General features: G+C 53.9%; 2 protein-coding genes across 6 annotated transcripts; one reads left to right on the plus strand and one right to left on the minus strand.

The window, feature by feature from the left end:
• The first annotated feature begins 10,259 nt into the window (after window positions 1-10,259).
• On the plus strand, window positions 10,260-93,441 carry EPN2 (epsin 2). 4 transcript variants are annotated; one of them, XM_049636889.1, is made up of 10 exons: window positions 10,260-10,411; window positions 49,952-50,716; window positions 52,510-52,680; window positions 71,610-71,722; window positions 73,807-73,899; window positions 74,864-75,038; window positions 88,014-88,187; window positions 88,759-88,845; window positions 90,883-91,098; window positions 93,051-93,441. In XM_049636889.1, the coding sequence occupies exons 2-10, from the start codon at window positions 50,122-50,124 to the stop codon at window positions 93,347-93,349; spliced, it is 1,923 nt and encodes a 640-aa protein (XP_049492846.1). In that variant the 5' UTR covers window positions 10,260-10,411; window positions 49,952-50,121; the 3' UTR covers window positions 93,350-93,441. The 4 variants fall into 4 exon arrangements, with proteins under 4 accessions (XP_049492846.1, XP_049492848.1, XP_049492847.1 ...); XM_049636890.1 differs by lacking the exon at window positions 10,260-10,411 and adding an exon at window positions 38,628-39,718; XM_049636891.1 differs by lacking the exon at window positions 52,510-52,680.
• Window positions 93,442-100,940: 7,499 nt separating this feature from the next.
• On the minus strand, window positions 100,941-115,607 carry B9D1 (B9 domain containing 1). Of its 2 annotated transcripts, none has more exons than XM_049636894.1 (7): window positions 115,492-115,607; window positions 113,828-113,896; window positions 111,344-111,455; window positions 106,553-106,649; window positions 105,357-105,419; window positions 101,502-101,569; window positions 100,941-101,237 (listed from the first exon to the last, which is right to left on the minus strand). In XM_049636894.1, the coding sequence occupies exons 1-7, from the start codon at window positions 115,552-115,554 to the stop codon at window positions 101,095-101,097; spliced, it is 615 nt and encodes a 204-aa protein (XP_049492851.1). In that variant the 5' UTR covers window positions 115,555-115,607; the 3' UTR covers window positions 100,941-101,094. The 2 variants fall into 2 exon arrangements, with proteins under 2 accessions (XP_049492851.1, XP_049492850.1); XM_049636893.1 differs by having other exon boundaries at window positions 106,553-106,641; window positions 115,492-115,592.
• Between the last annotated feature and the right edge of the window lie 7,174 nt (window positions 115,608-122,781).

The raw sequence follows: 122,781 nt of genomic DNA on the forward strand, positions 1-122,781 counted from the left end.
GAAGGAATTGGAGTGGCTCAGCGGATCAAAGGCAAGGCTTGGAAAGGCTGCCACCTAAAGCAGCTCCAGGATCTCAGAAGTGACAATTGACGGGCATGTTTCTGAGAACGACACTGCTCTAGGGTGGTCCCTGAAGGAAGGACAGACGCTGGGCAGTTAATCCAATGGAGGACCCCTCCAGGTGGCTAGGATGTTGGCTAATATCCAAATTCCCAGAGGTATGACCTGCAGCTGACAGGTGGGATCTGAGTGAACAAGAATTTTGCTACGGTTGACCTCAAATCTTACCTTTTTGTAAATTTTTGAAAATTTTTTTACTTTTTTATTTATTTTGAGAAAGAGAGAGGGGGGGAGGGAGAGTGGGGTGGGGGTGGGGTGGGTAGGGCGCAGAGAGAATCCCAAGCAGGCTCTGCTCTGCCAGCTCAGAGCCCAGCACGGGGCTCTATCCCACAAACCGTGAGATCATGATCTGAGCTGAAATCAAGAGTCAGATGCTCAACTGACTGAGCCACCCAGGCGTCCCTCAAATGTTACTTTCGGCTTGAGAACCCAATATAGGTTGGGGATACCTGACATCACAGTAACCTATAGACAAGACTCAGGAATTGCTCTTTGAGGGCCTTTATATAAGGAGCGTGGCACAGGAGTGCAAAGACCTATATGGCCAAGGACACACATTGCATGGAGCATCGTTTCTAGAAACAGAATGCAGGGATAATGTCCTCCATTTGCTGGAGACTGGTTACCTACACTAAGCCATCATGAATGAGGCAGTTCTTTTTATGTTTATAAGGAAGAATCACCAAGATATATGCTGTTAGGTGAAAAGAGCCCAATGCACTTAGTTTTCACTGCCTAGCCTGATGTACTGTCTGAAAATTTTCTGTGCGTGTTAAAGACAAAACAAAACAAAACTTGTATGTGGCACTTGGCTGGCTCAGTCGGTAGACATGTGACTCGTGGTCTTGGGATTGTAAATTTGAACCTCACATTGGGTGTAGAGATTATTTAAATACAACTTTAAAATATAATAATAAATAAAGCTTTTTATTTGGACTGATTTATGGAAAAGTTGCAAAATATAGCACAGAGGGTTTCCCTATACCGTTCACTCAGTTTCCCCCCAGTTACCGTACATTTCCATTGTCCATTTGTCAAAACTAACAAATTAACATTGGTGCCATACCATTAACTAAGTCACAGAAATTATGTGGATTTCACCGGTTTTCCACCAATCTCCCTTTTCTGTACTAGGATTCCATCCAGGACACCATGTTGCATTGAGTTGTCTTGTCTTTTCAGTCTCCCTTAGTTGGTCACAGTTCACTACTAGTCTTTCTTGTGTTTCATGATCTTGACAGTTTTGAAGAGAACTGGTTAGGTATTTGTAAGATTTGTGCACATATATTTTTAGGATTATTTTTAAAGATATTTACTAAATACAAAAAAAATAAGAAGAGAGAGAATCAGAGAAAAAGAAATATGGAAAGAAGGGAAGGGAGAGAGAAAGAATGATTAAATGAAGCAAAGGAGAGAACAAGGATAAAAAGACTTTGGGGTTTCTCAAAAGAGAACGTTTCCTGAGACAACAGTGAATGTGGCCTTCAAGAAAACTATAATGATGCCGACCTGACCTAACAGCTCTGATCACCTGGTTCCTGGGCTGGTCTGAACTGGAAGTGTTAAGAATCGTCTCTGTGATATTGCTGATGATCGTAGAGTCAAAAATCTTGAATAAAATATTAGGAAGTCAAACTCAACAATGCACTGAAAAGATCATACATCATGACCAAGTGAGATATATCATTTCAGGAATGCAAGGATGGTTTAATATCCACAAATCAATTACTGTATACAGCACATCAACAGAACAAAGGATAAGAATCATGTGAACATCTCCATAGATGAAGAAAAAGCATTTGACAAAATTCAGCAGCCATGTATGGTAAAAACTCTCAACAAAGTGAGTATACAGGAAACGTATCTCAACGCAATAAAGGCCATATGTGACAAACCCACAGTAATATCATACTCAATGGTGAAAAGCTGGAAGCTTTCCCTCAAAAATAAGGAATAAGACAAGGACGTCCACCCTCACCATATTTATTCACCATAGTATTAGAAGTCCTAGCCATAGCAATTAGGTAAGAAAAAGAAATAAAAGGCATCCAAATTTGTAGGGAAGTATGGGGTGCCTGGGTGGTTCAGTCAGTTGAGCCTCCGACTTCGGCTCAGGTCACGATCTCTCAGTTCGTGAGTCTGAGCCCCATATCAGGCTTGCTGCCCTCATCGCGGGGCCTGCTTTGGATCTTCTGTCCCCCTTGCTCTCTGTCCCTCCCCCGTGCATTCTCTGTCTCTCAAAGATAAAATAAAACATTAAAAATTTTTCAAATTTGTAGGGAAGTAAAACTCACTATTTGCAGAAAACATGGTATTATATATAGAAAACCCTAGAGAGGCACCTGAGTGGCTCAGTTGGTTGAGCATCATACTCTTGATTTTGGCTTAGGTCATGATATCACAGTTTGTGAGTTCAAGGCCCATGTCATGCTCTGTGCTGTCAGTGCGGAGCCTGCTTGGGATTCTCTCTCTCCCTCTCTCTGCCCCTCCCCTGCTCACATGCATGCATGTGCTTTCACTCTAAATAAATAAATTAATTAATTAATTAAAAAAATAACACTCTAGAGACTCCACCAAAAAACTATTAGCACTAATAAATGAATCCAGTAAAGTATCAGGATACAAAATTAGTATAGAGAAATCTGTTGTTTTTCTATACATTAATAATGAACTATCAGAAAGAGCAATTAAGAAAATAACTCCATTAACAATTGCATCAAAAGGGATAAAATACCTGGGAATAAATTTAACCAAGGAGGCGAAAGACCTGTGTTTTGAGAACTATAAGACAGTGATAGAAGAAACCAAAGACAAAACAAACAAATGGAAAGATATACTATGCTCATGGATTGGAAGAACTAATATTGTTAAAATGTCCATACTACCCAAAGCAATCTATGGATTCAATGCAATCCCTATCAAAATACCAATGGCAGTTTTTTCCATAGGACTATAACAAAAATAAGTCACAGGAATGTAATGTACACCATAGGGAATACAGCCAATAATCTTGTAATAACTTTGTATGGTGGCAGATGGCAACTAGACCTACCCTGGTGAACATTTTGTAATGTATAAAGACATTGAATCATGGGTCTTGTATACCTGAAATGAATATAATAGTGTATGTCAATTATAATTCAATTAAAAATTTTTTTTCTCTCTGCTGTGACAAAGAGGGCTCCTAGCAGCTCTAGGCTTCCCGAGTCATTGGTGCCCACAATCTCAGAAGCAGAGAGGGCTACTTTGTTGCTAATTTTAGGTAAAAATCCTGGAGAAAGCAGTTATTGGCTGAGCTTGGGTCACATGCCATCCCTGAACCAATCGTTGTGGCCAGGGAGATGCAGCACTCTCATTGGCCAGCCAGGGATATACCTGCCCCTGGTCTGATAGTGAGGAGGGTTGCTCTCCACACCTGTGCAAGAAAACGTTTAAAAAAATGGACTGGCTTGTTTAGAATCTTCACTATAGGGAAAGAAACCGAAAGATTAAAAGACAATAAGAAACAGAAATGTTGTGTCATAAGATCAGAAGCTATATTTAAATGGATGCTATGTTTTTATAGTTGCACATAATGCCCTAGAGAGGAAAACTGATGCAGGGTATTGAAATTTGTTTATGAGGTGTGATAAGGGCTTTGGAAGAAAGGCATTGTGTAATCCCAAGCAGAACGGTCAGTTTGTTCGTTGATTTAGTGACTAGTACAAGTATAAAAGCATGGAGCTATCAAAAATTTAAATGTAAACTGGAGGTGGGGTTGGTGACCATTATCGTTAGGAATCAGGGTACTGAGTGATGAAAACCCAAGTCAACCAGTTGAAGGAGGAACAGGTTGTTGCATACCACCCCAGCACCTGTTGGCCTCCCATAAATTCACCGCCCCCCACCCCCCCAGCTCCAGGGATGAGTCCTGATTGGTCTAAGCCAACCACCTCAATTCCTTGCCCCAAGTTCCCCACAGCTGGCTCGGGGATGAGCAGGCAATCCAAATTCTTTCAATCACAGCAAGCCGTGGATGGTTGGGAAAAAGAGATATTGTTTGCTTCTGGGTGTTGTGGCTACAGACGTGACACACGGATCTGCTACAACCAGTTTACGGCAAGTTGAGAAACCAGCCAAGGAAAATGATGACGTGTCCATGAGGCATATGGCTTATGTCAAAGAAATGGAGCCAGAACCTTGATCATACTGCACCTGAAGCCCTAGCTCTGGAAATTTTAATTAAATGAGCTAATTGATTCCATATATTATTTAAGCCACTTTGAGTTTGGTTTTCTTTTTTCGTCCTTTTTTCTTGTCTTAAATGTTTATTTATTTATTATTTATTTTTTTTAATTAATTTTTTTTTAACGTTTATTTATTTTCGAGACAGAGAGAGACAGAGCATGAACGGGGGAGGGTCAGAGAGAGGGAGACACAGAATCGGAAACAGGCTCCAGGCTCCGAGCTGTCAGCACAGAGCCCGACGCGGGGCTCGAACTCACGGACCGCGAGATCATGACCTGAGCCCAAGTCGGCCGCTTAACCGACTGAGCCACCCAGGCGCCCCAATGTTTATTTATTTTTGAGAGAGAGGGAGAGAGAGAGAGTACAAGCAGAGGAGGGGCAGAGAGAGAGGGAGACACAGAATTTAAAGCAGGCTCCAGGCTTGAGCTGTCAGCACAGAGGCGGATGTGGGGCTTGAATCCACAGACCACGAGATCATGACCTGAGCCGAAGTTGGACGCTTAACCGACTGAGCCACCCAGGCGCCCACATCTCTGTGTTACTTTCATTCTCAGGCTGGTTCTCCTACTGTAGAGCTGCCCCAGCCTTACATCCCACTAGCTCAGCAACCTAATGGGAGGAGAAGCTTCCTGTCTCTCAACGGTTTCTGCGAAAATCCTGGGCTTGAGTCTTGGCCGGTTCTGGGTCGTGCGCCCGTTTGGAACGAACCACTACGACCAGGAGAGATGCTCTGATAGGCTTAGCCTTTGTTATACACCCACCCCTGGGGCTGGAGGGAAGGGGCAATCTCTCCCCTCAGCCTATTCAAATTCCTGTTTCAAGGAGATCAGCTTGGAAATCAGATAAGCCTCGGGGTTTCCAGTATTGTTGCCCTTTTAGCATTGTGATCATGGACGGATAATTGAATCTCATCTATAAAGTGGGAATAAAGACGGTCTCAAACTCAGGGTTGTTATTAAGAGGAAATGAGATCATCCAAGCCAAGCATTGTTATTGTTATTATTACTATTTCCTAAGTCTACTACGTCCACTTCCAGGAAGCCTGTCTGATTACTCCCCCCGCCAGGAGCTAGAAGAAAATTTTCTCCCTGTGAGCTTTCACAGCCCTTTCTTTCACGATTCTCTATGTGTTATTACAGTTTCTGCTCATGTTCGTGATTCCTTTCTGCCCTTTTCAACTTCCAGCCCCTAGAGGGGCTACAGTAGGTTCATCACTGTATCTTTTGTTTTTTTTAAATTTTTTTTTAACGTTTATTTATTTTTGAGACAGAGAGAGACAAAGCATGAACGGGGGAGGGGCAGAGAGAGAGGGAGACACAGAATCGGAAGCAGGCTCCAGGCTGTCAGCCCAGAGCCCGACGTGGGGCTCAAACTCATGAGCTCACGAGGACCGCGAGATCGTGACCTGAGCTGAAGTCAGACGCTCAACCGACTGAGCCACCCAGGCGCCCCATCACTGTATCTTAATAAGAACCACTGCTAACACCCATCCAGGGCTTGTTAAAAAAACAAAATTCAACCAAGAAAACGTTGAAGATCTCATTGACTTTATTAAATGATTCATAAGTTGAGAAGCACCCCATCTAGCAAGGAGAAGGACTGCCTATAAAAAATCGAAACCTTTCATAGGAAGGAAGGTGAGCCAAGGAAGTTATGAACAAAAGAAAAGAAAGGATTGTTCTAGGCGAGACCACCTTTCCTTAGGGGAAAAACTGGAGGGTCTTATTATACAGGTTACTTCACCTTCCTTAGGTGGTGGTAGGGGTGGGTAGGGAGAGGGCCCACCTCATTGGTGCAATCCCATTGAGTGTGATGGATTATTCCCACTTCACAGATCAGGAAACTGAGGCCTGGGGGGACCAGTGACATGGCCAAGGTCAAACAGCAAATCAGTGGATAAGAAGTTTGGTGTTTCTGGATCCCCAGCACAGGATTCTTTCTGCTGGACAAATGGTTTTGAATCTAAAGTTCAATCTTTGGTGAAGATCCCTGAGACCTCCTTCTGAACCTTTTACTAGGTGATTCTTTTTTTTTTTTTAATTTTTAAAAAATTTTTAAATTTTTTTAAATTTTATTTTTGACAGAGGGAGACAGAGCATGAGCGGGAGAGGGGCAGAGAGAGACACACACACAGAATCCGAAACAGGCTCCAGGCTCTGAGCTGTCAGCACAGAGCCCGACGTGGGGCTCGAACTCATAGACTGGGAGATCATGACCTGAGCCGGGGTCAGACGCTCAACGCTCAGCGCTCAACGCTCAGCGCTCAACGCTCAACGCTCAACGGACTGAGCCACCCAGGCGCCCCTAGGTGATTCTTTTCACTCGGCATGCCCACCTTCCTTAACCCAAGACATCCCTGCCTGCTCTGCACAGCCATCTGTTTGTGCTTCTGAAACACCACTCCGACCAGCCCCAGTCACCGCCTCATTATGCATCTGGAACCACCTTCCAAATCCTAGTGAAAGTGGACTTTACCTCCATTTTGACATCAAATATTCTAATGGATTAAGTTCTTTCTGGCTTATCTCTTTTTTTTTTTTTTAATTTTTTTGTTTTAACGTTTATTTATTTTTGAGACAGAGAGAGACAGAGCATGAACAGGGGAGGAGCAGAGAGAGAGGGAGACACAGAATCTGAAACAGGCTCCAGGCTCTGAGCTGTCAGCACAGAGCCTGACGCGGGGCTCGAACTCACGGACCGTGACATCATGACCTGAGCCGAAGTCGGACGCTTAACCGACGAGCCACCCAGGCGCCCCTGGCTTATCTCTTAATTTAGGCAAAAGGCCCTTCGGGCAAAGCATCCCCTGAGGAACCAAAACTACCCCCTCAAGCAATAAGGACTGACCTGAGCCAGCCAGACCCCGCCCGCAGGTGACTGACTCCAAGGTGACCATGGGCCTGACCTTTACTGCCCACCTGCAGGTCCCCACCGATCTCTGTCCCATATTTGCCTAATGTAAACCTGGAAGTATTTTCAGCACTTTGGAGACTGTCTTTGGAGACTGTCTTTGAGTCCACTGTCTTCCCCGGGGCTGGCCTCACTGCAGTAAATCCTTTTCTGATTTCACCTCTGCTTCTCTCTCTCTGCCTTTGGATTTTGTCAGCAGTGAGCGGCGGAACCTGGTCTGTTTGGGACCCCTGGAGTCAGGTGCTCTTGTACCCCTGAGCCCCGGCTACACTAGGAAGGGCTGATGAAGATGTCTGCGCCAGCCCTGTGCCCTGGGACTGCTTTGGGCGTGGGCACAGGGTCTGGCTTGTCCCTCAGCCTCCTCTGCAAGACTGCTTATGTGCTCTGGACCAGAGCGTGGGTGTGAATCCCAGCACTGCTGTGTGCTGCCTCTGTTTCCTCATCTGCAAAATGGGGATAGGACTGCTGACCTTAAGTGCTCATCGTGAGGGTGAATTGAGAGAGGGACCATGAAAGAAGGTACTATATTTCAAAGCAGTGCAGGAACGAGAAATCACTTGAAGGAATGCAGGAATGTCCCCTCTGACCCTGCACATGGGTGGGGGTTTGGGGCCTCAGGAGGCCCTCCCCCACCCCCCAGCCTGGCTCAATCTCCAACTTACTTTCTGGGCTGTACTTAGCTCATAGTATCTTTTTTTTTTTTTTTTAAGTTTGTTTGTTTGTTTATCTAAATAATCTCTGCACCCAACGTGGCACTCGAACTCAGGACTCCGAGATCAAGAGTTGCAGGCTTCTCTGACTGAGCCAGCCAGGTGCCCCATCGTGATCTTTCTGTCTGTATCAATTTCTCTTTCCAAAACTTGCCGTCTTATCTCTGTGGCGACACGCTAGTCGGGTGGGGAAGGGAATGGGTCCCATGTGCAGAAAAACTGGCCTGGATGACCAAGCCCTGGCATCTCTCCAAACCTCTGATTCTTGTCTGTAAAATGTGGACAGTAAGACCGCTCACCTTGTGAGGCTCTGGTGAGGTTTCAGGCCAGCGCTGTTCAACGTGGTAGCATCCAGCCACATGTGGCTGTTTAAATTCATTAGTTAAAATAAGTAAATAAATTCAGTAATTAAAGTTAAATAAGGTCTTAAAAACTCAGCTCCTTGCTCACACTAACTGCATCTCACGTGCTTACATGTGGATGGCACGGTTAGAGAACATTTCGATCATTGCAGAAAGTTCTCTCAGGCAGCACTGGTTCAGACAATCTAACGCACTCCAGCCTGCACTGAGCACCCACAGTGTATTGGCATAATTCATCTGAGGTTGCAAATCCTAGTGAAAGTGAACTTTACCTCCATTTTGACCTCAAATATTCTAATGGATTAAGTTCTTTGAGGGCAGGGGCCATGGTTCATGTAAAGCTCTGCTCTCCCACAAGGCCCAGGAAGGCCCCGCCAAGAGTGAGCTGCAGTTTACGGGAGTGTTGAACTGGTTGAGGACCCTCTCCAGGAGGGGGAGTGGGCCAAGTTCAAAACAGGGAGCTCAGGTTCCTGCCACAAGGTTTAATTCACTCTCCTGGTGCAGAACGGACACTGAGCAGTGGGAGGGGGCTGCAAACCATGGGGAGGAGTTTCTAGCATCTAGAATTACCAGTGTTGGACTTTTCAAAGGAAAAATGACCGGGTGGGTTTACCAATGTGTTAGTTTCTCTCTCCGTCTTCCTTGTTGCTCTCCTCCCCTCTCCCTCTCCTTCCTCCCTCCCCTATCTTTTCTTTCCTTCCTTCTCTTTCAGTCTCTCTTTTCCCCTTTCCTTTCATTCTTCTATTTTCCCTGAGAAGGGAAGTCTAGATCCCAACTTGTAAGAACAGAAGGGATGTCTTTATCCACCCGGTTTCTTCATAGGGAGGAGGAATATAAGGCTCAAAGAAGTGCAGTGACTTTTGCCTAAGGTATCTTAGGAGAGCAGAATGGGACCCTGAAAACGGAGCTTGGCATAGTGTTGATGTCACCTGGGCCACCTGGGAACAGGGATGGTGCTGTCCACAACCCAGCAAACCCTGAACCATACCCCATACTCTGCGGTGAGGGGTTTCTGCTCACCCCACCCTGTCTGGAGTAGGTTAATGCCGTGAGGTCCCAGGAACCTCTGCAGGGTCTGCCTCTTCTCCAGCTTTGTCTTTGTCTCCCTTTGAGCCTTGCACAGAGCTTGGCACATAGCAGGTGCCTCATGGGCACTGGTTGAACCACATGGAAGGAGCGGTTCCGGCAGCTCTTTTGAGAGTTCCAGGCCGTGTGAAGGGGTGAGTCTGTGAATTCCTCATGTGAGGATGACGGTGAGCCAAGGGATCCACCTTCTAGATAGATCCCTTTGGCAGTCTAGCCAAGGCGATGCACCCCTCTCTCGGAATGATGTTTGAGTGTGTTTTATTGAAGTATTAACACACGTACGGAAAAGTGCACACGTCTAACGTGTACATCGGTAAATTTTCACAAAGTGAACGCACTTGTGATCCTAGCACCAAGCTCAAGAAACCGAAAGTGACCGGTGCCCCAGTAGCCCCTGGCGCCCTCCAGGCTCCACCTCCTGAGAGAAGCCCCTACAGGAACAATGTTTTCAAGTGCATACTGCGAGGGCAAGAACGGAATTTCACGTCCGATGAGGGCTCGGGGTGCGTGCTTGAGGCTGGTGAGATGCTTGTGGAGTATGGGGTGTGGGGGGACTGGGTGGGGGGCGGATCTCAGGGAAGGTTGCCGAGCGCGTGGGTTCGGGTATGAGTTCGCCAGGGCTTGTAGGCGGTTGGGGGGGTCGTCGAGACGCGTGTGTGGGACTTGGGGGGAGGTCTGGGGGATTCGGGCGTAAGCCCCCGGCGCTGCAGGAGGGCCGGGCGTTCCGCTAGGGGTCGCGGGTCTGTGGGTGGGTGGGGGGAGGTCGCGGAGGCGGGGCCTCGGGGCGGGGGCGGGGCCTCGGGGCGGGGCCGGCGGGCGCGCGCACGCAGCCGGCGCCCCCCCTCCCGGCCGCCATGTTGGCTGGTGTGTGGGTGTCAAACGGAGCTAGACGCGGCGGCGGCTGCGGCGGAGGCTCCGCAGGCTCCGGTCGCTCCCGCCTCCTCAGCGCTGGCGGCGGCCGCAGCCGCGCACCCGGGCGGGCTCGGAGGAGCGGAGGTGAGCGGGGCCCACGCGCCTCGGGGGGCGGGAGCGGGGCCCCAGGGCGCGGACCCTCCCCTCCCTGGGGCGCGGACGCCCTCGCAGAGCGGCTCCCCTCCAGCCCGCCCCCCAGAGCATGCACCCCAGCTGCCCCAGCTGGGTCCCTGCCTCGCGTGGGACCCTTTTCTTTCCAGCCAGGCCCGTCCCCACGGGCTGGGGCATGGCCCCCCTCCCCACCTGGATCCCTCTTTCCGCTGCAAAGACCCCCACCTCCCCCCACCCCGTTTCCCTATCGGGGAGCTTTTGCTTTTATATTCTCTGAGTCTGAGGCTCCTCTTACTCCCACCCCAGATCTGGGAGCCCTCTCCGGGCCCCCATCCTCTTGCCTTTCGGCTTGGAACCACCCCGCCCCTCCTCCCCAGATCACTTTCCTCCCCACCTCGGGCCAGGCACCCCTTTCCTCCCTCCCGCCCCCGTGCACAGCCCAGCCCCCCGTTTCCTCCAGGAATCGGGGGAGGGGTCCCCGCTGTCCGGGATCCCATCCCGTCGCCCCTCTCCTTCGGGCTGGAGCGGGGCCCCTTTCCCTCCCCAGGGACCAGGTTCTCCCTCCCCACCCCCGACCCCCACAGCACAGCGGGGACGGGGGCGGCAGAGCCGGGCTCCAGCTGCCTTTTGTTCCGCGTGGGATGGCAGAGACCCCGCCCGGCGGTCCCGTTCGGCTGATCCGGGTGGGTTTATGGGTGCGTGGGGGCCGGCCTCTTCAAGGAGACCCTCTCTCTGCCCGTGGGGCGGCTCCCCCTGAGCAGAGCGTGTTGGGAGAGGCTGGCCCTTCCTAGAGGAGTCTGTGCCAACAGGTTTTTGTTTGCGACCTGAAGTTGGCCCAGTGGCTTTGCGGGGGGGCGGGGGAGAGTGGGGACAGCTTGTTGTCCCCTGAAACCCCAGAAGGGGCCTGTGAAAGCCCATTCCTCCGCCCTGGGACATCGGCCGGGGGTCCCTTCGCTGTTTCGTCCTGGGGATGCATCTGAAATCTGTGCTTTAAGGGAGGACCGGGCCTGACCATCATTGGGGTTCAGATGGGGGAAACTGAGGTCCAGAGATGTAGTGATTTGCTCAAGGTCATGCACTGGTACCGTGTCACCGCCAGAACTAGAAGGTTGGTCTCCGGGGCTTGCTTTCCAGGACATTTTAGAATTTTTTTTTTTTTTTTTTTTTTTAGAGAGATGTTCAGGATATTATCCCCCTCCCCCTCCCCCTTTTATTTTTAACATTCACACGAGATAACAGGCAGGAAAAGATGTGAAGTATGAGTTCTTGCTTTCCACCTCCAGAAAATGCCCTGTGAAAGAAGAGATTGCAACAGGAGGTTAAAGGGATAGAAAAAGGTGAATTTTAATTACTCTCCCCCCCCCCCCAATTACGTAAGATAATGAAGATTTGGCCGAAAACACGTACATCTTGTAGCTCTAGATACCAGATGATAGGTGCTGGCAATAGCAGATACTGAGTCCTGCACAGCAGTGATTGAGTTTGCGCTGATAATTAAGTTTTCGTCTGTATTTAAATGAACATCGGGAGGGACTACAGTTTGTTTCCGAATTGTTCTTGTGCCAGTGAGTGTATTTGGGGTAAGTGATGGTGTTGGGGAAGCCATCAAGATCTGATCTTTTATGTATCTTGTATTTTCCCTTTCATATTTTAAAGCTTACTAGTTTCTTTAGTTCTCATATTCGGTTAGTCATGTTACCCGTCGCACTGGGCTTTTCTTTTGTAAGCGCTGAATGAGATACCGGCTAGTAGAGTTGGGTAGAGTGCAGATCGTTTCCCACGAGGTCCTGGAACAGGAGCAAGTTTGGATTGTCCTGTGGGATGTACTGATCTCTCCTGGTTTCCACAGGCTTTTTGCCTCCTTGAACCTTGAGTCTGGCAGATGGGGAGTTCGGTGGAGAACTCTTCTGCCAGCAAGATGTGCTGTACCAAACACCGTGGTGCGTGTGAAGAAAGGTAAAACTTTCAAATGAGGATACTTCGTTTGGTACATGCAGCCTTAGAAATGACCCATCCCTTGTAAAAAAGACTTTGTAGAAATACAGTGGATGCCGGGGCGCCTGGGTGGCTCAGTCGGTTAAGCGGCTGACTTCGGCTCAGGTCATGATCTCTCGGTCCGTGAGTTCGAGCCCCGCGTCGGGCTCTGTGCTGACAGCTCAGAGCCTGGAGCCTGTTTCGGATTCTGTGTCTCCCTCTCTCTGACCCTCCCCCAATCATGCTCAGTCTCTCTCTGTCTCAAAAATAAATAAACGTTAAAAAAAAAAATAAAAAAAAATTACTTGGGACATGAGTAGTTTTTTTAAAAAAAAAGAAATACAGTGGATGCCTTTTCATGTAACTGCCTTCCATGATAAGGTGTGGATTGCCTGAGACTTGGCATTCTGATAGGAGTCCTGCAAAAGTAGATGCGTTTTTAGGGCTTTGATTTGTTGTAATGGCTGGGCTCTTGCTGAACTTAAAGAGTGGGATTTTTATTCATTTCTTTTTGAAGATTTCATTAGGAAGAGGGCAACTTCCAGTTCTTTGTGGACTAAAGTGCCAAGAAATTTTCATGCAGGAATTGTCCTTTTCATCCTCTTGGGAAGCGCATTAAAGTTGTTAAAGCTTCTTGGCAGTTGGTCTTACTGTTGTTCCCCAGAACCTTCCTGTCAGAGCGATGGGGCCTGGATGACTGCGGTGGTCGTTGCTTTATGGCATGAGTACCTGGTGACCCTGAGCCTTGGAGAAATGACAGGGCTTGCGTTTGGGGAACTTGAGGTTGGGGAGGATATGAGGAATTTTCTAGTTCTCCTCCCCTGTTTGTCTGCTGGGCTTTCTATTCATGTGTTCAGTTTAAACAGCCCTCTTCTGTCAGGCCTTTGCCGGCCACCTCCACCAGTGTTTGGGTCCCTCAAACCCTTCTCTTCAAGCCTCACCACCCCCAACAGCCTTTTGGGGCACTTAGTCGTGTTGTCTCAGTATCGGGCTTTTGCGGCACTGTGACATCTTTGAGGCCAGCGACCGCCCTCCCTGTCTTTGCTTACTTCTCCAGTACCTAGCTCAGGCTCTGACACATGGTAGGTGCTCAGAACAGGTCTAGGATGTGAATAACTCGTGGGGGCAGAGGAACAAACTTTGATTGGTCCCCTGCTACAGGCTCCACTATTTCGCCTTGCTCTTGCAAAAACCACTACTGTTGGTCCCACAGTCATCTGTCATATGGGTGTGTCACGTCACATGGCACATGGGCGTGTTCAGCCACATGCGTGTTATCCCCCACCTGCAGTTGTGAGAACTGAGACCCAGGTGCTGAAGTCATGTGCTCAAGGCCACACAGCCACTAAGTGATGGGGCTGGGATTCCAGCGGGTTTGTTGGGGTTCCAAAATATTCTTATGCCTTTTACCTCACTGGAGAAACCAAGTCTCAGAGAGACAAAGAGACTTGTATGAAGCCCTCCTGCAAGTTGGCAAGGGACTGAGTGATGTCACTAAGGTCGTCGAGGGGGGGAGAGAGCACATTTTGTTTGGCCTTGTGAAACGACTATGGCCATCCGTTGAGTTTTTGAACATTGACAAGCTTTCTGATAACTTCGTCAATGGTATTTTCCTTGGTCTGAAGGGGTCTAAAAATAGAAACTTGGGAAAACAGATACAGTGAAATAAGTGTACGTGCCGTTGAGTGAGTGTGTCCCGTCCATCTATGGACTTGTTTGGTTCCATCAATTGTACTGTCAGATGGTTAAGTTTTTCATGTCTTGAAATGCAAAGTTGTTTCAGCAGACTTTTTTTTTTTTTTTAATGTCATTTCATTTTGTCTTCACATCGACCTATGACACAGGGATCACCACCCATCTGTGAGTGGAAGAATGGAGGCCCAGAGATGTTAGGTAACCTATAAGGAATTCGCACAGCCAGCAGCCAAACCAGGGTCTGTGTGATTCCCAAACCTGGGTGCCTCCTAGTCCACCAGCTCCTGTATAAAGCCCCTCAGTGTTATGTGTGCTCATTTAATTTATTATAGAGGATAAACCTGTGATCTGAAAATCACCACCGAGTTTCTGTAGAAAGTTGGAAATTGTGAATGAGATTTCTTTTTCCTGACCTTAGGATCAATGAAACCACTGTAAGTTGAATGTCAAGAGTTTAATGAACCAATTGAACTGACGGACGCTAGATTTAGGGTTAGATTAAAAAAAAAGAAAGAGAAAGAAAGAAAGAAAGAAAGAAAGAAAGAAAGAGGCTTGCCTCCTTTGAACCAGATCTGCAACATTGTTAAAATGTTCCGTGTCCGTGCATCGGATTCTTTGTGGTGACTCATTCCCAGCATCCCCAGGTACTGGAACCTGCTTTGTGCCTGGGCCCAGAAAAGCCTTCCTGTGGGTGTCAAGGCTGCACTCTCAAGCGTTCTGGAGACAGAACAGGTAACTTCTCTTTCTGTTCAAAGCAGTGCCAGGAAGTGGGTGCACAGAGGGCTGTGCAGAGGACTCCCCCCCTCCGCCTTCCCTTCGTGGCAACCCCGCTGATAAATGGAGCAGGGAGAAGCAGGCTCGTCCTGAGGGATGGCCGACCATCTAGGGCTGATGCATGATGTGGGTTTAAAAGCATCTATAATTAATCAGTTCTGAGTGCAGGCTCCATCCTTCCTCTTTCCCACCCCTCTTAAGCTAATGTCATCGTCGCATCCTGGTGGCTCAGTAGCCGAGAGCACCGCATGGTCCAGACAGTTTGGCTACAAAGTCCGTGTGAGAAATAGCTGTGGAATCAGACGTGGGTACAAATTGGTCTCCTGGCTGGGTAGCGTTGAGCGCTGTACTCACGGAGCTTCATCTTCTGCATCTCTGAAGTGGGCTAATAGTAACCACCTTGCAGAACAGACTAGTGCTTCTCAGACTCCAGGCGTGCATTGGCATCACCCCGTGGCCCATTAGACACGTTGCCGGGCTCCGCCCCAGAGTGTCTGAGTCAGTAGGTCTGAGGTGAGGCCTGAGATGGTGCGTTTTCAGCCAGTTTCCAGGTGTTCCTGATGTTCCTGGTCCAGGAACCAGGTTCGGGAACCCTGGCCCAGAGGACCGAATAAAGAAGGCGTGTGAAGGTGTCAGCACTGGGCGACTGTGCTGAGGGCGCTCATACACAGCGGTGGTTTTCTGCCTCTGAAATGCTTCTGGATTGCTCGGAAGGTGATGGCAATGACACTTGGGAAGGGACTTTGGTGTGTCAGATGTTTTCGCTTCGTTCTTATGTGATGATAACTTGGACCGTGGTCACAGGCGTCATCACTATGGGAGTTAGTTGGGGTGTTTTCCTTAATGAAGGGAATGTAAGACATCAGTGCCCTTCAAAGAGGCGCTAAATCTAGGATTCTGTTAGAAAAGCCGGTTCATCATTCCCACACATCAAACAAGATGTTCACGGTCAAGGCTTTTTAGAAATGCAGCTGAGAAAGGGCAGGGCACCAGACAGACTCCCACGGGGCCATTAGGGATGGCCACTGGTGTTAATGGAAGTCACTCCTCCTCCTTCCCCATGGTTCAGATTGATTTAATATTCTTTGGTGTTTAGGGTTTGGGGGGAAAAATTCATTTTCCACCAATAGTAATTATCGTCTTATCCATCAAAACCAAACATGGTCTGTGTGAGTGTGTGTGTATGAGAGAGAGACAGAGAGAGAGAGAGAGCCCTGATGGTTTTCTGATGTCTCCTGTGTGCCAGGCCCTATGCTACGCCATCTACGCACAATATTTAATTTCATTCTGTTCCTCCAAGGCCTGTCACGATTTCCCTTTTTTGCATATGCAAAAACTAAGGCTCAGAGGGGTTCAGCACCCTGCCCCAGGCCACACAGCCAGTAAGTACCCCACCTAGTTTTTGCTGCCACCTGTGTCAGATTCAAAACCACATTATTTTCACTGCCTCACTCTGTAGCCGTGCCAGGTGCTTCCATTGCTTTGCTAAACCCTCGTAGCAACCCTGGGAAGTACACGTTTCACAGATGAGTAGACCAGCTGGGGGGGGGGGGGGGGGCGGGGTCAGGCTGGTTCTGTGTACCCACCCAGTCCCATACCTGTCTGGTTTTGGAGCCTCATGAAGCTGTTTCTGTGGCAAGACCTCACCTCCCTGTCCAGGGCCACAGAAGTAAATTCTAAGACGTACATCTGCCTGGATGCTTACAGCGGGGGCCTGGGAGGACCCCAGCTGGGTTGGCTGGGAGGAAGTCTGTGTGGGCTGGTAAAGGTTTTTGTGTTTGCAAAACTGTGTTAAAATAATTGCCCAAATTGCTCTGAGGAAAGGGCTCATTTCTTTTTTACTCTGTAATCCTGAAGCTCTGCACATTGGTTCTGTAAACATGACACATGAGAATTAAGGACTCAAAAAAAAATCCTCTGGTTAATGCTGTTGTTAAAACGTGATCAAATTCACGCAGAGGAACTTGTTAGTCTTAAACAGTTATGTAAATAAAAATATAAAGTGTCTCCTTCCTCAGTAGGCAATTAACATATGACTTGTAGCAAATGGGTCATTTTTCTGGTCTTAACAGTGTATGTGGAGGTTGGGGTGTGATCACTTTCCCAAGGTTTAAAAATTGCCTGCAGCTCCCAAGCCAAGGAGTGGTAAACAGCTATGTGTCAGTACCTGCCCTGCACTCTTGGGAGGCCCTGGAGGTTTGGACTCAAATTTGTTGTTCTGTAAACGCTTTCAGGCCGAGGTGAATAAATCATCAGAGCTGGAAGTTGGTTCTGCAGAGTCCGCCCCCGGACCTGTCCTTCCTCCCTCCCCAGAAAAGTCATAGCAGTGGAGGAATACTGACAGGCTAAAAAATCACATATTTACTTGAAAGTGACTTCTCTGCGAGTGCCTGGTGATATCCAGTGCTGTCCTGGGGTATAATGACTGTACCTGGGATCCCAACGTTTGGGAAACACATGATGAGGGGAATAACTTTTATGCCACTTCATGAGAGGCAGTTCAGCTGATGCAAAAGCATGAGGATCAAACCGAGGACCATTCTATGACATTAGGGCAGAATATTTGAGGTCACCGTCGACCTGGAAAATCTGCGACATGTGGTCTCTTGTCAAGATGATGCGTGTCGGGGAAATGCTATGTGTCTTGCCACCGATCGAGAAGTCAGTTAATATTTGTGAGACAATAGAAGCTGGTGGTTTGCTAAGCTGTGATTTTGATTCTTTGTTAGGACATCAAGAATGCAGAAAAATCTAGAAGAGTCAGGGAAGACGTCAGGGAGAAGGTAGGATTTGAGGTAGACCTCAAAGGACAGGGACCAGTATCCGGGTATAGAGGACAGATGGGAAGGCCTTTCAGGTCGAGGGAACATCAGGGGGTGAAGCTTGGGGTGGGCGTGGGCTGGGGCCTGCGTGTGGGATGTGCGTGGCACCCCACGTACACAGAAACAGCTCTGCCCGGAGGATGCTGGGAACAGTGAGGACAGAGGTGGCCCGATGGCCACTGGCTCTGATGGGGCAGCGGCCTTGGGATTTGGTGGTGTGGGCAGTAGGGCGCTCAAGTGTTTGGGGTGGGGCCCTCTGGCAGGGCCTGACCCGGCAGATCGGTGAGACGAGATAGGTCACAGTTCCAGCAACAGCGCAAGGGTGCGCGTCAGAGTGAAGGGAGGTCCTGGGGTCCGGTTCTGTTTGGGGAGAGGCAGGTGCCCCGGGGGCCTCCGTGCTGGCTGGGGAGAGTGGATGTGACACCCTGAGAGCCTGCAGTTTTTACCCTTGGCTGCACCTGTAGGTCACATGGCCTGGAAAGCTTTTTAAAAATGCCTGTGATGGGGCCCCACCCCAGACCATGGAGGAAAAGCCAGTCGTTTTTTTTTTTAGAAGTACCCCAGATGATTTTCATGGTTTGTGTGGGCCAGCAAGATGAACTGTGTGCTCAGGGGAGCCTCTGGGCGTGTCAGGGATTAGAAGGTGGGAGCCAATTGGAGCACAAGGAGAGCAAGAAGCCTTTGCAGTGATGAGATATGAGGTGCTGGGCTCTGAGCTACTGTAGAGTCGCCGAGGAACCAGCTTGAGGAAAGAGGGAGGGGGCAGCATGTAAGGTGGAATCGTGCCAGGGAGAGATCACCCCCCCGGCTGCTGAGGTTTGCCTTGAGCCACTTTGCAAAAGGGGGCTGGCCCAGCAGAGAGTGTCAACTGGGTGAGGGCCGGAGAAAAGATTGTGCCCCACCTGTTTGGCAATGTTCCTCCCCCCTGATTTTCAGCCAGGAGTAGGGAGCAGGCACGGCGGGTTCTTATCTGGCCGTTCGAGCCTACGAGCCAGATTCCTTCCTACACCCCTGATTGTAATGACTGCAGCAAACGCCACTTGTAAAACTTAAAACTACGTTTGTTCACAGAAGTTCCATCAAAGGTAGTTGTAATTTAGAGTACCTAACTGAGGTAGATTCGCTTTTAGCAGAAGATGTCTGGAAGAGAGGTTTTTACCTGGTGCATTTCATGTATATCACAACATCATAATTTATTATATTTTCAGAAAGAAATTAGTTTGCGGTCCAATTAATTCTGTAATGTTTATTGAGCACATATGTACTGTGCTCTATAGGTTGGAAATACACGGATGGAGAGGTGTAAGTTCCTGGGCTCACGTAGCTTATGGTGCACAGAGAGTGGCTCCTGACGGAAGGATAAGTGATGGCAGCCTGGGAGGGAGGGTAAAAAGTGGTGTCAGATACCAAGAGTGAGGCTGAAGGCTTCAGGGGAAAGGGTAGGGAGGTAGAGTCTTGCAGGGAGAGGGGGAGCTCTGGGGGACGCAGAGGAGAGGCCTCCGGGCCAGAGAACAGGGCCGGGCCAAGGGCTGAAGGCGAAGGTGTGAGCTCGAGCTGAGCGAGGGTGTGGAGGAGGAAGGGCCGGACGTGAGGCGGAACAGGCGGACTGCTTAGTGCGCTCTGAGTCGGGACGTGGCTTTCACACAGTCTTTTGGTGGCGAGTGGGCAGCGCCCTGGGTCCTCCACGCTGCCTCTGATTGGAGCAGTTCTGCTCTGCTCTGCACGTGGGAAACTAAAAAGAGCTCATTTGAAAAGTGTTCCTCTGCTGTTTCAAAAAAAAAAAAAAACAAAAAAACCCCAAAGTGATCTCATTGCTGTAGGTGCAGGGGAGTCACTGACAGTAAGAGAGCGCCCTGTGGGTGGCCGGGAGAGAGGGCCTAGAGGCTTCCCCAGGGAGCTGAGAAGCCCCCACTTCTTTCTTTCTGCAGGAGAAGGCGGGGCTGAGAGGGGTTCTCACCTCTTCCACCCTCTGCTCTAGGCCACTCTCCCAGGTCCCAGGGTGAGGTCTGGGCCATGTGCCTGCTATGGCTAACAGGTCCTTTGGGAATGGAGCTCTTTACGGCCAAATAGCTCTGTTTTTGTCTTTTTCTCTTTTGTAAATAAGCTGTGTGCCCAAATGGGGCTTGAACTCATGACTCTAGGAGCAAGAGTTGCACGTTCTACCGACCGAGCCAGCTGGGTGCCCCCAGCAGCTGTATTTTCCAGAAATCCCTGGAGAATTTTATGACCAGGTCATAAAGGTAAGGGACCTAGCAGTTCACCCTGGGATGCATGTCCGAGAGATCACGTGCCAGGCTCTTGTGCTGGGTACCTAGGAGGTGGCCCGGCCCTCAACTCTTCTTAGACTAGACAAGAGTGGTCCACAGGCCCCATGCGGCCCACAGATGTATTTTGTCTGGGCTGTGCTGGGCCTTTTTAAGGAATTAAAGTTGGTTGCCCTATTAGTTTCCTCTGGCTGCTGTAACAAATGACCACAAATGCAGTGGCTTAAAACAACAGTTGTGTAGGTTAGAATTCTAACACAGGTCTCAGTGGGCTAAAATCATGGTGTAGCCAGGACGGTGCTCCTTTCTGGAGGCCTTAGGAGAAGATCTGTTTCCTCGTGTTTTCTGGCTTCTGGAGGCTGCCCTCATCCCTTGATTGGTGGCCCCTTCTGTCTTCAAAGCCAGCCACAGTTAGGCTGTGTCTTTATGCCGCATCATTCTGACAGGGACTTTTCTGCGTCCCACTGCCACTTTTAAGGATCCTTGCCATTACAGGGGTAATTCAGGATCTTCCCTATTTTGAGGTCAGCTGTTCAGAAACCTTAATCTCATCTGCTGCCTTAATTCCCCTTCGCCGTGTAACTGGGATTAGGATGTGGACATCTCTGGGAAGCCATTATTCTGTCTACCGCAGTTGCCAACATGAAAATCAGGAGATCTTACATAGCAATCCGGACTTGCAGCTTCATTGACAAATCAGAACACTTGGCAGCCAGGGGCCTGCACTGTTGCCTGGCAACAGTGGGTCAGTGCCAGTGTCGGCGCCATCTCTGGATGGGGCTTCGTGTGCCAGTTCTCTGCAGCCCCCACCCCTCCCGTGACGCCTGCTCACCTCCCTTCGTGGCCTGGGCCCTGCTCTGGAGACCCAGGACCCTACACAGTTCGTCACGGCAGTGTCTCCTGTTCAGGGTGGTGGGGCTTGCCAACCTCCCTGTTCGATGCCCTCCTCCTTGCCCTCACGCTCCACCCTCTCTGCTTAGACACTTGTCTCCCACCCTCCTCTCGTTCCCCCCTCTCCCTGACCCAGGCCTCTACATTCCAGAGCATCTCTGATGCTATTTTAGGTGGGCGTTATTTGCACGATAACTCCTTGCCTCCTGTCCTCTCCTTTCCTGGCACCCAACACCAGTACATTCTGGTGCCTTCCATTTGGTATCTTGCATTGGCATTTGTGAGAAGCAAGTCTTTACGATGCACCTTGAGAGTAGTATCCATCAGAAGTCAGGATCACACAGCAAACATTTAGCTGAGCCTCTGCTCTATGCCGTGCACTTTCCTACCTGCTGGGCATTCAGTGGGAAGGCTGGTAGGGATGCTGGCCTTGCCTCCCACCTCCATGTGGTTCTCCAAGGGGGAGGAGGAGAAACAAGCGGGTAGGTGATTGCAAGTTTAACCACCTGTTGCATCTAGGAAGCGCCTGGCAGCCTCCTGCTTCCCTGGGGCTGGGAGGCGAGCTCCGTTTGCAGTGGTAGGGGGTCCCCTGGCTCTGTTAAAGGCAGTTCAGTGAAAGGTTTCCTTGTTTCCAGACCCTCGCTGAATTTGGGGGAGGCATCTCGAGGCCTACGTGATGTATTGGTTTACAGTGTGAAGGACCAGGTCAGAGGACTCTGTGTGGCTGCCTGGCGGTCTCACCTGGGGCTCTGGTTCTTTTCTGAGGAGCCCCTTGTGTGGCCTCTCGTGGACAGGCCTCCACAGTGACCCTGAGCTGTAGGACTCAGGTGGAGGACACTGGGTAGAGCCCCCAGAACTTGACAGCTTAAGGGCATCTAGTTCTTTAACCTGCGCGGAGCGTTATCTAGCATATTAAGGGTATCGGGGAACTTGCTTGAAAGCAAAGTAAAACTTTTCATTATGAGGAATTTCAAACATAGAAAAATAGACTGGTTCAGTGAACTCCCAGCACTGAGCTTCAGGAGTTGTTTTTTCCGTTTTTAATGTTTATTTATTTTTGAGAGAGAGAGAGAGACAGAGCACAAGCAGGGGAGGGGCGGAGAGAGAGGGAGACACAGAATCCAGAGCAGGCTCCAGGCTCTGAGCTCTCAGAGCCTGGACGCGGGGCTCAAACTCATGAATTGTGAGATCATGAGTTGAGCCAAAGTTGGACGCTTAACTGATTGAGCCACCCAGGCGCCCCGCTTCAGCAGTTTTAATCTAGGATCCTTCCCCCTACCCCTCTTCGATTCTCTCTTTCCTTTTTTTTTTTTTTTTCCCCTCTTCGATTATTTCAAAGCAAATCCCAGACTTACTTCATTGATCAGTGCTTCGGTATCTATCGCTAGCAGATACAGACTCTTTGGAAACTTGTTTTTGTAATCTTTTTTTTTTTTAATCTTTGTTTTTGAGAGAGAGTGCGCATGCGTGTGTGCAAGCAGGGAAGGGGCAGAGAGAGGGAGATACAGAATCTGAAGCAGGCTCCAGGCTCCAAGCTGTCAGCACAGGGCTCAAACTCACGAACCGCGAGATCATGATCTGAGCTGAAGTTGGATGCTTAACTGACTGAGCCGTCCAGATGCCCCTGGAAGCTTGCTTTTAAGTGGAGACTAAACACCAGGCATCCTAATTTTGATTTCGTGTGCTCTGGAGTCGAAGCTGACTTTCTGTACTTGTGGGTGATAATCTTTATACAAAATCTTGATGTGGGTTGAATTTTATTAGCACAACGAGAATTTTGCTATTAATTTTTTTAATTGCAAAATACATGTAACACAAAATTTACCATGGTAACCATTTCAAAGTGTTAAGAATTCAGTGGCATTAAGGGGCGCCTGGGTGGCCTAGTCGGTTAAGTGTTTGGCTTCAGCTCAGGTCATGATCCCACGGTCCGTGGGTTCGAGCCCCGCGTCGGGCTCTGTGCTGACAGCTCAGGAGCCTGGAGCCTGCTTCAGATTCGGTGTCTCCCTCTCTCTCTGCCCCTCCCCAACTCATCTCTGTCTCTTTCTCTCTCAAAAATAAACAAACATTAAAAAATTAAAAAAAAAATTCAGTGGCATTAAGTATATTTACACTGGGGCATGTGGATGGCTCAGTTAGTTGAGCGTCCGACTCTTGATTTTACCTCAGGTCATGATCCCAGGGTCATGAGATCGAGCCCATGTCAGCTCTGTACTGGGCGTACTTAAGATTCTCCCTCTCCCTCCGCTCCCCCCTGCCTGTCTCTCTCAAAAAGAGTATATATACACTGTTGTGCAATCATCACCACAATGTAGTTACAGACTTTTTTCATCACCCCAGAAGGAAACCTGTACCCGTTAAGCAGTTATTCCCTATCCCTCCCATCCCCAGCCCCTGAAAACCACTAACCTGCTTTCTCTCTCTAGGGTGCTCGGCCTGTGCTGGGCATTTCATGTGCATGGAGTCATATGGGTGTGACCCTCTGTGTCTGGCTTCTTTCACAGAGTATGGTGTTTTCCAGGTTCAGCCCTGGAGTCACGTGTGTCATTCCTTTTTGTGGCTAAATAATATTCCATCGTGTGGACAGACCACAGTTTGTCTATCTGTTCATCTGTTGGTGGACATCTGGGTTGTTTCCACCTTTGGCAATTGTGAGTGGTTGCTACTTTAACTTGTCCGTGCTTACTTTGAAATGGGTGATGTGATACGTGGATCAAAAAGAAAATGTCGTCATACAGGGGTGGGGGGGGGTGGCTACTTCCATAATCCGTTGATTTTTAACCCATTTAAAAAGAACTTATTGGGGCGCCTGGGTGGCTCAGTCGGTTAAGCATCCGACTTCGGCTCAGGTCATGATCTCACAGTCTGTGGGTTCGAGCCCCGCATCGGGCTCTGTGCTGACAGCTCAGAGCCTGGAGCCTGCTTCCGATTCTGTGTCTCCCTCTCTCTCTGTCCCTCCCCTGCTCATGCTCTGTCTCTCTCTGTCGCAAAAATAAATAAAATTTAAAAAAAATTAAAAAAAAAAAGAACTTATTACTGAAGTACATCATATGTAACGGAAAAGCATACTCCACGTCAGGGACTCAGGCCTGTTGCTTTTTTTCGGTGGCCATGAGGCCTGCTTAGGAGGCTGCCATCTGAGAGACACCCTCCTCTTCTTAGACCTGAGAGACCACAGCTATGGGTCTGAGGGTGGGCAGTGGCTTTTTTTTTTTTTTTTTTTTAGCACTGGCATTGAGGGAAATGCTTGACTTTGACTCCAGAGTTATAGGGGCAGACTTGGTGTTTTCGTGAGTCATTGCCTTTATTTCCATGCCTCAGTAAACAGTGTCTGCCCTTGTGTTGTCAGGTGCCGCAGGTCAGGGGGTTAGGTTAGGTATGTTGTTATCAGTGTGCAAAATGAAGTGGGTTTGGTAACATGTTTTATATGTAGACATTGATTTCTGTTAGATTTTATTTCTAGCAAGGAGTTAGCGAACAGGCCTGAATAAGTCAACTGCTGACTCGTGGGGTGCCCATCGCAGGGGCTGCCTTGTGGGGCGAGATGCTCTCTCGCATCATGCCGTGTGTCCTCTTTTGGAGGGTCCAGAGAGGTGTTCATCTCAGGTCCCAGGACAAGGAAGAACTCTTCTGTGAATTAGCTCTATTTCTGTCTCGTGGGCAGCGTGAATCATCTTTGCCTTGGCCATCTGGAAGCTCAGCGCAAAGTCTATCATTTGGGCCCGCTCTAGTGCGGCCTGCCCTTGGGGTTCTAACCTTGCTTTTTGGCCCAGCCTTTTGTTTTGTTTTGTTTTCTTTTTTCCTTCTCTTTCCCTGTTGCTTGAGTTTCTTTGTTTGCTTGCTTTTCATTGTTACATGGGTTTCTCTAAGCCAGTGATTCTCAACTGGGCTCAATGTAGTTTGTCAGGATAACCTGGGGAGCTTCTTTTTTTTTAAATGCCGATGCTTGGGACACCTGGGTGGCTCCATCCGTTAAGCCTCTGACTTTGGCTCAGGTCATGATCTCACCGTCTGTGCGTTTGAGCCCGCATTGGGCCCTATGTTGACAGCTCAGAGCCTGGAGCCTGTTTCAGAGTCTGTGTCTCTTCTCTCTGCCCATCCCCTGCTCACTTGCTCTCTCTCTCTCTCTTTCTCTTTCTCTCAAAAATAAATAAATATTAAAAAAATTTTTTTAAATGCCGATGTTGGGTCCCCACCACCTTCTGTTTTAATTGTTCAGGGAAAGTGGCCTGAGCCTAAGTATTTTCCAAAGTTCCCCAGATATTTACCTGTGTGGCCAGGGTTGGGATCTGCTGTTTTAGGCCATTTCACATTCGTTTAGCAAACAAGACAGGGATAAACAGAAGAAAAGGATGGAGTCTGGGAGGACAGCTTACCCTAAAGTATGGTGGTTTAAGCTCAGAGGAGCCAAGTAAAAGGGATTATGTAGCTTCCAGTGGTTTTCCTGCCAGTGGAACCAGTGGGAAAGCTCTGAGGGGATCCTCTCTGTGGCCAGAACTGCAGAAGGCTTAACTCCTGGGACCAGGGTTGGGAGGTGGGGGGGGAGTGGCTGGGATTTTGCTCTGAATATCTCAAGCCTGCTTAGTGGTAGTACAGCTTTGTAACCAGGTCTTCTGGCCCATTCAGGACCCACGTCCCATACTTGGGACCTAGTTTGTGCTTTAATTCCATTTGTTATAAAAAGTAATCATAGAGAAGACCCAGTGTATAAAGAGAAAATTTAAAACATGGTCTTTGCAACTAATCCGATTCCTCCTGCACTTTGAAAAAGCACTGTCTAGGGGCGCCTGGGTGGCTCAGTCGGTTAAGCGTCCGACTTCAGCTCAGGTCACGATCTCACGGTCCGTGAGTTCGAGCCCCGCGTCGGGCTCTGGGCTGATGGCTCAGAGCCTGGAGCCTGCTTCTGATTCTGTGTCTCCCTCTCTCTCTGCCCCTCCCCTGTTCATGCTGTGTCTCTCTCTGTCTCAAAAATAAATAAAAATGTTAAAAAAAAATTTAAAAAAAAAAGAAAAAGCACTGTCTCTGCCTTTTTTTTTCTTTTTTAAAATTTACTTATTTTGGCGAGAGCACAAGCAGGGAAGGGGCAGAGAGAGGGGGACAGAGGATCTGAAGTGGGTTCTATGCGCACAGCAGTGAGCCCTATTCCAGACTCAAACTCATGAATCGTGAGATCATGACCTGAACCAAAGTCAAAAGCTCAACCAACTGAGCCACCCAGGTGCCCCTAGCACTTTCCCTGCTTTAAAGAGAAACAAGAAATTATGAAAGAAAAGACATTCTTTATTGATTAAAAAAACTATATTTTATTGGTAGAAGAAAATGGTAAATAGCACAAGAAACCACTGTAATCTGAATGCAAGGTGTTGGATAGATGTTAACATTTGAAGAAAGAGAAACAGATGATTATCGAAACAAAACCAAACCCATTATTTCTTCCTTCATCCCACCCCATCATTGTTTTTATTTACTTCTTTCACTTTTTAACAAAAATCTTGTTCACTCTTTTTCTCTTCTGATTATGTTTAAGTCCACTCTACCAAAATAGATTATCTGCAGTATGGTATTTCCAGGCTGATTTTCTTTTTGCGCTAAGTCTCGGAGAATGGTTAGGGTGCCCGTTTGAATGGTCATCAAAGAAAATTTGGAAAGTTCACCTAAGTAGGAAGAACCAAACTGGAACTTGACCTATGGCCTTGCCCCTGTAGTCACTGTTAATAGTTTGGTTTGTTTTCTCTAAGTTGTTTGTTCGTTTAGTACCCAGGGGTCCTTGTGTTCTGTGTGACCATTGCCAGGATGGTCCAGAGCTTTCCCTTGAACAGCCACAGTGGGAAGAGGGCAGTGCCTCCTGCAGTTTGTCCCCTCCTCCCTTGCTGGGGGTGGCTCCGGTCTTCAGCCTCCAGAGGCTCTGGGAGGGCACTCAGGAACTCTCTGCTTTGCGGGATTGCTAGGGGCTTATTAACCAGTTGGATGTGGGTGAGGGAGGGGGGACCCTGACTGTGGAAGCTGTTGGTACTGGTGCGGAGATGGGAAGTGTAGAGGAGGAACTGGTCGAGGGGGAGGAGGGCTTCAGGGCCGGACCATGGAGCCAAAGACTGACAGAGGCTTCCAGAGAGGGGCAGGCTGGCCCCTTGGGCAAAGTTACCTACTGGTCCCTGGGCCTCAGTTTCCCCCTCGATGGTATAAATGAGAGAGTGGGACTAAGCGATACCCAGGTCCGTCCTGACTCCCAAATGCTTTCTTCCATCCTCAGTAAGAGCGGCAGTCGGGCTGGCCGTTGTTTTTGTCTTCTGAATGTGTCTTTTCCCTTTGGTGAGCTGCTGATGAGGTGTCGGTGATGTGGGTGTCGGCATGTTCTTACCGCAGTTTATTGCCTCTTCTCAGAAGTCCCCGTCGGAGGAGGAAACAGGCCAGTTCCTTAGGAAATGTGTGTGCCTGGGGCTCAGCAGCTCACTTCTGATCCAACCCGGAGAGCTGGTCCAGGTTGTAGGTCAACTGGCTCGCTTCAGGGGCACCCATGACATGTCATTTCCTTCTGGGGCCCTCAGCATTGCTGCCGCACGGGGACAGGCAGAGGGGTCATTTGTGGGTCCCTGTGAGTGGGTGTCCCACGCCGGGGACAGGTCCCCGCTTCTCTGTCCGGCGGTGTCAGGCACGCCTGGCTGGTTACTGAGCCAACCCCAGCGACAAGCTGTTAGCTTTCCCACAAGACTGCACATCCCGGGAGGAGAGCAGACCCTGACGGGTGCCGCGTTCCGCCCAGGGCCTGGTGGTGGCGGATGGCTTAGCACAGACTTGTCACTTTGAGGTTTTCATTTGTGTGCTCCATCACACTACCAGCTGGTGGATATTTAAGAAGTCTTTTTGACAGAAATTTAAAAGCTATTATGGAGGCTGCCCCCCCCCCCCCGCCCCAGTTTAGAAGAAGGAAATCCATTTAAAACTTAGAAAGGGGAAACAATGTTGTCTTCTTTAAGAGAAAAAAAAAAACCCTCATTCTGTAACGTACCGGCTTCTGAATCGAGACTCAGAAATGAGATTAAAAAAACAAACAAACTGCCCTGTGATCTGTGCTGACAACACTGAGACTGCTTGGGATTCTCTCTCCTGCCCCCCCCCACCCCCGCCCCCCCCCCCCCCCCCCCCCCCCAGCCTTGCCCCCCCCTGCTCATGCTTGCTCGCTCACTCTCTCAAACAAAAAAAAATTAAAAAAAAAAAAAAAAAAACTGTCCTGTGAGGCTCATGGAAATCGAATTTGGAATTGGTCAGCCTAAAGTTTGTCTCCTTTCAGTAGGTAATGTGGAAATACGGTTTTGCTGTTGTTGTTGAATATGAGCACAGTACCTCGTTGACTTGGCATGTTGTGAGCACTGAGTCACTTCAGAGGGAAATTTCCAGACAAGGATCACATCCCTTTGAGGGCCAACAGCCTGTCCTTCTCACTTGGCACTTCTTTTCGCCCTCTTCACACTTGCCCTGTTCCCCCCCGGCTGGCCGCTGGCTGGGTGGTGAGGAGGGCTGCCTTCCTTGGAAAGGCCCAGGCTACCTGCTGGGAGCTTGGGTCTCTGATGGGTCTTGAGGAGGCTGAGACTCCCCTCCCCCCGGAACGGAACGCCTGGAGGAAGAGTCCGTGTTCTCTGTTGCTGGCATCCAGGGCCCATCCCTGTTTGGCCTGCGCCCTCTCTTCTGGCCTCCTTCTCACTGCTGTCCCCTCCCCACTGGCCCGGCTGGGGCCTGAGCCCGTCATTTTGCTTGGAATGCACTCTGCCTGCCGCTCAGCCACCTTGACCTTCTCCTTGCCCGCTCCACCGCTGGCCCGTACCCCTTGGGCTTCCATAGTAGGGTGTCGGCTGTCTGTGCTTCCCTGCTTCCCATGGGCTGTGTCGTGTGAGCTCTTTGCAGACAGGGTTTGCGTCTGACTCACCTGCGTCCCCCAGCACTCTGCTGCCACCTGACCGGGGGGGGGGGGGCAGGTGTTGACGACAAACTTGCTACACAAGTGGGGGCTCGTAGCCTCTTGTTCCTCCCTTCCTTGCCCCTGCCCCTCGTGGTCAGAGAGGCACCTGCTCAGGGCCATGCAGGGGTGGGGTGGGGGTGAGGGGTAGGAGGTGAGAGTAGCAGGGTGGCAGGGTGGGTGGGGGTGCGTGGACCTGTGGGCAGCACGGGAGAGTGCAGGTTGGAACGGGGTATGGACAGCTGGGAAAGGCCACCACAGGCCATTTGCGGCCTTCCAGGTGTGACACCTGAGGAGCCTCGTCGACACGGATGCAGACTGCCTTCTCCTGAATAGAGAGCCCCTTTTAGCAGTTAGGATATCCTTCTAGTGTTTCTTTACTCAAATAAAGCACACACAAATTTATATCCTTATTTCTCCCTTTTTATTAGAGAGAAGAGCACACTACGCATAATCATTCTACACCTTGCTTTACACTACCACTGTAGCCTAGAGAGTTTTCTATTTTCATACTTGGAGAATCGTCACTCTCTTTCAGCTATTTGATATTGTGAAGTTGTTCCTTTGTTTGTTTTCTTTTAAATCCCATCCCCTAAACAAAGGCATTCGGGTTGTTTCCAGCATACCTCGCCTGCATCCAGTAGTCTTATCTGTGTGCAGGGGGCCCTGAGGGTAGCGTCCTCCAGGGACACCGCTGGGTCAGAGGGCAAACACATTTGCAATGTGGGTAGATTTTGCGAAATTGTCCTCGGCAGGGGTTGTTCCAATTTGTACTTCCATCCAGCAGGTATGAGTGCCTGGATCCCCACAGCCTTGCCGAGAGAAGGCAGAGTCAGATGTTTGGATTTTTGCCAACCTGACAGGTGTAAAAGGCATCTCAGTGTAACCTTCAGTTTGCATTTTTCTGAAGTGTGAGCCGATCGTGTCATATGTTTAAGGACTACTTATTTATTTAAGAATATTTATTTATTGTTGGGAGAGTGCGTGTGGGGGGGTGGTAAGGAAAGGCGGGCAGAGGATCCAAAGTGGGCTCTGTGCTGACAGCAGTGAGCCACTGTGGGGCTTGAACGCATGAAACATGAGATCATGACTTGAGCTGAAGTCGGATGCTCAACTGACTAAGCTACCCAGGTGCCCCGGGACCATTTATATTTTTGGGTGGACGTTTCTTTTCTCATTTTTTTCCTTGGGTTATTGGTTGTTTATTTCTCAATCGCTGTGAGCTCTTTATGTTTTGGGGAGTTTAGTTCCTTAAGTTAGGAGTTGTAAAAATTTCTCAGGCTAGGAATTGTTTCGATCTAGCCAGATTCTTTAAGTACCTCCCTCCCACCCCCATCTCCTGTATTTAAAGATTCAGACTGTGGCCTTGGGACAGAGTCTGGTCTCTATTGGGACAGAACCACAGCCTTGGCTTCCTTCCAGGATTTCAAATTAATTGACCACAGACACGTTTTGAGTCTGCATGGGGGTGGGCTACGTGGTGTTGTGAAAACAACCAGCCCCTCATGTTTCCGTGGCCCGACACAGCAGAGACTTCTCTCTCTCCTCGTGCTGTGTGTCCAGTGTGTGCGGTCATCGTCGTCATTCACGGGCCCAGGCTGATGGAGGCACCTTTTTTTGTTGGTGGTGGTGGTTATTAATGGCTTTATCGATTCACAATTTGTGTCCCACGCATTAAAGTTCACTTGTTTGAAATACACAGTTCAGTACTTTTTAGTATATTTACAGTTGTGCAACAATCAGCATAATCTTAACATTTCATCACTCCCCCAAACACCTCATACTCATACCCGTTAAGCAGTCCCCCCACGCCACCCCCAACCCCAGCCTTCCTTTACCTTCTGGTAACTGTCAGTCTACTTTCTGTCCTCTGGATTTGCCTGTTCTGGACATATAAACGGAGTTATGTATACAGTAGATAGCCTTTTGTGCCTGGCTCCTTTCTTTAAGCATGCGGTTCTTTTCTTTTTCTTTATTATTTTTTAATAACAAAATATATATGTTTTCAGGAATAGAATTGTGATTCATCACTTACATACAACACCCAGTGCTCATCCCAACCAGCATCCTCCTTAATGCCCCTCACGCCACTAGCCCTTCCCCCACCCAACACCCCGCCAGCAACCCTCCGTTTGTTGTCTGTATTTGAGAGTCTCTTATGATTGCTCTCCCTCTGTTTTTATATCATTTTTGCTTCCATCCCCTTATGTTCATCTGTTTTAATTTTTTTTTTCAACGTTTTTTATTTATTTTTGGGACAGAGAGAAACAGAGCATGAACGGGGGAGGGGCAGAGAGAGAGGGAGACACAGAATCGGAAACAGGCTCCAGGCTCCGAGCCATCAGCCCAGAGCCTGACGCGGGGCTCGAACTCACGGACCGCGAGATCGTGACCTGGCTGAAGTCGGACGCTTAACTGACTGCGCCACCCAGGCGCCCCTGTTCATCTGTTTTATATCTTATTCCACATATGAGTGAAGTCATATGATATTTGTCTTTCTCTGACTAATTTTGCTTAGCATAATACACTCTAGTTCCATCCACATTGTTGCAAATGGCAGGATTTCATTCTTTTTGATTGCCGAGTAATACTCCATTCTATATATATATACCATGTCTTCTTTATCCAATCATCCATCAGTGGACATTTGGGCTCTTTCCATACTTTGGCTCTTCTCGATAGCGCTGCTATAAACATCGGGGTGCCCGTGTCCCTTAGAATCAGCATTTTTGTATCCTTTGGATAAATACCTAGCAGTGCAATTGCTGGGTCGTAGGGTAGTTCTATTTTTAATCTTTTGAGGAACCTCCATCCTGTTTTCCAGAGCGGCTGCACCAGCTTGCATTCCCACCAGCAGCGCAAAAGAGATCCTCTCTCTCCGCATCCTCGCCAACGTCTGTTGTTGCCCGAGTTGTTAATGTCAGCCATGCTGACAGGTGTGAGGTGATATCTCAGTGTGGTTTTGATTTGTATTTCCCTGATGATGAGTGATGTTGAGCATTTTTTCACGTGTCTGTTAGCCATCTGGATGTCTTCTTTGGAAAAGTGTCTATTCATGTCTTCTGCCCATATCTTCGCTGGCTTATTTGTTTTTTGGGTGTTGAGTTTGGTAAGTTCTTTATAGATTTTGGATACTAAGCCTTTATCTGGTATGTCACTTGCAAATATCTTCTCCCATTCCATCAGTTGCCTTTTAGTTTTGCTGATTGTTTCCTTTGCTGTGCAGAAGCTTTTTATCTTGATGAGGTCCCAGGAGTTCATTTTTGCTTTTGCTTCCCTTGCCTCTGGAGACATGTCAAGTAAGAAGTTGCCGTGGCCAGGGTCAAAGAGGTTGTTGTCTGCTTTCTCCTCTGGGATTTTGTTGCCTTCCTGTCTTACGTTTAGGTCTCTCATCCATTTTGAGTTTATTTTTGTGTATGATGTAAGAAAGTGGTCCAGGTTCATTCTTCTGCACGTCGCTGTCCAGTTTTCCCAACATCATTTGCTGAAGAGACTCTTTGTTCCATTGAATATTCTTTCCTGCTTTGTCAAAGATTAGTTGCTCGTACGTCTGTGGGTCCATTTCTGGATTTTTGTTTGTTTGTTTGTTTGTTTCCATGATCTATGTGTCTGTTTTTGTGCCAGTACCATACTGTCTTGATGATTACAGCTTTGTGATAAGCTTGAAATCCAGGATTGTGATGCCTCCAGCTTTGGTTTTCTTTCTCAGGATTGCTTTGGCAATTTGGGGTCTTTTCTGGTTCCATACACATTTTAGGATTGTCTGTTCTAGCTCTGTGAAGAATGCTGGTGTTGTTTGAATAGGGATTGCTCTTTCAGCGTATTTTCAAAGTTCATCACGTTGTAGCGTATATCTGTACTTCATTCCTTTTTAAGGCTGAATAACACTCCGTTTTGCACCACATTTTATTTACCCGGTCATCTGTTGATGGGCAAAGCTGTTTTCACCTTTTGGCTATTGTAAGCAATGCTGCTGTTAACACGGGTGCACAAATTTGCGTGTGGACGTATTTTCCGGTCTCGGGTAGATAGGCAAGCTCTGTGTTGACCCAGGCCGCCACCATCACCACCACCTTGGGAAGGGAGTTTAGAGAATTACACCCTGGCTTTTAAAGTGTTTGACGGAAAAACGACACATTTCACTTCTAGCAGATTTTATTGGCCGGGGGCCGTGACTGACCTGGGAACGTGCAGTTCCCAGAAGGACGTGAACTGGGAGTACTTGGTGAATGTAACTAATTTCTACAGAGAAGAGAAACGGGCCTTCGTGGGACCCAGGAGAGCGAGTCCGTGTGGACAGGCCAGTCTGGGAAGCGTTCAGTAGTAAGGTGGGGAGTCCCCGGGTAGAAACTACCTGGAACTGAATAAATGGGGCAGCCTTGAAAGCCCGTCGGTGAGAAGACCTCGGATCTTTCAAGCGGCAGCTTTAGAAGTGGGCGATGGTATCGGAGAGGAGCAAGGCAGTATCGTGCAAGTAACCTTGAATTGGCCGAGGTTTGGGACCGGGCTCGTCCAAGTTTTCACGGCAGGTGTTGTGGCTCCGTGCAGGGGACGCAGACCTCACCCCACTCATGCGCGGTGTCACCCACCCCTTGCTTCTTACCTGTAAAATGCCTCCCTTGCAGAATTCTGGCACACAGTAGGCACTGAGTAAGGTACAGCCGTCACCCTGATGCATTTGGCTCGCTGCAGCCAAGCCTGCGGTCACCAAGCGGCCATCCCCAGGCCTCTGGTTCATGTTTTCCTTGCGAAGCATACATGTGCTGAAGCACTGTCCTCTTCTGGGGGCCTGGTTATCCCCTGGGTGGCCGAAAGAGGAGGAGGTCGGTGGTATTGACGTGGCCGATGAATATTCCAAGGCGAGTAAACAGTTCTTCCTCAGCCTCTGGCGCAACAGATTTCTCAACTCGAGTGTTTTCTGAGCCCCGGAGAAACTGGGCAGATCTGTGTGCACACTCAGTCCTACACCCTTGTATTATTTTTCTAAACAAAGCAGGACAATGGCAATGTAAACATTGTTTGAACAAAGGCATTTGGCTAATGGAGATAAAACCAAGAGGAAAATAACAATTTTAATTTCTTTTTGGCTTTCGTGTTTTGACATTTGCCAGCATACTTTAATCTTTTAAGAATTAAAAAAATTACACGGTTTGCAGACTGCTGTTTGTTTCTGCTTGTTAAATTTAGTGTGAAATTGCCTCAGAAATCCCCCCCCCCCCATGTCAGCTTGGTTTTGTTTCCCTTTTTCGGGTGGGGGTGGGGGGGGGGGGGGGAGGGGCCAGTGGCCTGCAAAGCGTGTGGGCGAGCATGGAAACTGGTAGAAGCAAAAGCTTTCACCTCCGTTCTCACAGCTTGTGCGCGTCCATTGTCTTGTGGTGCCTGGCAGGCCGCCGCGTCCATTTTCCAGATGAGAAAACAGAGGTTCAGGGACGTGCCTGAACAGTGGGGGGTGGGGGGGGGAGGAGAGGCAGCCATCTTTCCACTCTGTCGGGCTGTCATTTCTAACCCCCCACAAACAGTACCGAGAGGTCGCGTTTTACATTCTGTCAGAGCATCTGGAGGTTTGGTTGGGGCGCGGAGAGGAGCTCAGAGACGTTGGGGGGGGAGCGTGGGAGCAGGTGGGGCCGGACTTGGGGCCTGTGGAGTCATTCATTCCCGCGGCAGATGTGTGCCAGGCGCCGTGCCAGGCCCTGTGAGGCGGGCGGCAGTGTGGAGACAGTCGGGGCCTCTGTCCCCCCGAGAGCTGCAGTCCAGAGGTCGTGGGAGGAAGGAGGGAGAGCGGAGGGAGAGCCGGAAGCCCAGGCAGGCAGCAGGTGGCGGATCCTCCAGCAGAAGGGGAGGGAATTGGGGGTGATTTGGATTCGGTTTTATCCTGAAACCGGGGAGGAGGTAGTCGCCCCGGAGGTGCGGGCCATGGTGCCACAGGTCTGGGAAGTGGCCTCCCCCGCGAGGATGTCTGAGCCACTCATTGGTGTCATGAGAAGGCATGCTGCTCACGGCACCCACGGGCAGGCTTCTTGCCTCGTCCTCTGGACTCTTCTCTGTCCCGGTTCGTTAGCATCACTCCCTGGCCTCTCCCCTCGCCTGCGCCGGATGGTTCTCCGGGGTCTCCGGCCCCCTTCCTGGCACTTCTTGGACTTGGCCCGGTGACTGCTAGCCTCCGTCCCTGTTCTCCCCCGGTCGTCTCACCGCTCCCCCCAGAGGAACGTGTGGACCCTGGTGCCCCTCCCCAGCCCTCCGTGCCCGCTGCCACTTGGCCTTTTTCGCCCTTCGCTCCCGCTTTGCCGTCACCTCCAGCTACGTTTGTTTGAAGGAAAACCACGGATTCGGCCTCTTTCCTTCTCCTGAAACCTGCACACTCTTCCCACCTCTGTGTTCTGTGAAGGGCGCCTCTGTCCTCCTGGCTACCGCCACTCCACCTGTCACACCCCGCGCTGACCTTCGGCTGTCGGGGGTTCGTTCTGCTCTGTGTTTATGTCTGAGGCCTCCCGCCTTTCTGCTCCCCTGCTGCCCCCGCATTCGGGCCTCAGTTCTTCTCATCGCCCCTCGTGTGGGTTCTGAGTGGCCTTCCTGTCTTCCTCGTCCTCCCTCCTCCCCACCCTGGCCCTCTCACCCTGTGCTGCTTGGTCAGGATTCCAGAAATACTGTTGGGACAGCGTCATTGCCCTGCTCCCAAACAAAACAAAAACCAGGCTCTGTAGCTTTGCTCCAGCAGTATTTCCTAAAATAATTTTGAGTGGTACGCAGTCGAATGTTGAATTGCAGTAGTTCTTTATCTTAAAAATGCCCTGGTACTTTGGCAGTTGAAAAAGTTCAACGCTGAGTTACCACATGAGCTGGCGAGTCCAGTCTTCGGTGCAGACCCAGGAGAGCTGAAGGCGTAGTCCGTGCAGACACTCGTACGCAAATGTTCACAGCGGCACTAGTCACCGGCCAAAATAAGGGGGAAACAACCCAGCTGTCCTCCAACGAAGTCGGTAGATAGAGGTAGTATCTCCATACAGTGGAAAATTCCTCAGCCCTAAAAAGGAACGAAGTCCTGATTTATACTGCACCGTGGATCAGTGTTTAAGATGTGTTAGGTAAAAGAAAGGAGACACGAAAGGCCAGAGGTTGGGTGATTCTGTTCATATGATACGTCTGGGAAAGGCAAATCCAGCAAGACGGAACGTGGACAGGGGCGGGGGTGGGGAGCGGGAAGGGGCTCGGGTGGGGACTAACAGATGCACGGCCCCTTCTTGGGATGACCCTAGCACAGGCACTGTGGATATACTAAACGGGAAGTGTGATTTGTACACCGAAAAATGGTGAATTTTATGCTCTATGAATTCTGTCTCAAAAACAAAACAAACAGGGGCGCCTGGGGGGCTCCGTCGGTGAAGCATCCGACTTCGGCTCATGTCATGATCTCACGGTTCGTGGGTTCGAGCCCCGCGTCGGGCTGTGTGCTGACAGCCTGGAGCCCGCTTCGGATTCTGTGTCTCCCCCTCTCTCTGCCCCTCCCCTGCTCACGCTCTCTCTCTGTCTCAAAAATAAATAAAAACATTAAAAAAATAAAAAAACAACAAACAGGCCCCCCACTTCCCAAATGTCACAGCAGTGATGCCTGATTTCGTGTATGTGGTTACTTAGAGTGGGTATTTGAATTTAAAAGGAAATGGATTTAAAGAAACGTAGTAAGCGAACAATAGTACCACTTAGAGGAACAACTAAATGAGGCCGTTCCTAAGGCAGCACCTGGCACATAGCAAGCGTTCTGTAAGTGTCAGCCACTAGCATTATCATTTTTGGGAGGAAATGGCAAAATCTTGCAAGTGAGTAACCACGCAAGTCCAGATTTCGTAGTGTGCTGAGTGGGGCCCCGGCAGCACAGCCTCTCCCCGCCGGCCCCCTGGAGACCCCACTCCCACACCCCTCGCTGTCTCTGCGCTCTGCCTGAACGAACACTTGCCCGTGCCCCTCGTTCTTCAACAGCATTGCCTCAGATGCACTTGGCATCCCACAGCCTGTCCTGATCTTCCTGTGAGCTGCCCCGGGGCCCGCAGCTTGTAATCTGCTCTGTTGTCCCCCAGCCGAGACCGGAAGCCACGTCTTGTGCCTCCCTAAACCCTCGTGCCTGTTGGAGCCGTTCTTTTCACACTGAGCGAGTGAAGAGTAATTGTTGAACCTGGTATCGACTAAACCATTAATACGTCTGCTCTGTAATGATACGACGATGTCATTAAAGGACAGCAAAAGCGTTCTCAAAATCTGTGGAGAGCTTTTGCACACCCTGTAAATGAGCAGTTCTACCGTTAGGAACGTACTTGGAAACACCCTGCCCCTGTGTCCTGGGAGCCGTGCCTGCACGGACCGGAATTATTCACGATGGCAAAAGTTTGGAAATAGTTTAAGTGTCCATTGGCAGGAGAGTGTGTATAAAGTGTTACATGCGAACATAAGGCAGGCGGGCCACAGCTAGCCTTATGGCGCGACGTGGATTCGCCTCAGGAACATAGATGGTATGAAATGACAGAAGCGACTCGTGGAAGACCACACATTATTTGGTTTTACGGCACTGGCGGTAAAATAATTTTCTGCTTTAAACAGCAAGGGACGGGGCTCCGGGGTGGCTCCGTCGGTTAAGCATCTGACTTTGGCTGAGGTCACGATCTCGCATTCGTGGGGCCCAGCTCTGCATCGGGCTCTGTGCTGACAGCTCAGAGCCTGGAGCCTGCTTCAGATTCTGTGTGTCCCTCTCTCTCTCTGCCCCTCCCCTCTTCTCTCTCTCTCAAATAAACATTAAAAAAAAAAAAGAATCAAGGTACTGAAGAATCCAGAACCGGAGCTGTTTGCCTGGGGCAGAGGAAGTAGGGAGGGGAAGGACCCCCTGGGGTGGGCACTGTGGTCGTGCCCTAGGCCTTGAGAGCGTGGGGGATCACAGGGGTCCCTTTTGTTTGTGCCTCACATGTGGTTTGCACTTAATTCTTTTATGTGCATCCAATAACACATAATAAAAACTTAAGCAAACAGAGGAACAGCAAGAAGACGTTAGGGCCAGCTCCCGTCTTTTCTGGGGCAGAGACTCTGACATTTAAGAGTTAGAAGGAACATTTCCTCCTGACATATCCAGTCGGTATTGCAGAGTAAATAAAGCACTGGGACCGTCTCCAGCAGAAGAGGAAGGAGGGAAATAATATTTTTATTCTGTACCAAAAAAGAAGGTTTACCTTTCAACATGGAGACCCAGTTTTTTCTGAGTGGAATTTCAGATGACCACAGCTATTTGAAAGGAATAATACAAGGGGGCGCCTGGGTGGCTCAGTAGGTTAAGCGTCTGACTTCGGCTCAGGTAATGACCTCACGGTTTGTGAGTTCGAGCCCCACCTTGGGCTCTCTGCCGTCAGCACGGAGTCCTTTTAGGATTCTCTGTCTTCCTCTCTCTCTCAAGTAAACAAACATTAAAAAAAAAAAAAAAAAAAAAAAGGAAGAAAGAAAGGAATAATGCAGACTTCTTGATGTAACTGAATTAGCAGAAGATCTGGTTATAGCCAAAGAGACATCATTTCTTAAGGATGTGAGTTCTGAAGAACACATTTAAAAAAATTGTTTTGGAGTCTGGTATTTCAGACTTCTGCCCTGATTGATTTCATTGTATTGCCAGTCTGTAGAACCTTACACACTTCAAGGGGAAGCTTTCTTTGAAGCACATCTTTAAAACCTTTTTCCTTTGTGGGCTATGCTGGTAGGAGCTGGGAATGCCAGGGTCTGATCCTGGTACAGCATTAAATTGCCCTGGGCCTTGGGGCGCCTGGGTGGCTCAGTCGGTTAAGCGTCAGCTCAGGTCATGATCTCGCGGTCCGTGAGTTCGAGCCCCGCGTCAGGCTCTGGGCTGATGGCTCAGAGCCTGGAGCCTGCTTCCGATTCTGTGTCTCCCTCTCTCTCTGGCCCTCCCCCGTTCATGCTCTGTCTCTCTCTGTCTCAAAAATAAATAAACGTTAAAAAAAATAAATAAATAAATTGCTCTGGGCCTTGGTGTCTGCACGTAGGTGAGTCCTCAGGCCCTTCTGGCTCCAGCATCTTTGCCCCTGCTCACGTGGCTTGGTGAGCTGGCTGGGGACGGGACCTCCATCCGGTGGCCAGCTGAACAGGGGTAGGAAAAGAGTTTCTCCCCCACCATTTTCTGGCCTCTCAAACACAGAGGCAAGAGGCGCCTTTCCAGGCTGCAGCGTCAGCAGGGACAAATTCATTGTTCTCGTGACTTTGAGCCCTGGATGGGACTGAAGCCAGAAGGAATATATACGAAGTACAGAATAGGACCAGAGGCCAGAGGTCTGGGATCAAATCCTGGTCCTAACCCCTGCTGGCAGTGCGGCCTGGGCTGGTTCCTGAACCTCTCTGTGCCTTAGCTTCCTCCTCTGTAAAAGGAGGGTAATAATAATAGCTCCTGCTAGGACTGTTAATGGAGATTTAATAAGGAAACGCGTGTGTTCTCAGAACATGCCTGGCATATAGTTGGGGCTCAATTAGTATTTGCTAGTTTCTATTAAAGAGCGTCTTCTCTTTCTCCTGCTGTTCTAAGGCTATTCTATCACAGTTACTAGTAACAAAGAATTAGCACACGGAGACCTTTCTTGGAAATGCCAGCCACAGAGAAAAGCCGGAGCCGGTGACCCTGTTTACCAGGTTGCCGTGTGGTCAGGAAATGGGCGCTTGTGGACCAACAGACTGGTAGACGATATCCACCCAGCACGGTTTTCACGGAGAAGCTCCCGTGGGCTTTTGTCTCCTGCTTTGGAAGTTCTTTTTGAGTCGCCCTCGGGGACGTGCCGAGTAACATCCTTACCGACGTCCTCCCCTTGGTGGTGCCGGGAAGAGGACGCAGATATTTGGACACCTGTTGTTTGCCAGTGTCTCTCCAGGCACCTCGGTAAGAAATCCCCGTGTTAGCCCTCACATGCGGCCTGACGCTGGCCGGCTTTGCTCCCGAGCCTAGGCTGTCGGGGGCATCGAGTGGTCTCTGCTCTGCGACTCGGACGCCGCCCCGTGGGGTCCGGGCCCTGGCGAGTCTCTCCACTCCTGTGGTGGCGCTCGTGAAGCCGGGGGCCTGGCAGTCCTGTCCTCGGGCAGTTCATCCCTGGGCAGTCAGTACGGCAGCCGCTTAACTCCCGTGATGGTGAGCTGAGCGGAAAGGGAGACGGCGTTAACGCTGCTGGTCTCTAGATAGACGGGACTGTGAGAACTTTAAACACGGTCTTACTTGCCGCCCCTGTGTTCGCTCAGCACTCACTGCGCGCCGGGCTCTGCTCTTGGCCCAGAGGAGACGGCGGTGAACACAGGCAGGACGTGCTCTCACAGAGGTCAGGGGCGGGAGGGTGGGGGGTGGAGGGGGCACAGGGGAGAAACAGGTTCACAAGCGAGAAAACGCCGTGCAGAGCGGGGCTTTGCTGAGCATCCGAGGTGGTGACGTGGCAGGGTGACTGGTGGGTCTGAGGAGGCGATACTTAAACTGGGATAAAAATGAACCAGAAAGGCCATCCAAGTGACAGTCGTGGGAAGAACGGCAGGCAGACGAGGCAACAGGTGGGTAGAGGGGCTGGGGCCTGTTTGTGGCACATGGGCTTCTCTGAAGTGACAGTGAGCAGACTGTCCCAGTAATAGGACAGTGATTGGAGAAGAGGGTGCAGCACATGGTGACACAGAAAGAGTTAACCTTCGAGTCCTGTCCTTCCTCGGGGTAGCCCCGGGCCCTGATTTCGGAGAATCCGGCCTATCCTTTCTTTCCGATTGCCCGTTTGCCGAGGTGAGCCTGTCCTCTGGTCTCTGGGGCCCTGGCTCGACCACCCCCCTCCGGCCCGCTGCCTGGGGTGGGGGATGGGGACCCAGGCCCAGCCTTGAGGGTCAGCGGACATCAGCCATCACTCCCTGACAGTCCACGGAAGTCACTCCCCAGCCGCCCACGGAAATTGGCCTCGTTCCTTCACAGCCTCTGCGAGGGGAGTCCCGACTCCTGGAACTCCTGCTTTAAGGGCAGAGAGAGGTGAGCAAACCAGTTGTTCTCCTCCTGGCTTTGGGTTTGCTCTTACAAGTGTGGAAATACGTGTTCCTTTCCTGCAGGGTTCCTCTTGGCAAGCATCTCGAGCTCCGTTTGAGAAAAGCGTTAGCTCTCTGCTGTGCCCGAAACCAGGTCTGTGGGGTCCTGGCCCAGGGGGCCCATAGTTCACCCTCACGCCGCTCCCGCTCTCTCGCTGGCTCCTCGGGAGACGGTGACAGCCCGGGACTTAGTGCCATCACAGCGGCCAGCCAGGGCTAAATTAAGCACAAAATCATGGGAATTCTAAATTTTCCCATGCAGCTCTGCATTTTTTTCAGATGTCTCAAGCTGGAAAATTGTACTGATCAAAGTCTAATCCATAGCTGGGCCTGCCCCATGGAGGTGGGATGGGTGTGTGGAGCCATCAGATGCCCCCATGCTGTGGTTCCCAGTCTCTGGGTGGCATTGCAGCCAGTTATTTGTGGGTATTTCTAGTAGCACAGTCACAGTGTGTTAGAGATAGAGACGCTCTGGCCCAGGGGTCACACACAAGCTGCCTTCCTGGGAGGAGGGAAGGGTTCTGAGGGCTATTCATGCCCTCAAAGGAAGCCCTACCGTTTTGCCCACCATTGAGCCCCATAGGCCGACAGAAGCATCTGCCACTAGGCTCGTAGCCAGAGTTCTCACCTCACAGTCAGTGACCTGTGGCTGAGCTGGTCAGGGCTCCCCGTGACAACCACGGAGGTGGCAGGGAATTGAGCCATTTGTCAGAAAGAGGGTCTTGGGAATTGAAGGGTTTAGGGAGAGCATCCGGTCTACCCCATCATTTAAAAATTTTTTTTAAATATTTATTTAGTTTTCAGAGAGAGAGAGAGAGCGAGCGAGCGCAGGGGAGGGGCAGAGAGAGAGGGAGACACAGAATCGGAAGCAGGCTCCAGGCTCTGAGCTGTCAGCACAGAGTCTGACGCAGGGCTCAAACTCATGAGCCATGAGATCATGACCTGGGCTGAAGTTGGATGCTTAACCAACTTCATTTCAGAAGCGAGGATCCTGGTCACTGGCTTGCCTGGTGCCTCAGAGGGGTCACAACTCTGGACTTAAGATTCTCAGTTTCCTGTCTCCTGATTCTGTGCATTGACAGCACCACAGTGTTTACTTTTTGGCATGATTCTTTTTAAAAAAATATTTATTTGTTTTTGAGAGAGAGAGAGAGAGAGAGAGAGAAAGCATGAGCAGGGGAGGAACACAGAGAGAGGGAGACACAGAATCGGAAGCAGGCTTCCAGGCTCCGAGCTGTCAGCACACCGCCTGATGCAGGACTCGAACCCATGAACCGTGAGATCATGAAGTCAGACGCCCAACCGATTGAGCCGCCCAGGCGCCCCTTGGTGTGATTTTTTAAGAATGCTGTCAATGATTGGTCATTTGCAAAACGACTTTGAAGAGTAGAAGAGAGGTGGGGAGCATTAAAGAGTTCTTTTTTCTTTTAAAATGGCGTATTTATGCCTTGCCTTGGTCCAGTTCTCAAGATTTTGATCCTTGACCCTCCCGGTGAGAGAGCCACAGCTCAACATACCCCGTCTCTTAAATCGGGGAGTGAAACTAAGTGGCTGTGTCCGATGGCCAGAGTGTAGCCAGAATGGCCAGAGCAGCTCTGACCCTGGCTCACGTGATCTTTAAAAATGACCGCATTTCAACACCCATATAATCTGCACCCACAGACTGCTCTTCTCAGAGACTAAGTGGTCGGGGCACACTGGCAAAGAAAAAGAGAATTCATCATGGGTGTTTTCAGTACTTCAGAAAACTTTAGAACAGGTAAAGTCATAGAAGGCTATCTGACTTGCTTCAGTGACTGTCAGATCCTGGCAGAGGCCGCCCAGGATGTTCTCCGGTGGAGGACTGGCTGCCTGGTGGGAGGAGGGGCACTGCCCAGCATTGGGGCGGGAGTCCTTCATTTCCACCTGGTGGTAGGTTAGCTGACACCCCAGTGGGGCTCTTCTTCCCCTAGAAGTGAGAGCGGAGAGGTGTGTGGGCAGTTTAACCTGACCTGCTTTATCATCTAGAAGTCAAGTCTAAAATGTTTGTTTTTGGGGCACCTGGGTGATTCGGTCGGGTAAGTGTCTGACTCTTGGTTTTGGCTCAGGTCACGATCTCACGGTTGGTGAGTTCGAGCCTCGCATCGGGCTCTGCACTGGCATTGTGGAGCCTGCTTGGGATTCTCTCTCTCCCACTCCTCTGCCCCGCCCCTGCTGTATTCTCTCTCTCTCTGTCTCTCTCTCTCTCTCTCTCTCAGAATAAATAAACATAAAATTTTTTTTTTCATGTTTATAATAATCCTCCTTTTTGGATGGTGATATAAAATTTGATTTCTCCACTTAGTGAAGAGAAAACTTCTTTTTTGGCTGAATCTCACCGTTTTTCTGGTGAACGTAAAGGGTGTTTCTCCCCCCCACCCCCTTTTCCTTTCTCCCCTGTGCATGAGCAGTAGTCATTAGGCTCTGAGTTATTGCTAGCTTGGCTGATGCAGGGTCATAATAGTCCTTTCTCTTTAGGCTGAAATGATTACTGTGGAAAAGAATGTGGCACTGTCCATATTGTCCTAACTGGACCGTTGTCTTCTGGAAAGCCGGCTCAGTTTGGTCATGTGAGCCGTAGTCTCAGCCACCCCCTGACTGAGCCTCCTTGTGATGGTCGTGGTACCCTTTTCCCCAGTAGGAAGGTGGAGATGTTTCCTCACTCGTGGATTGCACGCAGAGGAGAATTAAAGCCAACTAGTCAAGGCTTGCAATGTGTTTCACAAACTTTTGGTGTCTATGAGTGTCATGAGGTGACACCAGGGCACTCACTCTAGGATACTCAGAAATCACCCCGGGAGCTTGGTCAGGGTGTCGCCTCCCCTCGGCGCTGCCCCCAGTTATTGTGTGTCTGGAGTTTTTTGACCAGTCTCCGCAGGGGCTTCTGGAAGACGGCCGACGGAGGGCCACACCGGTGTGCCACGGCAGGAACGGTGGCCGTACCCCCTTCCCACAGCTCTCCCCGTCCTCTGCCTCGAGAAAAACAAAGTGCACGTGAAGTCACAGGAGGCTGCCACACACAGATAGTTTGAGCCCTCATCTGAGATGATGGTTTTCGGATCAGTTCACTCAGCCGTGTCTGTCGATCGAGACTGGGTCATCACAACTGGCGTTGGTTGACCTGCGGCTGTTAGGTTTTGGGGAGCAGGGAGAGACCCTTGGGGCTATTCCCTCATAGCTGGTTTTGCCTTCTGATGATGATCCCTGGTCCCTGCGAAGCCACTGCCAGATCTCCTTAGGGATGTGGCGGGGACCTCGGTGGGCAGGGCGTGTGTCTTCTCGGAGCCGGCCAGCCACGCCCGCCTCCGTGACGCAGCAACGCAAGAGCGGCCCAGGGACCTCCGGGCTCTGACCGCGGACCCACCCGGGCTGCTCTGGGTAGCTGCTTTGGGTAGCGGAGAGAGCCTCTTCTTTCTTTCAGCGACTGGGAAAGCTAGGTTTGGAAGGAATTTCCCCACCCAGTTGCACAAGCCCTTGGAGCACATTTTTATGGAATTCTTCTTGCCTCCAGGGGCACCGCTCTGGCCTCGGAATGTTTGTTTGTTTATTTAGTCTTGTTCTTTGGCTATTCCAGTCTCCGGTGCTTCTTGGATTCTGGTTGTGTTTTCAAGAACGCCACGGTTTGTCTTGCCCAGCTTGTCCCCAGCGAGTGTGACCGTCGGGCTCTCTTTGCCGTCACTCTGGAAGAGACCTTGACTGGTGGCCGCCTGCATTTTGAGGAGTGATGAGCCTCCCTGGGAGGGACGCGGCTCCTCAGTCCGCCTGAGGTCGTGGGTCAGGTGTGCCTGGGGAGAGTCTGGTTGGTGTCCCCTCACGTCTACTTGAAGCCCCGTGGGGGAGTCGGGGTGGGGGGCACTCACTGTGCGTCTGGTGTTTGCCCGTTGCCGGCTTTCCTGCTCTCAGGGCGCTCCTCGTGCTGGGCTTGCTGTTACAGGTGACAGCACACGTTGCTGTAGGTTACAAGTGACCATGCGGGCACCTGCGTGGAGGAGAGATGGCTTCAAGCACAGGTGGACCCAGAGGCTCCACCCGTGTTGTCTTGCTGCCCTCCCTCCCTTTGCTCTTTGCTTTCTTCACTGTCCCTTTAGGTTTAGGGAACCCCTGGCCCTGTGGTGGCTTCCGGCAGCTCAGCCACCTTCTGGTTTCCTAGCACTTTAGAGCCACCCAGAAGGGTCTCCGGACGGCCCAGTCTGGATGGCCCACCTGCCGTGATGCAGCCACTGTGGTTGGGGGCCTGTGGCGCTCTGACCGGCAGAGCCTGGGCTGGACCTGCTCCTGGCCGCTTCCCCCTTGGAAGACCCAGGATCTTTCTAAGACAAGAGGAAGTGGATGTTGCATAAGCAGAAACAGTAGATTCCATTTCCAGGACAGAAATGAAAGAGATCTTTGGCTTAAAGAATCTTCTCCGATACTGGGGCCTAACTGTAGAAAAATGAGTGTCCCCTTCTATACTGGATAGACTGTTGGCTTTTGATGGGGGGGGGGGGTTCTCCAGAACTCTCAAAGGCCTTTTGGAAGTCCTGACAGAAATGCGCATTGCCCACGATGAGACTTCCCCAGGGCAGCTGAAATGTTCAGTTTCTTTGCCGTTTGTTGGATTTGATCAACTCAGTGAGGTTTACCTCTTGTGCACCAGAAGCCTTGATTCTTAATAAAACAAATTAATACATTTTCAAAATAGGCTAGTCAGGGCTGGGGCCGGAGCGGGGAGGTGTGGTGGGAGCCCCATGTCATCTCATCCAGGGTAACAAATGGACATCCTTTGGCTCCTGGTCAGCTGTTCTGTAGATGCAGAAAAATTTGTTTGCTTTTTTTTTTTTTTTAAGTTTATTTATTTTGATAGAGAGAGAACGAGCTGGGGAGGGGCAGAGAGAGAGGGGGAGAGAGAGAATCCCAAGCAGGCTCCCTGTTGTCTGCACAGAGCCCAATGTGGGGCTCGATCCCACGAACCGTGAGATCAGGATCTGAACCCAAATCGAGAGTTGGACGCTCAACCGACTGAAACACCCAGGCACCCTAAAAATTTGTTTACTTTGAATAGAAATCTCAACTTGGCTCCATTCAGAAAATATTGAAAGTCCTAACAGTTGTACAAACTTTACCACTTATAATGCAATAGTTTAAGTCGTGTCTGATAACAGAACTCGATTTCTGAAGCTCTTTCTGATTACTGATTTTTTTAAATGTTTATTTACATTTGAGAGAGAGAAAGACAGAGAGACAGAGAGAGGACAAGTGGGGGAGAGACAGACAAGGATACAGAATCCGAATCAGGCTCCAGGCTCTGAGTTGTCAGCACAGAGCCTGAGGCGGGGCTCAACCTAAGCCATGATGTCATGACTGAGCCACCCAGGTGCCCCATCTAATTACTGATATTCTGATGGCATTTGTCCCTTGAGTTGTTGGTATGTAATTTATGGAAATAAGCCCTCCCCCCTTTTTGCCATCTTGGTCTAAACCTTTAACAAAGTTTATTTTTCCTTCTTGTTTTGACAATCCCCATCGCCTCCTACCTCCTGCCTTCCCCATATCTGAGCTCAAGCTCCTTAATAAATGGGGGTATATGAACTGACCACGGCTTCCTAGGCTTGATTGAAGAGTCCCACGAGGTCACAGGTTATCCTGTACTAGTTAGTTCAGGCTCAGCAAGCTGGAAACGGAAGAAAACTAGCAGATGAAGAGGGAAGGTTTGGAAGGTGGACCATGCGTACTGTTCAAAAAAGCAAGAACAAAACAAAACTTAGGTTCTGGAAACACTGCAGGGTGTATATTTGAAGATGCGCTGTGTTCAGGGCCGGTTTTGGGGAGGGAGTGCCTGGCAGATGTTTGCCTGGAGAGGAGATGTTTAGGTGTTGACTGTCCAATCCTGAGGTTGAGGGGGAGAAGTTTTGGAATGGGGAGAGTGAGGTCTGAGGTCCACGTGGACAAGTGCGATAGGGCCCCCCAGGTCCCCGTCCCCAGTTGGGGCCTCCTGGGAGATCCGGGGCTGTGGTCCTGCAGCCCACTCGAGTGTCGCTGGCTTCTCTCACGGCAGGAATTGGAAGGGTCGGTCTACAGAGTCTCTGGTGAGGCGTGCCACCCAGCTGGCCTTGAAGATGGTTTCTCGGAGACGCCTCTGGTGTCCTTTCTCCTATAAGGAATTTTGTATCCCCAGGTCTCCTCATTCTCACCGCGTGCCCATCCTGAAAGCACCTCTTATCTACGGCTTTACAAAAAAGGCAGGCAGCCATTCAAATTATATGGGCTTTCTATATTTCTCTGACTGTAAGAAATGTTTTATTAGCTTTGCCCTTCTTAGAGCCTAAATATTTCAAAGAGACTGCTAACAGATGTCTTTGCAAGTTGAGCCTATTAGAGAAAACCCCTGCCTTGGTCTGCAGCCCCGGTTTCTCAGCTCCTTTGCCAGCCTCTGTCTGGCAGGGCAGGAACACTCCCCGCCCTTGATCGGAGGAAGTGCAGCCTTTTCTTTGCCACCAAAGGCCTAGGAGGCTTGGTGGGTGCCCTGGCCAGGCCTCCTGGCCTCTCCTTGGCCTCTCCCTAGGAGGACACTGGGTCCAAGGTGGCTGGACTAGAAGGGAGCAGAGCCGGGGCGTCATTTCTTCCTCAGGAAATTGTTTTGTTTTGTTTCTCGTTATGTTTCCAACCATTTGAGGCCTTCTTACCAAGACCATTTGCTCTCATGCTTAATCAGAGCTGCTTCCTGACCTGGAGGAAGGTGGCCGAGGACCTCTTCAGCAGCGGATTCCCACGCCTCCTGCCTCCCTGACAGTGGGAAGGTCGTACCTGCCGCGCACCAGATGGAGTGACAAACGGAGGGGCCCGGTGGTCCCTGGCACGTCGCCGGGCCCCTGGGCATTAAGTCCAGCTGAATGTTACTACTGATTTTGACGAGTGTTTGTACTTTAAGCTGAGGGATGCTCATTAAAAATCAAAGTGTTCCTTTTTGCTTTTGAGGCCTGCCCCATCCCTGGCAGCAGTGAATGTTGCTGTGAATGAAAAAGCCTAACTAAATCAAATGTGCAGGTCACCGTGAAAATTTTTATCCCTGGTCCTTTGACAGGCTTTAGAGGATTTATGAGAGCTGGCCAGATCAGTGGAGAGGCAGAATATGCCTGCCTTCTGCTGAAGCCCCGTTCTGTGGCTTCAGATGGGGACAGAATTCTTGGCATATCTGAGGCTGGAGAGAAGGCCTTGTTAGCCATAGCAGATATATCGGCTGTCCCCAGGATAAAATTTTATGAGCTGTCCCTTATTTGTATGGTTACATGTGATAAGTGATCATTGTGTTTCCTGTCGTTCTTCCCTTCCCCTCGCCCCTACCACATCTCTTGTTTGTTTCTTTATTTTTTTGTTGTGCCCATTGCCCATGTGAGGCTTTAGATGAGGAAGGTGAGGGCCATCCGTTGTTTCTCTGGCAGAAGCAGCACAACAGCTGCAGCAGCTCGTGGGGAGGATGGTGGGGAGGACGGAGAGGACAGGCCACTGCAGGAGGAGGTGGGTAGGGAGCAGGTCCCGGCCGCACCAGGCTGCTTTGGTGGAGGTGACCTTGGTTAGCTGACCCCATGACTTCAGGTCCTCGGGTTCCTCACCTACCTTACCTGGAGGCTTTTCGTGAGCATTCAGGGAGATAGAGCCTGGCCCAAGGCTGCCTGGGCTGCTTCACAGCCGGAAGAGCCTGAAATGAGCCCCGTAGGTGGTCATGGGGGGTGGGCAGAGGGAGGGCACTTGGTTCGTGTCCAGGCTCCAGCTGTGCTGCTCTGTCTTTGGCAGTCCCTGGAGTCTACTGGACCCCAGTTTCCTCATTTTACCGAGGAGGAGTAATTTACATTATCACTTCCTCCCACCCTCTCAGGTCTCCTCAGCTTTGAAGGCACACTGGGAGTTCTTTCTCGCGGAAATTCCTTCTCCTGCCTGCCTTTGCAGCCCCTAGCAGCCAGCTGAGTTGGTCGTTCTGGCTTTGCATCCTCAGATTCTCTGTGCTCACCTCCAACCCCTGCCAGACTGGCCTTCCTGAGGAGAGGGACACTGTTTTTAATCTGTTCTGTAGATTTATTCAACAGTATTTATATCCACGTCAGGCACAGTGTGGGAAGCTGGGTGGTTGTTGATGAAAAGACCACACTCACTGACCAAAGCCCATTGTCAGAGATGTGGGCCTCACTCTAGCCCAGTAGATGTTTCTTCTCTGGAGAAGGGGGACATGTGTGTCCGTGCCACAGGGCTGGGTGGACCCATTAACGTGTAACCTTGGGCCTCAGTTCTGTCCTCTGTGAAATGAGGGGATTCGGCTAGAATCAGGTTGTATTAGCTCAGGCCAGATGCTGGAGACTCTGAAAGTCCACTGGAGGGTCCTGACTGTGCTTTAGAAGAGTAGTTGGAAACCTTTATAAGAAATCAGGAGAAAAGCGGTGCTCACAGAAAATTCCCCGGAATTTAGAAGCACATTGGACCAAAGCCAAATGTTGAGTGATTTTTAAAGGCATAGACAGCACCTGACCCACTCAGCACAGTGTGTGACTCTTGATCTCAGGGTTGTGAGTTTGAGCCCCACATTGGGTATAGAGATTACTTAAAAAAAAGGCATAGACAGACATTTTGGGGGGGGGGTAACATATACCTGAAATAAGTCTTTTCTTGCTCCCGTACATAGGTAATTTAAAATTTGTCAGGACCAACTTCCCCCAGCGTTATGACTGTTCTCTTCTTTCGCCAGTCAGTGAAAATACAACCCACAGAAGAGCCATGCCAATGGAAATGTTTTGAAAATAGAACAACTGTTACAGTGTTTACTTCCTATCTTCGCAAGGCTTAAACTTGAGTTTAGATTGTATTCATTATTAACTTGTAGTATTGATCTTGTTGCAATGTTTTTTTTGAAGGTGGCTCTGTCTCCTCCTAGGGAGGCTGGAGTATGTCCACACCTCCCCCAACCCTCCTGACCGCCACCCCCACCCACCAGACCTCAGTACCTGCCCTTTCCAGAAAAGACCAGAGCCCCCTAGTCTCTCCGAGGCGTGCGTGCTACAGTGAGCGTGTTTCTTTCTTCCTCCAGGTCATGGCTTCTGGCTTCTCGGACCTGAGGCTCCAGCGGAGGACATGACTCTCAGGGATCCTACTCCAGATCTGTTGCGGAGACTGAACCTTCGCAGGGCACGAACTCGCCCAGGACAGGAGAATCTCTCTCTCTGAAGGGCTCTACGAGTGTCGCCAAGAAAAGTAACAATGGCGACTTCGTCTATCAGACGGCAAATGAAAAACATCGTGAACAATTACTCGGAAGCGGAAATAAAGGTCCGGGAAGCCACCTCCAATGACCCGTGGGGCCCGTCCAGCTCCCTGATGACGGAGATCGCGGACCTGACCTACAACGTGGTGGCCTTCTCCGAGATCATGAGCATGGTGTGGAAGCGGCTCAACGACCACGGCAAGAACTGGCGGCACGTGTACAAGGCGCTGACGCTGCTGGACTACCTCATCAAGACGGGCTCCGAGCGGGTGGCCCAGCAGTGCCGCGAGAACATCTTCGCCATCCAGACCCTGAAGGACTTCCAGTACGTGGACCGCGATGGCAAGGACCAGGGCATCAACGTGCGCGAGAAGTCGAAGCAGCTGGTGGCCCTGCTCAAGGACGAGGAGCGGCTGAAGGCCGAGAGGGCCCAGGCTCTCAAAACCAAAGAGCGCATGGCCCAGGTCGCCACCGGCATGGGGAGCAACCAGATCACCTTCGGCCGCGGCTCCAGCCAGCCCAACCTCTCCACCAGCTACTCGGAGCAGGAGTACGGCAAGGCCGGGGGCTCGCCCGCCTCCTACCATGGCTGTGAGTAGTGGAAGCGCCCCCCACCCCTTGCCAGCGCGCTGGGCCTCAGGTGGGGTGGGCGCCCTGGGGCTGAGCGAGAGCTTGTGTCTGTCCTTCGTTCTCAGCTCCCTGCAGCCTGCGCAGCACCGCCGGTGGTCTGCACCGGGCCACGGCGACACGGGGGCTTGGTCCCTTGGCTGCTCTGCCTCCGGGGTCTCAAGACCCTCTGCTGCTCCATGGTGTGATTCGGTACATCCGGGCGGGGCCGGCCGGCCCTCGGGGAGACGGTCTGCCCCTTTCCCCCACAGGGAAGGGCCGGAGTGAAGCGACTGGCCTGCCCCACAGACGGTGGGAAGTTGACTGTGTTTGGTAGGTAGGAGGAAACGAACGTTCTTTCTCGATGATCATCTCGTTTCTTTAATCTCATTAAATGTTTGTCTAACCACTGGGCTGCGGGTCTCCCGACCGGCTCAGCGTGTTATTCTACCTCAGCGTCCCAGGGGAGAGAGATGGCGTGTCTCTGTCTCCCTTAAAGAGGGAGGGAGAAGGCAGAGGCCTCTGCAGGTGCCAGTGTGACCGAGGCCCCTCTTTGGACATGTGGGCGAGAGCTCTTGGTGATTTGCTTTTGCATGGCTGGGTCTGTGCTGGGTGGGGCTGCTCTGTTTTCTCATTTTGCATGTCGGATTATGCTGGGCCTTTGCCCAACATTCGGACGAGATTTCAGGGAACAGAAGTGGAGTTCAGGGCCTGACGGCAGCTGGTCTCTGTGAGCCACTTTGGTGCCCTGGGCATTCACTAACAGTGGCCCCGGGAACGGGCACCCTGCTGCTTTCCCCCGATGCTGTGTCAAGACAGGTGGCCCTGGTGGCCTGTGGGGACGCAGAACTTGTGTCTTAATGGCTGTAAAAACAAAAGTGCATGCCCCTACACAGCCTTTCGTTTTGGTATCGGTAACACTGTGTCAGCATAACACCAGCCTTTTTTTTCTTACAAATTTTTTTTAATGTTTATTTTTCAACGAGAGAGAGAAAGAGAGACAGAGACAGAGACAGATCACCAGTGGGGGAGGGGCAGGGAGCGAGGCAGACCCAGAATCTGAAGCAGGCTCCAGGCTCCGAGCCGTCAGCACAGAGCCCGACGCGGGGCTCGAACCCACAAACCGTGAGATCATGACCTGAGCCGAAGTTGGACACTTAACCGACTGAGCCACCCAGCCACCCCATTTTTTTTTTTTTTTTTAAAGGAAATTGTTTGTAGCCTGACGAACGCCTGTCGGTCTTTGTGTGGTCATTGGTTCTGCTGGCCGACCACCTACTAACGGCCCCCCCCTGCAGGTGTCAGTTTGACGTTGCCCTGCCACCAGCAGCATTTTGAGAAATGTGTCAAATGGGAGATTTGTGTACCAAAGCCAGACTTCCTGACTTCCCTAGGAATTCCAAATTATGACCGAGCTTGGAGAGGTTAGCATTTTTCTTGTCCCTGTTTCTAGTCGTGGCTGTTTCCCTCTCAGTTTGAGCTGCTCTGCCGAAGCATAGGTTGTGACCCTCGTGAGACCGCACGAGAAGGAAAGCGACCTGCGTCCCCAGAAGTCTCCGTCTGGGCCAGGTTCATCACCAAAGTGGTGACGATTGCCCTTTAAAGGGAGAGCTCGTTTGTTGCTCTCATGGAGCCGCCCCACCCCCCAAAAGTGCCCGCTGCGGGTTGAGCTGGTCCCAGGCTGCCTCGGCTTCCTGCCTGGGAAGTGGACGCGCCTCCCACTCCCTCTAACGGCGTGTCTCTCTCTGTGTGTGTGTGTGTGTGTCCCTGCCCGACAGCGCCCGAGGCCTCGCTGTGCCCCCAGCACCGCGCAGGGGCCCCGCTGGGTCAGAGCGAGGAGCTGCAGCCGCTGAGCCAGCGCCACCCCTTCCTGCCGCACCTGGGGCTGGCCTCCCGCCCAAATGGCGACTGGTCCCAGCCCTGCCTCACTTGTGACCGCGCAGCCCGAGGTGGGACGGCGGTTTGCTTTTCTCCTTCCTGGAAACGCTGGGCGGCTTGCTGGGGGTGTGCTTGTTGTGTGTCAGTACAGCCAACTCTCTCCCTGTCTCCTCCCCGGCCTCTCGGTCCACCCTCCCGTGGACCCAGGGCCCCCTTTTTCCTGTCTCCCTGAGAGCCCCCCTCGCACCACCACGTGTCACTCGCCAGAAGTCCTGTTGCGATTTGGGTGAGGCATGGGGTGACTGTCCGTGCTTTCCCGCTGTCCCCACACCCCGAAAATTTGGACGGGGCCCCGCTGTCTGCCAGACCCAGGTGTGGTGGGGGCCAGACGCCCTTCGGCTTGTTGAGCCAGAAGGGTGCGGCTTAGATCTCGCAATGGTGGGCAGACCCGAGGGCCTCGGTGGACGCTCGTTGGAAGCCATCAGCCTTGATGCAGTGATATGTGCCTTGATGGGACAAAATGGGATTGTTTCTGCTTCTCAATTAACTGCTGCCCTTCCAGAAATCCCCATTACCATGGTAAACAGAGAGTTAGCTGTACTGTCGATTCTAGGTCACAGTGTTTGAAGACACCTAATTCAATGGGTAACTAAAAGCGGGGCTTCTCTTTGGACTAATTAACAATGTGTCCCGGTCAGAGGCTGCAACTATTGCAGGTTAAACCGAAAGCAGATTTTTTCTGTCGCCTCCAAGAAAACGTTCTCAGTCTGATCAACCTTCGGCCCCAGCGCCCCGCCCCCGCCGCCCGCCCCCCACACACAGAGAAGAGAGCTATTCTCGCCTGTCCTTACTAGAAGGGGCACCGACGGAGAGCCCCTGTGTGACCTCCCCGATAAGGTGGCCCGCCTTTATTCAGCCCTGGAAACAGTTACTGTTCATTCATGCCTCATCAATATTACAGCTCGTTTGACTCGGGTATTTGTGTGGTCACTAGATTTAGCTCTGGGATAGTTTCCTTTGTGCTCCTGTCTTCCCCTAACAGCGTGTGCAGGATTTTGTGAGGAGCACCGGCTTTGCACTCTGCAGGATGAAAAGGTCGAAGTGTGTTTTGAAGGATCATCCAAAGGCCCTTGGGTTGCACACCGTTTCTTCCACCAGATCTTTGGCGGCCGTTCCTACAGGTTCCCAGTGTTCCCCCCAGGACTCCGGGGTCCCCCTTTGTTCTTCCCAGATTTCATTCAGTAACCGGGAAGGTGTGTTTGTGGAGTCTTGCACCAGCTCTCCTGGTGGCAGGTTGGCTCTGCTGGGACGTGTGCATATTAAAATTAGGCCGCCCTGCTGCCCACCTCCCCCGCTGTGGTCCGGACCACACCCTGCGCCACCAGACCAGTCTTGTCCCCTCTGGTTCCTTCCGCCCGGGCGCCTCCCCTGCACGCACACATCTGGCAGGTTGCTCGAGGTGCCCGGTCCATGTGGATTTCTCTTCTCCTGCAGCTCTGGTAGAAATTGGGGGTCAAAATGAGCAGGTCTTTTTGGCGGCTTCTCGTGTCCCAGAAGAGTTTGGGGCAAACGAGTGTCACACGGTGCCACGTTCCGTCCTTCAACTGGTTAGTGTGTGCGTCCCTCTCTGTATCTCACACGCTGCCCATCCTTAGGCTGCTGGAGAGCAGGACCCCCGCCCACGACGACTTTCTGTCCGTTCTTAGCACCTAACGGTGTTCAGTGCAAGGTAAGTGCTTCACGTACGCACGTCGGTGGGTTTGCTTTGAACACGCCGGCTTGGAATCCGGCAGTGGAGGAGTCAGACGGACACCGGCCGTTCAGGAAGTGGTCTCCTGAAACGCAGGCCGTGATCCTGGAGGAGACGTGTGGGCGGGGCACACTTAGGACCCCAGACCCCGCAGAGGAGGCCCTGTGGGCACGGGTGCAGACTCAGTGTGGGGCAGGGGAGGCAGACGGCTGAGAAAGCCCCTTCGTGGGAGAGCACGCACTGCGGGGAGGCTTTCACTGCTGGGTGGCTGTTCTGACCCACAGTCATCATGCCGGTGTTTGAGGAGACCGTCCTTCCACGCGCCGTACCCGCCTGATTCCTCTCTGTGCCTCCTTCCTCCCTTTTGCCTCCCGCATACGTCGGCAGGTCTGACCTTGGAAACCTCTCAAATTCTGTCCTTCCTCTCTAGTTCCATGACCTCAATTCAGTGTCTGCTTTCTCACTGGTTTCCTTGCGGTCAGCCGCCCTCCCCCCCACTCTTGTCCACCTTCCATCTTGAGAAATGATATCCTGACCCTGGGTCTTGGGAGAGATCCTCTAGATTCCAGGGTCCAGGCCAGAGCCTTTGACACGGCAGACGACTCCCCTGGGGGTCCTTGGCTGCCCTCTGTCAGCCTAGGTGTGCGGATGTCCACCTGGAGGCAGCACTCCAGGTTGTCTCTGCGAAGCCTGCCCCAGCTGCCCTCTGGCTCCCACATTCCCTCCTTCGCTCAGCAAGTATCGAGTTCCTGTCGTGTGCCCAAGCGCAAAGCAGAGCCCTCCGCCCCTACTCAGGGGAAGAGAGACAGTAAGACACCATACGGGATATTACGCGGTGAGTGCTTTGGAGAACGGCAGAGAAAAACCAAACAAGCATGAGCATGCCCAGCCAAGCCTGAGGAGTGGGGAGGGTGGTCTGCAAGTGTTAAGGAGGGTGTCGGGGTAAGCCTGATTGAGAAAGTGATGTTGGAGCCAGGGTCAAAGGGGGATGAGGAGTGCTCGCGTGAAGGCTCGGAAGAGGCAGTGCAAATGCCCTCAGGTGGAGTGTGCTGGGGGGCGGGGAGGTGGTTGTTTGCAGACCCGAAGGGCCGCTGGGGCTAGAGCTGAGTGAGGCCTGCCCCGAGGCTGGTGAAGGTGGAGGGCCCTTCTCAAACTGCCTCTGGCAGGGAGCAGTTCTTTCAATTCCGGATCAGTCTCAGACCGATACTTTTGTATCAGCCTGTGGATGTTGTAGCTATCTCAGAGCGCCCTAAAAGTTTCTAGCCACTTTCTCTCACCGCGCTTGCTCCTCTGGCTCTGTCGGGAAACCACGGTCCTTATCCAGGTGGGGGGTGACAGGCTGTGGAGGCCCGGGGATGTCTTACAGGAGAGCCAGCAGGCTTGCTGGAGGACTGGGCGTGGCGGGGGAGGGGGGGGGCATGGGGAGAGGAGTTGAGGGATGCCGCCGTCACCATCCGGCCGCCGTGAGGGTGGCTGTGAGCCGCGCGGCTGCGAGCGGAGGTGGGGTTATCCTCTGGCCATGGCGAAATGTCTACTAGACATACAGGTGGAGGTGTGGGGAAGGTCTGAGAAGCCGAGGGCTTGGGGGAGAATTCTGGGCTGCCAATGGCTTCAGCTCTTTGGCCTCACCTGGCATTCATGTTTCCTTCACAGTTGTGGTCATCCCTGGTGCCCCGCTGCCCTCCCCGCCCAAGGCTGGGCCCTGGGCTGGCGCGCGTTGGCCGTGTATGGGATTTTGGCACGTAGCCGGTGCTCAGGACTGCCGTGTGCAGGGGAGGCTGTGGGGCCCAGGGGAGCCTTTCCAGGCTGAGAGGTTGGGGTTTGCCAGAGAGCACCCAGACAGGGCAGCTGGCTTGGGCGGAGCAGGGGTGAGCCACCTGCCTGTTGTTACCCTCCCTCACCGCCCCCCCCCGCCCCCGCTCTGTCCACCCTCCACCCTTCAGCAGGCAGGGGAGAAGCTGCAGAAGTTCTTGGGGTGGTGGGAAACCACATGAAAGGTGGCGTGGCGGGGGGGGGGGTGCGGGGGGAATCGTCCCGTGAGTCCGGGTGGAGACCTGAATGTAAGACTGCCGCTGTCCTCCAGCAGGCACACCCAAACTCAGGGCAGGACCTGCCACCTCCCTCATCTGTCCTGTGGATGGAGGCTGGTGAGGGAAGGAAGGAACGCCCAGCCCGTACACCCCCAGAGCCCGGGCCACGCTTGCCTTGCTGCGGCATGAGGGCGTCCTGTGTTTGGTACCTTGCGTTTCTGGATGCGAGGCCAACCACCAGCATTCCCATTTTTCTTTTTTTTTCTTTTCTTTTCTTATTAATTTTAAAGTAAATCTCTTTTGAAAGAGAGAGCATGCACACAAGCTGGGGAGGGGCAGAAAGAGAGGGAGAGAATCCCAAGCAGGCTCACGAACCGTGAGATCATGACCTGAGCTGAAATCAGCAGTCGGGACACTTAACCAATGGAGCCACCCAGGCCCATCCAGCGTTCCGGTCCTTAGACAAAGGAAGGAAGAAGGAAGGAAGCAGAGTAGAAATGCTTGTTGCCCTCTGATTCCCTCGGATGCATCAGAACCAGAGTGGGCAGTTCTGTGTTCGCACGCGCCAAATGGGGCCAGGTCTCGGGCTGACCCGATGGGTCCACTGTCTTGGTGACCCCTTGGACGCTTGGATCTGGTGGAGCAGCCCCCCTGCGATGTGGCTGGGCTCTGCTCCCAGGAGAGCTTCGGGGCTTGCCTCAGGCCGGCCCTTCTTTTGGGCCGGGAGCTCCTCACGCAGGGCTGCGCCCCCCCAGACCCTGTGGACAGCGACTCACCAAGTGATTACCAGAGATTATGAGCATTCCATTTATTTGCTCTGCTTCGGTCTAGAAAGGATTGGAGTTGGCTTACAAAACACATTCGATACCAGAGGATTAAATAGGGGCAAAAGGAAAATAAAATAAGGCCAGAGTCACACATAAGTGCTGGAGACGGATCCAAAATCGGCTTTGAACTTCTCAGCCGCCAGCACCAAAGAGGGCGATTTCCCTTTAGTTTCTGGACAAGAGTCTAGGATCCGGATGACGTCCAGGGAGGCCAGGTAGCCACCGTGCAGCGGGGGGACGGGGCCTAAGAGCAGCCTGCACAGGCCTTCACGGGGAGCACTTGATCCTGACTGCATCCCCACGGCCGGATCACCCGAGCCTGTCCTCAGCCCTACCCCGCTGGCCTGGTGTGAATCCGGGGGAGCTTGAGGTGTCCCTGGGACTGGAGGGTGCGTGTGGTTATCTCCCTCCACGGTGCTCAGCCATTCTTAAGCCCATTAGGGAGAATCTGAAAGCATGCGTGTTTGGGAGGAGCCCAGGGGCACGGGCCTTCCCAGAACTCTCCAGGGAAGCTGGTTCTCCTCAGCAGGGAGCCTCAGGGGTGAACCAGAGCCCCTGCGGCCCCTGCCCTGCCAGCCAGACTATGGGAGCCGAGCGGGAGCAGGTAAACACGTGCATGCGCACAAGAGGACATTTTAATAAGGGTTAGGCATCTGAGGAAGGGAGGAGTCCTACACAGGTCTGTTTCTGAAAACTTGAAGATGTGCGAATATATAATAATAATAACACGTTATTGTTTTTAAAAAGCTACAAACCCAGCCAGCATGTCCCTCAGAAGCCCTCGGGGGGTGTGGACTCGGAAGGAGCCTGGGTCACCCCAGGCCCCCTGAGAGGGGGGGAGGGGGAGGGGAGCTCTGAGGTGCAGGACTGAGTGGTGCTGCCCAGGCACGGGGTGGGGGAGACGTGCAAGGGCCGAGAGGCGATTGCTGGCTGCCAGCCAGGTAATTCCCCAGTGTCAGGGAGGCCAGGGGCAGCCACCCGGTGAAGAAAGTTCCCGGCCCTCAGGGGTCCCAGCCCTCAGCGGCAGAGTGTTTTTCAAGAGGGATGGACTAGGAATCTGGTGGGAGATGGGATCCACGGGACTTCCCTTTTGCTGGGGCGAGTATGTCCTGTAAGTCACGGGACCCCTGATCTTAGGCAGGCAGGCAGGCAGGCAGCCCCACGGCAGAGGCTGGTGCCAGGCTGGCAGCCTTAGCGTGCTCTGGAGTTAATCCCTTCAGGTGGAGGTAGAATCTCAGAGGAGGCTGGTCAGTAACGTCGGCAGACCCACGGGGGCGGCCGTGTTGCTGACACACGACCCCGGAGATGCTGCTTCTTGCCACAGGGGCTGGGTCCCAAGTGGGTCTGAATGTGCCGGGTGAGGCTGTCCCCCGAGCGGGCCGTTGCGAGAGACAGCCGCAGGGTGAACTTCCCACCCATCTGCTTTCCCCGTGACTGGTCCATCTGCCGCTTCGACCTGCCTGAGGAGGTGGGCGGGTGCTCCTCAGTAAGGACACCGAGATGGCCTGAGCGGAACCCACTGTGTCATAAGTGGTAAAGCTGGGATTCCACCGAGTAGACGAACGAACATACAGCTGCACTTGTTTCAATCATAAGATCGTATGGCTCATCCCATGTAATGCTTTTTTCTTTTATGGTTTAAAAAAAAGTGGGTTTTTTTTTTTTAACATTTATTTATTTTTGAGAGACAGGGAGAGACACAGTGTGAGCTGGGGAGGGGCAGAGAGAGAGGGAAACACAGAATCCGAAGCAGGCTCCAGGCTCTGAGCTGTCAGCACAGAGCCCAACGCGGGGCTCAAACCCAGGAACCACAAGATCATGACCTGAGCTGAAGTCAGATGCTCAACCTACTGAACCACCCAGGTGTCCCTCTTTTATGGTTTTTAAAAAAATTTTTTTCATGTCTATTTATTTTTGAGAGAGAGACAGAGCGTGAGCAGGGGACGGGCAGAGAGAGAGGGAGACACAGAATCTGAAGCAGGCTCCAGGCCCTGAGCTGTCAGCACAGAGCCCAATGCGGGTCCCAAACCCACGAGCCGTGAGATCAGGACCCGAGCCGAAGTTGGACGCCCAACCAACTGAGCCACCCAGGTGCCCCCTTCTATTATGGCTTTTAAAAGCAGGGGTACCTATTTCAACTGTTACATAACGGGGACCCAGATTTTAAGGAGTTCCTGTGATTGTCAGAGAGTGTAACATTGAAACACAGCCATCCGAATTGCTGATTGGGGATTATCAGCTAAGGACCAGTGTTGTCTTGTGCCATAGAAAGTTGAATTTTGAATACAAAATTTGTATCTGTCCGTTTGTCTTTTAAAAAAATGTTTTTTTTAATTTATTTATTTGGAGAGAGAGAGAGACAGCAGGAGCAGGAGAGGGACAGAGAGAGAGGAAGAGAGAATCGCAGGCTGGCTCCAAGCTGTCAGCACAGATCCCGACGCAGGGCTTAAATCCACAAAACTGTGAGATCATGACCTGAGCCAAAACCAAGAGTCAGGTGCTTACCCGACTGGGCCATCCAGACACCCCTCTGTTTGTCTTTAAAGCAGACTTTGTAGTATAGGTAAACAGTGTTGTTTATAAGCTCATAGTAAGTGGAGTATGAAACAGGGAAAAGGAGCTTTAAGTCAAGGTCGACAACAGTTACACAGCTGTGACAGTGCCTGGGTTATGGCTGCCCGGTTCCATAGTGGCTGGCTTCAAATAGTCCACTTCAAGAGGGCATTTAAAACGTACTTAAGTAAAAATAAGAAGGAAGGTCTAAAGATAGATTTTTTTTTTTTTTTTTGGTATGGCAAAAGAGACTGTATGATTTACTTATAACCCCTGTATATCATGTTCCTCTCTTTTATTATGTTCACAGTACTTTTTACTATTTGAGTTATCATTTATTTCATTTTCTTTCTGTCTCCCTGCACTAAAACACACTCCAAGAGCAGAAGCCTGGTCTGTGCTCAGTGCACAGTGCCTGACCCGGGGGAAGGTGTTCAGTAAACACTTACTGAATGAACAGATGCTAAATAAACCTTAATCTGTCTTCCTCCCCCCCTCCCTCCCTCCCTCCCTTTCTCTCTCTTTCCTTTCCTCCCTTCCTCTCTTCTTTCTTTTTTCTTTTCTTTTCTTTTCTTTCCTTCCATCGTTTGTTCCTTCCTTCCTACCTTCCTCCTATCCACCCTTCCGGCCATCCATCCATCCATCCATCCACCCGTCCATCCATCCTTTCTTGGTATTTCTGTGTTATGCTCATCTCTCTTGGTGTTCTGCCCCAGGCATAAGCATTAGTCTCTTGGAAATATATTTTATAGGCTTTTCCAGAAATAGACACTTTACATATCTGTGCAGTTTCTTGGTGCTTTAAGGTTGAGTTTAGTTAGCAACAGTGTAATTCATAGATGCTGGGTTTTGTCTATTAATAAAAAGCTGTTCCTCATCTTGCTGGCTGCCTTTTTTTTTTTTTTTTTTTTTTTTTTTCTCTAAGCCACTTGCCCTCAGGCCGGCTGCCGAGAAACTTTTAAATGTTCCAAAACATCCCAAAGCCTGGGCTGCACGTCTGACCAGTGAAGTCAGAACCTCTGGGCTGGGCCCAGGCTTCACAGCGTGCGCCCGGGGCCGGGCACTGCGCCTCCAGTGGTCCATTCCGGGTCAGCTTTTGTTCAGCAGAAGCCTTCTGTTGTCCCCTCTCTCCAGCCGATGCCCAGTAGCGGTGCCCTTTCAGAAAGTTACAGTCGGCAGGCAGAACTTTCAGCAGCTGGAAATTGATGGTGCCGATTGAGTTAGTCTCCTCCTGCCGACAGCTTAGTCCAGCTGTGGGGAATAACCTGCACCCTTCAGCCCAGATCCCTGGTGGCCCACTTCTCCAGTACGAACTGGTAAGCGCAGGGTGGACCTGAGCTGAGGACCTGCGGCCATTTCGTTATAAAAGTAACATGTGTCCATTCGTGTTCGTGTAGAAAGTGCAACACGAAGAAGACAAATATCCCCTAATCTTATTACAGAAAGACACAGCCTTCCTTTACACGTTGGTACATTTCCTTTCGGACTTTTTTCTCAACATTTTTTGTTCCACGAGTGCATACATGGTAAATGCAAGTTTGTGTCTCTGGGTTTCGTCTCATAACATTGTAACAGAAGCGCTGTCTCCCTTCCTCCCACCCTGTGAACATTCTACCAGCTGCACTCAACATTCCACTGGGTGGAGCTTCCTCGCTCATCCCGCCCGATGCTGGACCTGCGTTAACTCTTCTGGCTAACGCCAGACAGCCCGGCCATTTTCAGTGCCAGGGTCCCACTCCCTGGACCGTGAGCACGGAGGCTTCGAGCCCCCCGGTTGTGCGGTTTTGTTATGACCATCTTCCTGTGGGCAAAGCAAACAGGTTCCTAATCGGGAAAGGAATTGCAGGCCAGATCAAGACCCACATCCCCCAAAGGCGGCTGTGCTGACATATCTGGACCGCAGGTCTGAAGACCGCTCTGCGAAAACAGGACAAATCTAGCGTTTTGTGTTCTGCAGATAATAGCCCGGTATACAAGCGTCATTCATAACCACATGACATTTGCAGAACACAGTTTTCAAAGCATTAAGTTTGTTCGCTTGCTCATTTCGTAAGTCCCGTGGGCCAGGGCCGGCGCTGAGTGGTGAGGGGCCCATATAGCAGCCAAAGCCTTGTCCCTCATGGGCTTCCGGTGTAGGAGAGGCAGACACATCTATGGGGCACCTAGTATAGGGCCTGGAAGGGGCCTGGGCAGGCGGTTTCAGAGCTTCGTGGCCATTTAGCTGTTCCAATGCTGTGTGTGGTGTGATGGGGCGAGCTAGCGGGGGGTGGGGGGGGGGGGGGCGGGGCTGTCAGTGCAGGCCTCGGGGATCCCTGTGCAGTGGCTACAGAGGGTTGCCCTTCAGCTGACTCCTTAGGCTGCATTCCCACGAGAAATAATACAGTTAAGCGGTCTGATCTTTTCACCTAACTTTCTATGTGCATTTTCCATGTCGCCACAAAGTTACTCTTAGTTTCTTTCTGTCTTTCTTTTTTTATTTTATTTATTTTGAGAAAGAGGGAGCAAGCAGGAGGGGCAGAGAGAGAGAGAGGGAGAGTGAATCCCCAGGGCGGAGCCTGATTTGGGATTCCAACTCCTGAACCTTGAGATCATGACCTGTGATTGCTGCTAGTTTTAAAGCCTTGGGCAGGCTACTTCACTCTGGCCAGTGTAAGTCTTTTAATTGGTAAACTAGGGATACAGGTAGTCTCTCCTGGATTATGGCGTAAATTACGTATGCTAATATATGCTGTGCACATAACGGCCTTACACAAAGGAGGCGTGCCATAAGTGGATTGTTATGATCAGAGTTGTTTTCAGCTTCTCACCAGTGTAAATAATGCTGTGGTAAACTTCTTTGTGCAGAAGACTTGCTTTTCAAAGGATTCCTTAGGTTCAGTGTGGCCTTCGGTGTGGAGTTCCCAGAAGTGGCATTAATGGAGAAGCGTGTGAACATCATTCTGTCTCCGGAAACGTGGCAGATGCTTTCCAAACAGGTTGTGTCCCCTTGCCGGGCCCCCAGCTGTGGAGACAGTGCTCGGTTGATAGCCACGGAGCCCAAAGGGGGTACTATAATTTTTTTGTAAAGATTGTTACTAACAGATGGAAGTTACTATCAGAATACTCATTTTATGTGTTTGTTCTAAACATTTATTTATTTATCTTTAACGTCTGTTTATTTTGGGAACGAGTGTGTGCAAGTGGGGGAGGGGCAGAGAGAGAGGAAGAGAATCCCAGGCAGGCTCCACACTGTCAGCACAGGGCCTGAAGCGGGGCTCGAACTCACGAACCGTGCTGTCACGACCTGAGCTGAAATCACGGGTTGGATGCTCAACCGACTGAGCCACCCACGCGCCCCCAGAATACTCATTTTAGAAGTGAGTTCCCAGTTTCTAAGTATTACTCTAAGAAACTGCTATAGGCATTTAACTTCTTTATTTGCATTCAAACTTATGATTGGATTTTAAACGACATTCCATCTCCGCCGAAGTTCATGCCTCACCCTGGGCCTGCTCACAAGTTTGGGTGCCAGCGTTCACTCATCTCCACGGGGCCAGATGGGCTGCCGAGCCCCAGTCCCTCCCTCCCGAGGTCCTGCCTGGAGAGCTGTGGGCACCTCCCGTGCCCCACCCAGAGAGCGACTTTCACCGGGGACAAAGCCGGGGGTGCCGAGGCAGGAACGATGGGGGCCCCTGGGAAAACAGTAATGAGAAAACGTTGCTTAATGCTGTGGATGAGCCCTCCCTACCACACCTCACAAGCCGGTGATCTTGAAATGGAGAAGGTTTCACCTGTGGCCCAAAGAGAACAGCACAGACTTGCTCTTTTATTCCACGCAGAGCGTGGGCTCTGAATCGTGCAAACAAAAGGACTGCCTTTTGTCTCTGCTCCCCCCCCCCCCCCCCACTCTCCAGCCCTTCGGGGGAGGACCGGGACCACCGGAAGGGGGCTCTGCCCCCTTCCTCCCTGGGCTTCGGCTTCCCTATCCCTGTCCCAAACTGAGGCGGGCAGCACCAGTGGCTGAGGCTGGTGGTAAGGAGCGAATGACGTGGGAACTGAACTTGAAAATGAGCCAACAGGTGTTTGAACTCCTGCTCTGTGCCTGTCAGGAAGCCGCCGTGGCCCCTGCCGCCGTGGAGTCTTCGGCCACATCAGTTCGAGGAGATGGCCCGACTGCACGCAGGTCAGCGGTGCCGCTGTATAAGCACTGATTACAAAGGGGCAGACGAAAGCCACGAGGTGCCCTGCTCTAGGCGCCAGGGGTGGCGGGAATCAGGCCAGCAAGGACGCCTGCCCCGAGGAGCATCCTACTGGCCTGATCGAGGAAGACGTGCTTGAGAAGGTGCCGCTGGAGCTGACACTTTGGCTGAGGGGGCCTCTCTTTCCCCCTTGCGGAACAGCGGGATGGGCACAAAAACAGGGAGGAGCTGAAGGATTCTAGGAACTGAGTGGAGGCTGGCAAGCTGGGGTGCCTGGGAGGAGATGGGCTCGTGAGCAGCCCCGGGGAGTGAAGAGTCCGTCCTGGAGCTGGGAGGCGGTGCTTCCTTGCCTGCAGGACGAGGATGCCCAAGTCGCTGTGTGCAGGGAGGCGGTGGGAAGACGCTGAAGCTGTGCATGGGTAAAGCTTTGACCCGGTGGCTTCCCACAGCTGCTGCAAGCGAGCGCCCCAACCCAGGCAGCTTAGAACAACGGAAAGGGGTCGTCTGTCCTTCAGGAGGCCCCAGGTCCAAAATCAAGGCATCGCCAGGCCCACACTCCGTCTGAAACCTGTAGGGGAGAGGCCTTCCTTGCTTCTTCCTAGCTTCTGGTGGCGGCCAGCAGCTGAAGCGCTCCAGTCCCTGTCCCCCCTCGTCCTACGTGGCCTCCCTTCCTGTGTCTGTGCCTGGGGCTCTTCCCCTTGGTCTTGTCAGGACACCGGCCATGTTGGATTTAGTGCCCACCCTGCTTCAGCATGACCTCGTCTTCCCTTAATTACATCTGCAGTGACCCTGTTTCCAAATAAGGTCATGATCTGAGGGGCTGGTGGTCAGGACGTCCCCGTGTCTTCTTGAGGGACCCAGTTCTGCCCACAGCACCCTGGCAGAAGAAGGCACTCTGAGTGATCGCAAGCACTGCTTCGGATGCAAGGTGTCAGCCAGGCTGGCCAGGGCCACAGATTCTCTCCTGTGGCCTCAGGCTGGATGGTCCAGGAGCCTCTTCAAGTATAATAGAATCTCAGTTGAGTGAATACTGAATCCAGCCACGTCTTACCTCTGGCAAAGCTACCACTATTGCTCCCAGGGACCAGTCACACTGCATCATGGCTCCACTTAGATGCCAGAGCCCCTCTAAGGACCCCAAGAACCACCTTGGCTCTTCCCTCGTGGCCCTTTGGACACCCTCTGCCTTCACCAGCCTCACAGCCAGTGCCCTCCACCCAGTGAGTGAAGCTCCCACTTACCCTCTGTCTGACCTCCTTCCACCACCCAGGCCTCTGCTCCAGCATCTCAGAAAGGCCTTCCCTGACCTCTGAACACACAGAGCAAGCTCTCCTCTGCCTGGGATTCCCCCGCCCCCTGCTCCCTCCCTTCCTTCCTTTCTTTCAAAAATAAGCTTCCTGCCTGTTGCAGAGCCATGGGAGCCCAATGCTGGGCTTGAACTCACAACCCTGAGATCAAGACCTGAGCTAAGATCCAGAGTGGGACGCTTAACCGATGGCGCCCCACCGTGCCTTCTTTATTCCTTACTGGCACACAAGCTCCGGGAGATCGGGGACTTTGCTCCTACCTGGAGGGGTGCAGGGCATGGTAGACATTGAGTGTAAAGACAGAGTCCCGGAGCCCCTTCAGGGTGCTGGAGCGAGCATGGCATTCGGCCCTGCGGTGTGGCTTTGAGTTCTGGTGTCCGTGACCAAGCCATTTAGCCTCTCTGGGCCCCAGCTGCCTCCTCTGTGGAAACAGTGATAACCAAGAACAAGGCCTTAAGGACCACACTTTGTCTCTCTCACCGGCTGGGTGACCTCTCAGCCTCCGCCCGGGTCTGCGAGTTGGACTGAGGCTTCGCTGAGATACTAGTAAGAGTCACACGAGCACCGCGCACGCCAGGCCCTGGTCTCAGCGTCTCAGTGCTCTTCACAGATGAGCTCACTGAATTCTCACAACTACTCTAGGAGGCAGGGACTCTGTCTCCATTTTGCAGATGAGAAACGGGGGCCCAGAGGGTTAGCGACCTAGGCCAAGGTCACCTGCTGAGAAGTGGCAGGCAGAGCCCAGATCGGAGCCCCGCCCTCCACGCCGGGCTGTGTCTCATGTGGAAAACACTCGGCCCAGGTGAGGCGCACACCTCAGGAATGGATGTGCTTCCCTGCGCGTAAATGCCAGAAAAGCACACCCACGCACATCCACGCGGAGTAGGCATGAAACGTTTTTCTGGGTGGAATCACAAGAAAATGTCAACAGCTGTTTCCTCCGAGGAGCGGAATGGGGGCAGGATGAGAGGCGTGGCTCCCACTTCCTTTTATGATGAACTGTTTAAAAATAGTCACAGGCATCATCACATTCCACCCGTAAATATTCTGTACGCGTCTGTTCCTGAAGAGTGAGCCACGGCGCCCTGGCCGCACCTCCCGAAAACAGCAGCACCCGTACCACCCACACTCAGCTTTTGTCACTTGCGCCCAGAGTGTCTTGCAGCTGATGTGTCTAAACTGAGACCGTCCCAGGACCGTATGTTGCATCTGATTGTCCTGTCCCTTCTGTCTGTCTGATCGCAGCAGATTTCCCTTTTTTCCCTAACCTGAATACACCAAGCGCCTGGGCCACTTGTCCCCTAGAGCACTCCTTAGGTCTGGGTCTGTCCCTGCACTGCATTAGGCGGTGTTTGGCTCAGTCCTCGCCCTGTCGTTCTGTGAACTGGGAATCAATTTCAAGTCTAGATTGGAATCAAATCCAAGATTTTGCCCGAACTTTCATGGGAGGTGGGTGATGTCATGTGACAGGCAGAGGGTGCCCACAGCATGGCGGGTGTGTGTGTGGGGCGCTATGGCTTATCCCTCTGTCACGAAGTCACAGCCTCCCCCCCCGCCCCCCCCTCTGCCCTGAGAGTGACCTGTCATACTTGGTTTCTCTTCTTATCTTTTTCTTTTAAAAAAAAAAAAAAAAAAAAAAAAAATTTTTAATGTCTTATTTACTTTTGACAGAGAGAGAGTGGGGGAGGGGCAGAGAGAGAGGGAGACACAGAATCTGAAGCAGGTTCCGGGCTCTGAGCTATCAGCAGGGAGCCCGGCGCGGGGCTTGAACTCATGAGCCGTGAGATCATGGCCTGAGCGGAAGTCGGATGATTACCTACTGACTGAGCCACCCAGGTGTCCCCCCCCCCACCCCTTTTTTACTTTTTTTGGCTTTTCCAACCATGTATCTATATTTTTTCTGTTTTAATGTTGCCTGGGGTAATCTGAACTTATTTTCTCATACTTCATCTCATTTGACCTGAAGTAATGTTTCTTGCTCCTCCCTGTGAGGAGATGAGAGGAAGACCCTGGGGGGGGGGGGTCTTCTGTGGGGAACAGGTTTAGAAGCCTCAGCTCAGGCCAGGCTACTGAGTGGGGGTGGCCTCGGTTTCATTGCTGATTCAGGAAGTGGCCCGTGGAACCACAGGAAGATGTCACCACATTGAGAAAGATCCAGTAAGCACTTGCCTGCAGTTCAGTGATGAGGGAGGAACTTCACTGGCCTGGGGCACCGGTCACTGGAGGGCGGAAGCTGGAAGGCTGTTCCCTAGCTCCTCCCTCAAAGGACCATGGCCCCAGTCCTGCTCCCCTGGAAGCCTGGGAGGGACCAGGGTCCAACAGGATACCCACTTACGGCTTCCGTGTGAGTGCCAGGCAGCTCCAGCCCCTAGGGAGTCTGGTGGCCTTGGGGTGGAGCAGAGAGCAGTGACCTGGGGGCCGGGCGCATTCTCACGGGAGAGCCAGCTGTGTGTTGGGCGCTCCTGACCCTTCCCACAAGCCCCGCTGGCCTCTATCTCACAGATGTGGATACAGAAGCCCAGAGAGGTCAGGCCGTTGGCACGCGGTCTCACTGCCAGTTGGTGGTGGGGACAGGATTTTGAACCCTGGATTCCCTGCCAGCTAACAGGCACAGGATTATAACGGTGGGGGCGGTGCTCAGACCCAGATGGGGTCTTCTCCGGCCCCTGAGGCCTGGTGCCCTTCCATTCTTCCCGGGTTGTCCGACGTGCCTTGTGTTGCCCAGCATCAATGGGAGACACGTGGAGACAGGCCGTCACCTTGCGTGAGGCTCACGTACCAGAGAGTTTTACCAGAAGTCACGCTGGTCGGCACGCAGAGCTGTTTTCCTGGTAAGGTCGTGTCCCACAGTGGCTTCCCTTTCATCGATGCGATTGCAGGCGTGCTCAAGTACTTTCTAGGAAAATCGTGACATGGCCTGAGAAGTGATTTCCTGTTTTCCTATTACCTGGACTGCTTCGGTTTCTGCTTTCAAAATGGTCCAAGGCCGGCCAGCCGAAGCCTCTGTGTTAGAAACTCTGCCAGCCTTTGCTTTAGGAGCACATTTGGGAACCCAGATCCTTCCTGAAGCCCAGGGCATGGGCACCCACACTGGGCCTGGTGCCCCCCGGAGCCGTGGGGGGTGGGGAGTGACTGCCAGAGACTCTCGTCCGCCTGCAGTGGGAGGTGTTTCTTGGTCTTCCTCTTAGCCTGTATCTTGAAGGAAAAGTTGGCTTTATAGGCTTCCTCTTCAGCCTTTCCCCTTGGCTTTCTCAGCCGGCATAATAGGCCCGAGAGGATCAAGTCGAGGCCTAGCTCTGTTTATAATTCTTGGCCCCAGCGAGCGAGGACTTTGAACTCTTCCAGGTGGGACCCGGGAGCAGGGCCATGATGCTGCGCCCTTGATGCTCCATCAGTGGTCAGCCTCCACTAACGGCCCCTGTTCGTCCCTCCAGAAGGTGGCGGGCTGAGAAAGCGTCTCTCGGGCACTTGCGTTTTCCAGGGGTCTCTGGGAACCGCGGACCTCCAGAGCCGCCGAGCAGGGCCAGGCTCAGGTGGTCAGGAGGGTCCGTCCGGGCTCATCTCACAAGCACATCTGTGTTCACGGTCACGTGCGCGGGTACAAGAGGCCCTTTGTGGGGCGGGGATGCTGTCACTAAGGCAGAATGTCTCCGTTGGAATCCTCCCTCACAGCGGAGGCCGCTGTGTGCAGCTCAGCTGATACTTGGGGCTGGCGGCTGTGAATTCTGCCATCTGCAGAACTGAGAGCTGTACATCCGTTCATAAAAACCACAGCGTTTAGGGGAATACCCTTTGTCTTTAATTTCCACATTGATGTGGTAAGCCATTTCCCTACGTGCCGGCTATGTGTTATTCTAACAGTCAGTCGTGGTAGGCACTCACATGTACATTTGCATTGGAAGCCAGTCTGGCCTTGCAGATGTGCTGAAAGGCTCAGAGGACAAGGGAGGCCTCATTTCTCTCGAAGGTCCCTGTTCAGGGCCCCGTCCCATTCGTCCCTGGCCGGGCTGACTCGGGCGCTGTGGCCGTGCGGCCAAGTAGCAGCATTCCCTGCCAGGACGGGGCTCATTTTTCAGAGCGCTTAGTGCTTTTTTGGGGTGTGGGGTGGAATACAGGTCTTCTTTATCGACTCCCCATTTCCATTTGGTAGTGAATGAAGGACGTCGAGTGTGCTGTGTTTGTTATGAACAGAGTTCTGTGAAGCAAGCTTCAGAGATTCCCGGAAAGAGGCTGGGAACAGGCAGGCCTGAGTGGTTAAGCATGGGAGAGCCACACACATTCAGTCGAGCAGAATCTTCCAGAGCCGTTCCCCAAAACCGTGCGGCTTCGTTTGTATCCAGCAGTCTGGATGGTGACATCTTTGCTTCTAGAGTACAGGAAAGCCCAAACCTGAGCCCTGTTATTGGCATAGGTGAGGTTTGGGAACAAGAGCACCACCACCATAAAAAAAAAAAAAAATATATATATATATATATATATATATATATATGCTTTTATTTGGTATATTGTTAATAAATCAGATTATTAAGATGGACTGGACGTTCCATTTTGTTACCTTCTAGCTTTATTTTTAAAACAAACACTTTGGAAAATGCAACTGTGATTTACTAGGCTGGGATTCAACCTGATTTGTTTCTTTTTCCTTTTATTTCTTTATTTTTTGTTGGGGGGTGGGGGCTGTTCTTCTGGTTGACAGTAAATCATAGCAGACACACTGCTTCACAACACAGAATTGTTCCCTTCAGAAACGAACCCTTACTGCCGTGTGTTTTGTGCGCTTTTACAAAACTGTGTGACAGAGCATTGCCTTTTGCAGCCTCCTGCCCTTGCAACCTTGCCTGGTTCTTCTGTGATCACGTCCGTGACTCTGTGTCTAGCCCTCTTCTTCCTGTTTTTATTCATGGTGGCCAGAGCCGAGCCAACTAGAAACCTCATCTGTCAGGAATCATTCCTGACCTTTTACTTTCTCCCAAAGAGGCAGGTCCTAAGGAGCAAGTTTACATTGGGGTTTTAGGCAGAAGCAGCGTTGGGTGCGTGGGCCCTGATGGTGGGGCTTGCTGGAACGGACATAATGAAAAAAGGAAGAAAACTGATACACGATTAGAGCATTTTCAAACAGCTACCCGTCCGCCATGAGATTGAATTCTCCATCTGTCCGTCTGTCCATCTGTGCATGCTTCCACGCATCCATCTATCCAGTGGGTGTTTGCCAGGTGCTCTGCCAACCTTTGAGGATGGATGTGCTGGTGAGAAGACAGGCCTGGACCCTCCTCAAGGAGCGTACCTTCTGGCATAATCCACCAAACTGCAGACTAGAGGGGAGTGCTGACCCAGCCTCAGCCGGGAGGGCAGTCCGGGAGGACCAGGGCAGGGGAGCCGAGCTCCGAGAACTGAGGACTTGCCGAGGACATGCCAGGAGGGCATGGCACGCACAAAGGCCCAGAGGGAGGATGGAGTGTGGTTCCAGACCTTTCAGGCAGTGGGGCTCGGCTTTGAGGGTTTCGGAGAAGCTGTGGACCTTCTCTCGAGGCAGAGGCAGAGGCGGGCACGTGCACCCAAGCTTTATGCCCTGTTTCTGGAGAACCCTACACTCCCCGATGCACAGAACATCTGATGGCCGTGTCGTTTTCCATACGGGGAGGCCCAGCCTGGTTTAAGTGTGTGAATGCGTCAAGACTCCTTTCCTGGAGGCTCACTGCATCCGCTAGGAGTCCACATCCCATCCCTTCAGTAAGAACTGTCTTTCCAGGAGCTGCTTTCAAGTGTTTACACTAGCTAACTGCTGACAGCAAAAATGTGTTTTTCCCAAGTCGGTGCTCCGTTTTACTTAGAAAACCCAATTTTTCAGGGTTGCCGCAGAAACATTTGGCTTCATTTCCCATGGTCTTTACCCCCATGAGATGCACAGTGAGATTCTTCAATGTTGAGGAGTCTCAAGTGAAGTTCTTGGTCCACAGATAGCCCTGTGCTTGTTTGAGTGACAGTCTTTGATCCAGCTTTTCAAGAACAATACTTTTCATCTTCTCAAAACCAACCAACCAACAAACAAGCAAACAACTTAGTTTCTCTCTCTGAAGGAGGGCAGCCTGGAAGCGAAGACTGAGGTTCTAATCCTGGCGAGGCCTGACCATGGGGCTGGCGCCTGAAGGCCTCTTTCCTTGACTGGGGCCACGTGGCTCCTGTAAGTGAGGGTCTGTGTTTGATGTTACTAGATTTTAACCTTGCAATAGTCACAACCCTTCCGTGCACGGCCCGACCCTGCGGGTGTGAGGTGGGGACGGGGTGTGGTTCGGCCCGGTGGCTGTTGATCGTGAGCCTGTCCCTTGCCGGTAGTGACTCTGCCTTTCCCCTGCAGCCACCTCCCCGAGGGTGTCCTCTGAGCTGGAGCAGGCCCGGCCCCAGACAAGCGGAGAAGAAGAGTTGCAGCTACAGCTGGCACTTGCCATGAGCAGAGAGGTAGCAGAGCAGGTGGGTGCCTGGACGGGGGCGGGTTGCGCGGCGGGGGCGGGGGCCGGGCGGGGCGCGGAGCAGGCCCTGCCCTCGGTGTTTCGGGTGTGTTTCCTGAGATGGGGCTTCGACGTGCCAGGACCGTGTTCTTGCCACCCACCGTCCCCTGTCAGGAAGGGGGGGCCTGTGCTGTTCCAGGTAGGGAAGCCTCTTGTCGCCAAGGGATGGAGTGATCGGAAGTGCGCGCCCCAGAAACACTTTCGCACACACAGCAAGTGTCATGGCCTCCGGGCGTCCACAGCCCCTCAGCGAAAGGCCTGTGGGTGCGCAGTGGGGCTTCGCCCCTTGGGAGGGAGGTTTGGTGAGATGGATCGAAAGCATCTGAGCGCCGAAAAGGCGAGAAGAGCTGCAGGTAATAGAGCGCTCATTGCGTTTAGATGACGGAAGTGTGTGCAGTTTTAATTTTTTTCAGTTCCTGTTTTTCTCTAATAATCATGCATTACTTTAACACGGAGAAGGAGGGAAAGACGTGATGGAAATGACCTTTCAGAGCGGCCATCCCGTGGGCCCCAGTGATGAGGTCCGTCCCTGCTGACCTTGGGTTAGGGAGGGTAGACTGAGTCAGGTAGCGCGAGGCTCCGTCTCGCCCAGAGGTGATGTGTAGGGACAGATATTAGGGAGTGCGACGGGAGTGCGGCGGTGGCTGTCCCAGCCTGACTTGTGTCGCTGTAACTGGAAACCTAAAGTCCAGCAGTAGTGGACAGCTTTGCTCGGTCCCTCTGTTCACAGCAGGAAAAACACAGCCATTAAATCTGTCCCTGTGGATGCCTGGCTCTGTCACTGACAGCCCGGGAAGAAGGTGTAGGAATACAGGGACAGATGGACAGTCGGAGCCCATTTTAGTAAAGAACTCATCTCTGTGATTTATCACATTTAATATAAATGAAATATAACGATTTTTTTATTTCATTATTATGCAAAAGCCTAGGACAACCCAGTCTTTTGCATAGGGTGACTTCACCTTAAATAAATATAAATTAAGGGCTCCTGGGTAGCTCAGTCGGTTAAGCGTCCACCTTCGGCTCAGGTCATGATCTCATGGCTTGTGGTTCAAGCCGTGCATTGGGCTCTGTGCTGGACCCTGCTTCGGATCCTGGAGCTCAGAGCCTAGAGCCTACTTCGGATTCTGTGTCTCCCTCTCTCTCTGCACCCCCCACCCCCCACTCTCTCAAAAATAAACATTAAAAAAAATTTTTTTAATAAAAAGATAAATATAAATTAAATACAGGTGACCTTTGAGCAACACAGGTTTGGACTGTGCTGGTCCACTTATGTGTGGATTCTTTCCAATAAATAGTGTAAAGATACTGCCTCTTATTTTCTTAATAACATTTTATCTTCTCTAGCTGTATTATAGTAACACAGCATATGATACATATACAGAATATGCATTAAGTGACTATGTTCCAGTCAACAGTTGGCTATTGGTAGTTAAAATTTTTTTAAGTTTACTGTTTTTGAGAGAGAGTGTGCGTAGAGTAGTTAAATTTTTGAGGAGTCAGATATATATGTTGATTTTTGACTGTGCAGGGGCGGGGGTTGGTGCCCCTAATGCGCATGTTGTTGGAGGCTCAGCTGTATAATGAATCATTTCTGTTTGAAATCATAGAAATAAACATACAGCCATTTTCTGTAAGCATATGCTGTGCGAGGTGCAATAAGTGATTTTCATCCTCTTTTCTAATTCCTTTCTGGGCTGTCAGACTTTTGTATTTTATATGGAGACGTGTTGTTTCTATAATTACAGTTATAAAGCCATTTTCATTTTGAGAAAAAGCGTTCCCTTTCCCTCACTTGGCTGTGCCTGCGCCCGTCTCCCTGCTGGGACCCCAAAATCAGGGAAGCCACACGAAGTAGGTGGGGCGGAGCCCTGTGGGCTGTACCTTCGGGATAGAAGACTGTGTTTCACGAGTCCTTTTCCAATCTTCCTTTGAAATAATGCGTACTACAGTTTTGCGCATCCTGTTCCTGGCCAGCGCTGCTTTGTTCTCTACCGTGATGTTATTACAGTCACGGTCAGCTCCAAGTCCCATTGTCCTCTACAGGAAGAGCGCCTCCGGCGGGGTGATGACCTCAGATTACAGATGGCCCTAGAAGAGAGCCGAAGAGACACAGTTAAAGTTCCCAAAAAGAAAGAGGTAAGCGCTTCACGGGGAAGGTAAACGTTTGAGACGGTCCCGTAGTCGCTGGGGGAATGTCCCAAACCTAGCGTGCAGAGTACCCTGCCTTCTCAGAAGGTGCTCTTTTCTCCCTTGGCTCAACAAATACTCCTCGGGCCCGTGCTGAGCATGAGTGAGCCGAGGACGTACTAGAAAACACATCCGCCCCAGACATTACTCCCAAGGCTCTTCTGAGACCGGCCCCAGAGGAGATGGGCATGGGCGAGGGGCTTCTGTTGACCAGGGCCTCCCTTTCCTCCCGTGTAAACAAGCACGATAATAGCCAGGCGGTCTTGGCGGCCCTTACATAAGCCAAGCGTCAAGTGCTTTGGAACAAATTCCTGGCACAGGGTAAGCCCTCACTAGTGCCGGTCTCCGCTGCCGTCATCAGCCTTACTCTGCGCCAGGCTGCCTGCTAGGAGCTTAAGGTGACTAGGACGCGGGTCTGCTCCCGTCAGGCTCATCCAGTCAGAAGACACAGGGCCAGCGGTTCCAGTGATCTCCTGTGGTACAGCACCACGGGGTCCCTGGCAGTAGCTGGGGCGGGGGGCATGCGAGCGGGTGGGCGGGGCCGCCCCCCAGGAAGGAGGGCCCTGGATGATGGCTGGCAGCTGGGGGCAGCACGGTGGGTTGGTGGTGGGGACAGCGTTCGGGAGGGAGGCTGCAGTCTGGGCAAAAGCTCGAGTCCTTCTGGAAAGCCCTGAGGGCCTTTGAAGGTGGGCGGGGCATTGGGCACAAAGTATATAGCTTGGTGTGGGTGGAGCCTGGGCCGCACTGAGACTTGGTTTTGTGAGGAGGTGGGCGGGGTGGGCAGCTCAGTTTCCTCTTGGCACCTCCCAGAGGGCTTCTCTTCCTAGGAGGCAGACAGTATTTATGGTTAACACGTGGATATTTGCTGTGACTGTAGCCAAGTAAAACCTGTCCCCTTCTCTTTGTCTCAAAGCATGGCTCCCACCCACAGCAGACCACTCTGTTGGATTTAATGGACGCCCTCCCCAGCTCGGGCCCTGCTGCCCAGAAAGCAGAGCCTTGGGGCCGGTCAGCCTCAGCCAACCAGACGAACCCCTGGGGCGGGCCGGCAGCCCCAGCCAGCTCTTCAGACCCCTGGCCATCGTTCGGTAAATACCTGCCCCCTTCGTCTCCCGTGCCTTCCTGTTGGATGTGTGAAGGGCAATAGGGCACAGCCTCTTGCTCTCTCCCCCCTTCTGGAGGTGGGAGTGAGGCAGGCCTTTGGTGGCGGGTTGGGGCTTCTCCAGTCCTCAACCGTAATGTCCAGTAAAGTCCTCCCGAGGACTGCAACACAGGGCTTTCTGTTTTGAATGGTTTTCTGCTTTGGTAGAGGGAAAGCTGACTTCCTCTGCTTCCCACACGCAGTAGAAATGGCTGGTCCCCTTTCTGGGACGTGTGTCAACTCTCTGAGCCTCAGAATTGCACCCAGCACCCCAGGTTAAGAAACTAATACATAACTGGAAATTATGATGTGCTTGCTGTGGTTGCTAATGAAAAGAGGATGTGTTTGCTGTAATTCTTCCTACCTGTTACATAAAGCAATAGTCAGTTTACTAGGCTAAGTGAATATTTTAAAGTTCTTTTTAATGCCAAATGTCGGAGAGTCTGTGATAGGAGATTTGAAACACGAGTGTGGCGCAGATGCTTTAATCTGGGGAGAAATCTTGGGCCTGTGGGTTTCCTGATGGCTGGACACAGGGCCTGGCCTGAAGCCTTTGTAATGGCTTCCAACCCAGCCTGCTGCTCCGGGAGGTTCCCCCCACCCGGTGCTCTGAGCCCTGCCGGCCATGGCTGATCTGTCTGGGAACTTCCGGCGGTAGGTTTTGTGGCAACTTGCGTGTGTCTCTTTGGGGTCTCTGTTTCCCCCAGCTGGAACCATCTTTTGTGTTCGGCTCGGTTCCCTGGACGTTTGCCGAAGTGTACCGAACGCCAGGCTCTTTCCTGCTACTCAGGGACCCAGATGCAAACAGGTAGTGGTCTTGCCTTCAAGGTCCTGAGCAGGTGGGGGCAAGATGAGGGTTCCAGCATGGCAGAGGTACACCAGATGGTGGGCTGGGCCTTGGCGGTGGGTCTTTAAGAGCATCCTGGGACAGGGCTTAGCTCAGGAGTCGGGCAGGCATGAGACAGGTATCTCGGAGGAACCTTCAGGGAAACACAGGAGGTGGCCAGGCTGTGAAGAGGCAAGGGTGTGCCTAGCAGAAGGCGTGGCTTCTGAGAGGCCCAGAGCGTGCAGTGGTGTAGTGGGTGCAGGTTACAGGCAGCGGGGAGCAAGGGCATGGGGTCGGGGCCCTCAGGGCCTGGCAGCCTTGTCCAGAAGGCAGTATCAGCCCCAGATGTCCTTTGGCAACGCCGTTGGCCTCAGGGACCCGGGCAGGTCCCCACATTTCCTTTGGCAGGAGCCCTCTGGGCCTTGGGGCAAACTGCAGGCCAAATGGCCTACAGGATCTCGGTCACCGAAAGCCAGGACCACGGTTGCCAGGAGCTTGGCAGTTCTCATGGCCCATGGCCTGCGCGCTGCGCCCCCGGGGAGCTTGTGGGCTAAAGTGTTACTGAGCATACACAGGGATGGCGAAGGCAGCTCTCCTGGAAATGCCCACTTGGGCCCCTTCCAGACAGTGGCTTTGACTTTATTTTTTAAATTTGAGAAATAGTTCCTCTGTAACGTGATGGCCACCTTGAGTTATGGGTAGGATGTTCTTCAGGAAACACTATCAATCCCTTTTGGAGTTGCGTAATGGATCATTAAACAGACAGGACGTTTTCTAGTGCCCAGAAAGGAAAACCGGCACGCTAGGAGCCGGGTGCGTTTAACAAGATTGAATTCTGCTGAGTCTGTGGCTGATGGGGAGTGGTGGGGGTGGGGCTTGGGGGTTGGGAGGGAGACTACTTCTGTCTACTTTTTTTTTTGCTCTTTGACTTACTAGGGGTATGTGTCACCAGGTCAGGAGACACAGAATTTATGAATTTTCAATGAACGAGTTTGCCCCTCCCTTCCTTTGGCTGGGGGATAGCCCTGTGCCCTGGAGCTGGGTGTCTTGATCGAGCCAGGGACTTGACCTCATAGGGTGTTTTAAAGTGGGCACTTCAGCAGTTGTTAGCCATTCACGGTGTGGTGCCACCATCACTACTAATCCCAGGACATTCCCATCACCCCAGAAAGTGACCCCATTCCCATTAAGCAGTCACCCTCCGTGACCCCTCCCTCCAGCCCCTGGCAACCACCAGTCTACTGCGTTCTGTCTCTGGATCTTCCCGTTCTGGATATTTCTTACGTGTAATGGAATCAAACAGCGTGTGGCCTTTGTGACTGCTTCGTGTCACGCGGCGTGATGTTTTCAGAGTTCATCGCTGTAGTAGTGGCACGTGTCCTCACTCCGTTCCTTATAACGGCTGAAGAACATTCCATTTATAGTTCCACCGCATTTTGTTTAATCACTTAGCACTCGATGGACACTTGGGTTGTTTCCACTTTTTTGGCTACTAGAATCCAGTTTTTTAAAGAGAAGATGGAAACCTAAATTTTTGAAATCTGTTCATTTTTGCTCATTTCTGAGAGAGCGCGCAAGCGGGGGACGGGCAGAGGGGGACAGAAGGTCTGAAGCAGGTTCCACACTGCTGGCAGCAAGCCCGATGCGGGGCTCAAACCCAAAAGCCACGAGATCACAACCTGAGCCGAAGTTGGACGCCGAACCGACTGAGCCACCCAGTCGCCCTGAAATCTGTTAATTTTTAAATGTTGACAAGGAATTTAAAATTTTTTTTTTTTAACATTTATTTATTTTTGAGACAGAGAGAGACAGAGCATGAACGGGGGAGGAGCAGAGAGAGAGGGAGACACAGAATCTGAAACAGGCTCCGGGCTCCGAGCTGTCGGCACAGAGCCCGACGCGGGGCTCGAACTCACGGACCGCGAGATCGTGACCTGAGCCGAAGTCGGACGCTTAACCGACCGAGCCACCCAGGCGCCCCGACAAGGAATTTTAAAGTGAGAACATGATTTGGGGCTGATCAGATATATCTGCTGGTGGCCAGTGTGGTCTGCGGACTGCTAGTCGGCCATTTTCTTGCCCCTCGCCCAACCCAGGGCCCTGTCCTTGGTTCTGACGCACTTGGCATTTTAACCAGTGACTTGGGGAGAAAAGGGGACTTCAAAGCCCAGAGAGGCTCCTCCTTCCTCTGGTGTCACACGGCAAGTTAGGGGCAGGTTCAGTGCATGTGGCACCTAATCCTTTCCTGGAATCGCCATATGCCATCTTGGGCTGCTGCAGAAGCCTTCTGTGGCCGTGCGTGTCCCGGAAGAGTCACCTCAGACCGTAGCGTGGAGATAACCAGTGTTAGGATGTCAGCTTATCTGCTTCCTGTTTTTTTCCGGCTCTTATGTTTTTACATAGGTGAGGCCATATTGTATATCCGGCCTTACACATGTATATGGGTATTTCCATCTGCACTGTGTGGTGTTTCCAGACATCAGAAACTCTGCACTGCACGGCTCCCGTGGGACAGTGCAGGGCTGTGGCACCGTGACACAGCCCCCGGCTGTCCCCGGAGGTGGGTTGTGCAGCTCTGAAGCTCCGCTTCCAACAGCCCTGCAGGAGATGGCCTCACACCAGCTCCCCTCTTCCGAGAGCCGCTCCAGGCTCCAGAGCAAGACACGGTGTCAGACTTGCCGATTAGCCTCAGGCAGAATCCGCTAGCGTGTGTTTTCTGGGCCACCCCATTGCCCGGAAACACATTCATAAATTTGAAAGAGGTAGAGAGTTCCTACCCAAGCGCTGGTAGTCGCCCCCGCCCCCGGATGAAAGGAACACCGTTTCGTAGCAAAGCCCTGCCATTCCCGGTTCTCTCCGAGCAGCACTGGGGGCGGCTCGGCCAAGCGGCCTTGGGAGGAAATGCCGAGGGCTGAGAGGAGGGCGGTCGGAGCCCGCCGGGTCAGCGGGGCACTTCCTCCTCTGTTCCAGACACACAAAGCAGCCACCTGGGATGAGAGGGGCAGACAGCCTGGTGATTCAGAAGGCCTTGGCTGGCTCAGGCCCGCTCACTGCCCGGGCCAGGACAGAGGCCGTCTTCCGCCCCAGTGGCAGCAGGTGGTGCTGCTGGTTTCCTGACGATCCCCGCCACTCAGTTCTGTGACCCCCACAATGTGACTGCCCCACCCCCCCCCCCCGCCCCCCGCCCATGAATATTCCTATTCGAGGCCTCGGATGAGCCAGGCCGGCGGGGGAGGGGCCCAGGGACACTTGCTCCCTATGAATGGGCCCACAGAGCGGGAGGCGGAAGCCGCTTGATCTTTCTGCCCTGAGTTCCATCCTCCTTTGCTCTCATTCACTCGCGCTTTCAACAAGCATTTATTTATTGGGTTTGTGGTGTGGCCCGGGCCCCGTCGACTACACGGAGGACAGAGCACAGAGGAGCCTTGCAGCGAATCCACTGTCCATTCATGGAGGAGGAAGACGGAGCGCCGGTCCCCAGGGGCCGCGCTGTCAGCGGGCGTAAAGGGGGGTCTGCCCCGCCAGGCTAGCTTATGTGGGCTGTCGGCACCCATGGGAAAGCAGAGGGCACGTTTTCTGTCCCCCAGGTAGGTCTGAGGAAAGCGAGGTGCCACCGCGTGTAGCCTCCTGTGACTCCAAAAGTCAGCACGGTGCCTGGTACACACATAGGTCCCCAAGCACCACTCGCAGACTGGAAAGCCAGGAGCCCGCCATGGCTAAGCGGCTCATCCGTGGTCATCTGGATGACTGGCCAGGGATTGAACCGAGGGCATCTTTCATCCCACGCCCAAAGCTCTCTAGGCTGTGACCGTTCTTTGTCTGCGTGCACGGCGGTGCGGGGGCAGGGAGCTCTTTCTGGACCGGAGCTTGTGGATTTTCAGCATCGTGCGTGCTGGGTTTTAAAGTTCTCGGCCGTGCTGTTTCAGCGTATTCTAAAGGGGACGCAGGGCATGTGGGAAATAACTGGGGATCATAAGAGGCTCTCGAACAACGTTAGGGTAGAGTTGCACAGCAGCGGGGGGGGCCCCGTGTGGGAAGCCTTGCCTGTGAGCCCAGGATGACAGGGCTCAGTGTGGTGCCAGCTCACGGAGAGGGCATTAGAATGCGCGCGGTGTTTATAGCCTCACGTTAACCGTGTTCGTGCAAAAGGAGCTCCTCCGGAGACATTGAAGCACTTTGTTTTCACTCTTACCGTTGCCCGTTTATCAGTTTGAGGGAAAACTGGTGTTTCGACCCTCGTTGCCCGAGCTAGGGTCTGGATGGAGGAGCAAAGCCTGATTTTGCACCTGCGTGGTAGGTGTGCAGTTGCCGAGGGGCTTGCCCGTGTGAGGCCAGGAGGGGAAGGCCCGGGGCCCAGGGCTGGAGGGGTGGCGGAGCACCCCAAGAATTGTCTCTTTGTGGGGGCCGCCTGGGTTCCCGTGAATGCCTGATCCTTCCTTTTTACATCGTGTCCAGTTGTCCGCCTCGCAAACTCCTGTGTATTCTTGGATACGCGGCTCACATATGCTGCGTGGAAAGATGTCACCTGTCCACAGCACTGCCTGCCCCGATCCCGTGGTCACCGACTGCCCGTGCCAGCCATGCTGGTTGCAGTAGGTGTGTTCTTGTTTCTTCTCAGAGGCGGGACCTGGACCCGGGCCTGGTGAATGCTGACCAAATGTGCTCAGAGCGAGGTGACTCCAAGGAGCGCCTGTGTGTGGGAGGCGAGGCTCGTCCCCGCCCGGCGTTTGTCCATTCAGGCTGTGTGTCTGGCTGGCGCTCAGATGGTGGGCCTCTGCTTCCGAGAAGGCTTGGCCAGGCACCTGAGTGCTCCAGGAGCTCGGTGGCTCTCACACATCCTGGCTGCCTATTCTAGTCACTTCTAAGCTTCTAAGAATCCAGACGCCCAGGCGCTCCCAAGAGTCTGTGCGTGTGAAGGGAAGAGGCAGTGTTAGTGTTTTACTCACATCCCTCGAGGTTCCTAAGGACAACAACACCTGAAAACCACTTCTCTGGTGGCCCCTGAGCCGCACGGCCAGTGAAGTCTTGCCAAATCTAAGGCGTTTGAAAACTCTGCGCAGCGCGTCAGAGCTTAGGGGCAGCTCTTAATCTGTGTGTGTTTCTAACACCCCGAATTGTCCAGAAGTGGTCACTGAACTCCAGTGTTCAAAGATGCCTCACCGGAGGGAGTTAGTGTGGAAACTGCAAAGTCCCTTCCGGCCCCGGGGTTCTATAGCTCCCTTGATCCTTCGCCGCTTCCCTCCAGCCCCCAATTAGTTGTCGAGCATCTTCTGCGCGTGAGGCTCAGTTCTGAGCGCGGGGCAGGAGCGGCGTGGGCCAGGTAGACCCGGCCGCTGTTCTGTGGAACACGCGCTCCAGCTGGGGAGGCGCATTGTCACGTGAGCTAGCGCAGGGGTGAGTTCCTTGTGAGGGGTGAGGGGCTGGGCTTAGAGTGGGTGGCTGAGGGATGAGGTGTTGTGGAGGCTGCAGGGTAGGGGTCGGGCCTTCTCAGCAAGCACCTCCCACCCCTCCAGACACACAGCGGTGGGAGATGACCTTGCAGACAGCTCCGGTAGAGATGGGTGGCTCTGTCTTCACACCAGCTGGACACCGTGGCTCAGACATTATCACCAAGACCCGGACTTCTTTGCGCAGCCCGAGCCTGTGGGCCCTTCCCCTCTGGCCTCCGGCCTCAGAAGCCCCGGGTCCTGCCGCCTTGGGGGCTACCTCATGTTCTCAGTCCACAGCCCAAGGGATAGGGAGGATTTCTCTGTAGCTCCTCTGCCATCCAGGGGTTTGGGAGTGGGGGGCTTGGGACCGGGGTACTTTGCAGGTTCACGTCAGCTGGTGGAAACCCTCCCCGGTTGCCACAGCAAGGTCAATCCGCCTCGGACTGGGACTGGGAGTAAGCGGGGATGGGGGGGGGGGGGGGGTAATTCTCCCAAGGAAGTCAGGGTATCCTTCAGGGAAACAGGGCAGGAGTGCTAGAAAGTGGCCAGGGGTCTCCTGATGGAGGCGAGCGGCTGGAACGGGCAGCAGCTCTCACACACAGTGCCCGAGGTGGTCAGGTCTGCAGGGGCAGGAGCGTGAGCCTCCCGGTCCGTGTCCTCCTGACGCAGGTAAGCTGGGGGGTGTAGACCGGTCTCCTGACGAGCTCGTTCAGTTCTCGTGGTTGCTGGTGAGCAAGGGGAGGCTGAAGAAAGGGTGTCAAGATTCCCGTGCTCTGGGGCTCCTGGGTGGCTCAGTCCATTAAGTGTCCGACTTCGACTCAGGTCATGATCTCACGGTTTGTGAGTTCGAGCCCCACATCGGGCTCTGTGCCGACAGCTCAGAGTCTGGAACCTGCTTCGGATTCTGTGTCTCCCTCTCTCTCTGTCCCTCCCCACTTGTGCTCTGTCTCTCAAAAATAAATAAACATTAAAAAAATTTAAAAAAAAAAAAAAAAAAAAAGATTCCCTTGCTCACAGGGAGCCGGAGCAGTCTGTCAGTCTCTCCCTGACACTTTCTACCACATGGCCCCCTCTAGTCAAGGTGGAGAACCAAGGCCCCGTGAGGTGCTGTGTTGGGGACAGAGCAAGGACCCATCCCCACTGTGATCCCAGCCAGGACCAGTGTCCTGCTAAGCGCCTCGTCACGTTTGGCAGAAGTGGGCCTGGGGAGAGCTGTCACAGTCACAGGGAGGTGGCTCTGTGTGTGCTTCTGGGAAGACCTGGAAGGAAAGGTCAGAGCAGCTTCTGGAGGCAGGTGGGTGTTTCTGGAGGCCTCTGGAGGGTGTGGGTTTGGGGGAAGCAGCAGGAGAGGTCCCAGGTCCACACAGGAGTTGACAGGCTCGGGTGTCCAAGTGGTGGTGGGAGTGAACCTTGCAGGTCCGTCTGCCTTGGCCCGTGCCCAGCCATGCACGCTGCTGCTGGGGCTGTTAAGAGGGGCCTGGGAATGGGGCCCAGGGAGGCGAGTCCTCTGGGCTCCAGAGGCGAGTCCTCTGGAGGCCTGGGGGACATTCCCTGGTCTTCTCTGACACTGGCAGTCACCACCCTTCCTGCTGCCCTCTCTGAACCTCAGAGCTCTGCCAGATTGTCGCAGGAGCCACCCGCACACCTGCAGGGGGGAGGAGCGTGACGGGGGTCACAGCCCAGGGAGACTCTTAGGCAAAGGAGTAGTTATGGTGCTAAACGATAGGTGCTCTAAAGGAAAGCTGAGTGATTCCAGAGGAGTTAGTGAGGGCAAGCGGGGAGGGGAGAGGCGGAGGGACTCGAAGGCCCAGAGGCAGCAGGCGGTTTACGTGCCCTATTGTGTGTCTGGGGGGGCTGGGGAGGTCAGTGTGGCTGGGGAAGCACAGGCAGAATGAGGACATCTAACACACATCTCTTTGGAGTTCCAGAAGAGTTTATGCTTGAAAAGATAATGACTGATGGTTTTTAAGTTTGTGGCAAGGTGCTACTTCTCAGATCCAGGAAGCCTAGTGAATCGTAAGCAGGATAAAGTAAAAGAAATCCCCACCTGGGCACATTGGCAGGAGACTGGAGAACACCACAGGAAGGGAACATCTTTTAGTTTTTATTTTAATGTTTCATTGTTTTATTTTTGAGAGAGAGAGAGAGAGAGAGAGAACGCCGGTGGTGGAGGGCAGAGAGTGGGGGAGAATCCCAAGCAGGCTCCCCACTCAGTATGGAGTCCAACACGGGGCTTGAACCCCCGAACCGTGAGCTCATGACCTGAGCCGAAATCGAGAGTCGGACATTCAACTGACTGAGCCGCCCGGGCGCCCCTAAGGAAGAGAACGTCTTAAATAAACCCAAGGGAGCATTTGCACCACTGAAAAGAGACGGCAGTCAAGCGGACGGCTGACTTCTCAACGAGGATGGCCATTGCTGGCAAGCAGTGGAATAAGGTCTTAGGTGCGCTGGAAGAAACACCATCAACCTTGAATTCCCTTCCTAGGGAAACCTCTTTCTTGCCAGAATGATGGTAAAATACATTTTGAGACACCAGCGAAACATCTGTTACCCTCCGGAATTCTGGATTCATTGAAGGTATTCCTTAGGAGCAAAGGTGAAATAGTGACATTTGCAGGCCGCAGAAATGTCCCAGCTTCCCATCGTGACTTGGTCTTTCTGGTTATTTTGGCTCCAGCCAGGAGCCCTCCAAGGAACCCGGCCAGAGTCGCCTCAGCTGAGCAAGAGATTCTCCCAGTGCTGTGGTCACTTAAGAGATCCCAAGGGTTTCAGGAATTCGGGACCAGGAGCCGAGGGTGCAGAGACCAATATGTATATTTCATATCATTTCACAAAAAGTAGTAAAAATGTAACAGGATTTGAGCGGCACAGTTCATAATAAGCCTGCGGATTTGTTGTTCTCAGTGACAGGAGCACACGCATTATTTTCAGTCCCCTTCAGAATACTTAGCAAAGACTTGATCCTGTGCTAGGCAAAAAAAAAAAAAAAAAAAAAAAGGCCTGCCTCAGCACATTTCTGGAAACCGGGATCACCTAGAACACACATTCTGACTACAACATCCTCAGCAACAAAAGGAAGACTAGAGAAACTCCATATGCTTGACATTTGAAAAACTCCTCTGAATTCTTGAGTCAAAGAAGAAATTCTAATGAGAATCAAAACACTTAAAACCAACTAGTAAGGTAAATATTTTTATCCCAGAATTTGTGGGGCCACTAAAGCAATAGTGAGGGGGGAACTGGTAGCTTTCACTGTTTACAGAATAACGTGACACCGAAAGTGGAAGAAATGAAGTAAGGATAAGAACAGAAATGAGTGCATTAGAAAACAAACACACGGGACAGTCATCGCTGACCGAAAAGAGCAACAAATAAAACAGATCTCTGGCAAGAATAATTTTAAAAAATAAGGAGGAGGGGAGCCTGGGTGGCTCAGTCAGTTAAGCGTCTGACTCTTGATTTCGGCTTAGGTCATGATCTGTGGTTTGTGGGTTCAAACCCCACACTGGACTCTATGCTGACAATGCGGACCTGCTTGGGATTCCCATTCTCTCTCTCTCTCTCTCTCTCTCTCTCTCTCTCTCTCTCTGAGACCCTCCCTTGCTCAAGCTCACTCTCTCTAAAGAAATAAACTTAAAAAAATTTTTTTTTTAAATAAGGAGGAAAGACGCAGGCGTTATTAGGAATGAAACAGGGGGACATAACTGCCCACACTGCCAAGGTTTCACACGGAGTCAGAGGCTGTTTGATCAGCTCTGTGCTTTCAATCTGAAAACTTAAAGTGGATAAATTTAGAAGGAAAACTTAGCAGAGCTGACCGGAGATCAGTAGGAAATCTGTAAATAGGGGTAGTGCTATATCATCATTAAAGGCATCGAGTCAGGACTTAAAAATCCTCCCCACCCCACAATCCACCCGGAGGGCTTTCCTGGCAGATTGTAACACCACTCTGGAAACAATTCCACCTTTATACAAACTCCTTCAGAGGGTAGGAAAATAGGGAGTACCCTGCTATTTTATGAGACTAGCATAACCTTAGCATCAAAAGCAGACAGGACATACAGTGTGAGAACAGACCTGTCAGGCCACTCCCGCTCAGGAATACAGATGCAAAAAGCAGATAGTTGCTAAACCAACATGAAAAATATAAAAAATGATAGAGTACATCAGGAGAAAGTTTGCAAGGACCCCGTCCTTAGAAAACGTATACATACGTGTACCAAATCACAGACGAGAAGGGGAAAATCATGTTATCATCTTAATTTTATTATTATTATTTTTTTTAACGTTTATTTATTTTTGAGACAGAGAGAGACAGAGCATGAACGGGGGAGGGTCACAGAGAGAGGGAGACACAGAATCCGAAGCAGACTCCAGGCTCTGAGCTGTCAGCACAGAGCCCGACGCGGGGCTCGAACCCACAGACCGTGAGATCATGACCTGAGCCGAGGTCGGACGCTTAACCGACCGAGCCACCCAGGCGCCCCTCATCTTAATTTTAAAACTGATAAAATTCATCAGCCATTCACTGTGAAAGTCTTAGCAAACTTGGAATAATGAGGAGCTTCCAGAGCCTGATTAAGGGCTTCTAGAAGGAAAGAAACCTATAAATGGTAAGTGCTACCATTTAATGTAAAACGTTGAAAATTGATCCCGTAAGAGCAAGACAGGGACACTGGCTGCCCACACTCGTGCTTTATGTTGACGCTGGTGGTCCCAACCAGCACAGTGAGGCGGTAAAAGGAAAGAAAAAGGATGAAGGCTGGGAAGAATTAGGCCATCGTCACTTGCAAGAGATGTGCACACAGAATAAAAAGGAAATGTGTACATAGAAAAAAAAGACCTTTGAGGTGTAGGGAAGGCTTTCCTAGTCATCACAAAAAGCACAAATTACGAAAGAAAATACCGATAGGTTTCTCCCCATTAAACTTCAGAACATCTCTGTTCATCAAAAGATACCTCAAGGGGGCGCCTGGGTGGCTCAGTCGGTTGAGGGTCTGACTTCTGCTCAGGACACAATCTCGCGGTCCGTGATTTCGAGCCCCACGTCAGGCTCTGTGCTGACAGCTCGGAGCCTGGAGCCTGCTTCAGATTCTGTGTCTCCCTCTCTCTCTGCCCCTCCCCTGCTCATTCTCTGCCTCTCTCTCTGTCAAAAATAAACATTTAAAAAAAAAAAAAAAAAGATACCTTAAGGAGAGTGAAAAGAAAAGCCACAAATTGGGAGGTAACATTAATGGAACATTATGAACATTAATGCAGGGAACATTAATGAGATTATGGGGCAGTTCCCAGAGCACCAGGACTTGCACCCACACAGCATAAGGCATGACTGTGGAGGCCACACGGGCATCACTCGGTGAAGGGGAAGGAGCTTCGACCGAGGGCCTCACACGTATGAGCGCACTTGGGGATGAGAACCAAAGCAAAACCTAGCCAGTGCCTTCAGCGGACCAATCACATGTGGGCACCCCCCGCCCCGCCACGGAGCGGAATATTATACAACCATAAAAAGGAACACGTTTCCACTGCACGTCAACGCAGGTGAACTCTCCCAAATGTGGCGTGCGTGAATAGAGCAGGCCGTACAGGATGTGTACATTTATATATAGGTAAGAAAGGCACAGCTGATCGATAGGTTGTGTAAGGCTGCCTCTATGGGTAGAGGGGAAGTCGAAGGAAGGGCTAACACGAAATTGATGAGGATTGGGGTGGGGCCACCATTGCGGGGGGCACTTCTCCCTGAAAGGCAGCAGTGGCTTTTAGTTTGTTTTTACTTTTTCGCATGTTTGTTTTTGAGGGAGAGACAGAGCACAAGCGGGGGAGGGGCAGAGACAGAGACAGAGACAGGATCTGAAGCTGACTCTAGGCTCCGAGCTGTCAGCACAGAGCCTAATGTGGGGCTCGAACTCACAGACCCCGAGATCATGACCTGAGCTGATGATGCCAGACACTTAACTGATTGGGCCACCCAGGCTGACAGCCAAGCTGTGGCTTTTAAACATTGTTGTGACTCCATCAGAAGCTACAGGTGCAGGTTGTGTGTCTGTGTATCTGTGTGTGACCGAGGTGAAGGACTGGTACAACAGGATCGACCCCTTATATTGGGTGCATTCTCTTTTACTCTTTTGAAAACCGGTTGTGACCCACTAAGTTGATTTGCCACTGACGGTTTGAAAACATTTTATTGCCTAGGTACATAGGCATTTGCTTCTGATTGCTTTTCACATACACCTCTGTTTTATTCACCCTCTGTCAAAAGCAGAAACCACTCAAAGCAAGTGGGGACAGGATGCTGCCAGGGCCTGTGGCTGGAGCAGCAGATGGGCAGGCTCGTTCCTTGGAGGAAGCCTGTGGACTCCGGGGAGACGGGCTCGAACTTAGCTCGGGAGGCTCCTCGCGAGACCGTGTATGGCGGGGACTTTGGAAAGGTTCTCCGCGGTTTCCTGTCTGGTCCCTTCCCAGCAGGCCAGGCCCCGTGCACTCCCCGGGGTGGGCACCCCCGATGGCTGTCGGCCCTGGCCTTCAGCTCTGTCCAGCTTTGCTGGCGTGGGACAGCACCCTTTGGGTGACTGTCTTGACATGGGGCCCAGTGTCCTCTCCTTTCTCTCCCCAGCCGCCCAGTGCTCTCCGAGGGTGTATCTGAGCCTACCCTGCCTTTCCACAGGTGCCAAGCCAGCTGCCCCCGTCGACCCGTGGGGAGTGCCCACCGGAGCCAGCATACCCTCCGTCTCCAAGGGCTCGGACCCCTGGGCAGCCCCACAGCAGCAGGCCCCCAGTGCTGGGAAAACAGCCGACGCCTGGGCCGCAGCCTCGGCCGCCAAGCCTGTTTCGGCCACTGGTGAGACCTCCCTCTGCCCAGGCTCCGAGGGCCCCTTTGGGCCCCATGCCTTCCCCTCTTCTGGCTCTGTGGCGTGGGATCTGTGGGTTTGCCTACATTTGCTGCTGCTACCCCATCACCCGCAGCCTTTGTCCCCAGTCTCCCGATGCCACAAGCCCACCGTGAAGGGTGAGCTCACAGGTCTTCTGGGCACCGTGCCTCTGTCCAGAGGGAGCTTCCCGAGGGGGTCTGGGCAGGCTACCCTCTGGGCGCTCCTTCCAGTAGCTTCCTACAGGCTCTATCCAAGTCTCGAAACCTAGCTCCCAAGTACCTCCACCCACGTTAGCGCCTCCTTCAGTCTGGGGTTGGGGCAGGCGGGAGCAGTCGCAGGCAGGCGCCCCCACACCGTGTCCTGGGAGGCCAGGATCCTGGCCTGGCCCCCTCCCAGACCACCAGGTGACCCTGAGCCCCGTGCGATGGGGTAGACATCTCCCCTCCTGCTCCCAGCACACCCCTGGGTTGTAGACTGGACGGCAGAATCGCGGGGTCATGTTGATGTGCCCACAGTCACCGGCCTCTTATGTTCACCCAGGGGCCTTTGATCTCTTCAGTAATTTGAATGGTACAATTAAAGATGACTTTTCTGAATTTGACAACCTCCGAACTTCAAAAAGAACAGGTATGTGAAAGATGGTAGTCGTTTCCATAACGTCTGTGCCTTTGACCAGCCCAGTTGTTGCAGAAATAATCGGCTTTCAAGACCTATCAACTTCCTGCATTTTGTTGTGTTTTGGTCTCGGGAGCTGTAAGTGGCCGATTGCAGGAATTCACACATTGGCAGTGAAAAGTCATGCGGTTGGGTTTTTCTTTCACCCCGTCCTGGTGTCGGGCCTGGGTTTCCCGTCTCATTCACCTCTCTGCCTCGGCCCCGCCCCCAAACCCCAGAGGCTGCCTGCACGAGCCCCAGCCCAGCATGGGCCCCCGCTGTCCAGCCTGAGCCGCTATGACCATCTACTTTCCTCCCGAGTCCCCACTCCCCAAGCTGCCCCTTTTGCAGACAGCCTGAGCTCTGGGCCTGGACAGGGTGTCTCTGCCCGACTTCATCACCCCCGTTGTGGCTCCCACCCAGTGCCTGTCAGAGGCCCAGGCCCAGTGCCCCCGGGCCTGGCGGGGCATCAGGGCAGGTAGGGTACAGAGAGACCGGACCAGGGGGAGGGGGCCGAGGCCAGAGGCCAGGGACAGAGCCAGGCTGTCTCTGTCCGTCTCCGGCCACGCCTCCCAGCTACATAGAGCAACTTCTCTCCTTTCTCTTTCCTCTCTCAGCTTCTCCCCGTGCCCTCCCCATTCTCCATTTGCCCCCCACCCCCACCCCCCTTCCTCCCTCCCACCTCCTCCCACCCCTTCCCCCAGCTACAGCTACAGGGCCTGGCTGGCCCTGGTCTAAGGTACGAGCAGCCTGGTGCCCCGGGTCACCCCTCGGGCCCCCTCTCAGCTCAGGGGACCAGAGGCCACTTAGAACGTGCTGCTTCTTGGGGTCTTTCTTTGGCTGCATTAAAAAAACAAAATGCCATGCGTGTCCTCTGCGGGCCAACTTACAACCTAACTGTCCTGGCCCACCCACGCGTGCCTCAGCGAGAAGGCGGTGTGGCTTCTTTGTGCGGACATCGTTCCGTGGACTTGCAAAATAGGTACCCCCAATTCTAGAGCTATTTCCACTGCAGAAAATTTGGGAAAGTCTGTGGAAGGAAATGAAAATCATCTGTAATCCTTCCACCCACCCCAGCCGCTGTGTATGTTTCCTGGGCTCTGTGTATACGGTCTTTTTTGTTCAGCTCATACTGTCCGATAGAGTTGGGTCCTCCCCCGTCTCCTCCTTTACAGAAGAACAACGGATTGAAAAATGGAAAAAATTTTCTCAGGACATAAAAAAAAAGACTTCAGCAACTATTCCATAGCTGTGTAATATTCTCCTTGCGTTGCTCAGCGGTAATTTATTTGATCTGTAACTTTTGGGAGGACATTTTAGGTTGATTCCAGGTTTCGCTCAAGTAAATAATGCTGCTGTGAACAGCCTGGTGCTTACATCCCTGTTCACATTTCGCATTATTTCCCGAGACTGGATTCCTAGAAATGGGATTACCGAGTGGAGAGTATGACCATTTTTAAGAACCCTTAACCCCATTGCCGCGTTGCATCTTGGCCAAGCACACTGCGTTCCCACCAGCCTGTCTCAGTACACCCTCTGTTGGCTGAATTTTTGAAAGTAATTTGCTTTCTTCTCCATCAAGAAATTCACGTTCATTGTAGAAAATGGACAGTGAACACACACCAAAAAGTAAGCTGCTCGTGCCCAGCCAGCAACCTGAAGGAGCACCCCGGTATTTTTGGGGGGGGGAATCATGCTGTCTGCGTTGTCTTGTCACCTGCTTGTCTTCACGTAACGTTGTGATACGGCTCTTCCCTCATCATCGCGTCTTCTGTCCCTGCGCTCTGGGTTTGGTTACGTGAACCGGGGGTCCTGGGAGCTGCCCCTGTGGCCGACTGTCCCCGGTCGGGTCTGTTGGAAACGGCCCTGCACCGAACATCCCGTCTTCTGCGTGGCCACGCGGGGTGCCCCCCGGAATGCCTGTGTCTCGCTTGGGACTCTTCCTGGGGTTGGCGTCTCGGGGCCCCACCCTCCGCTCTCACCGTGCCCGCGTGTGTCCCTATCTTGCAGCTGAGGCGGTGGCCTCTCCACCGTCCCAAAACAACGGAACTACAAGCCCCGACCCCTTTGAGTCTCAGCCCCTGACCGCCACCTCGAGCAAGCCCAGCAGCTCCCGGAAAACCCCCGAGTCCTTCCTGGGCCCCAACGCGGCCCTGGTGAACCTGGACTCGCTGGTGACCAGGCCAGCCCCGCCGGCCCAGTCCCTCAACCCGTTCCTGGCACCAGGTATGCGCACCTCCCGGCTACCCCCCCCCCGCCACCGGTCGTCCGCCCTTCCTGAGAACGGGTTTGGGGCAGGCCTCGGGCCCTGACCTCTCCTCCATCCCTCGGGGGGCGCTTCCTGCCGTGTCCCACACGGTGGTGCCAGATGCTCAGAGGCATGGCCGCAATTGCTGGGCTTCAGCGGGCAGGGGTGTGAACGCCAGTGTGCAGTGGTGGGGTGGGGGCTGGAAGACAGCCCCTCTCCTCAGGTAGACCGAGACCCCTGAGCGGAAGCTGTCCCTGACGCGGTGCCCTTGGCCAGGGAGACCCTCCGGCAAGCACCGCCTCCTGGCCGGGCGAGGGCAGTGGTGGGGTGAGGAGGGGCCGGAGTTTGCTGCCCAGCTTTCCACTCTCTGGGGGCCACTTTCCAGGGACCCATGGACCCTCACTTCAGCCCCGCGAGGGGCTGGATTCTGCCTTTCCAGGGCTCGGAACCCCACCTTCCCATCCCTGTGTGCGTCCTCCCTGCCGGCAGGCTCCTTCTAAAGGCCCGCTCTCCCCCCTCAAAGGCTCCGTGTGGACAAGCCCCCAGCCCTTGCTTTAGCGTCCAGGGCTGCTGTGGCCGGCTTGGCCCTGCCTTCTCTGCCCCTGCACTCGCACCCTCAGCTGCCCCGAGCCCCTCTGCTTTCCCTGCCCGGAGCGCCCTCTCTCCGGTGGGAGATCACAGTCCTTCTCGGCACCCAGCCCAGATAACCCTCTCCCTCCGGGGACCGACGCCCCCGAGATTTCCCAGCAAGGCCTTGGGAGCCCCAAGGGCCGGGATGTTATCACATTCAGGGCGTTCAGTCTGAAGCGCACCGCAAGACAGATCTGAAGCCCTGGGCCGCGGCCCCTCATAGAACCCTGCAGAAAAGAGGGACCCCAGGACTTAGAAGAGTTGAGGGTGGGGACCCTGGGGCAGAAGTGGGGTGTGTGGAGGGCCTGGTCCTGTCCAACCCTGTGATGGGCAAGGACGTGGTTGCTCCTTGCTCCCTGTGCAGGATGAGAACCCAGTGTCTAAGCCAGGCTGGCCTTCCCCCCCCCCTCCCCCCGGTGGCCCGCCATCCCTCCCCCCACCACTCACCCGGCGGCGCCCCGCCATCCCTCCTCAGGGGGCTTCTGCTACCTCTAAGGTGGCCCTGCTCCAGCAGGGCTGATCTGCAGGGTTACCAGGGGCTGGTGCGGGGACGCTGGCTGTGCCCTCAGCAGGGCGTGTGTCTCCCCAGGGTGGGGCAGAGAGCGGGCAGGGCAGCGTCTCCTGGTGGTGACCTGTGGGGGTGCCCTCAGCAGGCAGCCTTCGTGCTCTGGGGCTGGGCTGCTTTGGAGACTCAGTGCTGGCAGCTCTCGCGTTTTTGGCAGAACATCAACGGACATTTTTGCTGAAAGCTGGGGAAAGGTTTTATGACGTATGATAAATTCTGGACATGCTGGGTAAGACATGGCTGCATGCACTTCTTGACTGCGGGGCTTCTCAGAGCCTTTATCATGCCAGCCCTTGGGTCCCAGGGCCCAGCATGGGGACTGCCACCCTCCAGCAGCAGTTCCCAGCTCCCCCTCTGCCCTCCTCATTCCCGGCCCCCCGTGGTCACGGAGCGTGGCACGCGGAACACGGGAGCAGTGCCGGCTGTTCGTCGTGAGGGAGCCCCACGAGCTGGGCACGTTGCTGGCACTGCCCCATTCAGGCTTTGGGACTCTGGATGAGTCCCTTGGCCTCTCACAGCCTCGGTCTCCTCACGCGGACACCGGAGACCCAGCCGGCAGATGCGTGTGCGCGTGCAGAATAGCGTGTGCGAAACAGCGGGCGCCGGGAAGGGCTGTTCCCAGAGGGGTGGACTGCGGAGAGCACGTGCTCCCGGTGGCCGCCAGCTTCCGGCCCTTGGACCTGGGGATGGATGTTGTCCTGACGAGGGCGGCTGTCCCTCCTGCTCTCTCCTCAGGTGCAGCCGCAGCCTCGGCCCCTGTCAACCCCTTCCAGGTGAACCAGCCCCAGCCGCTGACGCTGAACCAGCTGCGGGGGAGCCCAGTCCTGGGGACCAGCACGTCCTTTGGGCCGAGCCCGGGGGTGGAGCCCGTGGCTGTGGCCTCCATGACCTCCACAGCCCCGCACCCAGCTCTGGGGGGCAGCGGTTCCTCCCTGACGCCACTGGGCCCCGCCACGATGAACATGGGGGGCAGTGTGGGCATCCCCCCGTCGGCAGCTCAGGCCGCCGGCACAACCAACCCTTTCCTCCTCTAGTGCCCGGGCCTGGGACCCACCACAGAGGGAATGCCCAGAGCATCTGTGCCTGAGGACGCCCAGCAGGGACTCGATTGCAGAAGGGGGGGTGGGTGTTAGGGCTTTCCACTTCCGGCTTCCTGATAAAAGGGTTGCCTCTACGGCCCCGATCCTCAGACTCGAGCGGCGGCCGGCCTGCTAGACGTCAGACCCGGCACGCGGGTCTCCGCGCCTTCTGAGGCCGCCGCTCGCCCGTCCCTGGCCTGTAGCCCGACCCTGCCCGGTCGCCTCCCCGCGTCCCCCCCACCCCCACCCCCCCCACCCCGAGCGTGAGGTCCCGGCTCCTGTGGAGATTGGCCAGCTCTCTGGGGCCTTGGACGAGGGGGCGGGAATTGTCCGTGTCGCCCTTGCCCTGAACCTCAGCCCGAGGGCCTCTGGGACGCTGCCTGGCCCGGGCCTTGGGACAGCCACCGTGTCTTTGCCCCTGACCTCCAGCCCTAGCAGGACCCAGGCGTCCCAGGTGTGGACGGAATGAAGCACCAGCTCCATGAAACGCTCACCTTTTGGGGACGTGGTTGTGCATATTTTATTTTCCTTTGACTCGTGTGTGAGTTCAAAGTCACCACCACCACCGTGGAACAACTCGAATTAAATCCACTAGAGCAAGCTTTAAACTAATCTGAGCATAACCCCGCCACGTGGCTCTATGCTTGTATACGTTTGCACATATTTTGTTTAGTACAGTTTCATATTTGAGTTTGCAGAATTATCTAATAGTCTTTTTTTGGCTAATATTTTTATAACGTGGTTCTTATTTAACTGTCTAGTTTTGATAGAATTTACCAGGTCTGGCTCAATTAAGATATTGGCACGTGTCATGTTAGTGGTTTAAATGCTCTTATTTATGGTTTTAACTCTAAGAAAATTTAAATAGGAAGAGACAAAAAAAAAATGCCTTATGGAAAAACTAAAGCAGATTCTTTATAGGGAAAAATATGGGAATTTGGTTACACATAAAAGATGATGTTTATTTAAAAAAAACAAAACCTACAACAGCAACAACGACAACATCCCAGCCTCCAGTTGCCTTTTCCTTTCTTTCACTCCCTTTTTTTGGTGACTCCCCAAACTGATTGATTTGTAGCCTTTTGGGCTAGATCCTGAGAGAGGCTATTTTTCTTACCAATTACACCACCGTCAAGAAAGTTAAAGAAAAAAAAAAATCCAATGTATGAATGTGACTCACCAGTTTGTATCGGCTAATTCCCTTTTGTAACTGAAGGCACGCGCAGATCGACAAAGGACTTCCGTTGGCAGTGGAAATCTGAAACGGAAGAGGCGTCTTGAACCTTGTGTCTGTGATCTCCTCTGTCTTAATCCGCACTCAGGGTGAAGATGGGGACGGCGTGGAGATGGCGGGTGTCTGGGGGTGCCCGTGGCTCCCTGGGGACAGCCTCCAGGCCCAGAGGGGTGAGGGACCGGGGCTGGCCCTGACCCACCCGGCTGCGAACCCCAGACACACACACTGCAGACTTAAAAATAATCATCTCTTATTTTGGAGAGGAGGGGGAAAAAAAAGTCCTTCTCACACAATAGATTTTTAACAAACGTGCACTAATCTCACCCCCCCCCCCACCTCCTGCTTCCCCCCGCCCCCCACCACTGTAAGAAAAGTATGAAGTCATGAAATAAAGACCAGAAAGGATGCGCTTCTCCCCAGGGAAGGGACCCCCCACCCCCCCACCCCCCAATCCCGCGTCTGGTCAGCCTGCCTGGCGGGCGTTCCGGTCTTCCTTTCCGCCCTGGACTTTTCGACCCCGACCCCAAGGGCAGCGGACCCCGCCCCCGGCCATCCTCCGCCCCCTCGCTGGTTCCAGGAGGAGATGTGACCCTGAGCACCGCCCTGAGAGCCGTAAGATGCCCGGTGGCGAGCGGGCGGAGTCAGAATTGCCTTCTCAGGCCACTCCTGTTTGCTATTTTTACAAGCTCACCGTGCTGCTCCGAGAGGCCGCCCTCCGGCCCCAGGAGCCACCGCCGGAGCTCCTAACCGGCCACACCTCGGCCAGAGCCGGAGGCCCGGGGCTGGACCACGGACCCCGGCGGCGTCTGGCCTCTTCCGACCTGGGGGAGGGGCCTCTGCAGGCCGCTTCCCCAGGGAGGTGCTTTCACTCGTATGGTGCGAGCCCGGACCCCGTCACAGGCCAGCAGACCAAACCTGACTACTTGGCCAGTGATTCTTGGTCACAGTCAAGACCCCTTCCTGACGTGACTTTGAGGCCCCCACATGGTAGCCACTGGGCCACCGAGGCCCCAGGAGACCCCCGTCCCTCCCCGCCTCCCGGCCCAGGCCCGTCCCAGGCGCCTCGTCCCTGTTGCCTGCTGCACTGATCATGAAGCCACCGGCCGCTGCCACACGTGTAACACACATGCCCTCACGCCCCCTCCCGATGGGCACCGTGGTAGGGGTGTCACCCAGCCCTTTTCTCAGTCCCAGGGGCCGGTGGCTGGTTTTGAACTTGTGTTGACTATTGATACTTATTTACTGTACAAATATAATTTATCATTTGTATCATGATGCAGTTTCTGGCTGTGTCCTTCCTTCACCCCCATCTGCACGTCAGTCCCGCCACGCAGGAGAGGGGTGGGCAGGAGCAGGGGGAACGGTGGCGAGGTGCATGCCCCATGGTGGGCATGCGGCTTGGCTTCCCTCCCGTGAGGGCCCCTCGCCCCAAGCTCTGCCCCGGGGCAGCACTGCACGCGCACCTCTCGGCCGAAGACCTGGCCTGGCGTCCGCTCCGGGAGCAGGACTCAGCAGGGACCCTGGGGAGGGTTTGCCTGAGTCCAGAGCAGCTGGGAGCGCCCCTCTGCCAGGGTGCCCTGGGTTACGCTGCGTCGAAAGCCACCTGTCCGTGGCATGACAACCCGCTTACTTCTTACAGAGTCCAGTGCCTGGTTGGTCGGGCGGCTCTCCAAGCAGTGATCGGGGACCCCAGCTGCTCCTTCTCGCGACACCGCCACCTTCGACACACGTGGCCCTGAGGTCTGCGGGGAAGGCAGTGAGCGAGCAGAGCGAGGAGTGTGAGGTTTCACGAGGGCCAAGTCTGGCGGTGGCTTCTCCCCGAACCCTCGCCAGCACCGGCCCCAGGGCTCCAGCTAGGAGCAGGGAAAGGGGGAAATGCAGGCTTCCTTTGTGCCCTGGGGGACGGGATGTGAGTTGGGTTAACGCGGCTGGTCTCTGTCACAGCAGGCCTTGTGGCCGCCAAATGCAGATTTCATTCTTCTGCACATAGAGTGTACCCCTACCCCCGAGGGCAGCATCCTAGGGTCGCACACAGAACCACCAGAGAGCGTATGTGGGGGTAATTTGTTACACGGCAGTAGAGAACAAGCACACACAGAATTCTGCCCTATTTCCTTGCTGTCTTACCCTCATATTGTTCCGACTTCCTGCAGCCCCTGTTGAGGCCATTTGGGATAACGGGAGGAGCGTCACCCCTTAAACCTGATACTTCCCGGGAGGCTGTTACTTGTCCCGATGAGAAGTTTTACTAGGACTTTAGTGTCCCAACCAGTTTTGTTTCTTCCCTCTTCCCGTCTGTTTCTTATCTGTTCCCCCAAGTCCCATCGGCTTCTAGAAACCAATTCCTTTTCCAACCTCTCCATGCCCCCAAAGTTCTGGATTCGTCGTTTCTGTCATTCAGCTTTCCTGAGCTCACCGCTTCACTGTGCTAGCTTTCCAAGTGCAAGGATCGTTCAAGGGAGGTTTGAAATGGGTCGGGCCTATAAGTGGTGAACGAACATCTTTCAAACCTACGTTTCTTTGGCCAGAACAACTCACAGGGACCCACCTGTGTACCACGGGGCCCTGGGAAAACGCAGTCTTCTTGTGAGCCCAGGAGAAAAAGGAGATGTTCTAGTGAGCACACAGCTCTCTCACGGTGGAGGACAGAGGGAACAGCGAGGGGTGACCTCGGGGCCATCCCCTTTGACTGTTCTTTGTGTGGATGGTCACAGATCTCCACCCTGCTTCCCCAGTTCCCAGGCACAGAATACCCTCAGCCTCTGAAGTTTCTAGCATTCTCCTGCCCTGACTGGGAAGAGGCACGAGGCAGCTTTCTGAGGAGATGGTCACATTCTACACTTTGACAAGGAGGATGAAGGGTACGCATTGGTCGAAACTCCGCGCGTGCGTGAAAATTAAGATTTCTGCATTTCATTGCACGTAAATGTCCCCTCAAAAGAAATGGCACCTGAAAAACAAGTACCGAACCCTAGTTAAGGAGAGGCGTGCTGACATGTTGCAGAAGGAGGTGTAGTGATGTCTGAGGTCTATTTTGCACTAAAACTTGGACGGATGGAAGGGGGGAGGCGAACGCAAGGGTGGGGAGATGGCGACAGGAGTCTAGGTGGCTAATATGCAGCCGGCCATTCACTGGGACATTCCAGCTTTTTCCATGTTTAAACATGTTAATAAGAAAATGTTGATAAATTAAAAAACTGCAAAACGGAGGCACCTGGGTGGCTCAGTCAGTTGAGCATCCGACTTCAGCTCCGGTCACGATCTCACAGCTCGTGAGTTCGAGCCCCACGTCGGGCTCTGTGCTGACACCTCGGACTCTGGAGCCTGCTTCGGATTCTGTGTCTCCCTCTCTCTCTGCCCCTCCCCTGCTCATGCTCTCTCTCTCTCTCTCTCTCTCTCTCTCTCAAAAATAAACATTAAAAAATTTTTTTTAACTGCAAAATGGAAGAGGACGAGAGGAGGGTGAAGCACGCTACGTCATCGGTGCTGGCACGCTGGGCCTGATGGGAGGGGTTCGGCCCCTCAGAGCTGCAGGAAGGTGAGGAGGAGAGAGGAGAGGCATGTGGAGGGCCCGGGTTTCACTGGGTGCAGCTGTTCGCAAGCCAAGAGCCGCGTGGAGCTCGAACTCACAAACCCCAAGATGAGGAGTCCCATGCTCTTCTGACTGAGCCACCCAGGCGCCGTCTTGGATCATTTCCTTCTCCTCGTGAGCCCTGCAGCTGAGAGTGAGGGCTCCTGGAGGCTGGAAGAGGGACAAAGACGTGGAGGAGTTTTCTCTGAGATGCCGGCAGAGCTGGCTGGGGAGAGCGGGGTCCGCCTGCAGCCGCGAGGCAGCCCTGGCCGCGGACCGAGCCTGGCAGTCCTGTCCTGGCCTCTGTGACCATGCCCCGGCCCCGCAGCACCACGCGGGCCCAGGGCTAGCTTTCGTAGGGCCCAGGATGGCCGGGTGAGGACACGGGAGGGGACACGGGCACAGCAGTTGAGGGCATCGGATGAACGTGCCTGTAGTGACAACTGTGACTTTTTTTTTTTTCTCTTTAACTTACATCCAAATCAGTTCGCATCTAGCGCAACAATGATTTCAGGAGTAGATTCCTTAGTGCCCCTTATCCATTGAGCCCATCCCCCCTCCCACCACCCCTCCCGTAACCCTCCGTTTGTTCTCCATATTTATGAGTCTCTTCTGTTTTGTCCCCCTTCCTGTTTTTGTATTATTTTTGCTTCCCTTCCCTTATGTTCATCTGTTTTGTCTCTTAAAGTCCTCGTATGAGTGAAGTCATACGATATTTGTCTTTCTCTGACTCATTTCACTTAGCACAATACCCTCCAGTTCCACCCACGTAGTTGCAAATGGCAAGATGTCATTCTTTTTGATTGCCGAGTAATACTCCATTGTAAATATAGACCACATCTCCTTTATCCATTCATCCATCGACATCTGGGCTCTTTCCATTCTTTGCCTATTGTCGATAGTGCTGCTAGAAACACGGGGGTGCATGTGTCCCTTCGAAACAGCACACCTGTATCCCTTGGATAAATGCCTAGTAGTGCAGTTGCTGGGTCCTAGGGTAGTTCTGTTTTTAGTTTCTTGAGGAACCTCCGTACTGTTTTCCAGAGCGGCTGCACCAGTTCGCATTCCCAGACAACTGTGAGTTCTAAACTGGGCAGGGAGGAAAGGAGAGGAGGGGCTGATGGCCGGCACGAAGGGGGTGGTGGGCAGCCTGGAGGACCCGGATGCAATGGACTGTTGAGGGGGGACCGCAGGAAAGGAACCACAAGGTGGGGAGGGAGTGGGCTGGGAGGGGGAAGCCTGGGTGGCTCTCTTGGAGGCACTGGTAACAAGAAACAGGTGGTGGGATGGGCGGCTGCTGAGGGGCAAGGCCAAGGTCATGGCAAGGGAGGAGGCTGAGGAAGAGGTCAAGTCGTGGGAAGGGTCATCTGCGTAGGTGGTGAAGTTGTCACGATTAGCTGGAGGGGCGCCTGGGTGGCTCAGTCGGTTGAGCGTCCCAACTCTTGATTTCGGCTCAGGTTGTGACCACACCGTCAAGGGATGGGGCCCAACGTCGGGCTTTGCTCTGGTAGGATGGAGCCTGATGGGAATTTCTCTCTTTCCCTCTCTCTCTGCCCCTTCCCCACTTGTGATTGCTCTCTCTCTCTCTCAAAATAAACTTAAGAAAAAAGAATAGCCGGAGAAAAAGTCCGAGGGCAAGGTGGTCAGGTCTCTGGTGGACGTCAGTCCTGGGGGCTGGGACACGAAGGCGGAAATGCTGCTGGGAGCCAGGACGAAGCTCATCTCTGGGCCCGTGGGACATGGCGTGTGGCAGCAAAAAGACACCGTTTAAGAGGGCTGTGAGCATAAGCGGCCAGGACTTGTTGGGGGGGCGGGGGGAAGAGTGTGGCCAGGGACAGTGCGGGTTTCAGCACAGGACAGAGGTGGAGGGAACTTTGCATTCAGAGAAGAGGCTCAGTATCCTAGGAATTTTGCTGACAACAGACCACACGTTCCAGAGCACACAGGGAGCTGGGGGCTGGGGCCGGGGGTGCCCGGGCAGCACAAAGTTCTGGTGCAGAGAGAACTGAGTGAGGTAAAGGACAGAACGGGGTCCGCTCAGTAGTGTCGGAGGCCAGGTTCCAATTGCAGGGCAGTGTGTAGGGGCGAGGCTGGTGGCCTTCAGGCCGGGAGCCAGGGGGTTACCAAGAGCGGGGCGCAGGCACCTTGCGGCTTCCCTTAAATCAGGCCCATGCGGCGCCAGGCGGCGAGGAACTCCGGGCGAGCTCTGGCTCCCGTCCCCAGGCTGAGGGCAGGCTGGGTGACCACCAAGCCACGGGGACCTGTGCGTTGAGAGGGCTCAGCTCCCAAAGTGCGGGCTGCTGGGCTGCACGGCGCACCCTCCTGTCCCGTGGGAGACCAGAAAGCTGGGATTCCGGCGCCTCCCCACCTCTGGGAGGACTGCAGCCTGGGCTGCGGGGTTGGGGGCCGGCAGAGGGCAGGCCGGGAGGCCCCTCCTTGCAGCTCCTACCGACGGGGCTCTGTCTTCTTGCCAAGGGAAGCAGGCGGTCACACCCCACAGCGGGCACCGCGGCCGGGCACCCAGCAAGCCCGGCCTTGGGGACACACCTGTGTTAGGGATGAGCGTGTCGAGGCGAAGAAAAGGCCGCACAGCCACGAGTGGCAGAACCGGGCTTGGAGCGAGGCTCACAGCCTAGGTGGCTGTCTCGCCGGCCGTGCCTCTCTCGGGGCAGCTTCAGTCCCTTCGCCGGACAGGGTCGGGGGAGGGGCCAAAGGGGAGAGGAGGCAGCTCCAGGCCCGGGTTCTGTGAAAAGGTGATGCTTTATTATATAAAAACCTCCACCCACCCCCTTTCCCAGTCCCACGAGGCCACGCGTCAAACAGATGTATCCGAGGCCAACTCTCTGGAAGGACAACCTGCTTTGTCTGAGGACGACCGGTCCGGGCTGGGTGCCTTCACAGGGGGAGTCCTGGCGGTGGGCTGGGCCCGGGGACGCCCTGCGTGTCAGAAGGCCCAGTGTCATAGCCCAGCTTCCTCATGTCCTTGGTCACCACGTTGAAGAGGAGAGTGACAAAGCCCTGAGAGCGGACGCGGGTCACTGGGAAGAGAAGGGCAGCATCAGCTGGGCTGCTTTGGGAGTCTCTCGGCCTCAGCGTTTTCTCCTGTAAAATGGGAATGACTGCCGGCCCGTGCCCCTCCCTGGGAGGTGCTCTGGGGAAATGCCTGGGCCCTGCCCCTGCAGTCCCTCTGCGTGTCTGGCGGGTCTCTGGCTTCCACCCTGTTGCGTGGGGGTCTCCCCAGTCTCTCCCAGGCTCCAGCTTGCCTGTGGGGTGGGGGTGGGGTTGAGGGGATCAAGCTTTACCTTCCCGGCCTTCACCCTGAGCCACCACCTTGGGGTCTGTGTACTCGGGCCGCCGTCCCATGAACCAGCTGGAAGACAGGAGACCCTGGGTGAGCAGATCCTTCGCCTGGCCGTCCCTCAGCCCCGAGACACGGGCTCTCCCCTTACTTCAGAAACCAGCAGCCCTCCTCCAAGCCCTGTCCTAGGGCCGGGCCCTGGGCAGAACCTTCCCACGCCACCTCCCTCTGCCCGGGAAGGCGAGGCTGGGTGCCATGTGTGGCTTCCAGCAGGCGTGTGGGGCTCTGTGCCCCACCCCTCCTCAGCTGGATGCTGGGCTTTCCCATCACAGTCACCCATGGCTTTGAGGGTCATGTGGGGCTGGGGGCACAGTGGGAGCCCAAGTGGAAATCCCAGAAAGAGGATGGCAGCATGAGGTGCCCCCCCCCAACCCCCATGTGGGAGTTCAGCATCCCTGGGGTGGGCAGAGGGGCCAGACCTGGGCTCTCCACTTTCCTCTCAATGGTGCGGGATCCCGGGCAAGTCACTTGCCATGTCTGAACCCTTGAGCCCCAGTGCCTCTCACCTGTACCTAATGGTACCTAGCTCCCCGGGCTCTAGGTGAACGCACTCTGTCAACTACCATGAGAAACATTAACCCTCCTATTTATGCCTCTCGCATAAATGCACCTGCCCCAAGGGTGGGCTTGCTCTGGGGTGACCGACACGATCACCTGACTCCGCAGTCACTGATATGAGGGGTGCACACTCAGTGCCAGGGACCCTGCCATGCCCACTGTCCACCTGCCCCTCACAGGGGCCCTGGTCTGTAAACCCCGCCTGTCAGAGGCTAAGGGCGGTGTGGTGACATGCCCAAGGCTACAGGCAGGGAGGTGAGGTGGGGCCTCCCCTCAGTCCCAGTTCAGCCCCAGGCCCTGCGGCCAGAGCCTCGCCTCCAACACATGCATTCAGGCCGGGAAACCCTCCCGGGGCCCATTCCCAGCCGGGTGGGCCAGGTGTCCCATGCAGGAGTGCCTCCAGCCTGCGTTCTGGGGCCCGGCTGGTGGCAGGGGCCGGCTGGTGGCAGGGGGGACCAGTGATGTAGCTGTGGGCGGTGGGCTCCCCACAGGGAAGGAGGCCCCTCTATCGGTCCAGGCCCAGGTTCCGGCATTCCCAGAGCAGGCTCTGCCCTGCCTCCCGCTACGGTGGCCTGCACTCCGCGCCCAGCGAAGCCACCCTTCCCGAGCAACACCCCTCCAGCTCCAGCTGGAGTCACCCCTTGGCCCAGGCCACCCCGACTGAGACAGCCCCGGCCCCCAGCCCACCGGCTGCTGCCCAGGGGAGGAAGCAATGTCTGCCCCCTGCTTTCTGCAGCTCCAGCGACACCCAGTAAGGGGCTCACTGGCTCCCAGCTGAGAGAGTGAGAGAGAGAGATGGGAGGGGGACTGGGTTCCAGCCAGGGCTGGATGGGCGTATCGCCACTTCTCTGTGCCTTGGCGTCTCCATCTGAGGAGTGGGGCTGTGCACCTCGCAGGCACGGGAAGCAGCCACCGCGAGCGTGGCACACCCCGAGCACCCATACCCAGAGCTACCAGAGCCAGTGCGTTGCTTCCTCTCCTGAGGCCCAGGAGGGCAGACGCTTCAGGGTAGGGTAGAGCCTCCGTCCAGGCAAGGGCCTGAGGCAGGGAGGGCTGCAGGGTGCTGGAGGAACCAAGTCAGAGGGCACGTGCGGGCAGGGGAGAGGGCCCGAGGGCAGCAGGGCAGGAGAACGCAGGGCCTCGCAACATCCTAGCTGAAGTTAACGGAGATGTGCTCGAGTGGTTTCTAAAGCTGTTTTAGAAAACCATTTTTGTCGCTACGTGAAGACTAGATGGGAGGCGCTGTCATAGGCTGGATAATGGCCCCCAAGATATCAGGTCCTAATCCCTGGAACTTGCAAATGCGACCTTATTTGGGAAAAGGACCTTTGCACGTGAGATTAAGGTGAGGATCTTTAACGTGGGGAGACTGTCCTGGATTATCTGGATGGACCCTAAATGCCATCACCAGTGTCCTAAGAGAGGCGGAGGGAGATGTGACACAGGGGAGGAGGTGACATGTGAGGTCATACACATGACTGCAGAGGACACTGGAGCGATGCAGCCGCAGCCACCAGGAGCGGGAAGGGGCTGGGAACAGATTGTCCTCTAGAGTCTTGGCGGGGGGGGGGGGGGGGGGCGGGGGGAGCACGCCCTGCCGGGTACCTTGATCGCAGCCCAGTGATACTGACTTTGGACCATGAGAAAAAAATGTCTGTCATTTAAGCCTCGAGTTGGTAGTGATTGGTTACAGCAGCCCAGGAAACTAATACGGGGCTGAGTGGGCCGGGCCAGGCCAGGCCAGGCCAGACCAGGCCGCGGGGGCAGGAACGAGAAGTCTCCTGCGGGAGCAAAGGCCACTGGGAGCCAGTTACACGCTGGCCTCCACGCGCGCCGGGCCACGTCTGGGAAGATTTTGATCAAACCGCCTTCGCTAATCAGACCTTCCTCCGGTGTCTGCAGTCCAAGCACACGCGGCCTTGCCCAGAGGAGACGGTCCCCTGCCCCGAGCTGCTGTCCCTGGGGCAGAAACTTCGCCTGCCGTGTGAGCCGTAAGGCCTAACTTCCTCAGCAACGAAACCCTTTCCTCAGAGGGACCTGGCCCTGAGACCCAGGCTGCCCTCAGCGCGGCATGAACGCCCCGGCCCCGGGCAGCTGTGTGGGCTCAAAGCCCTTAACCTCCCGGGACCCGCCGACGGGCACCGCCCCCACTTTCCCGACGGTCCCACGGGGCGGGTGGCGTCCTCTCTAGCTTCCGCTGGCCCAGGGCACCGGCTAATAAGCCCCTTCCCGTCACGGTGGCCTCCCAGAGGGCAGGGGGCACCCCAGTTCGCCCCTCCCCCGGGACCCAGAACTCAGGGGGGCCTCCCTGGCTCAGGTCCAGCGCCGTCCCTCTGCGCAGCAGGGCTCCGGCCAAGGCTCACCCCGATACCGGCCAGGCCTGCCGGGGGCTGCTCGTCGGCTGCCACCCGGGGAGCCAGACGGTCCTCCATTTCCCCCACGTCATCCTGCCTGTGAGCAGAGGGCCCGGGGCCCGCTCCTGGCTGAGCTGGCGGGGAGCAGGGGCGGCTGGCCGCCGCGCTAAGCTGACAGGAGCTTCTGGCCCCGACCTCGAGTCGGCCGGCCCTCCGAGCTTTGACGCGGAGGCGGTGAGGGGCAAGAGGCCTGGGCCCGGTCTCCCCCACATCCGTGCGCCCGCCCCCCCCCCCCCCCCCGGGCCCCCCCCCCCCCCCCCCCCCCCGCACCACCACTTACCAGCGACACCCCGTCCTTGCCGCTCCTCACACACGAAGCCCGTGGGCCTTGCACATGCGGTTTTCCTATGTCTGGAACATTCCTTCCCCACATCGCCCACCCTGGCCCTTACCTCTGCTCTAGTCTCTGCACAGATGTCACCCCCTTGAAGAGGCCCCGCTGTGAGGCATTTCCTGACGGAAACTGCCGACCAGGAGTATCGTTGCCGTTCTGTTCGGCTCTTACTGCTGTACCCTCCCGCGTCCTATCTTTTTAACGTCATATTATGCCACGAGCATTTCCCCATCTGCTCTGCTCTGAACAAAGGCTGTTAACGCAGCCCGGGGTAATGGCGCACGGCCTTACGCGGCCGGAACGGTGGCTGAAGGGAGCCCAGTGACCCCCGGAAACCACACAGCCCCCGCTTCCATTTGTCCCCAGAGACAGAGCAGCAGGAGGATGCGACGAGGTTGCCCGGCACAAGTGAGGGGGGACCGTGACAGCCCTCCCTGCGCCCCCCCTGCTTAGGTCAGAAGGAGGGGCTGGAGGCGACGCGTACGAAACTCACCTCGTAAACTTCTGCAGTTTAGACGTGGATTCTGGGACAAACATGGGGATGGTCCTTTTGTGCCTGAAACAAATGTTTTCACGGACACGTGTGTCGAGTCACAGAAGAGTGACGAACTTCCTGAGCCTCCCGCGAGCAGGAGCTGTCAGGCGGGCGGTGCCAGGTCAGCGGCAAGGCCAACCCGTCCGGCTGGCAGGGGCCGCACCCACCGGGCCCGGGCTGGGTGCTGAGAGCCGGGAGGCTGAGGTGGGGAGAGCGGGCCAGGCCTCTCGGAGGCCCGAGGCCCCTCGAGTCTTGTTTCTTTCAAAGGGTCAGGAGGATACAGACGGCTACAGCCGTCCGGCCCGGGGTCCCGGCTCACGCGCCCCTCCGAGGCTCCGGCCTCCACACGTCCAAAGGTGCCGCCACCTCCACGGCCCAGTTTGGACGCCCTTCCTCCGGGAAGCCCCTGACAATCCCCCGGACCTTCCCCGCCGTGGCCACCTGCCCCAGGCCTGCCCCTCACACCCCGTCCCCCACTCCTCTCCACACACCTCCCCTCACGTCTTGCACTTTCTGTCTCGGCAACGAGACTCCTCAGGGCATTTGGTGCCCGCCGTCCCTCCATCTTCCTCCACCATCTCCAGACAAACTCCCGTCCTCTGGGCCCCAGAACACGCCGTGTCCATACCCTGTCACCGTGCTTAAGAACACGGTCGCTCCTCTCCGTCTGTGTCTACTAGTCTGGGGGCTTCCGAGGAAGGGCCCAGGCGGTCACACTAACGCCAGCAGGGCCGGGCACAGAAGGGGTATTAGCGAGAGCTCGCGGGACGCTGAGTGGCGCGGAAAGAGAGGCGTGGATGGAGTCTGAGCCGCAGCCCCAAACTGCCTGCGAACTCTGTGGCTGGGCCCAGCCCCTCGCAGGATACCCCCCGGTGCTTCCTGCCGGGGCCTCTGACACTCCCCCCCCCCACCCGCTGTCTCAGGGGGTGGGGGGCAGCCCTAGGTTCACCCATGTGGGTCTCCTTCCAGATATGGACTCTAACCCACAGCCCCCAAGCCGAGTTGCCCAGGCGCCTGGGGACCCCAGTGCATCCCCAGCCTAGAGGTGACATCCGTCCCAGGAAAAGGCCTGCTGGGGTTGCCCTGGTTCTCAGCCAGCACGGCCCAGCAAGGGAGGGACTGCGGCCCAGGGACCAGTCAGAGCCAGGACCTACCTGCCGGGCGAGAAAGGCAAGTGCACTGCCCCATAGCCTCGAACCACATCGTTCCCAAACACGTCTGGTCCATACACACTGAGCACGATCTGTGGCCCTTGGGAAGGACAAGACGAAAGGTCAGCAGGTGACGAAACTGGGGGTGGGGGGAAGGTGCCAGGCAGAGAACACGGATGGTGCTCAAAGCCCTCGGGGCTGTGGCTGCGCAGAGGGCAGGAGTGGACACGGGTCCCGTCCCCTGGGTCCGTATATTCATCCTCTGAATGTAGGGATGAAATCACTGCCCCAGGTGACAGGTGAGGTGAGTGGGTGCGGCCCCCAGGCAATGACCTGCCTTCCCGGCCTCTCGGTTTCCTCCTAAGACCAGGAGAGTAGTGCCTGACACAGAAGTGTTCCGTGTTAGGGAGAGGATCGTACCAAACAACGTGTGCCGAACATAGTACTTTGGTTTTACCCATTTTTTAAAAACTTTATACGAACGGAATCCTATAGTATGTGTATTGTTACTTAGCTTTTTCCTTTTTTTAATTATTTTTATTTATTCATTTATTTTATGTTTTATTTATTTTTGAGAGAGAGAGAGACAGACAGAGTGCGAGCAGGGGAGGGACAGAGAGGGAGACATAGAATCCAAAGCAGGCTCCAGGCTCCGAGTTGTCAGCACAGAACCCAATGCGGGGTTTGAGCCCATGAACCATGAGATCACGACCTGTGTGGAAGTCGGACGCTCAACCGACTGAACCACCCAGACGCCCCTCTTTTTTTTTTTTTTTTTTTTTTTTTAATTTTAGAGAGAGAGAGAGCATGAGCAGGGGAGAGGGGCAGAGGGAGAGAGAGAGACTCTTAAGCAGGCTCTTAAGCAGGCGGCTCAGCACCAAGCCCCATGCGGGACTCGATCCCACAACCCTGGGATCATGACATGAGCCAAAATCAAAAGTCAGACGCTCAACTGACTGAGCTGCCCAGGCGCCCCGGGATCCAGCTTCTTTATACTTCCACATCACGTTTGTGAGATTCTATCAAACTGTCATGTACGGGGTTTTGCTCGTTTTCAACGCTGGGTAACATTCTAGCTCCGGACAGAGAATGAGGACGTGGTTCACTCTAGTGCCGATGGACACGTGGGTGGTTTCTCCTTGGGGGACCCCCCGATGGGGAGACTATGCGCTCTCTGCTACTCTCGTCCAAGCTCCGGCCCCCTGTGCACGCACGTTTCTGCTGGGTACGTGTCCGGGGGGTCCCGCGGGGTACGCACACACTCGGGCTGAAAAGAGAACGCGGGGCAGTCTCCCAAAGGGGTCGTGTCACCCACACACTCCCGCCCGTGATTGGAGTTCCCTTCACACCACATGCTCACGAAGCTTAGGATCCTTCCTCCAGCATTCTCCCCTGAGCTATTCTGGTGCGTGGGTTGCGGCACCTCACGGTGGCTTTTAATTTTTAATATTTATTTATGTTTTTCAGAGAGGAAGAACATGAGCAGGGGAGGGGCAGAGAGAGAGGGAGACACAGAAACCTAAATAGGCTCCAGGCTCCGAGGTGTCAGCACAGAGCCCGACGCGGGGCTCGAACTCACAAGCTGTGAGATCATGACCTGAGCCCAAGTCAAAGGCTGAGACGGAGCCACCCAGGCGCCCCTCACGGTGGCTTTCATTTGCATTTTCCTTAACTGTAATCTTTCTTACTAAAACAAAGCTGAGGCCCTGCTCTGTGTCTTGTCACTCAGATGTCCCCTTTTGTGAAGTACCTGCTCAGTCTCTTGCCCGTTTTTCTACCGGATGGATCTTTTTCTCATTGACGTGTAATGTGTACGTGTGTGAATTCTGCGGCCTGTCTTTTTGGGCCAATTGCTGTCTTCTGATGAATAGAAGCCTTTAATTTGAGTATGGCCAAATCCCTGGATCTTTTCTTTAAAAAGTCCTTTGAAGGGGCGCCTGGGTGGCTCAGTCAGTTAAGCGTCTGACTTCAGCCCAGGTCATAATCTCACAGTTCATGAGCTCGAGCCTCGCGTGGGGCTCTCTGCTATCCGCTTGGAGCCCACTTTGGATCCTGTCCCCCTCTCTCTCTGCCCCTCCTCTGCTCGTTCTCTCTCCCCCTCTCTTTGAAAAAGTCTTCCCTTCCCTGCTATCATGGCTCTAGCTAGGCTGTCTTTCTGAAGCTTTACTACTTTGCTTTCACATTTCGATTTACACATCCACCTGGACCTGACTTTTGTGTATGTGTGGTAGGATGCGGGGATCCGGTTTCCTTCCCTGCGCATATCTGACTGTCCCGGTACCTTTTATCAAAGACCCCGGCTTTCCCCTCCTGCTCCACAGTGCCCTTTGTCACAAATCAACTGCCTACGTAGGCTTAGGTCTGTCTTGGGGCTCTCTTTGGATCTGTCTGTCCATGTGCCAGAACTACACTTAGTTATTCTGCTTTAAAATTAAATTGAAGCTCGATGTGTGGTGGAACAAGTTATATTTTGATCTTGTAAGGAATTTCTTTTTAAAATGCCACTTTCGATTCACTTTTTATGCACGCATTTTAGTTACTTTTATACAGAAAGCCACTGGTTTTTGTGTGCCCATCTCATATCCAGCATCCATGGAAACTTATTAATTCTAACTTCTCTGTAGGTCATTTTGCACATTCTTTAAAAAAATTTGTTTACGTTTATTTATTTGAGAGAGAAAGAGGGTGGGCAGGGGATGGACACACACACACACACACAGAGAGAGAGAGAGAGAGAGAGAGAGAGAGAGAGATTGAGAATCCCAAGCAGGCTCTGCACTGTCAGTGTAGACCCTGATGCAGGGTTCAAGCTCATGAACCGTGAGATCATGACCTGAGCCTAAACCAAGAGTCAGATGCTCAACCGACTGAGCCACCCGGGCGCCCCCATTTTGCACCCTCTACATACACAAGGTTACCTGTGCAAAACAATTTTGTTCTCCCTAATTCTTATGCCTTTTGTTTGTGATGGTGCCAGCAGGAAGGAAATTTCACTTAGGAGAGGTGATATTTGCTCTAAGTGTTTTATAGAGAACCTTCATCAGATTAAGAAAGTTTCCTCCTGTTCCTAGTTTGCTAAGTGTTTACCACGAATGGATGTCGAATTTTATCTTGGTTTCTTCATTTATAGGGATGATCGTGACTTTCCTTCTTTTTAAAGCAGTGAATCACACTGGTTGATTTCAGATGTTCCACGTACAAGCTTTGTATTTCTGGAATAAACCGTACTTGTTCAGGATGTATTATCCCCCTTCCATCCAGCTAGATTTGGCTTACGAATATTTCGTTTGGGAGTTTTTGCCACCATGTTCAGGGTCTGGAATGATCTGGAGCCGGGCTGCTCCTCCCTTCCTCCCAGGGTGCAGCACCTCGAGGTCTCCGTCCGAGTTGCAGGGGTTTTTTTTATTCTTGTGCCCCGAACCCAGTGCAGCTGTCAAAAGTCTCAGTCAGCCTCTCAGTCACCTCTGGTGGAGTCAGCAAATACTTGCAGGGGTGATGTGAGCGGGATCATGTCTCTAGATTTTGTTTTCTCCCGGCTCTTGGCCTGGTGACTCTCCAATACTTGGCCAGCTCCCTGAGGCCTTCAAAGAGTCCTGTTTGTTTTTGCTTCTTAGTAGTTTATCCACCTCTCCTAGCTTTCCTCAGCAGCAGGAGACTGCTCCGTAATCCAGAGCCCCGTTCCAGGAAGCCTATGGAATGGGGCGCCTGGGTGGCTCTGTCAGTTAAGCGTCCGACTTTGGCTCAGGTCGTGATCTCATGGTTCGTGGGTTCGAGCCCCACATCGGGCTCTGTGCTGACAGCTCAGAGCCTGGAGCTGCTTCAAATTCTGTGTCTCTCCCTCTTTCTGGCCCTCCCCCATTTGTGCTCTCTCTCTCTCTCAAAAATAAATTAACATTAAAAAAAAAAAAAAAAAGCATCTATTGAAGCATCTTACTCATGGACAAAGACAAGATGCAGTCCAGGCAGCCCTGCTCCGGACCCTCTGTACCCAGTAAGCCTAGGCCCCAGGCCACACGAGGCAGAAAGGCCCAGGCTATGAAATCAGATGGACCTGAAAGCCAGTCCACACTCAGCTCCTAGCTATAAAGTTGAAGGCAAATGACGTCACTTTCTGTGTCCGTTTCCTAATGTGGGAAAAGAAATGGAATGCAATCTGCCCACCACATAGGATTAGGAAGCTAGGAAAAGCACACATGGGGGGAGTATTCACAGCCCCTTTGGAGCGACCCCAGACTTTGCACACAGTAGGCGGTTATTAAGCGAGAGCGAATTCCAACTACTGGACAAGGCAGATCGTAAACACTGCAAGCAACGAGGGCGCTGGGAAGGAGGCCAGAGATGGCAGCGGGAAGGGGTGTCCCAGGCAGAGGGGACAGTACGAACCAAGCCTCGGAGAGGTGACTCGAGGGATGTGCACAGGAGGTGTGGACGGCTCCTGTCTTGGCCGCAGCACAAGACACGATCGCAAGCTGAGAGCCTTGCAGGCCAGACCGCCACAGCCATGGACACCAGGCTGTGCCCTTCCCAGCCCCAGAGCTGTCCAAGGCGCAGGCCGGGGCCTCACCCGATCGGCTCTGAGCTCCCAAAATGTCAACTGCACAGCATGTAGACGAACTGGGGTGGGGAAGTGGGGGGAAGCGGCCAGGTGTCAAGAGAGCCCACGGCAAGGCTGACATAAGGGTCCCGGAGGTGGGCGGTGGAGAGCCGAGAGCGGACAGTGGTGGCAGGATGAGGGCCGGACTGTCCTGGGGGCGCCTCCCCGTCCCGGTCCCCGCAGGGCCCCCGGGGACTCACAGCCGTAGGGGTTGGTGCTTTTAAAGGTGACGTCGATGGGGAAGTTCCACACCAGCGCCTGCCGCACGTCTCGGCTCTTGGATGTGATCTGTGAGATGCCCTCCTCCAGACCCTGTGAGCACAGAGACAGTGACAGCCCCAGCTCCAGCTGCCATGCACACCCCCTACCTGGGTGGGCGGGCGGGAGGGCTGTGTCCTTCCCTTCTGCCCACATGCTAACTTCCCAACAACAGGGTCTGCGAGGTCACGGAGCAGCTCCTAGTCTCTCCGGGTTTTATTTCGTTTGAGCTTGATGGCCTGGAGCCAACTGGGCGCAAGTTCTCCCCTCGCCAGCCCGAGGAACCGGCTCCGGCCGGCCGGCCCCTCGGATGTCACCGATTTCACCCCGACGCTTCCTGTCGGGGCACAAGTGCGTGCGATTTTCCCCATCATCAAACAGTCCTGCCCTCCTTCTTCCTCCACCCGTCAACCCGTTCGATGCTCCCTGCCAAGCAAAACTCCTTGAAAGGTCTGTCCGTTACTCCCTGGCTCCAGTTCCTTCTCTGCTTTTCTTTTGAGAAGCGACTTCAGTCTGGCTACAGGCTCCCACTCTACCAACATGTTTTTGTGGCGTAGCACCAGTGACCCCAGCATCACTGTATCTATGGACACTTCTCTGTCCTCAGTTCACCTGACCCAGTGGCAGCGCTGGACCCGGCCGATCGCTTCCTGACACGCTCCCCCTGCGTGGTTTCTGGGACACGGTACGTACGTACGTCTTTGGGTCTTTCCTCCTCACGGGAGGGGTGGTCCCCACTGTTGCTCTCAGCACTTGCTCCTGTCGTGTGGGAGCGTCCCGGGGCTCCGTGTTGGGACGCTCCTCTAACCGGCACTCGTGATCTCAGCCATCTCGGGGCCGCCGACGTGGTCTGGGTGTGGCTGATTCCCAGACCCGTGTCTCCAGCCTGGTCCTTGCCTCCGACCTGCAGATCAGCACGGCCCCACCCCCAATGCCCACCCGGCACCTCCGCCTGGATATCTAGTGGGAACCTCAACACTTGCCGGGCCGAGTTCTGGAAAGTTCTTCCAGATCTGCTCTCTCTAGTCTTCTCAATCGAATGGCAGCTGTGCTAAGTGCCCAGGCTAGAAAGCTTGGTGCTACTTTTAACTACTTTCTGTCATGCCCCACATCTGTCCGAGAGGAAACCCCGTTGTCTCCCGTCTTGTTCGACCACCTGTCATCACCCCCCGTGCCACGCCTTGTCCACGTGCCGTGTCTGCTCGTCTGTTTCCGGTAACCGTCCATGGCGTCCCTGCTTTGGCCCTTGCTCCCCTGTCTACTGGGAACACAGAAGCTGGAGGGAGCTTTGCAAAACACAAGACGGGTCACTTTCTCTCTGTTCTAGACTCTCTGAGGGGGTCCCAGGTCACCCCGAGTGAGGCTGTGGTCCTCACTCTGACTTACCGTGTCCTTCAAGGCCTGCCCCGTCTTCGACACCCCCTGCTTCATCCCCAGTCACTCCCCTTCCTGCTCACGCTCCTCACTGGCCTCCTTCCTGCTCCTCAAGCACGCCAGGCGCACCCCTGCCTCAGGGCCTGTGTGCCGCTGCTCCTTTGGTCTGGAAAGTTCTTTCCACAGACTTCTGCATGGCTTATTCCCGCACTTCCTTCGGGTCTTTACCCAAAGTTACCTTCTCAGGGAGGCCTTCCCTGGCCATCTGATCTAGATTCCAGCTTCTCTCTATCCCGCACACCTCCCTGCCCGACGCTACTTTCCCCTTGGCACTTTTCACTAGAACATACTAGAACACTAGTATTTAGTGTCTGTCTTGCCCCACAAGAATGGGCACTCAACAAAGTCTGGGACTCTTGTCTGGCTTCGTTCACCACTGTCTCCCCATCACCCAGAAGGCTGCCAACAGTTACTCAGTTAGGGGGTTAAGAGAAAGTAAGTATTGTCACCTCGCCGTGCAGAGGAGGAGACAGGCTCAGCGAGGCTTCGACAAGTGCTGCACACAGTAAAGTGTGGAGCGAGCCAGCATGGTCGTCTCAGCCCATCTCCTGGTGGAGACAGACTGTTCCCAGGGAAGTCTTGCAAGGACAGCTTCCGTTCTGCCTCCTGACTCCCCAGGGTCCTCCCCATGAGCTAAGAGAGGCCAAGTGATGAAGGGACTTGCCCAGAGGCGCCACAGGGTGGCTACTTCCAGGCTGGCCGTCTGGGGCCTGCGTGCCTGCGCCACCCACACATGCCTCCTTGCTGCCGTGTGCAAGTTCCCGGGGTGAGGCTCGCGGGCAAGCTCAGCCTGGATCCGGGAGCCCGCCCGTGGCTGCGTCCTCCACTCCAGCTTTACCAGGAACAAAGTCGTGTTTTAGAACCCCCGGAACTCAGTGTCTACCTCTCAGTGCGTTCTGAACTGGGAGAGGAAGGGACGTACGATGGACACCTTGAGAAACCCCAACAGTCATGGGGGCTGTGAGGGAGGGAGGCCCGAGAGCCCAGCTTACCGCCGTGGGGGCCCAGTCCTGGCCATACACAAAGCAGTACTTGCAGTAGAGGTCATCATACTCAGGAAACTGTGGAAACAAACACACACAGGTTCTGTTTACAGGGACTCGTGGTGAAGCTACGTTGGCCAGGTAAGGGCAGCTGACGGGAGTTCTGAACACGGGGCGCCTGGGGTGGCGTCTAAGAGACAGCCGGACGAGGAGTTTGGCAGAGGGGCCGGAGCCTGAGATGTGGGAGTCCAAGGGAGAGTCCCAGGCTGCTACTGCCCTCGAGCCTTTGCCCAGCCTCTGCCTTCCGTCTGACATGCCCTTCCCATTCCTTCATCTGGCAGACTCCTGTTCGTCCTTCAAAACTTACCTTCCAGAGAGCCCGCCCTAACCTCCAGGCTGTTTCAAGGGCCACCGCCTCGCGCTGCCAGCCCCTGGTCCTTCCTTCCGCCAAAGCTCTGATTGCCCGTGTTTATTTCTGCCAACCCCATCTGACTGCGAGCTGAGAACAAGAGTGATGACGTTTTGGTGTCCCCGATGCTTGGCACGAGGGTAGGCATAGAGAGGAGGTCTAAGGGAATGGTGAAGTGAAAGGTCTAAGCACCCGGATGCTAGCGGGACAGAGAGCAAACACAGGGCTGGAGTTCAAGGCCTGAAGAGGGGGAGGGGCCCACAACTGAGTGGGAGGCACAGTGGGGGTGGCAAGCGGGCTGTCAGTAGAGGTAGTTGTGATGCTGCCCAGCCAAAGGCCCCTACGGGGACAGAAGAGGAGCAGACAGTCTTGGGCACTAGGACCAAGGCCGGGGAAGGGGGGGGGGGTGGACCAGGTGGGTGCACGGGGGCATAATCCCAATGAAACGGGAAGGCAAGAGACACCTACTAAGAGATCGTGGCAGGGCTTTGCCCAAACCATCTCACTTAATCCTCACAAGGATATAATCAACGCCATCTTCCAACAGCCTGGAAGGGTAATGCAGCAAAGCTCTGGCACAAGACAGACCGGGTTCAAATCTCAGCCTTGCCACTGCCTTTGGGCAAGTGTTCCCCCATCTGTAAAATGGTGGTGTTAGTAATACCCACTTCCCAGGACTGTTGTGAGGGCTGAATGAGCAGTGCTGGGCGCCAAGTCTGACGCATAAGGAATACGTGGTGCGTATATCTCTGTGCGTATATAAATATGACAAATGGTTCTTCTCAAGTGTCGGGGGATGGAGGGTAGCGTCTCCTTCTGTCAGACTGGACAGACTCTCCCTGGATCTTTCCACCATCACCATCGTTGTATCGGATCGCCTAAATCACCTCCATTCTAATCCAAGTTTAAGGATTCGAGGGCTCAGAGTGCCGGTCGGGTCTCGGCTCGTCCCGTTACACCCGCGTTAGGCTCCTGCCCGTGACTCAACAGAGTGGACACGATCCGAACCAGGGGTCACAGGCTCGGCCGAGCGTGCCCTCGGTACCAGCTCAACCTCTCGAGGTCTGTTTCCACACGCGCACGTCGGGCGCGAAGACTCCGCCAAGCCTCTCAAGGGCTGGTTCCCCTCCCCCGTCTAACCCAGGAAGAGAGAGGCTCGCAGGAACGACGCGCCTCTCCGGAGCCACACAGCAGCCCGGGAGATCGCGGGATAGGCCCCGGGGGGAGACAAGGGGAAGGCTGGGCAAGGTCCACGGCCGCTCACCTGGGCGCTCTCCACCTGCCCGTTGACCATGAGTAGGAAGACGCTGGGACCCGCGGCCGCCATGGCAGGCTGGGGGCGCCTGGAAACGACCCAGGCTGCGCGCGGGGTTGCTAAGAGGCGCCGGGTTGCCCTGGAAACAGACGGCGTGGCGCGTGGGACACGCTTCTTGGGAGCCGCACCTTCGCGGAGGCGAGCATGTGTGAGACAGTGCGCAGGCGCAGTCAGCGGCTGCTGGTGCGAGGGGCGGGGCTCTGGGGGGAGGGGCTCGGCAGTCCCACCCCTCTCCGGGGGAGCCGGGACCGTCCACGCAGGCTGGGCGGGAGCGTGGGCCCGTTGTGTAGAATCCAGCCCCGCCGTCCGATCCGGTTACACCCGCAGGGAGTGTGTATCCACTCGGCCTCGGCGCTGCCCGCCCCGAAGCGCAGAGGCCCGCCCTGACTCAGGCGGGCCAGGAGCCAAGTGGTGCAGATGCTCTCCGCCACTAGATGTCGCTGTGGCGCTGCCTGGAGGATGGCGGCCAGGGCGTGCGGAGGAGGGAAGGGACCCTGGTGCGCGACCACCGCGTGTCGCGTGTCGCAGGCAACGCTCGAAGGCCACGAGTCAGACGAGGCTCGGGGCCGCCCGGGTTCTGGAGAGTCTCCAGCTGGGGCCCAGCAGCGCCCAGCGTCAGGTCAAGGGGATGCCCCTTTGGGGCTTTTGAGGTCCTCGCCCCCCAAGAAGTTGTGTAAACAAACTTGGGAGGGACCTCCAGAAAACTTTAGTCCAAGCCAAGGCTCCTCAGTGTGAAGGGGGGAAACTGAGGGGCACGGAGGGGCAGCACCTGGCATCCCAGTCATCTGGCCGTAGGGGGAAGAGTGAGCCAGAACCCATGCCTCTGCCTGGTTACTGTTCAAATAACTGACTCCCTGGCCGTCCTGCGTAGGTCATGGTTTCTGTTAACACAGCAATCCGATCCTCCTTAGCACCCACTGTGGTTTGTATTTGCACATTTATTACTGTCATGACTCGGGCTATTGCTTGCCTCCCCTCCTCTAGACAAGCCCGCCTGTTGCCTGAGACCAGGGGCCCCACTGATCCTGTGTTCTGGTTGCCTGGCACATAGGAAGCACTGGTAACATTGTTGGATGAAGGAATAATTGTGAATACATCTCAATTACTCAAAGAGGAAGCAGATCCAGAGAGAGGAGTTTGCTGGGAACAGTCACAGCGGCAGGTAAGTAGCTGGATCAGGGTTCAAACCCAGGACTTCACAGGCTAAAGATCCTCACTGCCTCCTCTGTCTGGTCCCAGGCCGGGCCCAAGGACGCTTCTTGGCCAGGGTGGGAAAAGTGGCATTAGAGACCTTATCTCTGATCCAGGAAATGAAGGGATGCACAGGCCTATAGACTTCTGGGAGGCCAGGCCCCCAGCAGGGACCCCAGGTGATCACCCCCTGTAGCAGCCAGCTGTTAGCTTGGAAGCAGACCAGGGGGCTCCCATCAGACACCTGTGCGGGAGAGGGAAGGAGGGGTCAAAGCCAGCAGGGACCCACTGACCACTCCCTGAGAGGCGAGCAGAGATACCTGATTGGGGGGGTGGGGGGCAGCCAGGGTTCCCACCTCTGACAGGAGATGCTGACGCTGGGGAGGCCAGATGGTTAGGGGCCCCAGTGCAACACACAGAGCTCAGAGCTCGGGTGGACTCGGTCATCCCCCCTCCCCCCATCGCTCACACCCTCTTGCCAGTTAAAATGCTTTCTCCCACAAATTCTACCACTCTTGCCTGACCCTTTCCTCCTTGTGGCTTTTGAGGCTCAGTATTACACAAAAGTCGGTATTTAACAAAACGCTTGTGTTTTGTCAGATAACCAGGGGCTTTCCAGAGGTTCAAAACCTGGCTATGTCAAAGGCTGCCCCACATTCAAGCAGGACCTAAACGGGAAGTCTCCCCAGGGGGTGGGAAGCCCCTAATCAGGGGTGCACATTAGCTGCTTGCCTGGGTGTTATGGAATAGGAGACCCTGGGAGGATGGCCAGCCTGGCTCTACCGAGTCTAGAGGCATTAGGAGGGGCTGTAGGGGAGGGCATGTCTCGGAGCCTGCTTGGGCCCAGCTCGAATCCTTACCACCAGTTCAGAGGGGCCGGTGGGGGGCTTGGTGCACCGGGAGCCCTCAGGCAGGCTGGCCTCCGGGTCAGGACAGTCAGGGTGGAGGCGAAAGGCATCTTTGCAGGTGTGGATATGCAGTGGTCTCAGCGGGACACTGTGCAGCTCTCGGAGTGGGATGTAGGGATCTGCTGGGGGCGGGGGGGGGGGGGGGCGGGGGAGGGCTGCGATGGGCGGACCCTCAGCCAGGACTGATATCCGGCAGGTTTGCACCAGCCCTGCCCTGCCGGTTGGCACACCGCAGAGTTTCCCTCCCTGCCCCAAGCCTCCGTGCCCTGAACCCAGTCCTCCCTGACGCTCCTCACCTCCACCTCCCTCTGCTATGGCCCCATCCTCCCCTGCATTCTCACGGTGCTCCCAGGGAAGCTTTAAGCCTGGGGAGGAGGCCAGGAGCGTGCCCAGGGCCAGCCTTTGGGGCTGGGAGCTGACTCAGGCATAGTGGGGGGTCCCTGCTCACCCTCTCCCCTGCATGCTGGCATCTCTGGTGCTGACCGTTGGCTGGCCAGAGCCAGGCTGTTCTCCGGGCTCGGGGACTGTGGGGATTAGTGCCCCCGCAGGTGCCCCAATCTCCACCTTGGCTGTCTGCCTCGCCCAGTCCAGCGCCCCCTGCTGCCCTCAACCATCCCAGGCACCTCTCCCATCCTACCGATATCAGCCTCAAACCCTTGGGCCCAGCAGAGCAGCCGTGGGAGGAAAGGTTGGGGCCGGGTGGCCAGAGGGACCGGCTGCACGGCGCTGCTGAGAGGTGGTGGCCTTGCCAGTCGAGCCAGGGCCAGGCCACCGGACGCAGAGCCCTCACTCCCTCCCGGGGACAGGAGCAGCTCCTCCACACGGGAAATGCTCTTGCAACTGTCCAGCACCAGGCGGTCTGGGCCCAGGGTCACTCTGAACTGGGACCGAGGCCCGCTGTAGAGATCAGGAGGTAGTGAGCCTGGGGGCCTCCCCTCTGGAGCCCCTCTCCACCACCCTCCCGGGCCCTGCACCCACCTGCCCAAGCAGCTGGCTCCTGCGAGCACCCACTCTTGGCGGTAGCGGGCATCCAGGAAGATGCTTGCCTGCCAAGGCCACGCGGCCGGGCCCTTCCTGCTGTTGGCCTCCGCCGGCCTGACTCCCGCACCTCAGGAAATGAGGCCTCACGGCTCCGCTCCGGGACCCCCACACCCGGTGGATAGAGGATTAGAGGGACGAAGGTAGGTCAGAGACTGAGCACGTCATCTCCGCCCTGCCCACCGAGAGAACTCCTATTCAGCCTTCAAAGCCCACTTTTGTGAAGTCTTCTTTGCCTGCCTGTCCCCAGCCCCTCCCCATCTTCCCCGTGGGGAAGGTTGCCTCACCTTCCTGCCCAGAAGCTCAGCGTAGGTGGGTATCCAGCTCTGCTTGCTTTTCTCTCAAGATGGGGAGCTCACTCATTGCTAAGGCAGCCGGGCCTCATTTAGGTGCCTTCACCCTGTCCGTGTGGTTTGACCCTCAGGATCTTCAAAGGTCAGGCCCCATCCACACGGAGCTCCTCCCTGGAGGCTACACACCCCCCACTGCCTGTCACCGCGTCTGTCCTGCACCCGAGTTCCTGTCACTCGAACCCAAGTCTGGGCCGTCAGTTTTAAGAGAACCTGGACTCTCAGCCCTCCAGGGATGGGTGTCCCCCCCACCCTGCGGAGGCCACCTCCTTCACCCTCTATCCCCAGCCCCCTTCCCGCAGCCTCTTACCAGACAGGAGCAGCAGCACCGGCAACATTTGCATAGCGGGCCCCGGGTCTCGTCCCCAGCGGGTCTGGTCTCCTCCCCGCCAGCCCAGGACATCTAACGTCTCCGGCGTCCCCTCCCCACCACCCACACAAGGCCCACGTCACCAGGCCAGGGGGAACTGGCCTGGGAAAGAGGAAGCGGCCATGGCAGCACCGGCAGGGGGCAGGCGTCCTGGCGACAGACCTAGGCCCATCCTGGTGACCGCAGCAGGGACTCACATCCCGCCCTGCCTCCAGTCTCAGGTGACAGGTGGAGAGGGCAGCTGGCCCGAACCCACAGCAGCACTGATAATCCCAACCCCCCTCTGTTGATGCCCCAGCGAGCTCTGGGGCGCCCACACCGAGGGTTCCCCACAGCAACTCCACGAGAGCCGTCCTGCCACCTGCCAGTCCCTGTTACAGATGGGGAAGTCGAGGCTCGGAGAGGTGAAGTGATTTGCCGAGATCAGTGTTGGAAGCAGAGTTGGATTCAAACCAGAGTCTGTGCGACTCCAGATCACCACATCCTTCCCTCTCACAGCTCTTCTCGGTCTTTCTTCCTGGCTCAGGCGCTCGGCTCTTCACGCCAAGAATGCTTGTGGGCTCCCCGCCAGATGCAGCACAGGCCAGACCGCAGCTGAATCCCCCAGGCAATGCAAAGGTAGGCCCTTTGTGGCGTGTCACGCCCCTCTGGCCCCTCCTGCGGCTGTCCCCCTGTCCCCCCCCCCCCCGGCCCCCCAGCCTCACGGTGCTGGACGCCTGCATGCACACCGCCTTCTTACAAATCGTATGTATTTGTTTTCGCTGAGGTGGAATTCACATAACCATTCTTTAAGTTACAATTCAGTGTACCCCAGTGCCTTTGCACATGCTCTATTCTTCAAGCCTGGAATATCCCTTCCGCCTTTGCTGCCTGAAAGCTCCTTACTGAACTTCAAGATCCAGATCAATGTCCCCTCCTTCAGCCTGCCTTTCTTCTGTCCCCCTGCCCCATGTTGGTCCAGGGGCTTTCTCTGGACCTCTCAGCCCCCCAGTCACAGCCCTACCCCGAAAAGGCTGCGGTCTGACCCGGACTCCCAGACCACGCTGAGAACTCTGTGAGTGCCCGTGGAGAGAGGGCACATTGGAGCCACTTACTAATTGCTTGTGGAATGACTGCATGAGCGAGTGAATGGGTGGGAGTCTTTGGGGGATACTGGAGGGGGTAGGGCTGGAGCCTTAAGGTTCCAGCCGCAGGGGGGAGGTGTAGATTCAGGAAGGGGGGAGAGGAAGACTCGGGGACCCCAACCTCCAGCAGCATGACAGAATAATCGGGTCTGGGGCAGAGCCCGACATAGAACAAAGGGCCCTCAGTTTCCGTCTCCAGCCTGTCTCCGCTTTTCAGTGTGACCCCGGGCAAGTCATTGCCTTACTCAGGATCTCAGTGTTTGCATTAGTAAGAGAGGGGCAATGCCTGGACTATCTCGTTCTCCTGTTGAGTCATGGGAAGGGCTGGGGGGGGGGGCTTCCTCGCCCCTCCAAATCAACCTCCGCGACTGGGGCATGCCCTCTTAACCCCTGATGTTCAAGGGAGGAAGTGCGTGGAGTGGCTGCTTCCGGAGTTAGCCAGCAGAGGGAGCTGTGGAGAAATGGGTCACACAGTCTTGGGTTCTAATCCAGACCCTGCCCCTTACTAGCTGTGTGAACCTGGGCTGGGTGCTTAAGTTTTCTGAGCCTCAGCTTTCCAGGCACACCTGTCTAGTGGGGCTCAGTAAATGGTAGCAAGGGTCTCCACTGTGAGGATGGGGATGTGATTGGAGTCCACATCACTGGTAGACAAATGGAATTGCTGGCCAAATTCTGGAAAACACTGTACATCTTTTTTTTTTATGTTTATTTATTTTTAAGAGAGAGAGACAGAGAGACAGAGCGTGAGCAGGGATGGGGCAGGGAGAGAGGGAGACGCAGAATGTGAAGCAGGCTCCAGGCTCTGAGCTGTCAGCACAGAGCCCGATGCGGGGCTTGAACTCACAAACCGCGAGATCGTGACCCGAGCTGAAGTCAGATGCTTAACCGACTGAGCCACCCTGACGCCCCAAAACACTGTAAGTCTTTAAAAAGCATTCATCTTTGGGGTGCCTGGGTGGCACCTCTCTGTCTCAAAGGTAAATAAACATTTAAAAAATGTTTAAAAACACATTCGTCTTTAGGGGTGCCCGGATGGCTCAGTCGGTGAGCGTCCTACTCTTGATCTCAGCTCAGGTCTTGATCTCGGGGTCGTGAGTTCAAGCCCTGCGTTGGGCTCCACAAATGGGCATGAAGCCTACTTAAACCGAAAACCGTTCATCTTTAATCTGGAGGAAATAAACACGTCGGCCGAAGCCAGGCAAGTTACATGAAGCATGTTCACATGTCGGGCACATGACACGTAGGCCACACGTAACAGAAAACTCATTTGGGGCTTACATACATGGAGGTCATTTGTCTCAAACATACAGTCCAGAACTGACAGGGCGGCTCGGCTATGCCATCAGGGACCGAGGCTCCTTCTATCTTCCTGCTCCACCTTCTTAACATGTGGCTTTTGTCCTCATAACCACAAGGTGGCTGATTCCGCTTCGTTCCGGCGAGACTTTGTGTAGGATGTGACATCCCATACAAACCACTGATTGGAGGAGGCCTTTCGGACACAACCCATCAGCCAGAACTACTTGACAGGGCATGTCTCGCTGCAAGGGAGTCTGGGAACTTGAGCGTTTTTCTGTCCGGGCTGCCCAGGATAGGACAGCAAGAGACAGGGCAGTTAGAATGAGCGTTGCATTAGCCAATTCTTCAATTCCAGGGCTGCTTCTGTTGATCTTAAGCGCATCTCCACATCTAGCTTTTGTTTTCCTCCATTGAAAGACATGGCTGCCAGGAGTATTTCTTTGCTTCAGGAGAACATGACCGTGGGGGCATGGAAATAAGGGAGTAACGCATCAAGCTTTGCCTCAGGCAGTTGTTGTGGATGGGGTGGTATTTAGAACACGGACTAACTCTTGTGGCGTGGGCACCCACTGATGCAATCAGATGCCCAGTGGCTCAAAACATGCTCGACCAATCCGCGCGGACACCTGTCGATGGGCCGGACTGCCTCACGCCGGCAGAATGCCGGCCCCCGCGGTAGGTGTTTCGATCCACGGTTGCCTCAACTTCCACAGCTGGAAAATCCTGTCATGTTGGGTGAATGTTCAGATGACATTACGTCGGTCAAAGAAAGCCTTGTGGCTCTTGACGTGTAATCCCTGGCCTGTGGGTCATGGGTGGGTCAGGGTCATGGGTGGGCCGGGGGTCAGGGGTGGGTCGGGGGTCAGGGGGGGGTCAGGGGTGGGTCGGGGGTCAGGGGTGGGTCAGGGGTGGGGCGGGGGGCAGGGGTGGGGCGGGGGGTGGGAGGGGGGGGGGGGCTG

Source organism: Panthera uncia, chromosome E1 (genome assembly GCF_023721935.1).
Source record: "Panthera uncia isolate 11264 chromosome E1, Puncia_PCG_1.0, whole genome shotgun sequence".
NCBI lineage: Eukaryota > Metazoa > Chordata > Mammalia > Carnivora > Felidae > Panthera > Panthera uncia.

What these genes read in the sequence shown, in the direction of transcription:
- B9D1 (XM_049636894.1), bottom strand. Translation starts at nt 115,554, where the DNA reads ATGGCGGCCGCGGGTCCCAGCGTCTTCCTACTCATGGTCAACGGGCAG. An exon ending in AGGACTGGGCCCCCACGGCG is followed by an intron (nt 111,456 to 113,827) that starts GTAAGCTGGGCT and finishes CTGTGCTCACAG; the next exon opens with GGTCTGGAGGAGGGCATCTC. An exon ending in TTGCCTTTCTCGCCCGGCAG is followed by an intron (nt 105,420 to 106,552) that starts GTAGGTCCTGGC and finishes CATTTGTTTCAG; the next exon opens with GCACAAAAGGACCATCCCCA.
- EPN2 (XM_049636889.1), top strand. Translation starts at nt 50,122, where the DNA reads ATGGCGACTTCGTCTATCAGACGGCAAATGAAAAACATCGTGAACAAT. An exon ending in AGACCCCTGGCCATCGTTCG is followed by an intron (nt 75,039 to 88,013) that starts GTAAATACCTGC and finishes GCCTTTCCACAG; the next exon opens with GTGCCAAGCCAGCTGCCCCC. An exon ending in CAACCCGTTCCTGGCACCAG is followed by an intron (nt 91,099 to 93,050) that starts GTATGCGCACCT and finishes CTCTCTCCTCAG; the next exon opens with GTGCAGCCGCAGCCTCGGCC.